This window comes from Rhamphochromis sp. 'chilingali' (assembly GCF_963969265.1).
Source record: "Rhamphochromis sp. 'chilingali' genome assembly, chromosome: 22".
Taxonomy (NCBI): Eukaryota; Metazoa; Chordata; class Actinopteri; order Cichliformes; family Cichlidae; genus Rhamphochromis; species Rhamphochromis sp. 'chilingali'.
The window spans coordinates 11300061-11416456 of NC_137950.1; the positions used below are offsets into that span (position 1 = coordinate 11300061).

The window sequence follows — 116396 nt, forward strand, 5'->3', positions numbered from 1 at the left end:
ACTCTCTGTTTTTCAAATTTAATTACTGTGACAAAAGAATTCCCCAAGTCCGGGAATTATATCTCATCTTCTCTGTCAAATACACTAGTTCAGGAAGCCTTTTACCTATTAATTTAATGCCCTTTAATTGTATAATGTAGTGGCTGGAAATCAAATATGCCATGCCACAGAAATGGTTTTGCCTGCATCCTCATTTCTTGCCTTTTTCTTTCTTTCTTTCTTTCTTTCTTTCTTTCTTTCTTTCTTTCTTTCTTTCTTTCTTTCTTTCTTTCTTTCTTTCTTTTTGTTTTGTTTGCATAGAATTTTCATCTCACAAAACAAATTTTATTATTAGTTAATGATAGCCAGAATGAAAATAAATTGCAGGTTTTAAATGATGATTTCGTTGTTTTGTTTTTTTGCGGTTTCTTTGTTTCTTAAACGTATTTTTCACGTGCATGTTGCTAGTTTTATAAAATGACACTGCTTACCCCAGCCAGTTACATTTAACCAATAAAGACAGCAGGAATGCACACTTGAATATTTACATGAATGTGCTTAACTGTCCCTACAGTTATTTAACAACTCACGTTTCTTCAGATATTAAGAGATAGATTGCACTTATTAACCTCTAACTAGACATTGCCGTTATAAAAAGAATTATTCGGCAATATGAAACATTATTATATAGCTAGATGTTATTCCAAAATATTCCAAGTATTTTAACTTTTTTTGCCTTTTTTCCTTTTTTTTCTCCTTACTTTTTACATGACAGTGCATTGCTGCAAAGAATCATATGTTTATGGAGTTTTTGTTATTTTGTCACTTTTTTGGAGGCTGTCACGTTGTTATTTTAACCAGCAGATGGCACATTTTGACTACCATACGATACCCATCTCATGCCTTGCAGGAATCTCCTAGCCTCTGCTTCCAAGTTGTGGGCGTTTTTTCCTTCTCAGTCTTGACTTTTTTTTTTTTAGGGTGTTGCCTTTACAACTTTGGAGTTTCACCGGAGTGCTACTAACAAGGACAGTCAAGTCGGATACGTCCTGTAGCAACATTTAAAACTTTTCGGACCACCGTCGAGGACCCCCCGCTTTGTTTATTCCACACTTTTTCAGACGGTACGGGACCGCTTTATTATAGCCGCTGTTAGCCAGCTAAGCTAACGGACGCCGAGCTGCTGTAACGTCGGCTGAGTCGCCAGAGAGAGAGTCGTTCGATGCAGGCCATAAAGTGTGTGGTGGTGGGGGACGGGTAAGTTAAAGGGCAATTTTATTATCAATTTGAGCTCTTAAATGTTCACAGTTTGAAGCACAGTACGATGTTTTATGGCTGTTTTAGTTGACCCAGTTACCAACAGTTCGCTAGCGGCTAACATGCCTAAGATAACAGCCAACATGAGCGACAGCTGTTGTTGTGCCTGTTCTCCAGCCCAGCTGGGTCAGACAGATTTATCTGCATGCCCCGGTTCGGTGTGACTGAAAGGCTCCACAGCACGTTATTTAGCAGGCATTTCGTTTTTTATAAAGTGTTATGATTAAGTGCTTACATTTGTCTGTTTAAATTATGGTTTTACAACAGCTGTGAAGCTGCCCAAGGCCTTTGAGAAACTTAATTCACTCGTTGTTTGAGGCTTTAAAACAACAAACCACCATTAAAATTCAGCAGAAGCCATTTAATTTTAAATTAGCTGGGTCATTCCTTCTCAATTCCTCATAATTTTAAACATTTTCTGCTCAAACATCTCCGATTTGCCTACCAGTCAGAGTTTGGACTCCCATAGTGGTTGCTGTGAAAATTTAGCTTTATATCTCAAATATTTTTCTGGATATTTATTAAGTTTTAAATGCCCGTTCATCCACTTTCAGGCCTTTTTTTGCACATTGAAATCTGAGTCAATGTTTGAACATGAATATCTCAAAAACTAGAAAAGAAAGGGCCTGAAATTTCCCTTTCCCTACCATAAAAGTGATTCAGCATCCGTAATATGGGACAGATGCACATAGAAGACTGAATATTGGCAAGTTAAAATATTAATATTTGCGCACACACTAGTTAAATAAATAATTAAAATCTTCACATTGCAAACAAAAAAAGGAAGAAAAAATTGTGATAATTTGTCAATAGTGTATATTTGTATTGTTTTCTCATTTTGTTTTATGCTGGATTGGAAAAAAATTTGAATTTTTTTTTTACACAAAACAAAAATATCACCAATTAGCTTATTTCAAATTGATGAAAATTCTGGAGTATTCAGATGGTACTCTTAATTATTAATACTGATCCAATAATTTGATTAAATATTTGCTAAACCTACAGCCCTGAAGGAATCTTTGAATTCAGGTTAAGTTTACAGTGTTGTTAGAGATATTAAAAGGCGTTTTGAATACCTTCCCCCCCCCCCCCCCCCCCCCCCCCCAATTTTAAATGTAAAACATGCATTATCAGACTCCTCTAGGGCAGTGTGCTTGCTTACAAAGTTGTTATTGGGTTGGGGTTGGATGTAGAGAAAAAAATGTCTAGAATAATAGTTGATATATGAAGCAAACATTTCAATTTACTACCAAATTTATATATTGGAATAAGTTTTATGAAAGTGAAAGTGAAAATGTTAAGTGAAATAGTACTTATGCAAATAAAAACATAATGTCTTTACCTGTGCTCAGCACAAAGTTTTATTTAGTAGTTGAGACCTATCATAGTTCACCGTATGACTGGGTGGCATTTAATGATCTGTGTGTGTGTGTGTGTGTGTGTGTGTGTGTGTGTGTGTGTGTGTGTGTGTGTGTACAAATTCTCACTTTGTTGAAAATCATGGATCAGATATACTTAGGATTATGATGCATTTCTAAGCCTACAGTTCATTTTGTAATGTATTTGTATGTGCTCTTATCCCCTATACTATACTGTGTGTGTTTTAGATCGTATAATATAAAAGCTGTTTCAGGACACTCCTGGGCATAATTAAACTTTTGCGATTAAGACCTGACATCTCTTAGAAAGATCACAACAAAGCCAAAGCAGTAGGTCAGCAGTGGTCATCCAAAGCTAGATCTTTTACATGAAACCTGTAACTCGACATGTTAACCTGTCAAGTAGCACAGTTTCCCCATTCACACATTTCAAGTAAAGTGCTCCACTTCTCATCATTCCCTCCTTCCTCCTCTCAGGGCTGTGGGTAAAACATGTCTGCTAATCAGCTACACTACCAATGCCTTCCCTGGAGAGTACATCCCCACGGTGTAAGTATCACACACACAAAATCCCCCACTGGCCAGCTGAGGTAGGGGTGTCAAATTGACATGTGGCAGTTAATCTTGAACATTAAGTTGCATATTACAGAAGAAAAAAGTTTTGTACGTTTTTGCATAGTTTCAAAAACATTATCCACCTCTCATTCTCTGCAGCTTTGACAATTACTCTGCCAATGTGATGGTTGATGGGAAACCAGTGAACCTGGGACTGTGGGATACAGCAGGACAGGAGGATTATGACAGGCTCAGGCCACTGTCCTACCCGCAGACAGTATGTATACAGGCATATATTACATGTGTTTATCCACTGTCTTGCATAGTTTGGTGTAGCCAGACAATGTTCACTTACCCAGCACCGATTTGGAGTTATTCACTGGCCTCTAATACTCAAGACAGGGTCTGTGCATTCTGCAGAGTAGAGCCTTGTATCCACAGTACCTATACACTGTCTGGAGGACGGCTGGAGGAAGTGAAAAGCAGCTCTTGCTTTTGAAAAGCAGCTCTTGTTTGCCCTCTTTGTCTTCGCAGTCAAGTTGGCCTCTGTGCCAATGACTCGAGTAATGGGAGTCACTTTGTTTACCCAACAGGACCAGCCTGTGTTTGTGTTTATTTGTGAATCCTCACATCTGCATTAGTCAGTCTTATGTTCAAAATGTTCATCCTCAACTGTTATGGTTAATTAGTTCTTACAGTAAGTTTGGGTTATTATTTTCAAAGTTGGAACACAGACGCCTGCACAGCGATAGTGAAGTTCTTAATGTCGTAGTGATTTGTGTCTGTTTTGTCCTCCTCAGGATGTGTTCCTGATTTGCTTTTCACTCGTCAGTCCAGCCTCCTTTGAAAACGTCCGTGCCAAGGTCAGTACAGCATGCTCTTTAATATTAACTTAACTGTTGTCCATGAAATGCCATTCTCAGATCAGCTTGGCTGGGTAATTGTGTTAGTGTGATACATAGCCAGATGATGGTGTGCATTTTTGACACAATTCTAAGTCTAGCTAAAGAAATATGCTTAATTTTAGGATTTTTTTTTTGTCACAATGGTTTCCAAAAAACTATTAAAAAAAATGTTTTAAAAGCAAAATGTAAGTTTTAGTTCAAATGCAGCTCTTTGATGCAATGATCACACTTCTTAAAGGTAACACTGTTTGAAACTGGAAACTGTGAAAGAAATCTGTTGTTTTAAACGATGCACTTGCATTCAGTATCGTCTTTTTATTTAATAATAATGCATGCCAACACTTCTGTCCTCACCCTGCAGTGGTACCCTGAGGTGAGGCACCATTGCCCCAACACACCTATAATCCTGGTGGGAACCAAGCTGGATCTAAGAGACGACAAGGACACCATTGAGAAGCTGAAGGAGAAGAAACTCTCTCCTATTATCTACCCGCAAGGGTTGGCCATGGCTAAAGAAATAAGTCAGTTGTAGCTCCACACTTTGACAAATGCTTCCTTTTTAAAAAAAAAAAAAATAATAATAATAATAATTTATTGACTATTATTTTAGAGGATGAGGATGCTAGAAGGCAAACTCTGCAAGGGACTATTTTAAATTTGGCAGATTCCTGTTAACTTGGCTGCAGACTGACAGCAGCAGCGACTGGCGTCTGTTTGTTGCTCGTTTGTCGATTCATTGTTGGCATTTCAGGAATATTTATTGACATTTTACACTTGTTACAGTATTTAAGTAGTGACTTTTCTCCTATAATTGTTTTTGCTGCTTTAGAAACAGCATTTTGTTTCATTTTCTTTTTGATGATATTTTTCTCATTTTAATAATAATAATAATAATAAGAAAAATAAAAACACTTATTAATTAGCATCTGGACAGGTGTGCCTAATTAAGTGGCTGGCGAGTATATTGTGTCTATTTATAGTCACATAGTAGTTATTTGGAAGAGACCATCTCCTACCTTCCAGATGGAGCCTCAGAAACTAAGCCTTTAGAAATCTGATAAAACTGCGCACAATTTGTTTTAAACTTATAATTCATTATGGCAATTAAAATATTTAACATTTCTATTGCTGAGTTGTTTTTTTCATCATTGATTATTTGTAATTGTGTTTTTATCCATTTCTTTCTTTTCTATTTAGAAACCTCTGCTGCCTTTTGCTGCCTAAAGTGTAGAAGGATCTTAAAATATGTTTTGACTAAAAAAACGAGACTGTTCTTCTTTCCCCTTTTTGTTGACCAGGTGCAGTGAAATACTTGGAGTGCTCAGCTTTGACCCAGCGTGGCCTTAAAACGGTGTTTGATGAAGCCATCAGGGCAGTTCTGTGCCCACCACCTGTCAAGAGAAGGAGGAGGAAGTGCAGCGTGTTGTAACGGGGAGCAGCAAATACAGTCGAAATCAGAACTCGCCTACTTGGAGGGAAGAAGACGGCTGGGTTATTTTCACCCTGTGTCCTTGCTTACATAGAAGCTTTAGTAGATCATCTGAAAGAACTTTACAGATTTAAGGGGTGCAGAAGAGTTTCTGTCAGATCTTTTCTCTGGGTTTGCATCTGTTTAGTCCTTTCAGATGGATGGGAAAGAAGTGATTTTTTGCTAAGGCCTCGGGGAACGGGAGGGCAGGGGATGTAATTGTTGAGCTGGGGAGAGAGGGAGGATTTTACTAAAAGAAAAACAAAAGTCGTCGGTTTTCTCAGACATTGTGAAGAAACACTACCTGAAGGTGAATTTCTCGTGACACTACCGTAGATTTAACACTAAAAGAAGGAAGTTCTGCACGGCACTCTATCCCCTACACACTAAGAGATTCCTGTTGCCTTGATTAAAATTTTAGTTTTAAGAGGTAAAAAGATTTTTTTTTTTTGATTTTTTTTTTTTTGATTTTTTTTTTTTTCCTCCATTGGACCATTTTTGTTTACACGTGTCATCCAACTAGAGGTGCTGCGAAAACTCAGCCATCTCTTGCTAGTCCCTCTGTGAACACTTTAATACTGTTTTTACCTGCACAACGTGTCGTCATGCAGTTGTGAAGAAAACCTTTAAACCCTAAAATGACTGCAATAAATTTTTGAAGCTCCTGCTCAGAATAATTGCAAGAGTGCAGTGATCAAACATTAAAGAGACGGTGTCTGGTTAATATTTTTAACATTTAGTTGTCTTGTTCCTCAATGTTTTTTTTTTCTAAATGTATCCATTGGTCTTGTCTCATCATATGTGAGCACAGTATTTTATGAATGACGGTCAGACATGTGAAGGTGTCTGTGCAGCAGGTCTTGTTTTGCTCTCCTTTATTTTTCCTTTAAAGTTGGGCCCTAGCTTTCACCAAATTTTACCCAGACGATGCTTCTTGCTAGTATGTGATACCCACTGTGTCATAGCCATCATGGAAGTGTGTAACATTTCATTTTGAACCCATCTATTACTGTCTGTTATGAAGCCAGTGAAGTAATTTTTGAAGGTCAGAGCTGATTTGAATGCATTTTGTTTTACAATTAAACTTCAGTAACAGAAAATTTATTATTTTGAAATGATCAAGTTGTGCGATTGCTCCAGGGAACTCAACATTTTATCAGCGTTTCATTGGCACAGAGGAAGTTGGATTTAATTTCTTAATAAATGTGGTTTCATTTTCACATTGTAATTTGCTGTGATTTCTTTTTCTTTTTTTTTCTTCCTTTTTTTTTTTTTTTTAAGCAAATTTGTTAAACTCTGTTTTTACATTTTATATGATGCCACAGACATTCTTTTGTCAAGGTAAAGGTTTAAAAATGTTACTATTTCCAATGAAATGCTTTGATTGGAGTAGTCCAAATTTTAAAAAGGGGGAAAATGCCCCATTAACACTCAGTTTTGCTTCTGTACTCCACCACAATGGAAGCGGTGTACAGAAGCAAAACTACAAAAAGAGTCTGAGCTTCCTGTAAATTAACAGACGACATGGAGCCGCTGGTCTGTCCATCTCTTGTAGCGCAGCAGCAGTTGTCAACTTTTTCTGTCCCCGCTTGGAACCAGAACATGGTTCATACCTCCCGACACTTTAATGATCAACAACATTAAATTAAAAACAAAACAAGGATCCAAATTTATTAGCGTCAGCCAACGTATTTTTTTCATGCATAAATCATTTCCTTTCAACTTGGATTTACTCCAGATTTTTTCTTTCAACCAAGGTGGGAAAGTGTTACAAAAGTTTAAAAAAACAGACATTTGAGTCTGCCTCAATTGTGGTCTATTATTTCCGAATATTAGTGTACCATATTAAACAATGTGGTGAACACTATAACCACAGTAGAGGAACATCAGCATGTTAATCTCACAGCCTCACTTAACTCGTGCAGTTGTAGATTTGTTCAGGTTCCTCGATATTACTTAAGTCAGTTATCTGCTTTCTTCCCTACCCTGACTTTGTGATTCATCGGCTAACAGCTAAACTTAATATTAAAATAAGCTCTGAGGAAAGGCCAGACATATTTCTTTTGCTCCTTGATAATTGTTCTTGTATGGCTTCATTCTTGGTCATTTGTGTGATGTGTAAAGGTTAAAAGTACATGGCCGCTTCACAGTTTGTAGGCTTTGGCTTTCCACTGCTCGTATACCAGGTTAGCAGCCACTGCATCTTCAACTCCCATTCCTGTTATTAAAAAAACAAAAAACAAAGACATTTTCAAAGCATTAAATTTCTTAATGAGATGAAAACATGAAGTAGAGGCCAGATTGTGTGGCTTTAAAGAGTGAGACTTACCAAGGGACTTAAACACGGTGGTCTTCTCTCTGTAAGCAGGTTTGATCCCATTAATAACATCTCCGAGCTCTGCAAACACCTCAACCTGCAAACGGCACAAACGCTGTAATATTCTTCCTCACATAAGATGCCAGTGACACACACACTGACCTGTAAGCATAACAGGAGATGACACACTGACCCCAGAGAGGATGACATCACCGGACTCGGCCATTGCTCCCTCCCTGCTGTCAGCATACACCACAGCCTCCTTCATCAATGAGTCATCCAGTTCCCGCCAATCTGGCCTGCAAGCTCCCACCGCTGGTTAGAGGAAAAGTAGAGAAACTGTTTTTCTTTTTAAAATTATTTTCTGTAGTAACCGGTAAAAAAACGCTCCATCTGTTTCCTCAGTTTTGCATAACCATCAATGTAAAAAAAAATCTCCCCCACTTCCCTTAAAATATTTTGTGGGTGAATTACTTCTCACCTGCCACATGGGCCCCTGGTTTGACCCACCGGCCACACAGCACTGGCTCTATAGACCTGGTTACTGTTACTATTACATCCGCTCCCCTCACTGCTTCCTCCACTGAACCACACACCGTCACGGGACCGCCAACTGAGCGGCGAAACTTCTCCGCTCCCTCCCTTCTGTGGTTCCACACCCGTACCTGAAATGAAGTTTCAGGGGAAGCGAAACAACCAACAAATCTTTGATTAGTTGGTGCAGTTAATGCATTAATATAGCTGTGATCAGTAACTGAGTAAATACTAAATGCAGTTTTTAAGTAATTTAATTTATTAAGGGATAAAAAATATCCAAACCTACCTGGCCCTGTGTGAAAATGTAATTGTCCCCTTGTTTGCAGATTTAAACCATGCTGGAGCATGAATGGCCTGTTTAAGGTCCTGTCAAAACATCTCAATCTGATTTAAGTCTGGTCTTTGACTAGGCCACTCCCAAAGCTTAATTTTCTGTTTATTGAGCCAATCAGAGGTGGACTAGCTGGTGTGTTTCAGATCATTGTCCTGCTGCAGAGCTCAGGGCATGAACTGATAACTGGACATCCTCCTTCAGGATTTTCTGCTAAAGCAGAACATCCTGGAATCATCAAGGAAACCAGGTGCTGATGCAGCAAAGCCTCCTCAGATCATCACATTAACATCACCATGTTTGACTGTTGGTTTGATGTTCTTTTTATGAAATGCTTTGAGTTTTATGGCAAGGTTTGAGTCCCATTACATGTGACTAATGGGAGTTCAGCTTTTCTCTCGTCAGTGCACAGAATATTTTCCCAGGTGTCTTGGGAATCATCAAGATGTTTTTGGCAAATGTGAGACGAGCCTTTCTTTTCTTTTTGGTCAGCAGTGGTTTTCATGTTGGATCTCTCCCATAGATGCTATTTTTGCCCAGTCTCTTTCTTAATGTGGAATCATGAACTCTGACCTTAACTGAGACAAGTGAACCCAGCAGTTCTTTAAATGCTGTTCTGGGCTCTTCTGTGACCTCCTGCATGAGTCTTCAAAGTGCTTTTGAAGTAATTTGGTAGGCCGGCCACTCCAGGAAAGGAAATTTTCTCCATTTCTGCATAATGGCTCTCACTGTGGCTCACTAGAGTCCCAATTTTGGTGCTTCTTAGAAATAGTTTTACAACCCTTTCCAGACTCATAGATGTCACTGATCTTGTTTCTCAGCTGTTGTGTTACTTTTTTAAATCTTTTAAGCCTGCTTCAGTTTGTCACAGAAGTTCTGTGTAAGTGATTTCTTTATTCAGCAGTAGGGATGGGTACCGGTATCCGGTTCTGACATAAACGGTAGTAACCAGACCAAAAAGCAGCGCACATTTCGGTACTCTGAATGGGACATTTTGGACCAACATTTTACACAGCACTCTCTACCACTATAATAGAAAACACCACATAAGGAAATATCTTCTGGAGGAATGGTACTTATCTCTAAAGAACAGCTCCAAATACCTGGAGAATTAATGCTAAAGAGCATTAAGAGTGTTCTGGTGGCACACGTCAAAAGACTATTGGTTTTTCCTTTAACATGAATGTATGGGTCATTCATACAATGTTCAGGTACTGCTGCTACTGTTACTGGTCAGAGATCATTTTAAATACCGACATCTGGCAAAATATAGAACACATTTTTATCACTTTCTCACCGACACTGCTAGCAGGTCGGCAGCAGGGACTGCTCAAAGGAATGCTTTGTGCACATGCTTACTACTGTCCCTCTCTGTCAGCCCCACGAAGCTCAGCAAGCTGTGCTGTCACACATTTTGCACATTTAATAAGAGCCGACATCCTTCAGGTAACTCACAGTATGTTCAGTTTTGTGCAAAAGTCTGGGGTCCCTTATGTTGCACAGATTTCTTTAAATGAAAAAATAAATAAATGAAAACCCCTGCAGCAAACAAGCCTCTTAGTGGGGCAGACGTTGCACTTGCTTCTTATTCTTTAATAAATATGTAATAGTATGCTGTACTTAACGTATCATGTTCTCTAAAATAAATATATTTTTTGGAAGCATACCTCTTTAAATGAAAGCATTTCAGTGAAGGCTTTATAGTGACTCAGGGCTTGTTGGCCGGTCCCCAAGATGGCCAGAACCTCGGCTCCATGGCGCATCAGCAGCTGCATGACACACCAGGGCAGACCCAGAAGTTCAGAGCTACAGCAGGATTTCCAGAATAGAAAAGGCATGCTGTGAATAAATCGAGAGCGGAAGTACCTTAGCCGAGATTGCTGAAGCTCCAGCAGTACGCATGTTAGTGATTGCCTCTCCATCCATGACCTGCGGGTTGGAAGCATGAGACTGCAGCTCATAAAACCAAAGCCATCAGAAAGACAGGTGCATGCGGGGATTGAACTCACAGCTTTCATATGCCCGGACTCGGGATCCAGCAGCAACACTGTGGCTGACACTGATGGCAAAGTGGAGCCAGCCCCCCTGTTGTAGAAGCACACTAACTTTGTGGACAGGACTCCGTCATTCTCCATGTATGTAGGCATCAGCCCCAGAAACCTAGAAACGAGAGCGAGTTTCAACCAGCAGTAGCTGCACCCTGTTAATGGTTGATTTGTGCTGAAGCACTCTTGAAGCAGACGGAGGGCCTTACCCGTTGTGTTTCTGCAGGGGCACCGTGGAGCGCACAGGCTGGATAACCTCCGCGCTGTCCCGGCTGGAGAACTTACCTAAAGCCTCCTCCAGACGGGGGATCAGCTCTTTGTAATGCAACAGGCTCTCAACTTCACGCTCCCATATGATAACAGGAGGAGCCCCAGCCATGGCTGCTGCTTCTGAGACGCTGATGCGGAACTGACTTAACTGGTTTGGTACAAAATTTGAGTCAACATCGAGCGGGATTTGAGCTGCGTTCAAGAGCCGCAGTAAAGCTTTTTTAAACATGTTGCGCGGAGAGAGGCGGGACGCACAGAAGAGGCTGTATAATCCACTGCGCTTTCCAAGCGCCAGGCTCCCGTAGTCTGTGATTTGGCACCAGTTTAAGGGGAGAAAGTATTCAAACAAGCCAATCTCAGGTTGATACCCACTTAATCCGTGTTTAAGTGTTGCAGTTTCTACGCAAACGATTGTGAAACAATGTCCTGTCTTCACATTATAACCAGTAACCGGGCCAGCTAGATGCTGCTTTCACGCCCCCTAGAAGGTTTGTAAGTCCTTTGACTTCCACAGTTGTTAGTATTTGTATGACTGTAGAAATTCGGAATTATGAATTCATTACTTTTAATTGACAATTTACATCCGTGCTTTTGAGAACGTTTCCCGACTGATTATTTATCCTGATGCAAAAAAAGGAAACAAATTGTAATTAACATTTTGATGTAGTGATCAGTGTAAGAACGTGTTTTATACAGTACTGTACAAAGGTTTTGAGCCAGAAAAAATTGGAAAGAGGTGATCGATTTATCAAAACACATGCAAAAACATACGGAATTACAGCATATACAGCAAAAACAGTTTGTTGGGTCAGTGTTTGGTATGACCACATTTATTCTTTCAATTCTCTTAGGATAGTTTGCCTGTCATTTCTTTAAGTAGTCTTTGAGAATAGTTGTCAAGGCTGCTTGACTTCTGCCATGCTGAAGACAGTTTGAACCAAACATTTCAAAGCCATCACTAAATATGACCTGTTTGCCACTGATTTCCATCCCAGTGTTTCTGTAACCTGGTGTACCTCAGCCTTTTCTCCATGTTTCCTTCCACTGAGACCATTTCTGATAAGGCTTCAGTGAAGAATAGATGCATCTCTCAGGTCCTGGGTCAGGTCTCTCAAGGACATGATTTTCAGATAGTCCTCATCTGCTATTTTCTTTGACACACATCAGACCATGCAGAGATACGCCCCGTTTTCTGTTACTAACCATTTGGGAATCACTTTGTTTGAACTCATCTTGAAAAATTTTTTTTTAATGAACACAAGACCAGGTTTTAAAAAATAACAAAAAGAATTATTTTATTAAGTGAGCAGGGCTACTACAAACTCCTGATGAGAAACATCGGTCCCAAAAAGCAAGAAACAAAACAAAAACACAATTAAACATGATTTTCCCCCCTCATGTTTAATCAAACAAAGGACAGCACTATTTAAAATGGGTTTTTTTTTCCCCTCAAGGAGTTTTTGTCAGTGAAAGAAAAATCACACAAGCAGTCTCTCAATGGCCATCTGAACAGACTGGATCTGTGGCTTGAGCTGAGACCCCTCTTTTATAGTGACTGAGGTAGCGATAACGGGGCGCGACACCCCACAGGCCCGGCCCAAGGCCTGCTTGGAGCGGACGAACACGTAGGGGACGTTCTTGTCCTCGCAGAGCAGCGGCAGGTGGAGGATGATCTCCAGTGGTTCCGCATCAGCAGCCATCACGATAAACTCAGCGATGCCTCTGTTCAGGGTTTTAGTGGCTGGGGAAGAAAGAGCAACTTGAATACAGCAAGTTTGTTCTTGGAAACAAAAAAAAACAATGCTCAGCATATTACAGGTTACACAAGAAAAAGTGCCCTTCATTACTGCTGCACCGTTATTCTTTTTGTGGCCCACAACAAAAATACAAGTGTCTGTTTAACACATTTTTCACAAGCACTTAGTAATTCATATAATAAAAGCACTCAACATTGGCTAATCATTAGCCTCCACAGGAAGACACAGCTACGGTGTAATTTAACAATTATCTGTGTAAACAATACTAAAAGTTATTTTTCTTCTCGCAGGCATTCCATTCATGCAGAAATCAGAGGCTTGTGACTAAAGCTTGTTGTTTAAAGTGAAGAGAAACCACGTTTCGAGCATGCTGGTGTCGCCTGTCCACTCAAATGCGTTCATTAACAACTTAAATATTAATTTGCACCGACCGTGTCGCACGGCACGTTGTGTTTACCCACCTTCGTTGGCTCCCTTCCTCAGTTGCTTATAGTTTGAGGCTTGCTGCACCAGATCCAGGATAGTTTTGGTCAGCGTGGCATCGGCCAGCGGGTAGGCCTTTGGGTTGACTTGTGCTTCAGTCTGCTCACCACACAGAAACAAAGTAACTCCATGTTAACCAAGAGAAACCAGTTAACGGGGAAAAAAGTCACCAGCACCGTTTCTGGTCACTTCTACTGAATTCTGCACTTAATTTACTATGCTCGCTGGTAGCTAACTAGCTACTCTGTTAGCTTGTTCGTTCGAGAAGACACTCACCATGGTGTTTTTGTGCTATTCGGGCCCTCTCGGCGAAATGCTTCACGGAGGACTATTTTAATTCGACTGGCTTTTGAAAGATTAACGATACGATGCAAAATGCGATCTCCTGTGATGTATTCTACAGCGGTACCAACTCTCTAAGCTCCGTCGCATGCAACGAGTCCAAACGTTTGCCACACGTGTGGTGTGAGGCGCATGCGCACTGGCAAAGCTGGCGAAATCACAGGAAGTGCTTTGGGAGAAAAAAAAACGTTGTTAATAAATTGAAAAATACAACGAAACAAGTCACTTTCATTTTTTTTTTTACCAAATAATAGACAACCTGGAAAGGGATTACATTTTTTTATTGAACAACAAATACCTTTTAAAATAAATACACGGAATTTTTTTTCTTTTCCCTTCAGCTGCTCCCTTCAGTGCTCAGCACATCTGCCCTGTGCCAAAGTAGTTCAACCTGGCAACATTCTGTTCTTTCACAGCAACCCTCCGCATGTGCTTCTTCACTACATCCATGAACATCCTCTGTGGTTTTCATTTTATCCTCCTGCCTGGCAGCTCCACATTCAACATCCGTTTACATAATTTCTAGTCCAATGAAAAAAAATATTTAACACATAAAATTATTTTATTTTATTTTATTTTATTTTATTTTATTTTATTTTATTTTATTTTATTTTATCTCCAGGGCAGCAGAGGGCGCGCGGTCACTGACTAGGCACCGTTTACAAGCGAAGAAAGCGCTGAGCATTCTGGGTAGGGCACTTTGAAGCCAGCCATATTGCTTCATCGTCCTGACCCAAGGCAAGAGGGGAGATGAAGGGGATTCGGGGAATCAGTCAGTTATCGGTGAGGACTCGGGCAATGTGTCCTACGTGTCTGTGTGTCGGAACATTTGCACACCGAGCTGTGGGCTGTGTTTGTTAGACGGTGTCTAAATTCCGGGTCGTGTCCGGGCAGGCTTTGATGAAGAGCAGACGAGGAAGCAGTCAGCTAAGTCTGGTCATGAATGACTCCGAGCATAACCAGCAATAACCTGCTAGTTACATCACGAACCCTGCGGATTTTAAGTCATTGTACACCCAGCTTAATACTGTCTATTCAGTTAATTCAAGTAAGGCTTAGAGAAATCAAACTAGTTGGCGTCGGAGAGATGAGAGCTAGCTAGGTTCATGTTTATGAAGGACCTAGCCGTCGAGTTGCTTAACTTACATTTCCATTTCACTATCTAATTATATCTTCCTCTTTCTAATCTGCAATATTGTGCAATTATTGCAGTTTGGATTTTGCAGTAAACATCTACACTTATGTGTGTTTACTGAGTGAGAACCTTTGCAGCCTGAAATGGTAGATTGTAGCTAGTTTTAAAAAGATAAGTTCTTACTTTTTCACATTTGTCGTTAAAGGCTTGTAATGTTGTTTGCCATCGTTCTGATGGAACACACCAAGAACCATATAGAGGTTGTTATTACATTTCAGAGTACATTACAATCTTACAAATCCTTGATACCTTCAAAGATAATTTGGAAGAATTAACCTGCAGATTAAAACCAGGTGATATGCTTAAACAAAATGCAGAACAGAGACTTAAGTGGGCCTTGTCATAAGATTATTTTTTCACCTGCATAATTCTAGCTTCATAGTTAGTCACAACATTCAGTTCTTTTAGTACAGACTGCCCTACTAATGCCATTGATCCCATTATTTTAAAGTTTGTGCTCATATCAGCCAAAAGGCCAGCAAAACATTAGTTGTAATGTCCTGCCTTCCTGTATTCTTTGTTTTTTTTTCCCCAGACAAGGTTTTATGCAGCCCAGGCTGCCCGTAAGGTGGAGGTCACTGGTTTTCATCCACAGGATGTTCAGGTCAGTGGTTGTTGACTTCTTTTTCTTCTCTGCAGAAACGCTTCTATGCGGCTGCCAGAAAAGACCAGTCCCTTGCTCAGCCCCTGGCTGGCCTCAGCCTCTCTCCCAGGGTTGGCCATTCCTACCAGGATGTCCACGTATGTCGGGCAGTGATGAAAATTGTAGTATATATTGGTTGTGTTTTAAGCTTTATCTGTTTGTTTCACCTTGCTGAATATAAATGTTAAGTAATCTAACTAAATGCCCGCATTATCTGAGCTGTATAAATGAAAGCCAAGGAAACCAGTTAACTGAATCACTGCCTATAACTCAGGGTACTAAGAATGCTAAAGGACATCTCTATATGTCTCCAGGTGACCAGGCTGCCCAGTGGGCTGGTTATCGCTTCACTGGAGAATTATTCTCCAGCCTCCAAAATTGGAGTCTTCATCAAGGCTGGGTGTCGCTATGAAACCCCTGAAAACCAGGGTGTCACCCACCTCCTCCGGCTGGCGTCCGGTCTGGTATGTAACTTAAAAAAAATCATCACATTTAGCTTGAAGTAACCATTGTCATCATCAACCTTGGTTCTTTGGTGTTGTTGAAAGACAGAAATGAGTAAAGCTGCAGAAGCACCAGAATACAAACCAAATCTTTTTTCAGTTTTAGGTAAAAGTCTTATTTTGAGTAGAAATATAACAGTGTTTACATATTAAAAAGCCTGCACAACTGTTGTTAATAAATGGAGCTTAAGACCACTGCTTTTGTAATCATGTGTAACATTGCTGCATTTCAGTTGACATGTTACTTAACTTTTCTACCTTTTCAGACAACCAAGGGAGCTTCAGCTTTCAAGATATGCCGTGGAATTGAGGCAGTGGGAGGCAGTCTTAGGTTAATAACTAAAAGGTTTATCCTGTAAATAGTCATTTAATGCTGATTTTTTTTAGGTGTCTAATTGTATATCTGTTTATTTCTGTGCAGCGTGACTTCATCCAGAGAGAATATGACCTACACCGTTGACTGCTTAAGAGATGACGTGTGAGTCTCTGCATATCACCTGTGTGTATGATGTGTGTTGACATGATTGAGTAATAGTAATAATAATGTAATGAAAATGTTTGAAGTACTAGGAGATACTTAAAGAACTTTGTCTCTTTCTATTTACACACTTTTCCATATTTTGTTGAAATGACTACATTCACTGGAACATATGAATGCTCTGAGATGTGATGTTGCAGGAGTGATAACTGTCTTTTCCCGCTTGCTCTATTATTGGTCTCTAGTGACACAGTGATGGAGTATTTGATCAATGTGACAACAGCCCCCGAATTCCGTTCGTGGGAGGTGTCAGACCTCACCCCAAAAGTAAAGGTGGACAAGGCACAAGCTGCACAGAGCACCCAGATAGGTGGGTCCTTTGTTTCTCTTACAACACTCAGTTTTTTGAAAGATTTTTAAGGGATCTGTTGTTTTAATATAGAACTACTTAATTTATATTCCCAACTGTGAGCCTGATTAATATTTTAAAAAGCTTCTTGGTTGTTCGATTAATCAATAATTACCCTGTAGAGCCTAGATACCAAACTGTCATATAGGGACAGTAATGTTCTCTCTGTTTTTTCTTCACCATGAGTGCGCTGCAGCTAACAGTCACCCATCCATCTTTTTCAGGTGTGGTTGAAGGTCTGCATGAAGCTGCCTACAAGAACGCCCTGTGTAACTCCTTGTACTGCCCAGACCACATGATCAACGACATCCACTCTGAGCATGTGAGTATATATTTTTATTTGTCTTTTATCAGTACGAAACGTACAAACTAAAACAATTATGAATTATTGCAATGTTTCCATTTTTCCCCAGCTGCACCAGTTTGTCCAGAACAATTTCACCAGTGCAAGAATGGCCCTTGTTGGACTTGGTAAGTGTTAGGATTTAAAGTATTTTCCATATAAAGAAAGAAGTAGCCAGATTTTGGATAAACAATAACAATGCTTACCTTTCTACTAGGTGTTGACCACACTGTGCTGAAGCAAGTGGGAGAGCAGTTCCTCAACATCCGCAGTGGAGCCGGCACCACAGGGGCTAAGGCACAGTATCGTGGAGGTGAGGCGAGCTGGCTGAGAGGGGGAAGGAAAAGGAAAAAATATAGGATTTAAGCAAATTTTGAATGAATGATTCCAACCTGAGAAATTGATAGACCTTGCAGACTTCCCTGTCTCATGACCTCGTGCCCATTTCCAGGTGAGATTCGCCTGCCCAGCACCAGCAGTCTGGTCCATTCAGCCGTGGTGAGCCAGTCAGCAGCAGCAGGCACCAGCGAGGCTCTGGCCTTCAGTGTGCTGCAGCATTTACTGGGAGCTGGGCCGCACCTCAAGAGAGGAGCAGGCGTCGCCAGTAAACTGGTCCAGGGTGTTTCCAAGGCAACAGCAGACCCCTTTGATGTGAGTGCCTTTCACTTTTGTAAGATAAATTGTAAATAAGCCATACGCCTACAGAGCAGTGTGTCTGCACATTAACCACAAAAACACAATCCAGCTTTATTCTAATTCAGTCTTCGTCTCCCACACCAGGTCACTGCTTTCAATACAAGCTACTCTGACTCTGGTCTGTTTGGGGTCTACACCATCTCTCAGGCTGCAGCTGCCGGTGATGTGAGTATGCCCCCGTAGTCTTGAAAATAATTTTTCTTTACTTTTCCCCCAAATGAAACTGCTATTGAGAGCACTGTTTCACTCTTCTCTGCAGGTGATCAAGGCTGCTCTTGCCCAGGTGAAGGCTGTTGCTGACGGTGGAGTCACAGCTGCTGACCTCACTCGAGCAAAGTGAGTCAGACAGACAGAAACAGGATGAGAGAGACCCGACAGAATGTACCTCTGACAGAAAATGTACATTTTCTGCTATTTGGCTATAGAAACGCTGGGGGAAGGAGGGGGGAGGGGCGTGTACTTAGCGTTTATTTTAAAGATTTTTAAATTTTCAGGTTTAGGTTAATGAAAGAAAAATCTAGTGACAAATAATGCTGATAGATTCATCGGTATATAGAGTAATTAAAATTAGCTTCTTTTTTTTGTTTTTCAAGGCAGGAAAAATATGAAAGGGGCCGCTGGCCTGTATAAAAGGAAGATGTTACATGCGCACTGGATTGTGTTATGTAATTTAAAAATCCTTTAAACACGCTGCAGTAGAGAGAAGCATCTCATTTTTACTGGCATTGTATGATTTATCTGCCTTCAGGAAGTGAGTTCAGACTTCTCCCACAGCTTGTAATTTCTGGTTGTTTTTTTTTGTACAGCTGCCACTTGTTGCCTCTTTTGTGGCGTCATTGTTGATATAGAGCTAGCAGATGTTTTGGACATTGATCTCAATTATGAATTTGGCTTCTAAGTGTTCACTACCAAATGCATCCTTTCATTTGCAGTGGTGCATTTTCAACCCTCCCTAAAAGCTCAAACCCACCTGATGTTTAGTCTTTAAGGAACAGTCTGTCTTGGGTCTATTTGATGAGTCTGTGGAACAGTTCTGGTGGCCTGCAATTACTTTTAATTTGATTCGGGGTGTGTCACAGTCTGCTTTTGGTAGCACGTAATAGCTGACTGATGGCTTCACCTCTCTGTCACTGGCCCCACTAAAGAATGCAGGTCCACTGCCACTTGGGCCTTTCTTCACACCTGTCTGCAGCTGCAGTCGACCCCTGGTGGAGGCTGGCCAGCTGGACCCAGCAGCTGCTCTTGCCAGACTGGTTTCATGTTCAAAACACCCCCTAACTAGGACCTGACTCACTACTGGATGAAGCTCTGCCCTCCATCACCTCCATATTTCTTTTTTCTTTTTACTCATTCCTGTATTTTTTTTTTTAATAACATAACCAGAACCTCTGCACACGGCCATTAACAACCAGAAGAGTCTGTTCAGTGACAGGTTGCTTCTCCCAAAGACAAGAACTAACAGACTTAAAAACTCCTTTGTCCCACACGCCATCAGACTGTTTAACTCCTCTCTGGAGGGGAGAGGGAGGGGAAACAGGAGGACAAAGGAGGGAACAACTAAGCTGTAGTGCCTCTTCACCTCACTGTGCAATACCTTTTGTGCAATACTTTTGTAAACAGTCAACGGTGCAATAGACTCAATACTTGAAATGTGCAATTCACTTGTATTTTTATTTTTATTCCTATTTATTCTATTTATCCCCTTCGTATATTTTATTTATATTGTCTCTGTATTTATATATATGTGTGTGTGTATAACTCTGTAACTTCTGTTGGTGCTGTGCTTTTTTGGAAATCGAATTTCCCAGAGGAACCCACCCGAGGGATTAATAAAGTTCTATCTTATCTTATCTTATCTTATCTTATCTTATCTTATCTTATCTTATCTTATCTTATCTTATCTTATCTTATCTTATCTTATCTTATCTTATCTTATCTTATCTTATCTTATCTTATCTTATCTTATCTTATTTGCAGATAAATAAGATTCCTTATTAAAACTTTTAAACAATTTTAAACTATGCTAACTGCATAATGTTTAATACATTCCCCTCCTCGTTTCTTTCTGCAGGGCTCAGCTTAAGTGCCACTACCTGATGTCTCTGGAAACCTCAGAGGGTTTGCTGGAAGCCATGGGCAGTCAGGCTCTGACTGATGCATCCTACCAATCCCCCGAAGAAATCTCCAAAAAAATTGACAACATTTCCTTGACTGATGTTGCTAATGTAAGACTTTGTTTTGTTTTTTGTCTGTGCTTTGTCGTAGTGTAAAAGTGGCGTGTAAACTTAGCTCTTCTTCTTTTTTTCAGGCTGCCAAAACATTCGTATCTGGAAAGAAGACCATGGCATCCAGTGGCAATCTTGTAAAAACACCCTTCGTGGATGAGATCTAAATCCCACCCTCATCACCACACACTCAAGCGTGGTTGACAGCAAAGCAGAATTCGTTTCTTCTACATTTGAACAACAAAAAAAGGATTATTTTACAATGGTGTTCTCCTCAGACATTTGTCGTAACAACACTGGGTATTTATAGGTGTTGAAACAGTATACTTTCAGGTGATGCTGCTCTGGTGCATCACACTCATGTGTCCACGTTAACTGTATAGCTGATGTAAAATAAGGAATAAATTCTATCTACCACACCGAGTTTAAGGTCATTGGTGTCTTGAATAAAAGTTTGAGTTGGTGGAAACTGATCAAATCAGACTTGAGTTTACTTGATCTGATAATAACCACAGTGTGGCTGCATGCTTTCGGGAATGGGGCTTTAGTCCCCACCGTGTGTGTCCAGGAAATTATTACCACCTACATAAATCTGCACGATGGAAAAAAAAAAAAAAAAAGCTGCGAGAGTTTACGGATTTTCTCGCGAGAGTGACGGGCGTGGAGACGGGAGGGTAGAGGTAGGCTGTCTAGATTTGAGTTTGTCTTCCTCTGAGAAAGCAGGGTCATTTTGCGAGGAAAGAAGGCGTTCAGTGAAGAAGTAAGAAAGCTGGATGTGCGAGTGTGGGGGGTGAAGCTCCGGAAAGCCGCTTTAATGTGAGCATGGGCGGCGTTTTCCGCCTGTGGTCTTCCCGAGGTAGGAAACAGCTTCCATATGTGGGGAGAGAGATCGGACTGTTCATGCAAACTCAGGCACCAAGTCCAGTGCATGCATAAAACAGTATTTTGTTCTTTAAATATAATCTCCACTCGTGTTTTCCCCACGAATATCACCGAGATGCGGTGGAGCGACCCGTGACCCCCTGCAGCGATACTCCCCTCCTGGGCCAGCAGGTCGGGTCAGTCAGTCCACTTTCGGAGGAACAACAAAGAGAAATCACCCCATGCATGGACATCAAACCACCGGAAATTAAATACAATGTGAAGAGAGGGCGTGGAAGAGGCACAGGCCAAATTCCACAGTGATGGGACACGACATGCGGGTTTAGGTCACTTCTCGATGCCCTGTCTCCCTCGGTCCCTCCTTTTGTGTTCACCGACATGGATAAACTCACGGTGATATCAGGATGTCTCTTTCTAGCTGCGGACATCTTCGCCATCGCCAGCGTTGCCAACCCGGACTGGATCAACATCGGAGAATCAGGCGGTAGGTTGCGGACACTCCAGCACTGTGTTTTGTTTTTTGTGCTTTGCATGTGGGGAAGTCGGGGTGACACAGGAAAAGGAAATCTACCAACAACCACATGAGATGAAAAAGTTTACCCACTGTAGAAAAATAAGCAGACAGCAGAACAATTGTGGAAGATTGCACTCTTAATTCTGTCTTCTTATTAAAAACAACAACAAAAAAAGCTGCTCAATAACAACCAGCTGCACACACTGTTTCACTATTTAGGTATGCAAGGCTTTCCTGTTTGTTTCAAGGGATAAAAGTCTCTGACAAGCACATGGCCTGATGCCACAGCCACCATGCTTTACTGTAGGAGGGCATCACCTGGTTTAACCTTGCATGATGGGTGCAGTTTTCGTCTCTTACGCTGGAGAATCTTTTTTTCCCTCCAGCTCTCAGAGTCCTTTAAATACCATTTGGCATGCTGTCAGCTGTTTTCACACATGCAGTGCATCCCTGAACTTTGGAAGGTCAGGTTCTGGACTGTTTTCTATTATTAAGATGAAAATAGTCCAATAGGTTCATAGCATGAGATCACCAGACCTGACTTCTTCACCTTCTACCCTGGCAGCACCCTCACCTAAATCAGAATATTTCCAGAACATGCAAAAAGTGGCCTTTCTCCTGCGCTATTCAGCACGTGAGAAAGAACAACAGGGAACTCAAGTGTCTTCCTTTTGCTGCCCCGCCATTAAGACTTGTTTCATGGACTACTGCTGAGATGGCTGTTCTTCCTCCAGGTTCTTCTGGCTCTACCGGGGAACCTAAAGCTCCATTATGGTGACCGCTCTTTGATAAGGACCTACTCACTCTTTTGGTCACTTTGGTCATCTGCTGTTTCACAATTACTGAGGTCATGGTGTTTATGGAAACACAGTTTCTTTGATCTGTGTTTCACCAACGTCACACTGTGGATGTCTACAGAGTTACTTGGACTATGGTGAAGTCCTGATAGATGTGTTTTACAAACTATGTCCAGTCCATTCAGTTTGCTGACAGTAGAGTCCTGCCACGGTTTTGACACATAAGGATAATTTAAAGCAGATAGTGTGTAGTTGGCCTGCGTTTGTGATAGGCTTGCAGCAAAGGCACCAAACCCTTCCAAATGATAGATTAATACTTTTGCAAAAAGTCTATTAAAAAGGCATACACTTGTTGTTACAGGTAACTAAATGTACACTGGAGGACAAACATTTGTATTTTAAATGATTATACAATTTAAGAGTTTGGTTTGCTCAGTTTGGTTTGCTCAGCTGTTTCTTTGTATAAAATTAGATGATTAGTGGTTATTGGTAAGCGTGCGCTACAGCTGAAGATGTAGTTTCAGCCTTCCTGGTTATCTGCTTATTGCAGTAAAGCAATACACAGATGCAGCATCCAAAGCTAAACATTGACTAAAACTGGCACAAACGACTGTGTGCACAGCTGCACGAGGCTCTTGTCACCTCCATCAAAATGCTTCAGAGGAGCAGAGACAAGGATATAACAGCCGTACTGAGTGGTCATTACAGGATTGAATTTGTTCTTTAAAAAATAAATGGTTTCAGCTGCTCGTTAAGGATATAAGAAGCGGTTATTTTTGCACGATTAAATGAGAAACAGGTAAATTTTTCTTTTATAAAATGCCGTAGTTGTAAACGAACTGAAGCTCAGAAAGAGCTCACATTGTGAAGCTCTTATCTCCCGTTCCTCAAAGTAAATAATAGTGTGAAATGACTGCAGTAAAAGCCTTGTGTGCCTGTCTAATTAGCTGGATGGTAATTACCTGAAGGCAGGAAGTGCTGTGTGGGACTGAGGATGTTTGACTTTTAATTGGACCTCTTGGGAAAGTAATTTTTTCCACCCGGACAATTAAGTTCTACATGCTCAGTTCTGACATAATTCATTTTAGCCGTGTGTGCTCAGTGTAGTCACGTCTTCCTCAAACTGATAAATATATATCGTATTGTGTAAAACAAATTCTAATCCTCATTTAGGTGATTCAGTTTGAAGTAATCAGTATTTTCCTTACAGGGACACCGTATATTAAATTACTAGTGCAATCACTCTCAGAGAGATTGTCAAAGGTTTTCAAATATGTCAATGAGTGCAACTCGAGAGGATTCAACTGGTTTCAGCTGGTTGTATTTTGGTTAATTCCAACAGAAAAGGAAGGCTGAGCTCAAATGTAATAGTTACATGTGAATTTCTGTCTATGTAGACAGTAACAGATATGTGATTTTCGATGATTTATTGCAGCTAATTGCTGTATTATCAGAAACAGACTGCATGTAATTGCCAACTTGGCCCCATTTAATTGCAGACTGATGGCAGACTGACTGTTTTATGAGAACATCTGTGGCAGGTTTTAGCGACAGTGTTGATGTGCTTGATAGTCTTATTTTGCAGCAAAAAAGTAACTGTGAGAGTTAGAGAACCTTATCTTATTGGATAAAACTGATATTGACAAAGCATGTCACAGAATGGTAAAAGTCGGAATAATATCGTATCATGGGATGTCTGGTGATTCCCATCTGTAGCCTACATGTATGACTGAACATTTTCGAACACGCCGAACACTTCAAGCACAATTGATGCCAAAACATTCAAAAAGTGCTCGAGACGGAAATCCTCAGCCACCACAGGGTCAAATGGCACATCAGGTGTTAAGTGCCTGAGTTTAGGTGCTTTTTATATGACCTCCACAGTTAGCCATTCGCTTTTTAGGTGTTGATTTTCTTAGTTAGGTTATCGACTGCATACTTGCTGGAAACCTAGCTTCGTTTCCTTTAGGTAATGAAAGATTACTTGTGAAGTTCTTTCTCCAGTTTCCTGTAGACAGCTGATTGCGTTTAGTGACCCAAACAAGCTGTAATCAGAATGTTGCATTTCTGTTCCCGGTCTGTTCCCGGATGAGCAGATGTTTGTCCCTCAGGGCAAAAGCTTTCAGAGTTTGGATGATTGTGTGAATGTGTAGCCACAGCAGACTTGATTTTTGGATCATTAGGGCAGTTTCCAGGGAAATGGATCCACCATTTGCACTTTCCTCCACCCTGTGGTAAGAACAGGATGTCCTGTGGAAATGGGGTCTAGGTCAGCCTGCGGGGGGATCTGACTCAGGCCTGATGTTTCCTTCAGCCGGCCGTTCTATCATCACCCCAACATTAGGATCTTTGTTAACATGCATGGTCTAAAGTATTCGATTCTTTTTATGTGAAGCAGCTTTTTGTGCTGTACTTGTCTCGTGGGTGGAGTGAGGATAAAAACCACATGTGCATTTACAAATACTTAACAGTTAAATCTAAATTGACAGCGGCTTGATTGCTGTGAGTACCAGATGTTTATTCAAATGCGGTTTATTGTATTTAATTCCCTGCCAAATTAAAAGATGTTTCAGTGCTTCATTGTTTTTTCCTTCTCTCTTTTTTTATGCGGTTTGCTTGTAATCACGTTAAGTGTGTTAATACTACACTCATTGGGTCGAAATAACCTTGATTGCATTGCTAAATGCTAAAAATGAATACAGCTTCTCTTCTAAAGATAATTCAGGGAAAGAAAGAAAACAGAGTGAGGCGAGTGAACAAATGATAGTGTGGGAGGATTTTATTTAGCTTTTTTTTTTTCCACTCTCAGTGCGCGCACTGGTTTGCTTGGAGTCTTATCTTGTTGGCGTGGATGCAAAGTTGAGCAGATGCAGTCTCTGTTGGGCTCCAAGTGCAGACAGTAGCCCTCCTACCTGATATCACAGCACCCACCAGGCCTCTGGGAGACAGGAGGCCATCAGAGGACTCGCGCCACTAATCTCTTCATTTCCGTTGCTCTCTCTGTGCATGATGCTTTGCCGTTTTGTGCCAGAACTCCTGACCTGTTTGATATCATACTGCTGCTGGTGTTCTACCGATCAACCAGTTTTTTATAATAGCAGGTTCCTCGGGCCCCTGTGGACTGTGGTGGGGAGGGGAGAAAGACTCCTGCAGGGTCATCATGTCAACACAGTGTCTTTCTACAACATTAAACACTACTCACAGTAGACGTGAAGCTTAAAGGGAAGAGTCTATCAGTCACATACTGACTATTTAGCCACATTAACTACATGCAGATTGTGTGTGTTTGTGGCATAGACTGTAAATAAAAGATGTCTCCTCCATTTCTTCACCCATCTGATCTAAATGAGAAAGTGTGACCACTGCATGCTGCCCGCCGCAAGGTATACTCTGCTTTGTCGTACTTTTTGTCTCTAATGTGGGACAGAATGTAAAAAATGAACATTATGTTGCACTCAGTAAACTGTGAAACTAGTGATAAAAATCATAAACTCCTCAAGACGGTGTTTACTGAGCTCTTAGATCAAGTGAGCATACAGTCTTTGAAAGCTGCCCCCTTCAGGTCATTAGAAATGATGCCGGAATAAGGTCCTTCACCATCGGCTTAACTTTCTCAACCTGAAAGTTCATTGTCTATTAAAGTCTATGGTTTGTGTTACAGAAATAACCCACCCCACAGCTGTGATGTCATTTCTTTCCGGTGTTACTGATTGGTCCATAAAAACAAAGCAATGTTATATTTTTCCAGCTACAAAGGGGAAAGAAACACAAATACATAAATCTGTTAAGTGAAATAACAAAAGCTGCTGTGGGAAAACTGGGCGTGTCTTGCTAGCAGAAACCAGACCTGGAAGTTTCAGAGGATAAGCACAAACAACAGCAGAGAAGTCTTTTTGTGTTTTTGAGGTTTTTAGGGCCAAGTACAATAAAGTAAGTATTGTCTGCATCTAGAAGTATAAAACTGTGGGTCATCCAGGCTTCTAGGTAAAAGTTTTAGTTTCATTTCTTTCATCTTTCATAGATGAATATATCTGCACAATGGAAACATATATAAAGTGATAAGTATTGGGGTCTAAATGACCTTTAATTTCAGTGGGAACCGAGACATAAAACGAGTCATGGTTTATTAAAAAGATGCAGAATTTGCCCCAGCACAAAGTTTTAAATAACTCAGTTTTGGCCCTAGAAGTTGTACTTCTACCACCATCTTTTCTGTGGTAGAAATGGCCCATGTTGCCCTCTGATAATATTTTCGGTAGTGGTCCTAGAACAGATCCCTGTGGAACTCCGTGACTTTTATGTGGATGGATCAGTGTAAATAAGTCTATGACAGCACAACTGTAAATAGTGTCATTAGTAAAATACTGTGATCAGTATGCAGCACTGAAGTCTAATAGCAGTGTAGTGATATACTGACTGAAACTCTCCAACGATCCATTCTCATGCATTTCGTCACATTTCCTTTGCAGCAGGCTTTCTTACCTGTCTCACAACTCCTATTAGTGGAGAAGAGATCTTTTGATTCATACTGTGCCAATGACAAGATTTATCCTGTATTTCAAAAGGGTTTTTTTTTTGGAGTACCTTTACCCGTCATTCTTTGGTGAAAATGTACAGAACCAGCACTGCTTTGATGAAAACCTGAATCGATATTCACCTGAAATAATCAATACCATGTTCTATAGAGACCATTGTGTATGCCACACAATGATGTTTGCTTATTGTGTGTCTCAGCGTGATTTTTCTGCTTTGTTGATGGATGCAACATCACAAACCTCATTTTTCTCATATTTCACCTACCTTCCTTCCTCTCTCCAGGCTCTTTGACTTTGGGTCTCGTCCGGCAGTGCCAGACCATCCATGGCCGAGATCGGACCTGCACCCCCCCACGGCTGCCGGGAGAATGGATCACCGTGCTGCTCTTCATCATCCTGGGCATCATCTCCCTTACAGTCACCTGCGGTCTTGTTGTGATGTCACACTGGCACCGAGAGGCCAGCAGATATGCCCGATGGATCGCCTTCACGGGGAGTACGTATCCACTGCCACAATTTGCACTCAATCAAAAAATGCGCTCAAATAATCTTTTTCAGTTTCACCTGCGAGCGTGGCTCTGGGATGTGTTTACAGGCCTGTGGTTACTCACAGCGGGGATTGTAAAATGACTTTTTCCCTTTCTGCAAATGACTGGCTTATGTGCTCCAGCTAAACTTGAACTTGCTGAGATTTGCAGTGCAGCTGTGTGCTAATGGATGTAGAGTACCAAACCAAAATTATATAATAAATTCAGAAAAAAGCTGTGAAATAAACTTCAGCTACCTCTGCATCAGAATTATTTTCACTGTGGGAAAGCTCAGGTAATCATGAAAACATAAAAATATATATAAGGAGCTCTGTTTAATAGCTGCTAGTTTTTATTTTCGTAGAAAAGAGACATAATTAGTGTGCAGAGAGTGTCATATTACTTTAAATGTTTAAAAGAAAAACATTCAGGTTAATAACAGCTGGTCAGTGTTTTGGTAAGTGGACTGGTGCTTATATAGTCCTTTTCTACTCTATTACAGCACTCAGAGCATTCACACACACGTTCATACAAGTGCATTTTTTACGTCTAATGCTTTTAATCTAACATTCACACACTCACACTCTGATATCAGGGGCAATCTGATCAGCAGTTTGGCCAAGGATGCTTTAAAATGCATTCTGGTGGAGCCAGGAATCGAACCACTGACCTTCTGATTAGTAGGCGATGCACTCTACCTCCTAAGTGACACTTGAGACCCCAAGATTAACTCCATCACTGACTCCACCATCTCAACAGCCAGAACGGCCCACTGTGTAGGCTGCAACTGTCTTCAAAGCGGCTTTGGTGAATCAAAACTGCAGTAAAATGGAGTTTGTATGCTATTAATTTGGGTCAAGTTGGATTTTACATGCAATCAGTTTAATAATCAACTGTGGAAATTGTTGCATACTTATAAATTCACCTTAACTACTTACATTCCAGCCAGCACCCACAGATTTGAAACTCCAGGGTTTTCTCCACAATTAGTGACGTAACTGTTGCACGATGGGGATTTAACCATCCTGCAACACAGGCTTTCAGCAATGTTGCTTTTCGGCAATTTTTTGCAAACATTGGGGTTGTTGGACACTCAAACGTTGTGGAATCAGCGGTCGATGCAACTTGGTCACTTGCAAAAATATTTTCGGGGCTGCTATCCTGTTTTTACTCTGGTATGACTGAGCGATTAGTTCTGCAGCAGAGTCATTGGTGCTGATGCTTCTCTATCCTTGTATTTTCTCATTGCAGTGATCCTGTTCTGTATGGCTGCGTTCATTTTCCCAATTGGATTCTACATCAACGAGGTTGGAGGACAGCCATATAAGCTGCCCAACAACACAGTGGTGGGCTCCTCCTACGTACTCTTCATTCTGTCAATATTCTTCACCATAGTGGGACTGCTGTTTGCCGGGAAGGTGTGCCTGCCCGGCTGACAAACTCACGTTCTCTTTTTAAACGCATAAAAAACCGCTACCACTGGAAGCCAACGTCGTTAGAACGAACTCCCCTGCGGCAGAGCTGGAAGCGTCGCTGAAAGCTGAGAAGTACTTGTCTTTCCCTCGCCGATGAATTGTCGCAACCGGAGCCAAAACCGCTGCAGTCCATCTGTGCATGTGTTTGTTCAGAGGCCGAGCAGGTGCAAGGAGCTCTGAAACGGCCCTCCTTGTTTTCCTTCGTGAACAAGAAGCAGGGAAGTGAACAGAAAACAGATTATAAAATGGCAAAAGTGACATGTGAGCTTTCGAGGAATTTAAGGGGGCATTGTGAACGTCTGAGCTGTCATCCTAAAAATTCACGACAGGCGACGGAGAGCTGTTGTTCTTCTCATCTGAACCATCAGGGACGATTTGCACATGTCAGGCCTGATAGCAGTCTGAGGCCCTGATATTGGCCAGTCAACCTCTGTATAATGTCTGTTCTTCCCCCAAACACTGCTACAAAATAATATAAGCTGCATTACTTTTATTTATATGATAGATTTCGAAGTGTATGTTTTAAAAGGCCAGCTTCTCTGCCAGTGCTATCTATGTCAAGTGGATCATATTGCCTTGAGGATGGTTTACTGCAATGGAATAAATATAAAGTTCATGATACAAGAAGTCATAAAAATGCTATTTCTGAGTGGAATGTAAAATGGGCTATTAGCAACAGCTGCCCAAAGTTCGTAATGCTTGAGTCTGTGAAATGTGTCCGCACTGAAGGAAGAGGAGCTGTTGAAAGATGTCAGAGTTTTAAGCTTTTAACATTGTGAATAATCAGTGAGGAAAAGGTCAAGCCTGTTGTGGTTCTCTGTTAGTTTTACTAATCTTATTGATGTAGTAAACTGATTTTTCACCTTTTTTTTTTTTAAAGAATATTTTATGGATTAAACAGTGCAAAGAATGATAGAATCATCGACTTGTTTTATTCATCTATAATGCTGATGCCTGTGTGTGTGTCTGTGCCTTTTTTTTTTTCAAATCACTGATGTTTGTAATTGTGCATGGAAGGTGTCATCGCATTAAAATTATGACAAGGGAATACCCATTCCTTTTATTTTTCATGCTTTTTCTCAAAATAATGCTGTGTGCATCTATGATGTTTGAACCACACACACAGTGTCTGCAGTAAGAGCAATCAAGGTCACACTTGAAGTTGTAGTGTGTGTTTATTGTCCTCAATGTCAACCATTACCATACTAAATATCTACACTCAACACTTTGTTAGGTACACTCTCATTAAACAGCTGATTAATCTAGCCAATCATGTGGGAGCAATTCTGTGCACATATACACTGAACAAAAATATAAACGCAACACCTTTGTTACTGCTCCCATTCCCCATGGGATGGACGTAGAGACCTAAAATTCATTCCAGATACACAATATAACCATCCCTCCCAAACAGTGGTCACAAATCAGTCCAAATGTGTGGTAGTGGGCACATCTGCCATATTGAGATAATCCATCCCACCTCACAGGTGTGCCACATCAGGATGCTGATCTGACATCATGAGTAGTGCACAGGTGTACCTCAGACTGCCCACAACAAAAGGCCACCCTGGAATGTGCAGTTTTTTGCGCTATTGGGGGTCTGGGGACCCAGAACCGGTCAGTATCTGGTGTGACCACCATTTGCCTCATGCAGTGCAACACATCGTCGCATGGAGTCTATCAGATTGTCAATTGTGGCCTGTGGAATGTTGGTCCACTCCACTTCAATGGCTGTGCGAGGTTGTTGGATATTCGTGGGAACTGGTACACGCTGTCGTATACGCCAGGCCAAGACCCCGATGAGGACGACGGGCATGCAGTTGAGCGTCCCTGAGACGGTTTCTGACAGTTTGTGCATAAATTGTTTGGTTGTGCAAACCAATTGTTCCAGCAGCTGTCTGGGTGGCTGGTCTCAGACGATCTTGGAGGTGAACCTGCTGGATGTGGAGGTCCTGGGCTGGTGTGGTTACACGAGGTCTGTGGTTGTGAGGCCGGTTGGATGTGCTGCCATATTCTCTGAAACGCCTGTGGAGACGGCTTATGGTTGAGAAATGAACATTCAATGCACGGGCGACAGATCTGGTTGACATTCCTGCTGTCAGCATGCCAATTGCACGCTCCCTCGTTGCTTGTGGCATCTGTGGCATTTTGCTGTGAGACAAAACTGCACATTCCAGGGTGGCCTTTTGTTGTGGGCAGTCTGAGGTACACCTGTGCACTACTCATGATGTCAGATCAGCATCCTGATGTGGCACACCTGTGAGGTGGGATGGATTATCGCAATATGGCAGATGTGCCCACTACCACACATTTGGACTGATTTGTGACCACTGTTTGGGAGGGATGGTTATATTGTGTATCTGGAATGAATTTTAGGTCTCTACGTCCATCCCATGGGGAATGGGAGCAAAAACAAAAGTGTTGCGTTTATATTTTTGTTCAGTGTAGGTGTCGTTCAGGCAGACTGCTTCAAGATGGTGAACACTAACTCACAAATAACCAGTCATTACAGTCAAGATATTAAGAACAGCTCAATTCAGTTCTGTTCTATTCATATGCTGCTAATTCACTGTAATAGTCCCCTCAATGTATATTTATTGTAAGATAAAGACCCTAAAATATTAGAGAGAAACCCCAGTTAGCATTTAGCCTGAAGGCAGCACATCACATATGAAGCACAACCAGAGGAGCGTTTATCTTTTTCCTTGGGACTCCCTTTGAGCAACTCAGTGACAGTGGGAAGGTAAAACTCCTTGGCAGGAAGAAACCTCCGGGGGAACCAAGCTCAGGGAGGGGCAGCGATCTGCCGTGACCGGTTGGGGGGGTGACAGAAGACAGCCAGAGTTCAATAATTGCTCATGATTAAATACAAAGTGGTGTAAAAAGACACAAAGTAAAAAGAGGTGAGTGAAGAAATAATGCTAAGTGCATTACGCTGAGCACCCCTCAGCAGCCAAGGCCTATTGCTGCATAACTAACAGAGGATTCAGGTTCACCTGATTTAGGCCTAACGAATCAACATCATCAAAAAAAAAAAGTTTTAGGTCTAATCTTAAAAATAGAAAGTGTTTTTATCCCAAATCCAAACTGGGAGCTGGTTTCATGGAAGAGGGTCCCTTTCTACTTCTAAATATCCTTGGGACTACAACTAAGCCTGCAGTGTGAGAGCAAAGTGCTCTGTTCAGATAATAAGGTACTATGAGGTATTTAACATTTAATCAATAAAGATTTTGTATGTTTGGAGAAAGATTTTTAAAAATCTGAATTTAACAGGGAACCAGAAACAGAGAGGCTTACCATGGTAACGTGGAAACCTTTCGAGTTCCAGTTAGTCTTCTTGCAGGAGTGTTCTGGATGAAATGAAGACTTTTCAGGGAGCTTTTAGAGTAACTAGATAATAATGATTTACAATAGTCAAGCCTTAAAGTAACAAATGCATCATCTAGTTTTTCAGCATCACTTTGAGACAATAACTTTGTCGAACCTCAAAGCAAATGAGCAGAAAATTGAGGCTACATTTCACACAGGCTCACAAAAATTGCACAGTAGAGGACTGGAAAAAGTAACCTGGTCTGTTTAGTCTCAGTTTCTGCTGCGACACTCAGATTGCAAGGTAAGAATTTGGTGTAAACAGCATAAAAAGCATGGATTCATCTCGACCTGAATAGACACTTAAGTCTAGAATCCTTCAGTATACAGAGGAGTTTGTGATTGTGTTGATACTGCGAGGTGTGCAGCTTTTGTGGGTAAAAACAAGCCCAAACGATCACATCTCTAATGCTCACCAGGCTTAATCGTTAGTATGAGGTGTTTGGCTGATATAGTGTGTTTGGTTTCCACCAAACATCTCCATCCTTGTCTTCTTTGTCCAAAGGACATGCTTCCAGAAGTCTTGTAGTTTGTTCACATGCAACTCTACAAACCTAAATTGCGATGCTATGTTCTTCTGCCAATCCTTTAAAAAAAACAAACAAACATCAGTACTTGTTCAGTATTTTTATAATTGTGCTGTTATAAACGTGAACATTTGACATGCTAACCGAGGCCTGTAGAGTCTGAGATATCGCTCAGGGTTTTTTTTTTCTATAAGCATTGAATGGTCTGATGCCCTTTTGCTGGGACGTTCATTCTTGTGAAGATTGTGGAATCGTTTTAACAAATACTCAAATGCTCCAGACCAGCAAACTGCCAAAACATCTGCTTTTATAGAGATGCTGACACTGATGATAAATTAATCAAGTGGATTTGAGCACCAGCGCCTGGCTGCTACCGTATTAATTTGAATTTAAGAGGTAATGTTGTACCTGTTCATTGTCCATATGACTGTTTCTTTCTTTCTGTACTTTCTTTTCCACATGACTGTAGTTTTTGAGCCTCTTTGAACCACTTCACAATTGTTCTATTGGCTGGCAATAAAATTAACAATAAAAGGAAAGAGATTTAATTATTTTTTGCTCATAATTTCATTAATGTGATGTGTTCTAATGACAATGGAAAATTAAAGTACAAAATTATGATAATTAATAGTCCACTGCAGAGTAGTCATTTACACTTATTAGAAGGACTGACATACTTGTGTTACCTTTCTCTGGCCCCTTTTTGATTTTTTGGGTTAAAAACTACTAGAAAATAGTTATTATAACAGCAAAACTTGGTTTAAGTGTATCTATTTATTTTCCATGTAGTTAATTTCATACTGACACGAGATTAATTATGCAATAAACTTTGCATTGGATTTAAAATTTGTTACAGAGATACCAAAAGAACATGAGAAATGGGACAGCAAGTTGGCTCAGTGTTGTAGTCGCACTGAACACTAATACAAAAACGTGTAACTTATGTAGAGCAGTGTTAAACAACACATGAGACTTACTGAAAAAAACGGTTTCACTTTTCATCAAATTAATCTGCATGACAAAAGTCTCTCTCATATATATATATATATATATATATATATATATATTAACATATTAACATATATATTAACAAACAAAGCGACTCATATGAGATAAGTTAAAGAAACATTATATTATAGTGAATTGAAAGCTTGTCAGTTTAGTTTGGCACAACAGTATGATCAACAGATACACTCCGTGTATGAGGTGCAAATTCAACCCCCACCACAAGAGGGCGTCATTGGTCAAATGTAATTGACAGTATAAATCCGCCTCCTTACTTGGACCTCATCGTCAGAAAGTCAGAACTGCCCAAACTGAAGGAAAATAGATCCATAAAATAGTTCGCTCCACATCAATTTTTATGATAGCCTTTGGAGTCTGTGTGAAGGTAGAATCACACCGCATCGTCATCCTTTCCTTTCTCTAGTATTCACACACAGTTCAGTTCTCATCTAGAACACCATAGGCCCACTGCACTGATTATGTTAGGCCATGATGGGACTGGTGTGCTGGAGCTTGGCCATTTGTGCAGCTGTAAGCAACAGTACTCCAGTGAGGAGCTCCAGGCCGTAGGAGAGCCAGGCTAGACCGAAGGACCAGCCGAAAGACGTGTGAATGTAGGCCAGACCCTCCTGACCCACCAGCCTCTCAGTCTCAGCCAGTGCCTGGTTCGAGTAAATGATGTAGAGACTGGCGCCGCACATAGTCAGCAGACCTGGAGATTCACACATATACACACAGGAAGAGGCAAGTAAGTTCAGGGTCTTCAGATTCAAAGCAGTCAAAACTGGTATATTTAAAGTATATAGTTAGAGCTGGATCAGGGAACTCTGAATCCTCCCTTTGTTTTGGCTGCTGGGGGCTTCCCATGCTGCAGTAAGTGTTTCTTCACTCACCTCTTTTCACAATATGTGGCTTTACACCACTCTGCATTTATTCATTATAGTTATTATTAATTTCTGACTCTCTTTCACAGAATGTAGTTTGTCCCATCTTCCTCCCCTCACCCCCAACTGGTCGTGGCAGTTGGCTGCTCCTCCCTGAGCCTGGTTCTGCTGAAAGTTTCTTCCTGTTTAAAGGGAGTTTTTTCTTCGCACTATTGCCATGTGCTTGCTCATAGAGGGTCTGATTGTTGACATTTTCTCTGTATTATTTTAGGGTCTTTACATTACAGTATAAAATACTTTGAGGTAACTGTTGTTGTGATTTGTATATTTATAAATAAAACTGCATTGAATTGAAAATTGAATCAGCTGAAAATAGTTTTTTAGTCCTAACACTACTTCTTTTGTCCCCCACTTAAACTGGAAACACTACACACCGTTCTCAGACATGCTGAATTTTTGGCTAATAGCTCTTTCAGAATCACCTCGTCGGTGCAAAAATACTATTTTATGTCTGTCAGAGAGTGTTATCGTTGGCATTTTTTTGTAGATTGACTAAAGTAATGGGAACAAATTACATTCAACTGGTTTTGAAAAAGATTGCTCAAAACCATTTTTTGCTTCTTAGAAGCAAAAAAATAACTTAGATGAATGAGGGGTGGTTACTTTTTGTCCAGATTTAGTGTCACATTCACTTAACATTTTCTCCAACAAAATGTTTTCATCAGTGTGGCCAATTATGACATGAAAAATGATTGATTATTACTGAGAGGCCTTTTTGTCTAAATCGTCATACTGATTAGTTTTATGAGTTTTATTCTGAGCTGATAATAAATTCCCAATTTCTCTGCCCTTATTATAAAAGTTATGTTAACATCTAACTGACATTTCAGTGCTTGTAAAGAGCTCAGTCTCTGCAAAGCAAATAGGAGCTGTGATATCGACTGTATGAATTAGGAAATGAAACAGAAAGTTCAGACGTAGCAGGAGGAGAGGAGACAGATTAAACCCAGACTTTTAGCTCAATAGATAACCTGGGATTTAAGTTGGCTTCCTTTATGGAACTGAAAGCTTTGCATTTTCCTCGATCTCAAGTTTAACAAACTCAGAGTTTTCACCAAACCTGCATCCTGTATCAGGGTTCTGGGCGAGATAGATAAAGGAAATCCTTATTTGGATCTGCTATTAGTTTGGTTCCAGGTTTAGAGGTGACAATAAATTATATACCCTGTTGAGGAGGATAGCATTTTAGAAGCAAACACCTGCACAAGCTGGCATCGTACTCCAGCAATTCTGAAGCGGAAATGTGTTCTAGTCAGAGCTCTGTGCTGAGAGCTGAGAACGGTAACTCATGAAGCTGCCCAGAATCTCATATTATGAGAGACAGGAACAGCACTGACGCATGGATTGTCTGTTATTCTACTCATCAGAGACTAGACTGAGACACACACACCCACACACACACACACTGTTCCACAGTGTTGCTATTGGAAACCCTTTTAATTCTGACAGCTTGCTACTGGTTTTAAGGGGATGCAAATGAAGCTACCCAGGGCGGGACTAATAAAGATTTTATTACAATTACACCCCAAGGTGCAACAAACTAGGAATATGATGAGGAAACCGCATCTGACGCCTCATTTTTATGCACTTTGCCAAGAAACAAATAGAGAGACAGGAAATGATTGAACTGCAGCGCATATAGGAAAGACAACTTTTACCATAATAGAGATAAGGAAGTCAAGTAATGGAATCATTTTTCATCAGGTGTGTAATCAGTTTTAATGATTGAGCAGACAGCTAAAAGAATAAATAAAAAAATAGAAATAAAGAAATCAAATCAAAGATATATTTTATTCAGTGTAAAAACTATCGCTTTTCATTATATCCTGTAACAGGACGTGAGTGTCACTGAAGTTTAGATTAGATTTAGTTAGAATAGGCATCTTAATGTCAAGTTGGTTCGCTTCTTTTGTTCGATATCTTAAGAGATTAATAGACTGTCTTGAATTTTTTTTTTTTTTTTTACAGACATTAGACCAAATATTCACCAACTGATTGTGCAAAAATGAGAGTGCCTACGTAATAACACTAGTATCTGCTCAAATAACCACTTTTATTTGCCATCTTACAAATCGGGGGATTTATTGAAAAGAAACAGCTACTAAAGTCTTGAGGGACTTTTCATTTCTTTAGAGATTGCTACAAAAATGGTAAAATAGTTGCAGAGATGTATCGAAACATCTGCAAAGACATATAGAAATGCAGTAAATAAAGCAAAAACAGAGTTGGTACAATTCTAATGAGTTGAAATGAAAGTCAATATTTGATACGATCACTTCAACATAACCCTTAAGCAGCTTTTTGCCCCTTGAAAGGCTTCTAGGAGTGATCCTTAAAGCTCTTTCTGAACTAAGAAGTTTCATTAATGTTTCAGGCCTACTGATTGAATGAACACATGGAAACTATTGACATTTGCTGGGGTGTTTGGGATTATTGTCATGCTGAAAAATGAACCCATTTCTAATTAAGATGTTTTCCAGATGGTGGATCAAAAGCTGATGATACATTTTTGCATTTAGAATTCCATCAGTTTTAAAAAGATCCTGAACACGACTAGCTGAAATGCAGCTCCAAACCATCATGTTTTACAGATCGCTATGGACACTCACTGTTGTACCTCTATCCTGACCTCCACCAAACAGATTGATGATTTTAACCAATGGCTGAAATTCATCCCAACCGTTTTTCTTGTTTTTCTAACTTAAGAATGATTTCTTGACAGCCACCCTTACATTGAGCTCATTTCTGATGAGGCTTCATCAAGGGTCAGATACAAACCTCCACTTGTCCAGTTTTTGAATTTTTTAAGGACACACTGCAAACCACGCTGAGATAGGCCAAGTTTTTAGCTAATAGCTCTCTGTGAATCACAAAAATACCACAAACTGCATTTCCTTCTCCATTTTTCATTGGTTCAGCTAGATTTAACAGAAACTGGAACAAAAGTTTCTTGTTAAATTGTTGTTTATTTGTAGCCACAACACTGTCTCAGTTAAGTATGTTTTTATGCTTGAATGATTCATAGATCAGTGTTATGTGGCTTAACAGATAAAAAACATTCCCCTGAAATTTTGAAGTTACGAGGATCGGACTGAAAATGAGTGAAAAAGCTGTCAATGTCCAAAGAAAAACTTTGAAAGGCCTTCAGAAAGCCTCAAGAACTGTTGCTCACGACCACTTTTTAAAAAAATGACAAGAAAGTGTGAATGCTTGGATGCAAAATATTAAGAGTGGGTCAAGACTTACTACAGAAATGTTTCTGTTTTTAACCCCTCTTCTGCTGCTGAAGCATTTGTTTTAATGTCACATTCAGGCACTGCAAATCAGACAGAAACAGAATGCCATTCATAGTTATTTACTCATAAACACGGTTTGTATCCAGCACTGAAGCGCCGTTGCCATGGGGGTGTGTGTGCTCAGTCTGGAACAATGTTAAAGTGGGCGGTTAATGTAAACATCTGCACGAATGCCAAGGCCCGAGGCTTCTCAGGAGAACGCTGCACTGAGATAACCAATATTAGCCGTTGGTAATTTTAATTTTGGTTGTGTTGTGCAAATGAACAATTAAAGACTTCATCCTGTAATATAGCAAAACTCTTGTTGTCTTCCTCATCACACTACGTTACAATCGTGTTCATAAATGCACTGCACGCTTACTAATGGGCTAACTCTAAAAATACTCCGACATTAAAAGTTAATTAAATGCTTACAACTAAGAGCAGCAGAGCGCCCAACGACAGAGCAGAGTGGCAAAATCGAGAGAGATTAAGAAATGCCCGGCTCGGAGGCTGAGGTCTTTTAAAAAGTCCAACAGTCAACAAGTTCACAAGATGACTCCAATCTAATTCAAGACTTTATTTTATTCCACACTTAACCATGTGCTGCTTGTTAAAGTGAGACTATGAAGAGTCTGTTTAAGTATGTGTTTGTCTATCACAAGGTCCCATTTATGGAGGTCATAAGGCGTTGGCAGAAGAGCGCCCAGGAGATCCAGAAGCTCAGGCGCTAGATTTATGCAGACAAGAATAACTTAATTACTGGAAATAGCTAGATTAAGAGAATGGCATTAACAGTAATCTAACTATTTCACATTTACAGCTTTTTGAGCTACTAAACTAATAATCACTGTAGGTGCATGATACATGACATCTTAACACTTTCTGTCTTAGTTGTGACCTGAATGCCACTTTTATTACAGTTTCCTGTTTTTTAGTTTTTCAGGTTTTTCTGTTATCGCCCGGCACAGATTCAATACACACCAAAAAGAAACAGCTCTGTGGTCTGTAACTGTTTAATTCAAAAGTCAAATGAGTAATTCAGCTCTAACTAAGCTATTCTTACTCAGATCATGTTCTGAATTTGGATCAGATAACCAGGTTCAACATTTTACATGGCGGCTGAAACATTTGGAATATTATCTTCGTCTTGTTTGTCTCTTTCACAACTGGGGTGTCTTAACACATGCCAGTTTGCTCCGGCCATCTTTTTGAGGCAAACGGTCCTCACTGATTAATGATGCGATGAGAACATATCAATTTCAGCAAACCCACTGAAGTTGAATTATAAAGCTTTAAAATTTAAGATGTGCTGAATTTGAAGCAGGAACAGTAGTTTAGGGGAGCAAAATCGAAAGATGTGTGCTAAAAGAGGCAGCCTGACCTTTAATCTGTGTAATTCATACAGTCATTGGCCATTTTGTTAGGTAAGCCTCTTCAAATGCTTGTTAGCGGAGGAGTCGGTTGATTGAGGGGCTGATGAAGAGGATGCAAAAGACCCACAGTAAGTAGAGAAGACCTAATTATCTGGTCATGTAACAGCAACCTGATGCACACTGCATGGAGACATGGTCAAGACGACCTGCTGAAGTTCAAGCTGAGCATCAGAAAGGTGATTTAAGTCACTTTGAATGTGGCATAGTTGTTGTTGCCAGAGCAGCTGGTTCAGAAAACTGCTGATCTGCTGGGATTTTCATTCACAACCATCTCCAAGGTTTACAGAGATTGTATCAGTGGTTCAGGCTGCTGCTGTTGGTGTAATGTTGTCTGGATCATTTTTTGTTTTTGGCATGATCACAGTGTACCCATCTTCTATTGGCTGCTTCCAGCAGGATAACGCATCATGTCACAAAGCTCAAATTATCTCAAACTGTTTTCTCAAACATGACAGTGACTTCACTGTACTCAAATGGCCTCCACACTCAGCAGATCTCAATCCAATAGAGCACCTTTGGGATGTGGTGGAACAGGAGAGTCTCATCATGGAAGTGCAGCCAACAAATCTGCAGCAACTTTGTGATGCTGTCATGTTAACATGGACCAAAAATCTCAGAGAAATGTTTCCAGCACGTTGTTGAATCTGTGCTCTGAAGGCATAATGAGGTGCAACGCAGTACTAGCAATTTGTGCCTAATGAAATGGCCATGGTTGTATACAGATACACAGACATGCTGTTACAAAACCACTGCGATTCCTTAATAACAGCACACTAATTCATATTTTCCCCTCCTGTCAGAAGTTAATTATTAATAAATGTTGCAGAGTTAATAATCACAAGTCAATCAAAACGATTCCCTAAGTAATGCTGTGTCGTTATTAAGACAGCTTACATTTCTGGAGTGAAGTTTTGCTTAAAGATAATTTTTTGGGGAGAGCAGTATCATCGTCAACATATGGTTACATGTAGTTTTTACTTAATTCCAAATGCGATGCATTTCATGTATGAATGAAAGAATTTCTATAGTCCGAATTTACTGCATAATACAGTGTTTATGAAAATAATGACAACTGCAATATAAAATTCTCATTGAAAGTAGATTTCTTAAAACCCATATCTGCTTGTAGTCCATTTACGTGTGCCACATATGAGTCATGACCTATATTTGTAATACTTCTGTGGTCTAACTGACTCATGTGCAGGTCTCATGATGCCCAATAAACACGATGTGAAATTACAGACTATATAAAAAGTACAAAGTGTTAGACGGACACGTTTGGGTGATTGATTGCGCAGTCTCTTTCGGATAGAGCTCTCTGGCCACACTGGCCTGTGGCAATTGTGTTTTAATGGATCAGAATTGAATGGAGGGTAAATGGATGCACTAAAGCCCTTAGCAACTAAGTGTTTTCCGTTTTCACACACCGCAGTGCCCTCACAAAGCGGCTGACCTCACGCGTATTCAATACTCAGAGCTGGACATCCGGACCGATCTTCGTGGGTCTAAGGTTAAACAGATCAGAGTAAATAAAGTGAACCCGAACTTACTGCAGATGAAGAAGTACGACGCCGTGCCGGTGAGGAGGATCGGGCTACGAGCCAGGGAGCTGACCAATCCACAGATGCCTCCAAAGAGCAACAGAACCAGGCTGAGGGGAAGCATCACCACAATTGCACTGTGCATGTCTGGGTAGAAACAGATGGATTATGGAGCATCAGCGGAGTTATAGCTGCCTTGACAGTGAGAGTTCATTAGCAGAAAAGCTGGTGGTGTTTCTGGACTCACTCAGCATGCGCAGCTCGGTATCGGAGACCCCGGAGTAGTCAACTGTGAACGAGTCGATAGAGCCCGTGTGCATCTTCCCACCTGAATATCACATTTAACAACACGGTGATGTTGGTTGAGGGTTTAGATCTCAGCATTTAGAGGCAAAAGTTAAGAAAAGTGGCAGCCTACCTTCGTTGATGCTCCACAGTCCCGAGTGGGAACTCATGTTCTCAAAGTCGCTGACATTCATGGGATTCATTTCTATAATGTACCAATAATCGGTGCCGAGGGAAGTGGCCAAAAAGGCAAAGCTTAGCATCCCGCAGATGCCAGCTGCGATAACGAAAGCGCCAAAAGATACCTTCATCTTGGACAGGTTAAGGTTTGAGACACGCGTGAAACTCGGTGGCTTCAGCTCATGCGTAACGGAGGTCTTCTGCTGTCGAGTGTGCTTTGGAGTGCTTTTACGCACTCATCACCGCCGGCTAAGTAATCAGGAAAAAATATCCCTCCCCAAAATCTTTCCAATTGACTAATCGATATTCATTTCCGTTCTCAATTAATGAATGATCACACAGTAACAAAGAGATAAGAACCTGCCTGAGCAGCAGCAGCTCCTGTCTGGGAGGGACTCGGATTCACACTGAAACGCACACGTTTACGCAAAACACGGAGGGAGCAAATAGCGGAGAGTTAAGAGGCTGCACTCATTTGTGTTTGAGTAAAATACTTTAACCTCAATTTCAAGCTGTGGTATGGAGAAAGCTAGAGATGCAAAGGCTTATATAAATATAATCAAATCTAAATACATTATAAATACAGCCAGACCTTTTGAGTGGAGGATTCATGTTGCTCTAACAGACTACATCTATATTAAAGACACCATAAATAATTATGTTACAGAATCCAATATTTATTAGATATCAGATTACATAAAAACAGAAAGTGTTAAAAGATAAAAACACATACGTGAAAAAAGATGACATGAAGGCACACAAAGGAAACATAAAAATGAGTTTGGTGAGGAACAAGTCAATAATTCTGACAGCTACAATTATTCTCTCCATCTTTCTCAGATACACAAACGAGCTCATGTCATTCATCTGAATCTGTCGCTGTGTCACTCTTCTCCCATGGCCGTCTTGATGATGTCTGCTCGCCTCAGTTTGGCTGCCTCTTCAAACTTGGTGACGGCCTCATTACAAGATTTGTTCTGTGAGCAAAGCAGATCAGTAATTAAGGCCTTGTTGTCATGGAAATAATTAGCAGACATTATTCTAGTCGGCAAAGTGTTCGCTCGTCAGACATATCCCAAAAAACTATTTAATAAATTGTTATTATACAAGACAACAGATTCGTGACTTCCTATAAAGAACGTACATTGATGAACTTGTGCCTCTCTTTCTGCAATCTGTAGAATTCCTCCACAGTCAGGTCTTCCACTTTTTTCTTCAGGGCAATGAAGTGGCAGGATGGCGAATGAGACTTGTGCTCCTTTCTGGCAAAAACAAGAGATAGATGGGAAAGTAAAGAGCTGTGGGCATGTAGTCACAAAGACTCCTAAATAATGCCACTGAAACACAAGTCTTGTTAATTATGACAATAAGAGTCAAAATGGGGGACCGGGGGTCACAGGCAAACTCTCGCACATTAAAGGAAAGGCTTATAGGAGTCAACAGCTGTTACTGGAGGAGAAAAACAAACAAAAAAATAATAAACCACCAAGCCTCACCAAACACTCGTGTCACCGGATCGCTCACATGTTTTTATTACGAGTGAGCCAAAAAGGGGGAAATAACCCAGGGTGAGCACAGATGGTTCTGAGCTGTCATAAAATGTTAGCAAAAATCACTTGGCAATAACTTTGACACCAATTTGGCAACATGTTTGAAGTTTGCTTAATAATACTGAAGACATGCTGGAGACATTATTAACGACTTGTAAAAACAAGAACGGCTTAAATTTATGGAAGAAATTAACAACTATTGGGCAGTTTATTTTTTATTTCTGAGCCCAGTAATGTGATGTGTGCTCTTACTCTGGGTCATCCTCTGGCTCCCAGCCCTCCAGCTCTTTCAGGCAAAAGAAACACATGGCGATGTCTGGGCTGTTCTCTGAAGGTGTGTGAATGAAGCCGGCTTTAGCCATCTGCAGGAATAAATGAAGATGTCATGTTGCACGAAAAAACCCCCCAAAAAAAACAAAACTTCATATAGAGCTTTTCACACGTACCACTCGGGTTTATTTAATTAAAATGAGTCATTTAATATATTTATTACTCACTTTATTTTTTCTTTATTGTATGTCATCTAGACTTTAAGTTATTGAGCTCCATACTCCATTATATTAATCTTTTGAGACTGTACTGTATAAGCTATTTGTTTTGTCATAACACTACTACTACAAATAATAATGACAACAACAACTACTGACAGCAGCATTAACTCAAATAACCAGTCGTTACAAATGTAGTATGCAGAGGCGCATCTCCGAACACACAACACATTGAACCTTGAAGCAGATGGGCTCCAGCAGCAGAAGACCACACTGGGTGCCTCTCCTGTCAGCTAAGAACATGAAACTGAGTTGCAGTTCGCAGAGGCTCATTAAAATCTCTGCTATAAAGTCTCAGTATCTGTTGTGGCATTCAGATCTCAGTGTCAGAATTTGGCATAAACAACATAGAAGCCTTCTGCCTCCTGTCAACAGTTCAGGTATGTGGGATATCTTCTTGGCTGACTTCGGGCCCTTTACTACCAACTGAGTGTCATTTAGGCAACACCACGGGCAACTGATTATTGTTCCTGTCAATGTCCAGCGCTTTAGAACTACTGATGGCTACATCCAAAAGGCTAACCCACCATGTCACAAGGCTTGAATTGCGTAAAGCTGTTTTTTTGAGCTTGACAGCGAGTTCACTGTACTCAAATGGCCTCCACAGTCACCAGATCTCAATCCAGTGGAGAGATTTTGGGATGTGGTGGATGCATCATGGATGTGAAGTCTACAAATATGCTATCATGTCAATAGGAACCAAAATCTCTGAATGTTTCCCCCACTTGGTTGAATCTGTACCACGAAGAGTTAAAACAGCTTTGAAGGCAAAAGGGGGCCCAACGCGATAGTAGCAACTTGTACCTAATAAATTGACAGTACATGTCCATAGTGATGTGACGTTCTGTATCGAGGCTTCAAAGCTTGTGTCGAGTAATTTAGGGGGCGTTTCCGCGATGCGCGTATCGAGGCTTGCCTCATTTATGGGAGGAGCTGAAAATGATGACGTCCGAAGCCTCGCTGCCCGGCTGTACCAGGTGACTGGTTCGTGAAGTGGTTCGAACTTTGCCGCGAGCTATGACAGCGATATAAACCCCTCAGACTTCATTCAAAATGTGGGTGTTTGATGGAGAGTTGCGGTTAGTGAGAGTTTGGAGACAGTTTGGAGGTTTATGAGAGTGAGGAGAGAAAGTCAGGAGAGAATGGAGCCAGCTAAGAAGAGGAGGATGTCCTCACCTGTGTGGGAACATTTTGATTTTATTCCTCCCAACAAGGTATGTAAATTTCTACAGAAGATGTATTTTCATAATACTGATGGTGCAATACAATTTATGTTAAGCTGTCTGTACTTTTGTACAAGGTGAAGTGTTTGCTATGTGCCAGGGAGCTGGGATATAACAACAACACCTCATCCATGCTTAGGCACTACAGAGCTTTGCATGAGAATAAGGGGAACAGCGATTGAGGAGCAAGACCAGGTGAGCCATCAAATGTCATGATAATATTACTAATATTAGTAACATTACTAAATGATATAACAATATTCTACAACTGTAATAAGTTACGTGTGTGATTTTATATTTGTGCTTTGTCTTTATTGTCTTTCCTCAGGAGAACAATCTCAAATAGATGAAGACCTGGTTAGCATGGTGATTGAGGACTCCCAGCCATTTAGCATTGTGGATGACAAAGGATTTAAAAGATTTGTTAAATCATTAAATCCTAGCTATGTTCTCCCCACTAAAAAGGTCATAAAAGCAGTGAAAATGTAGTTTTTATAGAATAAAATGTGAACGGGCAGGACTGAGGCTCAAAGCCTCAGTGTGTAGCTGTCCATACCTCAACATTACAAAAGCACAACCACTGTCCACACCTCACCTCACAGTAAATGATCATTTCCATTTTAAGCATTTCCAAATAATCATTTTCCATACTGCCAGTATAAATATACACAGTATACTTCCATCACTACAATATACATGTTTTACACACTCCTTTTGTTGTTGACATTTACAGGCTGTGTGCAAAAGGCCACACTCTTCAAATTCATGCCAACTAATATTTTTACGTCCAGTAGGTGTCCTACTAGAGCAAATGAAGCTTCAAGAAGCTTTGCACTGGGGTGAACCAATTGGACGAAGAGCTTCAGTGCTTCGTGAAGCTTCATCTGCCCATCACTACATGTCCATTACTATTTAAATTTAAGCAGTTTTAATTGGAAAAAAAATAACTCGGATGAATCAACAAGGAAAACAATAGATCCTTGCAGTTAATGTGTCGGTTTCAGCGCGTTAAATGTGAGAATTTGTCGTAAATTGAGTACATTTAGGTTTAGGGACTAGGAGCCAAAACAAGTGTGTATTTAGGCATACAGATGGGGAGTCAGAAGATTTGTATTTCATTTAAATCTACAGCTAAACCAGAGTTTAGCTAGATTGTATTTCATCTGAGCCGCTTTTCTTTTTGCTTTCACGCCAGTTGCTGTTGTACTGTTAGCATGTCAACAGTAAGGCGTCGCTCACCGTTTCCAACCTCAGTTTAAACGTTAACTCACGTTTTCCGGCGTGCACTTGCAGTCTTCGTCGAATGGCCACCCCCCATAAGTTTTTAACCTATTCTCAAAAAAATACATTTTGATGTTTTCCTCGTTGTATGGATCCATTGTATTCACTGTCGCACGAACCCGTGAGCTAAACTACAGAGCCTTTTCAAATTTCGACGACACTTCAATTCGGCTGTTTTGATTGGTTGCCCACCTTCTTCGTGTGTATATTAGTTAATCGTATGAGCACAAGAGCGCCATCATGTGTTCTTGACCGAGAGAAAAAATAAGGAAATTTATTAGACAAATGCGCTCAAACTACGTTTAAAATTTGACTCGACTTTATTTAAAAAACAAAACAAAACTTGCTCTCATTCATTACTCTCTACCTTCTACGTGAGCACGAGTCAACCTTAAGTTCAAGCATACGTTATACTTGCGTCCCACTTCCGCTTTGTGGTCATGGGCAATGTAGTTCATTACGTTTATTGGTCGAAAGCACAACGCGCGGAACTTTGTGAGACAGTGTCACATCCTCTGTCAACAACCGGTTCACATAACCTCACATTAGCATCCCTCACTGAGCTGATAGTACCATTAAAGTGAGCTTAACGTGACATATGCTCATTCAGCGGCTTCTTCTTCTTCTCCCCCCGGGTCCAGGTTATGGAGGGACGGTGTGCTGTCGAGACTTGGGCACAGTTTGGGTTTTCGGGAAGATCTTATAAAGTGAAGATCCTCTGTGGTTTCGGAACAGATGTTTTAATCTGCACTGGCACTGAAGAGATCTACGTGTTCAGTAAACGTGAGAGGAAAATCACGGCAAGTATCCGATTTACATGTATCAGACACAGATAAATAGATATAGATCTATGTACTTTATTTATCCCACACTGGGGAAAGTCACTTGTTACAACACCACAAGGGTCAGAAAGCAAAAAAGTTAACTAGAGATATATTAGGGGAAAAAAGATACTAATAAATCTAGATATCAATCAAATATTAAGCTATACTAAGACATAAGCTACACTGCAGGGCATATCTCTGGATTAACCATACTGTGTGTTGCTTCGTATTGTGCTGTTGCAGACTGTCCTCCTGTTACCTGCTGCTGTTAATGACCTGGTTGGAAACCAGGACAAGCAGCTAATCTATGTTGCATGCAGGAGTGGAGTTTACCGTGTAAACTTACAGTTTCTGCTACACAGGTATGAACCCTCATAGTTAGATTTCAGTAAACCTTTTTTAATTAATGCTGTTATTTCAACTCTGCTAAATTGCTCTTATGTAATATGACATTTCTCCTCTGCAGGGATCAAAGCTCTCAAGCTGATGCATCCTCCAGTCCAGCTGAACTGAAAATCTCCCAAGAGTGTCTCGTTGTTGGAGCAGATGAAGTGTCATCTCTGCTCCTCGTTGGCTCTGTGCTCCTGACCCTTTGCCAGAGAGATGCCTCCTGGCTGCTGACTTTGTACAAAACGCCAAAGCAAACGGCGTCTACTAGCCACAAGGAGTTTGGCTCGTTCCATCTGCCGGTGGCCTCAGCTGTGGACTGTGGCGCTGCTGAGTCAAATAGAGGACCAAGAAAGGGCTCTGTGCTAATTTGCATCCATTCGGGTGATGTAGAGGCATCGTCTTCCTCCAATGCTTCTGCAGAGTCAACTGTAGCTCAAGACCACTTCCATCTGGAGCCTCTCCTCTTCAAACTGTTATTTGGAGTTGAAGCCGCCCTTGCCAAATCTCCAGTCATCCTTTGCGGCCTGCCAGATGGGCGCCTGTGTTTCCTTCCTCTGCGTCTCCCGGGATCGCGCCTTCGAGTCCTGCACAGCCTGGAGCAGCCGGTCTGTTTTGTCGGTGCATCTGTTGTCACGGAAACGGGTCACGCACAGTGCTTGGTGGCGGCGGGCGAACAAGGCAGAGTGGCACTGATCAAGACTGACAAGGCAGGCTCAGAGGGGGGAAGCGCTGTGGCTGCTTTTACTGAGGGGTGTGTACCAGGGCCTGTATGGTGCGGCTGCATGGATAAAAGCTGTTTTTACTACAGCACTGGTGCAGATCTGCTCCGACTGGATCTGTCGGAGGGATCGTTTGCGAGAGAAAGCAAAGAAAGAGGGGAAGAGACATCTGGGACGACAGCGGCCGCCCTCCAGAGCCCCAGCAGTTTAAATGTGTGCAGAGTCATCGCCCTGGCTGAGCCTGCATGCAGCACTGCGGGTGAGCAGAATAGACGTGCTGACTTTGAATGGATTTATTATAAGTTCAGCTTCAATGTGCTCTTCAAGTTAGGAAACAGGAAAATGCACAGGTTCTACATGTTGTGCACTCATGTAATTCTGTCTTGTATTCTAATTTAAACTCTCAAACTATTTTTCCTAACTCTAAAAATGCTTCATGCACAGCAGGTGATGTACAGCTGCTTGGAGTGTCTGCCAGAGGGCAGCTCCAGAGGATCTGCTTACCTGCGGGTGTAGCTGAGATATAATGTACGAATTGTGAACATTCTCAAAACTGTATTGTACATAGGTTATACTTTTTTATTGTGTGAACTTTATTTTTGTGGAACTAAGGTTCCGTGTGTTATTGTTGAAGTGGGACATTAATCAGTGTAACGCCACCTGCGGCCACATTGCGGGTGTGGGGTTTCCTAGCCAGAGCTGTACGGACTCCACACTGGTGAGGCACGCTTTCTGTAGCTCTTCTCCCTGTACTAAATTATCCATATAAATTCGGTGTATTTGTCTTTGTTAAGTATTGGCTCCTAGGGTTAAAAGCTCTCAAAGTGTTTTCAATCGCTTTGAGTGAGAAAAATGATATTTGGAACTGCGCTTTATCTGTTGTATCATCCGTTTGTGTGGAACTGACTTGTGTTAAACAGGGTGAGGAGAAGCCTGCTGCCGCTGTGTGACACTGATTTTGCTGCTGCACTCTGTTTTATAGGTATGTGTAAATGTGTAGTTTTTGTTTTATGTGTATAATGAGCTCATGTCCCGAGGCTGTGCTCTGAGCAGTATCTTCAGCCATGTTGGGAAGAGTTAAAAAGTTGTTTGAATATGTATTATGCAATTGACCTATTTTAATGGGAATTTGAATGTTATACGTTATTGTTAGTGATTCCATAATTGTCTCTGTTTTACCCCACTGTAATATTTGATTTTGAAGTGGCGGTTGTGAAAATTATTATTTTGATAAGTTGTATTTTCTTTTATATGATGCAAGCAGAGCTGTACGGACTCCACACTGGGTGAGGAGAAGCCTGCTGCCGCTGTGTGACACTGATTTTGCTGCTGCACTCTGTTTTATAGGAATAAACCCTGTTTCCAGCCAGTCCGTGTCTGTTGTCACAACGCAGTCGTCCATTTCACATCTGCTACATAAAAGTGGTGCCGTGACCCGGATGCATCTGATCAGCCGCTGCCGATCGCTGAGGTTGAGCTGAACACTTCCGACACCTGTAATATAAGTAAAATTATTCTGTGGGTCAGCAAAAAATTTCCAGTGTTCTGTTAGTAGGCATTTCTCCCAGTTACACCTGTTAGAGTCTAACTGAGCCGTGTTTACTTGTGTTGTATTTTTCTGAGTGATAGGTATTTTTGTATTCCTTTTGTTTCTGATCCCCTTTGTAGTTATTGCTAACCTCCTGTAAGCAACATGGCTGGTAGGGGCCAAGACTCCTTTAACCTTTTCACGCCAGTTGCTGGGAGAGGTTGGAGACTGTCTGGGGCAGATGAAGTGAGAGACAGGTCTATAATGTCGCGTGATGAGCCAGCAGAGTCAGATGACATTATTCGAAATAAAGCTCATGAGCGCCAGTCCTCAACCCCTGCTTTGAGCGACGACAGCACACACAAAGAGCTACGTGAGCTCATTGGTGAATTGGGAACCCAGATAGGTGAATCAATCGCTAGCCGGCTACTATCCAGTCAAGTCCCACTTGGTCCAAACCAGACAGCTCCAGCCGAGTCCCCCAAAGTTAAGAGCCCTGACACCACTCTCGACCTCTCCAAAGTGAACTTAGTGGTCCGACAAGATATCAAAGACCCACCTATGTACAGAGGTGATGATGCGGATAAGTACTCTGTTCATGAGTGGATAGACATGATGGAAGTGTACTTAGAGAAGAGAGGGTTGTCTAGAGCCGTGCAGGTGGATGAAGTCTTAAACCACCTCCTCGGCAGAGCTAAAAACATTGTTAAGGTGGGTTTGAAAAGTAACTCATGTTCTGGTGTAGTGACCAACCCTGAGACCATCTATGCCATACTCAGGCGTTATTTTAGTGATAGTCCTGGCTCCTGTCAACCACTGGCTGACTTCTATGCCACCCAAGCAGTTGCAAAAGAGACCCCAGTAGACTATTGGGTGAGGCTTAATATCGCTGCTGAGGCAGCTGACAAGCATTTACAGCGTCAGGGAGGCAAAATGGAGAACATGGAGGCAGAGATAGCCATGATGTTTATCAGAAATTGTCCTGATCCCAGCCTCGCCTGTGTTTTCAAATGTAAGCCCTTCAGTAAATGGACAGTAATGGAGGTTCAGGAAGCCATTGATGAACACCAAAGAGAGTGTCATGCAAAAAAGAAGAGCCTGGGCTCTGCCAGACCCCATCCCCTCCTCGTGGCCACTGCGACAACCACAAGCGAGTCGCCTGAGTTTGAACTGAACCATGCCCAAGTAGGTACAGTAAAATGTTCCCAGGACAGCCCGGGTAAGGCTGCTGGAGCTGCCGCTTCAGACCCAAGTGCTCTAGACCGCGTGCTCAGTATGCTGGAGAGGGTGTTAGAGCGCTCCAACCAGCCTGTCCACCCCGTAATTAGACCACAGCCTCTAGCCTCAGCCAGGTTCCCTTCCTGCCAGGTTTGTGGCAATAGCTCACATTCCACGCGCACTCACTGCATGAGAGAGAGGAGATGTCTAGGTTGCCTGGAGGTTGGGCATCAGAGGAAAGACTGCCCCAGAGCAGCTGAGCCCATTACCCAGCAAAATAATCCCCAGGGAAACTAGGGTGCTTGCACTTGAGAGGGGACAGTGTGAGCGAAGAGTGTGAAACCCTCAATCCCAGTGATGACATACAGACTGTATACAAAGAAAGCCTGAAGTGTGCCCCACCTGGTACTGTTGTACTTTCCCAGAATATAGTAAGACTTGATGAGGCAGACAGCCTATTTTACACGAATGCATTGGTGAATGACAAAGTCTCTTTGCAGGCCCTTCTTGATACAGGTTCCATGGCGTGTACCTTGAGCGAAGAGGCGGAGCGAGAGTTAAAGAGCGCTGGGGTCGCATTGGAATTAAGCGACACTCATACCGACATTGTGCTAGTGGGCTGTGGTGGAGTTCAGGTTAAACCCAAGAGTATATGCGAGTTGAAAATGGAAGTGTATGATTGTACGTTCAGAGTGCCTGCCCTAGTGGTCCCCGGTCAGAAAGATCAGTTGATTTTAGGGACAAATGTTATCAAACACCTCCTCAGACACTTCAGGCTGTCCCCCCATTTCTGGCAAGTCCTGAGCAAACCCGAATCAGCAGAAGCGCCTGAAATAGTGCAGTTTCTGAATATGCTGTCTGGCATTAACCGGTGGAGGGGTGACAAAATGCCAGATGTCATTGGCACTGTCAAACTAGCTCAGGCAGTGACTCTACTCCCCATGCAAGAGCACCTTGTATGGGGCAGACTGCCAGCGTCATCACCCCTTTCCGAGGGCAGCGCCATTCTGGTTGAACCACCAAAATCGCAAACTCATAAAAAAGGTGTCATTGTCTGTAGAACTGTGGTTTCTATGAGTGGCGATAGGTGGGTCCCTGTTCGAATCCTGAACACATGTGATAAGCCTATCACATTGAGACGAAACGCTAAGGTAGCAGATGCTTCCGCTTGTGTAGCTGTTGAAGATCTCGAAGTGGCTTCTGACCAAAACCCAAGTGAGACCCTTAGGGTCCAGAGCCAGACAGTGTGTAGCGACGCACAGAGTAGCCCTCCCTCCTGCCCTAGCCTGCGTGACAGCTTGCAGAAGATGGGGTTGGAGGACCTAGACCTCGACTCTTGTGAAGTCTCAGACCACTGGAAGGCTCAGGTACTGCAACTGATCCACAGGTATGAGGATGTCTTTTCCAAGGGTAAGCTGGACTGTGGACTGGCAAAGGATTTTGTCCATCGCATCCATCTGTCTGACGACAGGCCGTTCAGACTTCCCTATCGGCGCGTCCCTCCAGGGCAGTACCACAAGTTGCGACAGGTGCTCACAGAGATGGAGGAGCGAGAGCTGATCCGCAAATCCAACAGTGAGTGGGCGTCCCCACTGGTACTGGTGTGGAAGAAGAATGGAGATCTCAGAATATGCGTGGACTACCGCTGGTTGAACGCACGCACAGTCAAGGATGCCCATCCCTTGCCCCACCAGTCAGACTGTCTGGCAGCCCTGGGAGGTAACGCAATTTTCAGTGCCATGGATCTCACCTCTGGCTTCTACAATATTGAGATGGCAGAGGAGGACAAAAAGCTAACGGCCTTCACAACACCAATGGGGCTCTACGAGTTTAACAGACTCCCCCAAGGCCTGTGCAACAGCCCGGCGAGCTTCATGCGTCTCATGATGGGCATATTTGGCGACCAGAATTTCCTAACCCTGCTGTGCTACCTGGACGACCTGCTTGTTTATGCACCCAATGAAGCAGAGGCTCTCAGGAGGTTGGAGATTGTGTTTAGCAGACTACGTGCCCATGGACTGAAGCTGGCCCCCAAAAAATGTCATCTGCTCCGAAGGAGTGTGAGATTTCTGGGCCATGTTGTGACTGAAGGCGGGGTTTTGACCGATCCTGACAAGGTTAAGGCGATCACCGCTATCTCAGAGGCTGATCTCATGATGGAGGACGGGGTTACGCCATCCCAGAAGAAGATAAAGTCGTTTCTGGGTATGGTAATGTATTACCAACACTTCATACAGGACTGTTCTAAGATTGCCAGACCCCTTTTTACCCTGACTGCCGCTCCTAAAGGAAAGAAAGTAAATGCCCGAGGTGCTGCTTCTTTCCGGAGGCTCAGCCCAAGTGATTGGAAGAAGGAGCATGTTGACTCGTTTGAACGCTTGAAGGCTGCACTCCTTGACTCCGTTGTGCTTGCTCACCCTGATTTCAACAAACCATTTATCTTGTCGACAGACGCTTCACAGGACGGCTTGGGTGCTGTGCTGTCACAAGTCCAAGAGGGCGAGAGTAAAGCACGTCCCGTTGCATTTGCCAGCAAGGCCCTCGCCCGTGCACAGAGAAACTATCCCGCCCATCGCCTTGAGTTTCTGGCGCTAAAGTGGTCTGTCTGTGACAAATTCAGCCACTGGTTGAAGGGGCATAGCTTTACCGTCTGGACAGACAATAACCCCCTAACATATATTCTCACGAAGCCCAAGCTTGATGCATGTGAACAGAGGTGGGTGTCAAAGCTGTCCCCCTACGACTTCAGCATCAAGTACATTCCTGGCAGTAAAAATGTCGTTGCAGATGCACTGAGCAGGCAGCCATTCGTTCACAACCGTGTTAGTCAGAGACTCATGACTGAACCCTATGCAACCCTGTTAGAGGAGTCGCAACAGGTCAAAGAAATCTCGGTTCAGGATGCATTCAGGCTCAGTGCCAACCACCAAAGTGTTGAGTGTTTGGCCCCTGCAGAGAGCCTAGGGTGTTGTTCCCTGACTAATGATGAAGTTTCCGCAGTCTTCGCAGGCCATGCTGAGTGGGACCAAGGCTCAAAACAGAGAGCAATCTCCTGGTTGACTCAAGAGCTAGATCGGTTTCCCTCACTAGGCCAGAACACCTTGTCTGCCTTCTCGCTCCAGGAGCTACAGGAGGAGCAGAGAGCAGATGTGACACTGTCTCAAGTCATTCCGTTCGTCGTACGTGGTCGGCGTCCATCACGTAGAGAAAGAGCTCACCTGTCGCACAGAGCGCAAAAGACGATGAAACAGTGGGAAAAGTTGAAAGTGTTGGATGGTATCCTGTACAGAGTGAGCAAAGACCTGCTCACTGGCAAAAAGCGCCATCAGTACGTGACCCCATCCACATTAATCAGTCAAGTCCTGTCAGGTGTCCATGATGATGCTGGCCATCAGGGCCAAAGCAGAACTCTGTACCTAGCCAGGCAGAGATTTTTCTGGATCAACATGGAGCATGACATTCGCGAGCATGTCAAGTGCTGTAAACGTTGTGTTGTCAGCAAAACACTCGAGCCTGAGGGGAGGGCTCCTCTTGAAAGCATTAAAACTACCGGTCCTCTTGAGCTCGTCTGCATAGACTTCTGGTCCGCAGAGGATCACAGGGGCAAGAGTGTGGATGTTCTAGTAGTGACTGACCATTTCACCAAGATGGCCCATGCTTTCCAGTGCTCAGATCAGACGGCAAAACAAGTTGCGCGCCAGTTGTGGGACAGATATTTCTGTGTCTATGGCTTCCCTCAAAGGATCCATTCAGACCAGGGCGCCAATTTTGAGAGTGAGTTGATCCAAGAGCTGCTGCAAGTGGCCGGGGTGCAGAAGTCAAGAACGACACCTTACCACCCTATGGGTAACGGTCACACCGAAAGGTTTAACAGGACCTTGGGAAATATGATCAGAGCCCTACCTCCGAGGGAGAAGCACAAGTGGCCTCAGATGTTGCAGACATTGACCTTTGTCTACAACTGCACCGCTCATGAGTCCACTGGTTACGCACCGTTCTTCCTAATGTACGGGCGTATCCCCAGGTTACCAGTGGATGTCACGTTTCACAATGTTGCAAGGGACAATGATGTAACAGACTATGACAGTTATGTAAAAAGGATGAGAGATGACCTCAGAGAAGCACTCGCATTGGCCCAGACTAACACCGGAGCTAGTCAGCAGCGTCAAGCAGACCTGTACAACAAAAAGCAGAAAGGTGTTGACATTGAGGAAGGAGATCGTGTCCTTTTGGCAAACAAGGGCGAACGGGGTCGTAGGAAATTAGCTGATAGGTGGGAGTCGACCATCTACACTGTGATCTCCAAGAACCCCACATGCCACACGTATCGCATCAGGAACGTCAAGAGTGGACAGGAGAAAGTTGTCCATAGGAACTTGCTTTTGCAGGCTAATTTCCTGCCCATAGAGTCCGAGGGCGAACCAGAGATGTCTTTTGCCAGTGAATCAGAACTCGGCCAGGAGCAGAGTCAATCTGATGGAGAATCCCCTGTCGCTGATCCTGAGGACGATTGTACTGAACGCACAGCCCGTTGGGTGGCTCAGATGACGGATGACTGTGTCCCGGCTCCTAGAGGACCCCAAGAGTGTGACAGTATTGGAGACAGTGTCTGTGCGCAGTTGGATGATGAGGAGCATCAGGACAGTGACAGTGCCAGTAGTGAAGTAGCTGCTTACCCTGAAGTAGATGATGACAACAACAGCAGGGCTTGCACTACCCCAGTTGAGGAGGGAACACTACCAAGTATCAGTTACTCTGAAAGTCAGCCAGTCAGCGAGGTTGGGAGCCTCGTGAAACATGGTGGTGTACCCCCAAGTAATGCAGCAGGCCAGATCAGGACGAGAGTGGGTCGAATAGTGAAGCCTGTGAATAGGTTAATCCAGACTATGAAGCAAAGAAACCTACAAACAGGCAATGTAGTGAGCAGCTTTGCCAAGAACTTGTTTCTGTGAGGGCTACTTGTTTTATATGTTGGGTGATTTTCATGTCAGATGTTAACACCTATTTTGAGATTGTCTTCAGCTCAGAGTACTATTCATCATATAGTAGCTGTTACCGTGTTGTTTGTTCAGGATAGTGTATAAGGCACTTTCTCTTGCGAGTAAACATTAGGGGGTCTGGCCAACTTTCTTCTGTTTACTTTCCCCATGAGTTGGGAAACATATTTGTTGCACGTATCACCGGGTAGTGAATTTCCAGATCACTGACAGTTACGAATTGTTATATGTGACGCTCAGTTGCTCACCCTTACCTAACGGGTTTTGAGAAGTTCAGGGGGGAGTATGTAGCTGAGATATAATGTACGAATTGTGAACATTCTCAAAACTGTATTGTACATAGGTTATACTTTTTTATTGTGTGAACTTTATTTTTGTGGAACTAAGGTTCCGTGTGTTATTGTTGAAGTGGGACATTAATCAGTGTAACGCCACCTGCGGCCACATTGCGGGTGTGGGGTTTCCTAGCCAGAGCTGTACGGACTCCACACTGGTGAGGCACGCTTTCTGTAGCTCTTCTCCCTGTACTAAATTATCCATATAAATTCGGTGTATTTGTCTTTGTTAAGTATTGGCTCCTAGGGTTAAAAGCTCTCAAAGTGTTTTCAATCGCTTTGAGTGAGAAAAATGATATTTGGAACTGCGCTTTATCTGTTGTATCATCCGTTTGTGTGGAACTGACTTGTGTTAAACAGGGTGAGGAGAAGCCTGCTGCCGCTGTGTGACACTGATTTTGCTGCTGCACTCTGTTTTATAGGTATGTGTAAATGTGTAGTTTTTGTTTTATGTGTATAATGAGCTCATGTCCCGAGGCTGTGCTCTGAGCAGTATCTTCAGCCATGTTGGGAAGAGTTAAAAAGTTGTTTGAATATGTATTATGCAATTGACCTATTTTAATGGGAATTTGAATGTTATACGTTATTGTTAGTGATTCCATAATTGTCTCTGTTTTACCCCACTGTAATATTTGATTTTGAAGTGGCGGTTGTGAAAATTATTATTTTGATAAGTTGTATTTTCTTTTATATGATGCAAGCAGAGCTGTACGGACTCCACACTGGGTGAGGAGAAGCCTGCTGCCGCTGTGTGACACTGATTTTGCTGCTGCACTCTGTTTTATAGGAATAAACCCTGTTTCCAGCCAGTCCGTGTCTGTTGTCACAACGCAGTCGTCCATTTCACATCTGCTACACGGGGAGGGTGGATGAAGGATCGTCTAAGCTTCCTTCCACACAGGTGTCCCGCAGTGTCAGGGACCTCCTGTCTGCCATCGGGGATGTTTGTGAGAGGTATGCCCGTCAAGTATTTGATCGGGTGTGAAAGACGACATTTAAATAAAACACAGCAAAGATCTGTAAATATATATGTGATTTTTTTTTTTTTTTTTTGCTTTCTTCATATAGAGCATCAGTGCTGAAAACAGTCATCAAATCCAAAAACCAGTTTCTGAGGCTTCTGAATCACGCCGTCAGCGTCAGTTTCCTGCTGATGGCAGACACAACTACTGATCTTCCAATTAAGGAGAAACCAATCAGATGTCATTTCGAGACTAGCTGGAGCAGACTGCTTCAGAAAGACTCCTTGAGCCTTGTGTGTTTCCTGCATAATTCAAGTCCATTTGTCCTGGAACGAGGCTGGACGCTGAGCATTACGGTGTCCCCTCTGTCTTATTCTTCCTCCCCAGCAGGAGAAAGCTCCTCCACTAATTTTTCATTCCCGTTTCACGACCTCCGTCCGGGGCAAACATTCGAAGCGTCTCTGCCTATCGCAGCTGCAGGTGATGCATCTTTCCCCATGACTGTGAGCTGCTCGCTCATCTTCTCGCTCTCGAGTCTTCTGGGAGAGGAGGAGGTGGCGGCGAGCTTTGCAGGCTTGCAGAGCAGCTGTATCAGTTTGCCCCTGTCCACACTGACAGTGGACTGGCTGCATGCTCTGCAGCTAAACAGTCCCACAGCTACTCATAAGATGGCCACAGTTCAGCCCAGCAGCGCCGCAGCAGATAGCATCCAGACCTTTTTAAGCTCGCGCCAGCTCAGGTGCAGCGGTAGAACGAACAGAGGAGGAGAAAGTGCTGCAAAGCCTGAGCCTGAGAAGTATTCAGCAAGCGTATGGGTGTCATCAGAGATAGTGAGGGATACGCTGAAGCCAAAAAAGAGTTCAAATTTGGATGCCAAAGAGTCGATACGAGACCCCGAAGATCTCTGCCTGTCTTTGCTTGAGCGACTGTTGTCTGAAGATACTGAAGGAGTGAAGATGGGTTGCCAAGGAGACAAGATTGCTTTGAGCACCTCAGTGGCCCACGCTCGTGGTCCAAACGGAGCGGCAATGAAACTGACAGTGAAAGAGGTCAATCGTTATCTAATATGATATAATCATATATTGGTATGTTTTATATCCTCATCGTCAATGCTCCTTTATTCTCCAGATAAACGTGGGGGAGGAGGAGAGCACAGACAAGGAGGCTACAATCGAGGTTCAGATCGAGAGCTCATCTTTAGCAGCGGTGTGTGGCCTGCACCATGCTGTGCTGCGCCGGATCCAGGTCCAGAACACACTTATATAACATAAGCTAATTTCTGGCTAAACTTAGGTAGTTGCAGATTTTGAATATTTTGCATTCTTCTTTTTTAATGTAAAACTGTACAGATGTATAACAGGGATGTCAAACTCACTTCACATCAAGGGCCACACTATTTGATCTTAAGTGGGCCAGCCCAATCAAACTCCCATTTCTGTCATTGTAAAGTAGTTTAACTGCACATTTAATCCCAGAGATATGCTAATATAAGAAAAAGAAGTACAACTTCAATATTATCCCAGTTTTTCTGCATGATAGGGAAACGCTGCTGTAGCAAAGGAAAGAAATCTTTCAGTGTGACTATAAGGGGATAAAATGTAAGACATTAACAGAAAAGCTTCTGGTTGCTGATTGGCCCAACTGTTCTCCAATTATAAAGCAGATAGTTTTTGTTAATTCACAGAAAATGTCCTATTTTATTTTATTTCTTTTACCATGGACACAAGAATTCAATATTTATCTCCTCTTTCAGCTTTGCCAAACATGTCTAGATGGGCCGGATTGGAGTCTTATGTTTGACACCACTGATGCAGAACATACTGCTAGACTTTTGTGATACGTGCAAATTTGCCATTCCACCTTCCAGCCACTTGAATTGGCATAAATAGAAGGAGCGTAAAAATAGCGGCTCCCTAGTGCAGTGGTTCACATGTTAGCCTAACAAGCGAAAGATCCCCCGCTTCGATTCCAGGAGGAGACACAAATCCTTTGGGAAGGGGAGGGGAGGGCTGCATCAGGGAGGACGTCCAGCCTCACAAACACACTAAGCTACTCGCAGGAGAGCTGCGAGTCAGTGCTATGACATGGAAACTGGGACGATTCTTTTAACGTGTGCTGCAAACAGTGTGGTCGGTTTAAAAGGAAGCGTTATCGTGTCTTTGGGCTTGAGAACAACGCTTCATGTCCCTGTTTTACTTGAAATTCTTTAGGTTTGAATTTTTCCTCTGCTCCTCGACACAGACTCTGCTGCAGAGCGCCACAGAGAAAACCGCCTCTACAAAGAATGTCCAGATTTTAGGATTAAGACGGGCGCTGCAGCGGGCCGAGGTAAGTGGGCCCGCGCTTGACGATTAATCCCATTAATGTCAAAGCCCTCCGTATCATTAAATACACGTAATTATCCAGCTATTTTCTCTTAGTTCAATTAATTGATTAGCAAGACTTTAGAGCTTTTGAGGGCTTGGGATGTCTGTAAGTGTGTTAAGATTAAAGCTCGTCTGTGTTTTTTGTTTCATGTGTCCTCTGTGCGTTAACAGATCCAGCAAAGTCAGATCTCAGGAGCCTTTGGTGAGGTCGTGTCCACAGTGCAGAGAGATCGGCTGCTTCTCAGTGTTTACCAAGAACTCAGACGAAATCCTCTGCTCATAGTGTAACACCTACACAGCTGCCCTCGCTTGTTTGGTGTTGTTGCGTAATCTGACTTTGCTGCCAGCCCTTTCACAGTGCAAAGCACATGTAATACTTTAGACTGTAAGATGGTTTCTATATGACATTTTACAGTATATTTTGATTTTGAAGAGGTTATAATTTGGTGATGTCTAATAATAAAGTTTCTCTTGTTTTTTCACATGACAATAAATTCAGTGAAGTATTTCTGTAACTTTGCTCCTGTTTGTGTTTATACTCATGTAACTGTTTTAGTTTCCAAGTATTAATATTTTACTACACAACCTCCAAACAGGACTCGGTGCAAAATGTACATTTAAAACAACACAATACTGTGCATGTTACTTTAACCCTAAGTATAGTTTCCCAGATGGCTGCTCCTCCCTGAGCCTGGCTGTGTCAGAGATTTCTTCCTGTTAAAAGGGAGTTTTTGCTTCCCACTGTTGCCAAGCGCTTGCTCATAATGGGTTTAAAATTGTATAAAGACCACATAATTTGACAAGCTCCAGAACTGTCTTACAGGTGCATTTTTACAGTCTCCTGATATTTCAGGTGTGTGTGTGACACAGTCACTACATTGGACACTTTATTAGGCACACCTTGCTAGTTGATTGGGTTAATTAACCCCTCTTTTAACTTCCATGCTTTCATGTTGCTTAAGCCAAACTCTGACTCTACCAGATGTCACAGCAGAAATTCACATTCATCAGACCAGGTAACATCTTTCCAGCCTGATATTGCCCTATTTTGTTGAGTCCATGTGATTTGCAGCATCAGTTTCCTGTAACTAGCTGACAGGAGTGGCACCGGTGCCGTCTTCTGCTGTTCGTCTTCTTCAAGGTCTGCCGTGCATTCAGAGATGCTCTTCTGCGTAGCTTGGTTGTAACGAGTGGTTATTTGAGTTAATTTTGTTGTTGGTAAAGCAGTTTGGTCTGACATCAAGAAGGCATTTTCACCTAGAGAACTGCCGCACACTGGATATTTTCTATTTTTCAGACCTTTCCCTGTAAACACTAATGATGGTTGTGCACCAGTAGATCAACAATTTTTAAGATAGTCAGAGGAGTCTGTCTGACACCAACAACCACGGCACATTCAAAGTCACTTAAATCACCTTTCCTCCCCATTCTGATACTCTGTTTGAACTTTGTCAGGTCATCTTGACCATGTCTACATACCTAAATTCACTGGGTTTCTGTCATGTGATTGGCTGTTAGATATTCTGTTTAGTGTAGGATCTGATGCGTTGTGCTTGAACATGGAATAAACATGGAACAGACAACTGATAGATTTCAGTATCGTTATGTTTTCAGCCAATCATTTAATCCACTGCAGAAAAAACACATTCCTGATATGTTTATGTGTGGAAAGTTGTCTGAGGAAAAAGTTGCCTATGCCTTTCTCAGCATTTTGCGATGGATTGTACATTTTGGACATAAAATGGGTAATCACAGCCATATTAACTGACACTATAATAATTGCAGGGACTGAATGTTCTTGTGATGGATAAGCTTCCTAAACCTGGTCAGGGAGATGCAAGTCATTGAATGTTATTAGCGATCTACATTAACTGTCCCTTTAATTGCCCGAGACATGGAGCAATTTCTGTTTTAAAGCTCCGATGAGTTTTTAATATACAGACTCACACAGTCAGTACAGTGATTACAAACAGTTTACATCACTGCAATAAAACAGACTTCTAATGGATACAAACCGCAGAATAGTAATTGAGTTTAAATGCAATTATTTTTAATAACTTCATAGTTACTCATTTGTAGACCTTGCTGTGAGCGCTATGATATGAAGAACTCAGTCTAAGAAGTGAATCTTAGTGGTTAATTTTTCTTAATGTAGACCAGACAGAGAGAAAATTAAAAGGTCTGCACAGGATTGCATTTTTTTATTATGTTGAAAACTTGTTTTGTTTATTTTTTCTTAGTCTGTATCATTTCTGATCTGTCCAGGGTGTACCCACACTTCAGGCTTCAGCCTCCTGTGGCTCTGAACTGGATGAGTGGAAGAGAATGGATGGATCAGTCATTTCTATATTTTACTTTTCTCTAGGACTAGCACAAGAAAAAGGCACACAAATGTACATTTGGAAACTAAAATACTTAGCACTTAGCAGATATTTAAATTACAGAGGTTTTTCTGTGTGAGTGGATCAGGCACCATGTCCTGCTGTTTTCCCCTCACCTGCTGCAGGTAAGGTAACACAGTACTTCTACAGGTGAAGCCTTAGTGTCACTGGCTTCTTTTTTAGGTTCAATCATAATGAAAAGGTGACTCCTAACCAGACTAGTCCTAATCATTATTAGTATAATGATTATTCTGTTACAGTTTGAAGTCTTGAAACTAACATGCAGAAATAGCTTCTGCATGAAGTTGAATAAATGCCTCCAGATTGTTTGAAGTATAAAGTAGATTACAGGATTGTATTTGTCATGTTGTTGCATCGCATTCTAAACATATGTAACTCACTGAATCCTTTTTACTTAACAGCCATTGTCCCTTAAAGGTCTGGCTCAGACTCACAACTTAAGCAACACTCTGCGGGTTATTGTCTCATAAGTACAGCAAGCCGATTGATTAAAGTGTGAGCCTGCTGAGGTTCTAGGTTCAGAACTGGATTAGTGACTTAAATATCCTGGAAATAATGGGCTTGATCACTTAGAGTCATGATAGAAAGAAAATCTACCCTATTTCAATTACAACATTTCATGTATGAGGATATAATACAAATAATTTAGTCGTAAGGAGGTCTCACAATTAGATAAATACAAACATAAATGATCAACAACACATGACATATTACTCTGCGTCCATATTTATTCAACAAAAACTCAAAAGCCAAAAAGAACCACCGTAACTGATAATTAGCAAATGTGAGCAGCTCTATAAAAGCAGATATTTTGGTGATTTGCAGGTCTGTGTTAACACAATGCCAATAATTAAAGACATCAGCAGTGATCTTACAGAAGCAGTAGTTGCTGCCCATCAATCTGGGAAGGATTACAAGATTGAAGTTCATCATCCTAAAGTGAGGAAGATTATTCAATATCATTCAGGACAATCTTCCAAGGGGAGGATGTCCCAGCAAATTCACCCCAAGGTCAGACCATTCAGTGTTCAGAGAAATGGAAGAAACCAAGACCAAGTTGCATTTGAACAAACCACAAGACAATAGAAACAATATCCTTTGGGCAGATAAAACCAAACTAAAGATGTTTGGCCACAATGCATGATACCACGTGGAGAATACCAAACACAGCATAGCAGCACAAACACCTCTTAACAACTGTTAAGCACGGCGGTGGAGGGGTAATGATTTGGGCTTGTTTTGCAGCCACAGTAGCTGCGCACCCTGCAGTCACTGAGTCAACCATGAACTCCTCTGAATGCCAAAATATTCTAGAGTCAAATGTGAGGTCCTGTCTGACAGCTAAAGCTTGGCTGCTCATGCAACAGGACACTCATCCCAAGCATGGCAGCAAATCTACAAGAGAAAGGCTGAAAGAAAACAAGGTGTTACAGTGGCCCAGTTAAAAGTCCAGACCTGAACCTGAGCAAAGTGCTGAGGGCCATAACAGAGCTGTGCATGAATAAATATCTGCAAACCTTAATCAATGAAGCAATGCTGTAAAGAAGAGAGAACAAAAATTCCTTCTTAACAGTGTGAGAGAGTGATAAAGTCACACAGAAAACGATGCATTCAAGTTATTGCTGTTAAAGGAAATTCTACGTGGGCTGCTCTTTCACACTCTGCATCCGCATGTTGGCTCAGTTCTGTTAAATAAATAATGACACAGTTAAATATGTCATGTGTTGTTGTTCAGCTCAGGTTTAAGCCCTGGCATGGACTGGATATTTTCTCATTATGGCCACATATAAACCTAGGAATTGAAACAGCCTTTGCTTTCTTTTCACCATGACTTTAGATCTAATATACCAAGATTTTAAAAACAGATTTTACTACAGGGTTCAGTCTCAACATCGGATTCCAGTGCTAGTTTGGGTCCACTCTCTTTTATGAATGAGCACACTGACACATAAACAGAACATGAGAATTTATTTGCTTAATTTAGAGCAGAACATAGAAACAGTGACAGCGGTCAGTAGCTTGGGCAGTCTTGCCAGGACATTTTCATTCTTGTCAAAATAACAATCACTGTTATTAAGAAGGGACTGAAAAAGAGCGAGAAGGACATTTAGGAGGAGAAAGCCAGTAAGCACCTGACAAATGTGCCATAATTTCAGCAACCATTGCTGCTGCTGAAACTGATGGTATTTTCTGCTGCCATCATGGTGTGATGTGCGAAAGCTGATAGCGTCAACACGCCTAAAGCAGCAGCAGGTGAGTTCTGTTCCTTGCTGCTAAACTCTTTCACTATGACAGCCAAGGTGCATCCAAAAACAGCACCGGCTTTGAGAATAGCAGGTGATGATGAAGAACAAAATTGCTAAATTTGATCCAACAAAATGTAAATGATTTTAACAGCAAACGCAAGAGCTGATTATAAGACATTCAACAGTTTAACCCCTTGAAATCTTGAAATCGCCAAAAGATGAATCTCTCAAGAAAACATTGCAGTTTTTCAGCTTAATAAAGAAAAACAAAAGTCGACTTTCTGACTTTTATACATTCTGTCTCTCAGGCCACAATATCAAACGTCAGTGGTAAACTTGATTATAGACTGACCAGCCACTTTATTAGGTATACCTTGCTAGTACTGGGTTATGGTACCCTTGGATTGTTTTTATAGCTTTGTAGCAAAGATTCAGCAAGGTGCTGGTCCATAGTTACATGATAGCATCACACACTTGCTGCAGATATGCAGGTTGCACATCCATGATGTGAATCTGCCATTCCACCACATCCTAAAGGTGTTATATTGAATTGAGATCTGGGGACCATACAGTGAAGTCATTCAATATTCAAGAAACTAGTGACGTGGTGCAGAGGCAGCCACCACCACCAGCAGTCTGAACCACTGATACAGGAGAATTCAAGACTCATCAAACCAGGCCACATTTTTCAGGTCTTCAGTTGTTCAATTTTGGTGAGCCCTTCTGCGTTATAGCTTCCGTTTCTGGTTTGTAGGTGACAGGAGTGGCACCCAGTGTGGTCTTCTGCTGCTGTAGTACATCTGCTTCACCATGTGAGGTGTTCAGAGATGCCCTTCTGCATACCTTGTTTGTAAAGAGTTGGTTATTTCTGTTTCCTATGAGTTTCTCCTCTGATCTATGACATCAATGAGGCATTTTCATCCAGAGAACTGGTGCACACTGGATATTTTCTGGATAGTAGTGTCAAAATATCCCAGCATATCAGCAGCTTCTGAAGTACCACCTTGTCTGGCACTGACAACCATATAACGTTCAAAGTAGCTTCAATTACCTTTCTTTATTATTCTGATACTGAGTTTGAACTTTAGCAGGTTGTCTAGTGTGCCCAAAAGCACTGAGTTTCTGCCATGTGATTGGCTGATTAGGTCATTTTCTGCCAACTGTTGGTCTTTCACCTCATCAGGCCCCAATCAACCGACTTCTTCAAAACACACACATGCTAAGTGCAGTTTTTGACTTCTTGATTTCAGCTATTTAGCACTTGATCAGATGTACCTAATGATGTGGCTGGCAAGTGTATATTGAGTGAGTTCATAATTCCCTGCTAACACAGAAGAAGTTGCATGTAGATAATAAGCTTCCAGCTGCATTGTTTCCATGTAGTCAGAACGAAATAATGTCCATCATAAATCCACAAGGAACACTTTGAAATTGGTCATAGTGTTATTAACTCCTATGGCACGCTCACATGATGTAGTACTGCTAATTTTGTGACATTAATGGGAAGGAAGCATATTTTCAGCTTTTTATGATATCCCTGGTTCCTTTATTTTCATAAAACAATCTTTACCTAAACAAAATAATGCAAGATATGCATTTTTAAAAATCTCTGTGTTCACAAAAGAAAAAGAAAACACACTCCAAGTACGAGTCTCGGGTACAGTCTTTCTCTGTTTCTACAGGCAGCTATTTGAAACCTTGTCACTCTCGTCTCCTAATAACCTCAGTCAGTAGTACCATGCATGACTTCACCCACCTAGAGGGTGACATCACTTCTAATGGTGACTGCGTCTGCCTCAAATGGCACCCTGTGTCACTTGACCTAATGAGTGAACGGTACCATTACATGCCCACACTACAACTTTACTGGCTTGCTCATGTAATACTTGTTTTTAGTGGTTAAAAGGCAAAAAAGATATAGATGGAATGATGAATATACATAAAAGGATGTCATGTCATGTTACGTTATGTCATACTAATAACTAAATCTGTGAAAACATGAAGTGTTCATTAACACTAATTGTTAAAATCCTCACTCAAAACACTGTTCACTTCATTGAGATTCTCTTGGCCTAATATATACATATGCAGTCCTCTCTTTGTTCACCTAGCTATGTGAGCCTCTCTCAATAATGCTCTTTGCAAAAGGAAAAAGAATAACAGTGATTTAGATTCACATTAAGCACTCAATGCCAACAATGAGATGAGCTAGGACTCAGGTTTGGACTAATATTGGTTTGTATTAATACTCCCAGAGGGCTGAGCTGCTCAGGCAGAGTCCATCTCCCTTAAGAGTGCCTCCCTGGTCTCCACGCAGGTATTTGCCATTCTTGCCACGGATGGCGAGACGGCCGTGCTCAAGGAGCTCCAGAGTGAAATCCTCAGGGGCCTCGCCATCTGAACACACCAGCCCGGCACTGTTAACGTACCAGAACCGGCCATCAGCACCTGCAGGGGTTTAAAGTAAATACACCAAAGTCAGACAGAGTAGACAAATTGCAGTAAACAAGCAAATTAGAGGAAAACTAAGCAACCTGGCTTTTTCCAGAAGTATGTTTGATGTATGTGCTGACCTTTAATATGGTAGGCTCCATTGCTGAATTGCACAGTGAAAATGTCATAGACAGATCTGCTGGCATCCAGTGTGTTCGAGTTTCTGTGGTGGCAGATGAATCCATTCTCTCCTCTAAGGATAAGCATGGGTCGGTTGATGAGTTTCAGAGTGAACTGTTCATCATCCCCTGGCAAAAGTCAACATAGTAATGATCAGAAAAAAGAGAGGTAAGAGCCACCTCTTAATTACCAAAGAAAGGGGCTATAATATAAAGGACTGTCCTCCTACCGATGGAGTCACTGACAGCGACTAACTGGCCGTTTTTCTTGGTACAGATGTATTTGCCATTGCTGGCTTTTAGTGCCACCTTGTGGCCAAGCCACTCCACTGAGAACATGGTGTTTGCTGACCTGTGGTGGAAAAGATTTCACACTTTTTTGAAGTTCGGTGTTTTGGATAATGTGTAAAATAAAACGAAAATTGCCTAAATTTGCTGGGATCATTCCTTCATAACAGTTATTTATCATTCTATGTGATTCACCTGTTTGCTATCTCATGCACTCATTTGACCATCCCTCTTATGTTAACCCTTGCATCTTAATTATCAGTTGCAATGAGTCAAATTTATGTAATGTAAAATGTCCAACTGACTCATTTTCAATGATAAATTCATTAATTTTTCTCTATACAACATATAAAAGTCTTCTCTTACAATTCAGTTGCAGTACACTGGACGCCTCCATGAGCCACCAGAGCCCAGCAGTTCCCTTGGCTGGTGCGGAACGTACACTTCTTGGTTTCCTTGTCAATCTCCATCTGAAACGTCTCCATGTCTGTCTCATCTTCCTGATTGGCTGCAAGGCTCACTCCTGGGAGAGACGAAATAAACACATGCTGTCACTGTTACTTTGCTTTAAGCTGGAAAATGTGAGGTGTTTTTAGTGTTATAGAAACACTGTGATTAAAAATGAAGTCGCACTGATTTGTTTAGCTTGGTCTACAAAAGATCTTGTAATTATATCTGATCCTGTTATTTTTAAAAAATCTTTTAAACTGCACTCTTTATCCCACGTGTCGTCCTCGAATATCTTCCTGAGGGTAAATACATTTTCAGTGATTGCAGCTCTGGATGCAGTTATGAAAAGAGCATACAGGAAATGGAGAAACAAAATAATTATGCCAAGGCAGGAAGATGCTTCTTAAAGTGAAAGTGTTATCAGCTGTTTTAGAGACACAACACTCTCACTGTGAGGCTTTGTGTTGATTACACCAAGACCACTTAACACCTGAACAAAAATCTCACTTGTGACTGAAAAACACTTTATTAAAATCTCTATTATTATTTTAGTATTTCTATTATTTACACGTGAAACAGAAACAGCTGTGACAAACTCTTACTTGGGTACTTTGTCTTCTAGGTTCAAAGGCAAACAGGCTTTACAATTAATCCTCTGTTATTTACTGAATGTAACCCATTAGTTTTAAGTAGATAATTTGCTTCTTGTCTATACATATTTTAGTTATTTTGTTGATTGCCACATTTTAAGACTGTCCTGAACGCAGAGAGGAAGACAATAGTTTGCCACAAACTGCAAGACAGCTTGCAGAGGGCTAAGCCTAAATTAGATGCATTCCCGAGTATTCTCAATACATTTTCCTAATCCTTTAACAACACTAATCTGCATGCCTCTTATCTCTTCCTGTTCTATTCCCTGGTCATCATTCTCCACCTTCATCCCTTCCCCGATCTTTTCCTGCGTACCCCCTGACCCCCCTCAAGCCCCACCTCCCACCCTCACCCCACCTTTGGCCCTGTCAGTCTGCCCTCCTCACAGCAGGGCTCTGATATAATCAGCTTTCGAGTGCTACCCGTCCAATCCCTCAATCCCCTCAATAAAAGAATAAAGGAAAAACAGGAAGAGACCAGAGGATTTTATGGTCCACACTTAGCAGGATGTGCAGATAATTACCAAAACCTCTCAAAACTCAAACTGAAGGAAGCACGGATGATAAAGCAGAGGGATAACATGGTAAAAATGCAAAAGAACCAATGGCACCGTTTAGTTATAAATAAACTACACTAGTGGGTTACAATAACTTGCTAGGGTCCATAATGAGTATCTATGCTTAGACCTCTGAGGGTATAAGGTCCAGCTTTTTTAACTGTTCCCAGAATTTGATCTAATGTGTGCTTTCAGTTCCTGTGGTCCTTTTCTTTGGAACAAGCTTCCCCCTGACCTGAGGTCAAATAGAACTGTATCTACATGCAAAAGAGGAAAACAAGAGGAAATAAGTCAGACTACACTAGAAGTGTCTTTGATACTAACCACTGTGGGTTAGTATGTAACATGCATGCACAAATTAATGTTTGACACTGAATTTTCCACCTAGGACCATGTTGTACATTGTCACTGAATGAGTTACTAATTTGCTGAGCTGTTAACCTTGTGAAGCAATGGCTTGAATCTGAGACAAGGAGCATAGCAATGACTGATTCTCTTCCAACTCTTAAGAAGACACATAAGATAGTACAAGAGTTCTACTTTACCCCGTTAACTCATTTCGTGGTAGTATCAGCCACCTCAAAAATGATCCCTTTAACTGCTAGCTGCCTGCTCAACTAATTTGAGTCACAGAACTGTAACTCTGTTTATTGTATTGGTGTTTTTGGGGCCTGCTCTAAGATTACTTGTACAAATAGGCTGTGCAATTTTTTTTGCCCCATTAGGTGAACAAAATTCAATTATTTTATTTGTATGTAAGCACCAACTAGCAGCTGGCCGTGTTTGCACATTCAAACTGTGCTCTTTACTTATGTAGCTAGCTAACCAAGCTAGCTAGCATTAGCTGATAACTTGGTGCTTCACCCTCTCCTCAAATAAGCTAATAAGCTAACAAGCGTCTGTGTCCAAAAAAATAAAAGGGCAGTGACCAAAATCTTAGGGCTGAGGTTTCAGCTGAGACTCCAGCCGTGGGTGAGGTCAGTAAGTTATAAAAAGAAAAATGTAGCAGTAGCAGTAAGTAGTTTGTAAGTGTTTGCTGCCAAGATGCTGTGGGTGACTGTGGTAAACTGCTAGCAACCAAAGCAATAACAAGGAGGTTTTTGTGCAGCAATGAATACGTCTTTGTGACCTTGTAACTGCTCATTATGATCAAGACATCAAGTGGTTAAAGGTTAATAATGGATGCATGTAAATAACTTTGGCATACTCCAAGACAGATAAACATTCAGCATGTGTGAGAGGCCCGATGACAAATTTTTTGTTGCTTCACTCTACAGCTAATTTCAAATCTCACTGTTGGAAGGAGAAAAGGGGGCTGACACGTGACAAAGATGTCATGGTTACTGAGCCACTGGGATGCTTTAATCACATCTTATTCACACCCGATAAACGTGGCATCATGAAGTCTTACAACTGGTGAAATTATCATTGATCTTAAGTGCATTTGAAGCATAATTTTTAGCCCTTCCACTCTTCAGCTATGCCTGGGGGCCTATCACTCCCATTCTCTCTCATCCCAACTCAATGTCATGCTTTGTCTACCTATTCCATGTGCCCATTTCACACTAATTCAACCCAGAAATGATCTTCACACAGGGCTCAGCTGGGACCTCACAGCTGCTATTTGATAGATGAGAGAAAGGGAGGCAGAGGAAGGAGAGAAGGATGAAGGAAGAGAAAGAAAAGAAGAACAGATAGGGAGGGAGATTAGATATACTGAAATCCAAGCCAGCAATCTGAGGATAAGAAGTGAGATGTTGTCATCAAACAATAAGCACAGCACACACATATCAGTACACTCTCAGGTGTATCTGGAGGACAAACAGGTAGATTCAGTAGTGCATTATTTTGGATCAGACCCCAGAACCAGCTCCACTTCCTGATGTTGTCTTACAGAGCCTGCAAGTGGAGCAGGCCTAACTAATCCATCAACGATAGATGGCTCTGGCGTCAATTATTAATGGTAAGCTGATGCTACTATCCCCATGTCCCTTATTTCTCTCTCTCTCTAAATTCTTCATCCTTTACAACTGCATTTCACTCCAATTATTTTTTCGGCTTATCTGTTACTGAGCTCTGCACGCCTGATCATGTATACGGTATGTGTGCTTTTATGTGTCTGTGGACCTGAAAAGTTTGTGAAAATTTGGACTGTCATCTCCTTTTCACATTCAGGGCAGAGCGGGCCCCTTGTGCCCGAGGAAACGTGATGAGAGGTTTGATAACAGATCTGTATGACACATTAAAACATGCACACTTGTAAACTATATACAAGGAAAAGCACAAACACACACTTGCTTCAGTGTTTGATGCTGGTTAAGAATTTATCTGATTCACTCACCTTCCACTGAAACCCTACAAAAAAAGCAATATGACCTGTCACAATGGCATAGCTTGCTAAATAGAGCATATTTACTCTGTCTTTGATTTTTCTTTCCAGTAGCATATAGAGGTTGACTCAGGCTGAGGTTAACAGGTTAGATTAACTGGTTAGAGCGGGATTCGGTGGGGGACAAGTTTTGGCCGCAGGTATGAGGAAACTTGGGTTTCTGAAAGCAGACTCCCCTCCCACCCTTGCCTTCCAGGAACAGGGGCCAACTTCATCAATAATTCAACACACCTCATCTCACCACTCGCCGCAGTAGGATGGTATGGTAGTGAGTGGGCGAGTGTCTCAAAGAAAGATAAAGCTTTTGTTTGTGCGGGACAAGCGTAGGAAGGGGAAGGAGAGAACAGATACAAAGTATGCTGCAAAAAGTATCCTTGCATGCATGCATGTGATGTGCTACATATATGTGTTTAGGGTTTAACCATTTTCTTCCTTTCCCTTTAACCAATCAGTTTTCAATGCTTTGGTTCCTGCTTGCAGCCCCCACTGCTAACCAGGAACAATGAGTGGTGGGGAGATTCAATTACAGCACCCAGGCCTGAAGTAACTCAACCCTGCAGACAAGAATCTGCAGCCTGTGGATGGCTGTCATGACCAAGTATGCTGACAAGGACTGGGGGGTGTATGCTAATCTGCCCCAAATCCAGTTTCAAATCAGACCAGCAAGCCCTTTGGACCATCAGCAATTGAAACTCTGTGCAAGTCCCTCCTAATGCAAGTGCATTTGTAGTCACATGTAATGTAACCCTCACAATTATAGTTTTTGTAGTTTTTCTGCTGCGCTAAACAAAGCCTAATGTCGACGTCAATGAGGAGCAGGTGTAATCCATCAGTACAGTAGTGTGGTGTCGTGCCTGCGCGCTGATCAAATAACTCCCCTCCAACAGCCCGATCACAAGACTGAAGAGTAAATACATAATACAGTATCAACAGAGCATTACTCTGCAGTATATTGGTTACAGGCAGCTGTTTCAGTAAGCTCAAGGGGTAAAAGCGTGTTAACAACATTGCCCAACAAAGCCAGAAGGTACATTTGAGAAGGATTGAGAAGGGATTTTCGAAAAGAGCTCTATTTGTAATAGATTATTTAGTGAAAGAAAATGAAAACAAAGGGCCCTTTTTCTGAACATTTCACAATGAGGTATCTGATATTTTAGGAGTATGGAACCATCTTTTTTATTCTTAATACATAAAAAGTGATTGCAAGTTGTTCTTGAGAAGTCTGCTTCTGTTATTCTCCTTGAAATGTATGCACATTAAGTCTGTTATTTAAATAAAATAACTTATTAGTTTAGGCTCGATACTGATGTAGGCCAGCGGCCATGAACACAAATGACGTGCTTGTCTCAGGTCTCAACGATGGGGCTGATAGTCTCCCATATCAGCCCCAGCAATCTTGTTTTCTTTGAGACATGCAGCTACGTACTGTGTTGTTGATGCAACTTGATGTGCAGACTACATTACCCATAATTACCATGCATCCCTTATCGGCTGTCAATTTCTCCTTCATTATGTATGCACATAGGTCTGTGTCTGTCAGCAAAAGCTTGTGTGACCACTCTCGATGGCACCTAAGGTCAGCCTTTGTCCATTTAATCAGACATGTGGGATTCTTTAGGGTACTAGCAAGCTGCCAGGGGAGCAATTTGTGTGTGTGTGTATTGCAAGGATTTAGGATAAAATCTAATTCGCTAGAATATCCTGTCCCTCTGATATTTCTGTGTTTTCCTACCTTGTCTTATGGAGACATATCGCCCATTGGCTGCTGTCAGAACTACTTGAGGGTGACTCTCCTCCAGGTCAAATAGTTCATCTTTGCCTGGTTTCGAACATCGTCCGGACCTCAGGGTCCCTGTAGGACCCATGGGAGACAAATACTTCCCCTCACAGTCTTTGAAGGCCAGCTTCCCACACTTCAGCTCCAACGTGTACGCTGTGGCCCTCCCGCTCTCCATTAGGAGCTTTCCATCATTGCCGAGGAACCGGCTGTCACAGGTCTTTAGGCAATACTTTCCTTCCTGGTAGACAAGGGTCAGGAGCGCTGCCACACCCCAGGGAATGTTCAGATGCACAGCAATTTCCCCATCCTCCATAGAGAGGTGGGCATAACGCTTACGGGCCACAGACAGCAGGTTAGCCTGGGGATGCAGAGCCAGGTGCACTGCCCACAGCTCTGCATCTGTGATCACCTGGGCAAAGCAGGACAGGTAGTCCCGAGAGCCGCCAAAGAAGCGGAGGTACTGCTCAGACTGCAGCGCCCAGCGGCCATCTGACTGAGCCACGATGAGGAAGCGACAGTCTGAATTGTGGCCATCTGCCTCACAGGTGACTTTGCCGTCCTTGTTGGAGGCCAGGTAGCGTCCCAGGTGACTGCGTAAATAGACCACCTGGCTGTCCTGGGAGTCCTGCTCTAAAGTCCATATCTGCTTTTTCTTCAGACTGGGAGCTGACGCATTCACCTAAGAAGCACGAAAAGGTATCACTTGAAAATCTTGCATATACTGATCCAACAGCAAAGCATCACCAGCAGAAATGCAAATCGACACCTTATAGTTTGTCACTCTTATTGTATTTTTATACCTTAAAGCCAAAGGACTCAGCAGTAAGGTAGCGACCCTCGTGATTGATCAGACCAAACTGCAGCTTCAAAGGACGGTTCCCATTTGTGGGCATTTTCACCTGTGGAATTGGAAGAGCAAGAAGAGAGAAGAGTGGAAAGGGAGAAACAAGTTAGCGATGAAGGGGGAAGAAACTTAATTTGAGGTAAAACTGAACACAGAAATAATGGAGGACTAGTGGGTTTTAAAAGTGGAATGGTAGGTGGTGATGTCACGAGGATGATGAAATATAAAAGTTGCAAAGGCAGGAAATCAATTCATTAAGGTACAGTATATAAAGCACTTCCAAGACCACAAATTCCTTCCCCCGCCCATGGCGTCATTACACATTTTTCCAGCCACAGCCTCCTAATTTACTTACTGTGGTTTTGTGGCTTTCCCTCTGCAGTTCCTACGGCTCTAATTCCAGCTCCCAGATTTAAGAGGCTTCTTTCACCGAGCGTCCTCTTGTAATTCTTTTTCTTTTTGCTCTTGCCGGCTCTCACATTCGGTTGATCGGGTCTCCCGGCTCGCCTCCACTGCCGCTACTATTCTCCCTAATCAGGTTAGAGGCAGCAAAGACTTGAGTCAACCTTGATCTCTCTTCAGTCCGGTGTCAACCCCTCTTTCTCTGTAGACTAATTTTGCTGTGGACTGCTTATCTCTGCTTCTACAGCCTACCCTCGCCCTCTCTCTCTTGTGCTGAACAGTGCTCTCTTGTCCGGCTTAACTCTTGTTCTTGCATGACTTGTTATTCACCCTGAAGGCTCAATCACTTGTTCCCCCCTCTTACTAAACTTCTCTGGGGTTTTGCATTTGCTCCTCCTTTGGCTGCTTTGCCAACTATCTTTAGATCAGTCACATCAAGTACTCTGACCTTCTTCTTCTTCACCTTCCTCGAAGTCTGGGGTTCCTTTTCTTTCTTTTCGTCAAAAAAAAATCAGGCACAGGTTTGATCAGCGAAGGATAACATCCTCCACAGTCATACTAATTTTATGGTAGAGGATTGAAGAAGTCCTTCACTCTTTCCCTAAACTTAAGCGGTCCATCGCAACTGAACTCAGCAACAAAAGGTGCTCGACTCTGTAATCTTAAGCCTCTCTCTGTCGCTTTTTCCTCCCATCCTCTCCTTCTCTCTCACCGCCTTTCTCTAACCTGCCATGTGTGTAATCCTGCCTTTCTCTGCCTCTGCACCTTATTCCGAGCTCAGCACTTCACCTTTTTCTGTGACGCATAAAGAGGAGCAAGTAGAAACAATGCAAACAAAATATACACACACACAGCCCCGTGTAACCAGAGCACTCCCTGTGCCTTTGGAGTAGTTGCCTGAGTGCAGCTCTCCTTACCTGGCCGTGCTCGGCTTTAGTTACACTCCTTCTCTGATTGCAAGCTCTCTGGGTCAGTCCTTGTGGGAACTATGTCTGAGAGGCAGGGGGAGTCGGACTTTACAACTGAATTTAGGAAAGGAGATGGCGGGCATTAGAAAGGCAACAATAACAAGCTAATCAACATATGGGGTTTTGAATGAATGTGTTTGTGTGTGTGTGGCATAAGCACCTGCAATTGTGTGTGTGTGTGCAATCAAGCTTGCCAATCAGCCTATTGTAAGTCTTCTTTGCGGAGTAAACAGACGTGTCTGTTCCCGAATCCATCTAATCCTCAACCCAATCATCCCAACCTGGCTAATCTACTGACACAACCCCTCCCCAGTCCCTTAACCCCCCCTCCACACACACACACACACACGCACGCACACTGCCCATTCTGCTTGTCAGTGCCTTTAAACGCACACATAGGTGCAATGACCCACAGCAACATACATGTCATCACTGCACACACAAACACATACACACAAAGGTCAGAGGAGGGTCTCAGGGTTCATAGTAAACACCACCCACCTAAAGATTTACTCTTCCTGACCCAGACTTGAACTACACTAAATGTAATGAACAATGCGCACTGCACACAAAATCACACGCTTGCAAACACACATGCTCTGAAGGACGCGGGTGGTGCAATTTTTCCCTTAAGCCTTTCTGGTGGTGACACAATGCAAAGCAGAAGCAAACATCTTAGAAAGAAATTAAAATAAGACTAATTTTTAGAATAATAAACAACTAAGCAAAAAACGAATTTACTATTTACTTTCACATCCACATTATACCACACACAGAGCTCTGTTGCTTAACCTATGGAGGACATCCCTTTTTTTGCACACAGTCCGATATAAACCCGCCAAAATCATTTTCAGTATTTGAGAGTTTTTTTGATTCAACAACTGAGACATTAAGGTGAAAAGCAATAGCAGAGAAAATAAGTTTGCAGTTCATTCTACAAATTCTATCTGGGCGCAAGCAATTGAAAATTTGATGGCGTCTTCTTAAACACACTCAATGATGTGGATAAAAATCACTTCTTAGAAATGTTCACCCTGCTCTTCATTGGATCTCTTGCTGCTAAAAAGCCTGCTGCAGCGTGCATGCACGTGCGTACATGTAATATTTTAATAAGAACAGAAAAATAACAGATATAACACACTTCCATCGTTAAAAATCATCATCAGTCGACCTTTTGCCCTTCTTCATTTGTCTTCAGTTCTGCCTAAAACGGGCAAACTGTACAAACACAGAGGCTGAGGGGGGAAGCGATGGGAGGGGGAGACAGACGTGCTGCTCACCAATCAAAAAAGCCATAAACTGTTATTGTTATCAGTGCTATTATTTTCATTACTATCACTATTATCACTAGTACTGTACTTCCTCCTCAGATGTATCCTATCCCACGCATCATTAGCTCACTCTCTGTGGCCCCTGGGGGCTGCGTCATCGTCTGCTGATGTGCCGCCGCTCCTGCTGCTGCTGTCGGCACGGTGATGCCTGTCCATAGCCCAACCAGATGTTTTTTTTTTCACCTCTTACTCTGGGACAGCGGCTGTGCCAGGTTCACCGTGGCAACCGTGGGATGGTGCTTTAGAAGCCATTACAGCGATCCTCTGATGACACTCAAATAGCTATCATTACACCTCCTCCAAGGAAACACAGTAAGGGAGGGAGGGCGGGAAAAGAGAGAGATGAAGCAGGGAAGGATGGAGGAGAGGAGCAAGGAGGGGAGGGAGTGGGAGAATCAGATGAAGAATAGGGGGGAGGAAGGGAGGAAACGAAAGGAAAGGAAAGGAAAGGAAGGAAGGCAGCGGGAGGTGGGTTAAGGATATCGGGAAATTACACAGGCAGGCATGGATGGGAAGAGTTAAAGACATACAAGGTGAATGGAAAAGTGGAGGAGCAGGAAAGAAGTGCTGGAGAGAGAGAATGGGGAATTCAAAATGACCGTTTCTGAGTTAACAGCCTCCAGCCTTTTTCTACCCTATTAAGTTCTATTCTGCCATTACTTGGGACTGCAGGGTGCTGCTGCATACCCCACAGTGTCCCCCCTGCTCTTACCCCATCCTAACAGGCACACAGCCACAAATACACAGTCACCCTTTGGTCGGTTTCCTCCTGCAGTCATCTCCACTTTTTAAAAAAATATCTATTTATCTGTTTATTTTTGTTTATCTCCAAGTCTTCCCCATTCTCCCCACTCTCGTGCTCAGTTCATTTCCAGAGGTTGTGAAGTGAATGAAAGAGAGATCAACTGGATCAGTCTTTAAGTCCACTGGTTGTCCTTGTTGTTTGTGCAAAGGCACACCAAAACAAGCTGTAAAGCTGCTGTTGCTGCTGTGCAACAACAGCATCAGCGACAACATACAGTTCTTTACTACTGTAAATCACCTGGCAGGAGGACCCAGTTTTCTATCAAATATTGGTGGGGTAGGGGGGTCTTTTACAGAGTTACCCACTTAAGAATAACTAAACGTACCTGCATTGCTTAGATTTAGATTTAACTCCTCCTCTGAAAAAAATGAACTATTAAATCAGAATCTGTTTTTTGCAGCTGCCTGTTTTTCATGACAGGAACGCGGGAACAATAGGTGTAAATAACTCTTGAGAGTTCACTTCAACTTCAGAGACTGTAAAGGGAAAAAGGGCAGTTCTTTCAGTGCAAATGAACCAAATGTGCTCATTGTAGTTAATATGAAAGCTCAAGCGTCTTTATAGTAAAAATTTGCGCTCTCCATCCCATCTTGCGTCGTATCAGACTACCTGTGTCCACCTTTTTCTTCCCTGCTTCGCTTTTCTTTACACGCACTTCTGGGATGAGCAGTTCAGAAGGTCACGCAGTGGCTGAGTAGAAAGGTGGAAACCTTTGAAAACAATGTCAATATATGTCACATGTTGCAAATGAGTTTGCAATTTTTGTTACTTTTCCCTCATGTTAAAAATAAATGAATGATCATCCAATAATTCATTCAATAATTCATTCAATTAGCAGCTGTGATAAGGCCTTTTTGATGGCTTGCATAATTAGACAGTTGTATCATCATGCACACACACTGACTCTTGACACACACTGCATGCTCGAAATTTTAATTCCTAAAGCCACCGCGGAGGGGCGGTGTCAGCCTTCTACTTCGGCTCCTCCACAGGATCCTTGCCTATGTATTTTTTGGAGGCTACGAAGACAAAAAAAACCGAAAGAGAAGATTGATGCTTGGTTTGTCAGTGTTGGTGCCTGTATGACTGCATGGGGTAGGAGGCAATGAAGTTCTTTAAAAAATGCTTTTAATGTGTCTTGCTTTATGGGGGGCGGTGGTAGTGGTCGGACGAGACTTTATAGAAACTGAAAGGCGTCAACACGTCAAACCTTATCAACTGCAAAACACCAGCGCAATTAAAATGAAAGGGGGCGGGGAGTTGGGGGGTATTTCCCCAGTTTCGGTGATTTCGAGTCGTCACCGTACCTGAGCCCCCTTGCTGCGCCCGTATAACCACGCTTGTACGTGGCATTATAAGTGCAGGTTTGACCCTCGGTTTTAGTGCCTGGATGTGTGAATGTGGGTTATACCTCACTGCTAAGCATGCACTTCTCATGTGCTTTTAATCTCATTGGTTTTCTTGCATGCTGATTTGATTATGATCAGGCCAACACACGCTTGAAAGGGTTCAGCGCTGCTCCGGGCAGCCCCATGTGCTCTACTGTAGTATAGTATATTACCCTCGCTTTTCTTTTAAATGTGTCTGAAACGAGGCTTTGAAACAGTCCGGATTAACTGATGTATTGCGTTTCTAAAAAGAAACCGCCTCTGAATCATTCATTAATTCACATTTGGCTATTACAGTGCGGGTTTGTGTTTTATGGGCAGAGTAGCTCCTTCCTGTGTGGTAGGAAAGAGTTAATAACGATGGGCTAAACGTGATGAGTGAGGGGACTCTGTGAAAAGCAGCGGGCCAATCCGCGTCAAGATTAACACCTTGTGGCGCCGTGATTGGACTAAAGCTCGCTCGTTGTCGTATGGAACTCAACACCCACGTGGGGGCACGGACCCTCAGTCGAGCTTTCACTGGCTGAGACCCCGCATTTAAGACCCGCCTATCAACGATCTCTCCGTGTTATTGGCCAATCTTCAGCATTCAACCACTCCCCCTTCCTCCCCTCCCCCTCTCTGTCTTGTTTTTCTATCCGAGAGGAAAGGAAATATCCCTCTCGCGAGCTCCGTGGGCTCGCGCGGGCAACCGCGCGGCCGCTTGCGCCATCGCTTCACATCTATCAGGAGGCGCGCGAACTCAGAACAGACATTTCGCTCCGGTCCTCTTCTTTCTTAACGGCTCGAAATTGCGACATAAACCATGGTTCTCTGATATGTTATTTAACTGTATGTCGACATGTGGGTGAAGAGTCAGTCCGCGTTACAGTCAGTTTCCACGAGACGTTGTCTGTTGCGATGTTTCCTTATCTTCAAAGCAGCCAGCCGACTCGCTCTCCCACGAAACTGAACATCCACCGCAACACACACATATCCGCGCGCGCCTTTGCCCGTGTTTATATGTGCAGTGACACGACCGTTAACCTTTAATAAATTAATTATATTACAAAAGATTAACAGGCAAGGAGATTCAAATAGAATTGTTGCGTGAGTATCTTTCTATCTATCTGGGAAGGCTATTGGAAGCTAACTGAGAACATTTTAATATTTTATCTATTTACAGTGAATGACAATTTTAAATGTCACTTATGGGACATCCAGTGTCTCCAAAGAGACCAGACCACTGCATCTGACTATACAAACTGTTCAAACCAACAAAATCTGCGGACTTGGGAAAGCGTTTTATTCTCAGAGATTGTTCACCTTGTTCGCAGCACAGAGTGTGCAAGCATAGATTGCAGCCCCTTTGTGAAAGCTGATTAGCTTTTTAAACCAGATGTCACAAGTGCAGAGGCGGATATGACTGTGAAACCAAGTTATACTACACATTCATTGGCTTGCAACTTGTCAATCACTCAGTGAAGAATAAACTGATTTACCAGCCTGCTGTACAGTTTTTGTATAAACTAATAACGTCCAAAGTGCTGTATTAAATAAGACGTTTACAGAGGCTTCCTAGGTGTCTTTTTTTTTGCAGCCCCAGTAAGTTGCCATGTGCTAAGCTTTGGACACAGTAGAAATTTACGGCACATTTGCTTCACTTTTCAGAACTGGAAGCTACATCCATGTATAATAAATACAGTCTGCATTTGCAAGCTCAGCACTTGCTACCTTCTCACTTTTTAATAAGGACAAACTGTAACAATAATTCAGGAATCTGACCCCATCCAAGGCCATCCTGATCACACAACCACCAAACTGTTAATCTTCTAGGTGAACCTTATTTTTCAATTAAACCTCTATTACAGCATACACTGTTTTTGCACTGAACGTCGATGATGATGGCAGCGTATTCCTGTTATTATGTATTGCACCAGCCATGCAGGTGAGCCTTGACTGCATTCTGTTGTGAACACAGATAGCTGTTCCTGTTATATTTCTTTGAAGTCCACTGCCTGGACCACATGCGCAGATGGTGCATTGCTGTATTAAGTCTTCGCAGGAATAGTCCTCATGGTCACAAAAAATTGGCAGGCATACAGATGATAGCATGGACCCTCGTGCATCACTTGGGTCCTAGTGGACTTGTGTAAAGTATAATCAAAGCTTAACTACTAACGCCAGGATTGCTGGAAAAGAAGGCTAGCCCTTACTTGGACAAATTAACCTGTCTGGGCCTAAAAAAAGACAGAATTAAAACTTGGATTATACTTTCCATGTCCGCAACTCAGCATCTCATCTACTAATCACGAGGTTGGTTGTTTGATCCCTGGTTCTTCCAGTATGCCAAACTATTCCTGGGCAAGATACTGAACCCCAAGTGCGCACTGATGCATTCAGTGGTGCATGAATGCTTGCAAATGCTATCTAGAAAGTATTTTCACATATTATAAAAAAGTGCTTGCATGAATGAGTGAATGAAACAAGTTGTATAAATTGCTTTGAGTGCTCAAGAAGAGTAGCAACGCTCTGTATAAGAAACGGTCCACTTACCATTTACAAGCCAGTGCACTCCTAGTTTTGATCCCAAGGGGATGGTTGCCTCAGGAAGGGCATCTTCACCAAATCAAACATGTGGACCATCAAGACTTCCATACCGGGTCGGCGACCGCCTCCGTGCATCGGGAAGCAAAAGGTTTTTATTAATTGTCAATGGCAAAGTATATATTTTAGTTAAATGGAGTAACACTAGCTTCTGTCTGAAGCTAGCATTCAATACTATTTAAGGTCGGATAGCAAAGGAAGAAAAAAACTAAACATCCATTTCATTTGGAACATAAGCAACTTAGGACATCTATTAGTAAAATCGCCAAACATTTCTAGTGCTAGTTTAGTACTATTAAAGTTGACTATGTTCAATTAGCTTAAATCAAAGCACATTTCAGTTTAAAAAAAACCTACGTGAAGCAGTGTATAAAAAGTGAAGCACTCAGGGCCCACAAGAAGCTCACAGAACACTTTAAACTCAAATCGAATTACAAAATGGTAATTCTCCATGCCCCCCCCCACCCCCCAAAAAAGTGCAGTGCATAAGCTCCTAAGAGTTTAAAAGCTCTGACATTGGCATGATGTCAAAATCTCATAGGAGCTGCACTGGGAATTGTTGAATGCTAACAAAATAATTGTTCTTTCAGTTTGATTGAAATGATGACGGATTCAGATTTTACCAGGAAGTTGATTTAATTTTTTTTTTTTTTTAAGAAAAAGACCACAGTAGTCTTAGTATTTCATGTTTCAGAAAAATCTGTGACAACCTCCACTGTAAAGTCAATCAAAGGCTATTGAAATGAAGCGAGCCGCAGCCTGTTTGAGACTCATTCATCTTTAGACAGTATCAAATGGCAAAACTGGGTAACTTTTTTTTTAACCTCGAGGTAGCTGAAATAACGAAGCAAACTGACAGGACTGCATGTGTTTGTTTGTTTTCACATTTGAGTCATGTTTCTGGCATAGCTGGTGAATGTGGCTTTGAGATTACACAGATTTCAGTACCATTACAGGTCCAGTTATTGATCATTCATCCCCAAAACAGGTGCTTTGTTATCTGTGTCAAAAGAAGTAAGTGTTGTGCACATAGCTCCTCTGCCATGAGTTTGACACAACTGTTTTTGAAATAAACAACTTTCAGCGAATCATGCCAGCACTGGTAAAAGGGGCTGATAAGCTTTGAAGACATATTGTTCCGATACATTGGACATATCAGTGTTTGATTCCCGTCCCCACTCTTTGCCATGGTCTTAACTGACTCCTGAACTCGTCTGGTGCCAGGAAAGTTGCATGCTGTAGGCTTATCAGAGTTATTTTTTGCATGAAAGCTGCCTGAGCTATGTAAGCGGCTGTTAGTGAAATGTGGTCAGCAAAACCAAAATAAGATAAGGCTAAAAACCAGAGGTGGAAATCTCCACCCTTCCTTGATTTTTTTCATTCATATATGTTGATTTCATACTGTGGTAATGGTTTATGATACAGACAGATAAATCACCAGTATGCTATGTAATCTTATTTTTCATCTAAAGCTTTTACTGTTTGGACGAGAGCAGTTATTTCGGGCTTGTGTCTCCCTCGGAGGCAGCACTGCTCAGTGGGCCTCACAGACCCAGCCGCAGTGACTCCTTTTGGGATTTTTTCCTCTGGAGCATCCCTTACCCTTTGTCCTCCTCTTGAAATGTTGAATAATGCCGCTAACCTCAGCTCAGATTGAGTCTCCTGTCAATATTCAGTTCAACCTCGGAATCGAGATCAGTCAGCTTTTTCTCTCCTCATCCCATGCTGGAGTCATGCTGTGGATTTAGCTTTCTTCTGATCCAGCAGCAGCGGGCACAGCGGCCCTCGCTGTGTGACGCCTGCAGGAGGTGAGCTGGGCCAGCAGGGGCGGGAGGGGGTGGGGGTAGGGATACCCGCTACCCCCTTGTTGTCGTGGCGATGGTGGCCATAGTGGTGGTTGCCAGGGAGATGGCAGTTGCTTGTCTGACCCGTCCCCCTCGTGCTGTCACTGGCGTTATTGATGCACGCCGCTGCTCGGCATTGTGGGAGTGCGGGAGGGAGGGCGGAGAGGACAACGGTTAATGAGTTCAGGAGGAACAGGGACTCTCCATGCTTGCTCTCTCTCTCCTTTCTCTGTTATCCTCTTTCTCTCTCTAACTGTGTTCCCCCATCGTCTCTCTCTCCTTCCCCCCTCTCTCTCTCCCTCTCTCTCCCCTTCATTTCTCATGGGTGTCTGTCTTGTGCGAATGTGCATTAAGAATGTGGGTCTCTCATGATCCATCATGGCAAAATACACTTTCCCTCTCCTTCACGCACATGCTCCATGCAACACACATGAAGCCGCATAGACATTGCACTCACAAAAACATGTTCTCCCACACCTTTACTCACACACTGTAACCGACTCATTCGCTACCACTCCTTTCTCTCTCACTTACACACACATGCACACACAGAAATGTGGCCCTGCTGTTATGCCTGAAGGTAGGAGAGCTAGCAAGATTAATAATGACCCCTGACTCCCCATAGACAGACCCAAATATACACAGTTTGGAGAGGGAGAGCGAAAGAGCGATGGTGAAGGGAATAAAGAGGAGAACAAGGTGAGGCCAAATGCTGACTAAAAATATACAGTTTGGAAACAAAGAGAGGGGGAAAATGTATACAGTTTAGAAAGCGGTACAGATGAGAGAAGCAAGGGCGGGGGGAAAAAATGGGAGGCCAGACGCCAAAGCGCAGTGGCAAGGGACGCGGGAGCTCATGTCGGCTCTAAGCGGGTTGAATTTAAGAACTCGTTTTTCTTTATGCTTTTCAAAAATGGTCACTAGAGGGGATAAATCTGAAAAACTGGGCTCACATTCATGTGTGGACAAGGACAAATTATCTTTTGAAAAACAATGATCCAAAACAGGTTAGGGTGTGTGCAGTTAAGCTGAAGTGAAAGTGTACTCCAATGATTTAACGCCACGCACGCGCAAAAATATTAACCTCCTAAAAATAGAACCAGATGAAAATTCTAGACTTTTAGACACTACTTGACACCAAGTTCCAAAAATGTCCAAAACTCTTACAATTCCTATAATGACCAATGGTGTTTTTCATTAGACTTTCACTCGTTTACTGTGCAAGCTGAAGCCTACATTTCCCCTCAAGAAATTTCTCCAGGAATAAAGAAGATATCATACGTAGTTGGAACCTAGACAGTTATTTATTCATGTTTTCAGATACTGTTGACAAACAGGACAAAATCAGTAATCTAAACCACAAAAACACAAAACAAATAGTCAAAAGTGAAGGCAGCAAAGAACCTGATTTGCATTGACCAACCAAAGTCAGCCACATTCAATGATTAACCCTTTAAGACCTACCATAGAACCAAGTCCGCCAGAGTTATCTTTATATTTTTACATGCTGTAGTGCCATTTTTGGGAGCATTTCAAGTTGCTATACATCAATATAACCGTCATAGCCCAAATTATGATAATATGTATGCATAAAGTCTACAGTAACAATATAAATAGCAAAAAAGTGCAATAAACTACAAAAAAAAATTAAAATAGTTTTTGTTTTTTTGTTTTTTACATATCTTTCTAGTTAGAGAAATTTAAGCGGTTTGTCCCTCAAAACTGTAAATACAAAAAAGTTGCACAAAATAGTTTCTAACAACAGGAAATTTATTTTAAATGTCTTCATAGTTTTATTTTTGAGATACACCAATTTTTATATACAGCTGGAAAAACGAAAATAAATATTATAATGCAAATTTGCAAAAAAAAAACCCCAGCATGTGCATCAAAATAAACTATTTTCAGCAGTGCAATTTGAGTTCTATACAAAAAATATGAAGTCAAACATGACTTTTAAAAACAAAGGTAAAGGTAAAAATCTACATTTACCGCGAAAATGACGTCACTTCCGGTTTCGGCCAGGTAATGGTGGACACGCGATAGTTCGCGCTGACTTCTACTCCAACATAGGAAATGTTATGGACAGCTGATCGGATTGTGTTTCTGTAATATTGTGTTTTTGTTGCTTCAAGTGCTTTTTATGCTGTTTTTGCAAAGCTATATGTGGAAGGAAACCGTGACTTAGGACAAGCTGATGGCATAAGATGTAAGTACAACTCCTCCGGTTTCATGTGCAGAAAAAATTATTGTGTTAGCTTAAGTGGTTCCGGTTCTACAGGGATTTAAAAATAGTTACGCAAAACAGAGCGTGCCCGCTCTGACTGGTTTTAAAGGGTTAAGTAACTGTGGAGGAAAAAACAATTGCGACAGAAAATAGGCCGGTCCTGAGCTAAACTTTTCTCAATTATAGTGACTCCCAATGAGAGTGTATATTATCAGTGACTGACATATGACAGGGTTACCCAGGCAACCAGAGCCTTGACCATCTGCTAGTGACCAAATGTCAGTTTCAAAGTGATGTGCAACAAACAACTTGCTGTCTGTGTGGATGCAGCTTTAAACCTGCATTTTTTGATGGCCATCAAGGGGTAATACCTGTGATTGCAAAAAGAATTCCAGATGTATGGGAAAACAACTCTCTGACTTGAGCTGTGTAAACACTTTCCTGATGACTTTATGGACCAATTTTAGGTCATATCGGAAAAAAACATACAAAGTACCAAACTAACAAAAAAAATATTAAGCTCAGTTTGTTATTTTAGCAACACTATGTTTCATTGGCTCAACAACTTGTGATTGACGAGTTGTCAGGCAAAGAGTGTACAGACTTGAAGTGAGGTCTGCCCTTCTCTCATCACATCCAGTTAAAAAAACACCAAGATGGCGACTGAGAAAACTAATCAAATAGCACCAGCAGACTTGTTCGCAAGCCTCTGCTGCTTGCGAAACCCGAGAGAGTAACAATCATGATGTTGAGATCAGCAAATTCCTGGAGGAAGATTGTTGAAACTGTTGAAATGGACATGAGGGAAGTTGCAAAGAAGTGGAAAAACGTATAAATATGTTTGCTTTTGTTACAACATCAACAACAACAACAACAAAAAGGACCACAACGAAGAGCAGAGACCCAGAAGTGAGAAAAGTCCCACAAGGTAACTCAAACAACACCAGGCCAGCTATTAAGCTCTATGAGTAATAAATAATTACAAAATGATAATCCCACATACTTAAACATATACTCCTCTATTTAAAAAGTCATTTTAAATTACAAGGAGGTGGCAGATCATTTATTTTAAACGTTAACATCATATTTTGTTGATGGGACAGGCTGAAAGGTCAGGATAGTTGTTGAGTAGCCTACTAATGTTACTGGTATGAGGTTAGTGACACTGCATTAACGTAAAAGTTTTGATCATGTTAGCCACATGTGCGAGTATTTTTGCCTATGAAGCACAGCTAATTTCACACAGCATTCCTAACATAGAGTAGCTCCATGCTCGATTCTTACTGCCTTTGTTATCAGTGAGTATTGGTGGTGCTTTACAACTGGCTCCTATGTACATTTTTCTTTTGTAGGTGTCCGCTGCCACTGTCGACCCATCAATAATTGCAACCTCAAAATTTCAGATGGAGCCTACGGTACAAACAAGTATCACTGCATTTTTAATGTTTTGACATTAAAATATATTATAAGTATTAGCTCTGGTGACATAGTGCACGATCTTGATACTTGCACTCTTTAATCTGACTATATGTAGAGGAGTTTATTTAAACTAGCCAAGCCTGCAGCACATTTTCATCACAGACGTGTGGTTAATTTATCTTGTCATTCTGAATATTTTCATTACACAACTTCATAACAGAAACTTGGTTGTTAATAAACAGTTATCAACAAAATGACACCGTGGGTGTGATGTTTATGTGAAATTACCGTAATGCTGGTATGACCGGTGATAATCGCTAAAAAAATCTGAAACCTGAAATTTTAAACAAGATATGTAAGAAACCTGGTACGTGTACTGATTTCTTTGATTCAGTAATTTAAGATCCCAATTGTAATACATGTTGTACCTTATTGGATTCACATCTTAGCTGTCGATCCAAATTTAACGTTAAACATTTGCCTTCATAATCGTTCATTTATATTTTAAATAAATGTCTGTCTCTCTGTGTATATAATCTTCTGTATATAATACAGGTTAACAACATGCACACAAAAAAATTATAATTAAAAAAAAATTTGCTGTAGGGCTCCTGATGATCGTTAAAAGCTTCTTCAGCATTACAAGAATGAATTATCATCTGAAAAGCAAAAGAACTGGCCTTTGTAATAGATCTTTAAAGAAACATATAAGTGTTAATAATTACTGAATGTGTGAAGATGTTCAGGCAAAGCTTCATTTACATTGGAGGATGGGACACATACTGATCTAAGTCAGATTTTAAAACTTAAAGTGTGTGATAGCTGAAATTGTGGTTTAACACGAACTGTTTTTTTTTTTTTTAAATCTCTAAAAAGATCTTTCCACAGAGTGTAAGCGAGTCTATTTACACTCTCACCTCTCAGTGTCTCAAACTACAGTCTCAAATTTTTCAGCTGCCTCCCTCCTCCTTCTCACTCACACACGGGCTTGTGAGCAGGAGTGTGTTGACGCACACAAACACTCAGCGATACCAGTACCAATATGCAAACAAAAACACAAACAGGGATGCATACACACACACACACACACACACACACACACACACACACACACACACACACACACACACACTGGCATGGATTAATGTGTTTGGCTCAACCATTTCATTTATTACTGTCGGAGGCCTTTTGTGATGAGGGCATTTTTCAGGTTGCTAACCATTATTCCCTCTAGGCCCGGGGCTCCTCAAAGGACTTGCTTGTGTGTGTGCGAGTGTGTATTTGTGTGTGCGCTCATCAATGTGAGCCTTACCCAGCCTCGTGGTTATGGTCCAAACAAGTAGTCAGATATTTTCTCTCTATTCTTCAGGGGATTCACATTGCCATTTTCTGACTGTACTTAATGCTCCCTCCTCATTTGTCAACACATGCCTAAGCAGCTCGAAGCCTGTTTGTTTTGCCATGAAAGGTTTTTTTTTTGTACCTCTATCATACCATGAAATATTGCTGAGTGTGCGCTATCCATCAACATACCAAAAGTATCAGAGAGAGGAGTGAGGGAGAGAGAGGGAAAACACACACACACACACACACACACACACACACACACACACACACACACACACACACACACACACACACACACACACACACACACTGAAACAAGTGGAGGATACCATGTCACTCGTCTCTGTCCTGATCTCCTTCTCTCTCCTTCCCCCTGTGTTTACGCAGTATTTGGATCAGCTGCGGCCCAAATTACATGCAGATAGAGATATAAACTCAAACCACATGGGTCTGCTTCTGCTCTGAATCATGGTTGGCGTTTGGTTGTGTTTTCTTGGGCTTCCGTTGCCTCGAGAATAAATTAATTCATTGGTTTACTTTTGGTTTTGTTTGTTTGCTGAGGAACATTTGCTTTTTTGGACAGTTAGCTAACGCGGGACACTGACGCAATAGTTAATCAAAACCTGTCGGGAAGTCAAAGACAGGAAGCAGCGAGAGCATCATAAGCAGTCCGCTCTCCTGCTCCTCAGCAATCCGATGCACTTTAACCGTGCAACCGCGAATGAACCATAAGTACATTGACAACTATTCAAAACAAATTCAGAGGAAGAGGTCAAGGACAGATGTTTCCACATCCTTAAGGTGAAAGAAGAAGAAAACCTTTAACTGCAAACCTTCAAACTGAATCAGCTACAGGGAATGGTAGCTGATAAATGAAAAAGCTTGTTACTGGCTCTAGTTCAGAACTTATTAAAAGAAAGCCACTAAAGCTTAGTCTAATAGTCTGTCATAAATAATTGGCAGCTGAGGTCCATGGATGGGGTTACAGGATTGGGAAGGACTGAGCTTTTTGGATTCAGTTTGCACTGAACCTGATGTAATGGCTGGAATTCGCAAAAGGTTGAATCTACTACCGAACCAAGAGAGTTAGAATAATAGCTGAACAAAAACCTCGCTAGTGCTGGGTTTGATCCCTTTTGCCTTTTAGAACTGCCTTAATCCTTCATGTTACAAATTCAACAACGTGCTGGAAACATTCCTCAGAGATTTTAGCCCTTATTGATATGATGGCATCACACTGTTGCTGTAGATTTATTGGCTGCACATCCATGACGGGAGTCTCTCATTCCACCACATCTCAAGGGTTGCTTTATTGAACTGAGATCTGGTGATGGCGAAGGCCATTTGAGAACAGTGAACTCATTGCCATGTTCAGGAAACAGTTTGATATCTTTTGAGCTTTGTGACATGCTGTGTTATTCTGGTGGAAGCAAAAGATAGGTACACTGTGGTCATAAAGGGATGGGCATAGTCAGCAACCATACACAGGTAGGTTGGTGTTTAAGCAACGCTCAGTTGATACAATTCAAGTTCAATTTTATTTAATCACAATAACAGTTGCCTCAAGGTGCCTTATATTGCAAGGTAAAGACCCTACAATAATACAGAGCAAACAGCGAAAACCACAACAATCATATGACCCCTATGAGCAAGCGCTTTGGACACAGTGGGAAAGAAAAACTCCCTTTTAACAGGAAGAAACCTCAGTAGGCTCAGGGAGGGGCGGACATCGGCAGTGACTGGGAGTGAGCGGATGAAGGCAGCATGCAGCCATGCTGTGACATTGTTTAAACCAAATTTTGACCCTACCATCTAAATGTTGCAACAGAAATAGAGTTTTCCAGTCTTTTGCTGTACAATTTTGGTAAGCGCATGTGAATCTTAGTCTCAGTTGTATGTTTTGTTTTGTTTTTTTGTTTTTCTTGGTGTCCCGTTTGGATCTTTAGCCATCAGAATTGTTGTCTTAAGGCCAAGAAAGATGCCAAGCGGATTTATTTTACCAAGTGGATCATCATGGCCTTGCCATATTGGTCCATTTGATTGACATTTATTATAATTATGAATTAATTTTATTTTCAGTTGCTACAAAATCGGGACAGACATGACTGGGGGATAGGACAGGGAGAAAGAATGAAAGAAAGAGAGGGAGAGAAAGAAAACCAGAGGGGAGAAGAGACGGTGAGAAGGGGGGGGGAAGAAAGAAAAACAAAAACAAACAAAACACCTGGATCACCTCTATGGAGAAAAAAAACAGAAGAGAAAGCAAACAACAAAGAGCAACATAATAATTACAGCACCATCACAATAAACTAGCTAGCAGTAGATAACAGTAGATACTAAATAATAAACGATATTGTGCAGCACGCAAGATAGACAGCGCACAATGTGCTTTGAGGCAGCAGCCAAGAAAGGTGTAGTCCGCGTCTGTGAACACCTGTGTGTACACCTGTGTGCATACCTGTGTGGATCAGCATGCTTGTATTCCAAAGGTTTCTCCATGTAACGATCTGCTAGGAAGTGTGGGGAGCCATAGCCCCGTCCACCAGGGTATGAAGCAGGTATGGAGGAGATCCAGGCCCCAGATATCCAGAGGCCCCAGAGTACAAGGACCTGAGGAGGACCACCAAAGGGGGGGAAACCGTGCCACCCTCCTGGGAAGAGCTGAGTAGAGCCCCAAAGGAGAGGTCACCCCGCAGCTACAGAGCAGAGGCCAGAGGGGGTTGCAGTGGCGTGCCCGCGGGCTCTGCCGGCAGCCAGCTTTGCCAGAGAGGACCGAGCTTCAGGCCCTGAGGCATCCCACCCCCCGGAAGGAGCCCAGCCAGGCCACAGGCGCCCGGCCCCGCCAATCGGCCACCAGGAGTCAGCCGGTACATACATGAGCGCCCAGCCCCAGACGACAAGCACCACCAACACACCAACGTCTGAGGGCATCAGCCACCGGCAGGGAGTGTGGTGAGGGGAGATAGGCCTCCGTACTTTAGAGGGCCTGAGATGTTCCCAGAGAGGCTGAGTCTAAGACCCAACCTGACATATAGACACAGACGAACAGGCACATGCAGACACAAACGTGCATTCCCACCCCATATGCACAACCAAATACTCGGCACTCACCCAACGTGTAGACAGACACAAATAGACACTGCACAGACAGTCGCACTCCCCAAACATATACTCTATATCCCAGGTCCAGGTACCCCCGCCCTCAGAGGGGCAAGCCGCACCTAGACCCAGGAGATGTAACCCTTCTCTCTGGGGTGGAGGCAAGCGGACCACCTCCTTATCTGCAGTAGCAGGGAGGCCCGCATCCCAGACCCCAGTCTGACGGCCAGCACCTCCACCCAGCCCCCCAGCCCTGACGGCTAACAGAACCGGGATGAGTGAAGACCTCAAACCTCCCTACGCCCACTCATATGTAGTGTTGCTGTGTGCTGTTCTAAAGTGCATTTAAAACTCAGGAGAGCATGGTACTAGCTTCCTCTCAGAGAGCAGCACGGCTCTTCCCGAAAACCCTTAGTGTCTAAATGCATTTAAAATTGAGGGTAGTGCACCAGCGCCAGAGGTGGGTTGGAGTACACCGACCATCCTCTGGATGCTGTAAAACGTGCCCACCCCCAAGGCCCTATGTGTATGTGTTATGTGAGAGTGTGAGTAATGTGGATGTCTAGGTTGCAGAATAAAATTGAGGCACAGGCGGCCAGAAGGGGACAGAGGGGGAGTGCCTCCCCTGCACCCTGGTGACATACCTGCACCCCAAGCCCTGCGTGTGTGGGTGGGTGTGGTAGAGCGGGAATAGGGAGGCAGCTGACGATGGGGAGGGAAGAAAGGGAGGGGCAAGCGGCCCCTCCCTGGGGCCAGCTCCCCCGCTGACCCCAGTAGGCACCCCCACACTCTGGAACCCACCAGGGAAAGGGGGCCCAGGCCCATCTGGACCGGGGACCGCAGCACCGCCCAGCCCCACAGAGTCCGGAGCAGCCCACCCGACTCCACCCCAGAGAAAACTGCACCCACCCCATCATCCAATTATCTCCCAAACTACACAAGACAATAGACACCCAGGTTGAGTTCATTCTCCACCTCTCCTATAACTCTCCCCCCACCTGCAGAGTGAGCTCCTGTAGAGAGGGGACCACCTGCAAAGATATAACAACCTCCCCATCAGTTAGAGAGCCCTCTAGTTGGGCCGATGCACCAGAGGTCCCCTGCACTGGGGCTGAGCCCCCCTGCACCCACCCGCCCACTGCTCCGGCGACACAACAGCCAGGACCCAAGCCCCCAAGGCCCGGCCAGCACCCCAGACTGGGGGGCGGAGCACCCCCAGACCCCTAAGCCTCCACGCCCGTCCCGGACCCTCCCAGGGGCAGCCAGGCTACCAGGCCAGTAACCAACGTCCGCCAGCACAGACCCTCCCCCATCTCCGCTGTACGCAGTTGTATGTTTTTAGTCGACAGGAGTGGCACTCAGTCTGGTCTTCCACTGCTATACCCCATCTGCTTCAATGTTCAGAGATGCTCTTCTGCATATCATGGTTCTAAAGAGTAGTTATTTGAGTTACTGTTGACTGTCTGTCTTCTTGAACCAGTCTGAGCATTATCTCTGACTTCTTACTTCAACATTTTCTCCCAGAGATCTGTTGTTCACTGGATATTTTCTCCTTTTCAGGCTATTATTTGTAAACCCAAGAGATTGTTGTGCAGAAAAATCACAGTACAACCATGCTACATTCAAAGCCATGCACTTTTTCATCCCTATTCTGATGCTAAGTTATAACTTCAGCAGGTCATCTTGACCATGGCTAAATGAAATCAGTTGATTAGCTGATCGGAGATTTGTGTTCACAAGGTGACACAGTGATGGTGAGGATTAGCTCAGCAAGCACTGCCAGATATATGATCAGCTGTCAGTGGCAAGGCAGTGGGCGAATCTTTTTCTTAATCAAAGGTCTAAAAATTTTGCATAAAAGCATTATAATTATTTACAAAAGATGTTTACTTTTTTGATCAGAGATTTTCTAAAATGTTGACATTTTAATGATAGGGTGCTTATCAGTGTGAGTCTAAACTACACACAACAAAACCAACTAAATTCTTTCATGCAATAATTTAAGAGATGATAGAGCAAAGAGATAAAGTGGTTTAAAGTCAAAGCTCAGCCTCAGAGATAGACAAATATTTACTGTAACCTGAAAGCTGCTGAATATTGTGGAGATACAAAGCCCAAATTCATTGCAGATTTTAATCAACCTCTCAACCCCCGGTGTTACAGTGTCAACCAACACTGTGCAATGACAGAGTTTCACAAAGCTTGTATTCAGGGCTGCCATTCACAAATAGTCTTTTACCAAGGCCGAAGCACAAAGATGCAGTTGGTGCAAAAACCACAAAAACCCAGACCCCCGAGCAATGGCCAGGTGCAATGTGATCTAATGGCTGTCTTCATATTTCTCTTATAAGTGTCATCAGAGTCCACTGGGACCAATGAGTTCCTTTATGTAGCTTTATATCAGCTAAATTGTGTTTTTGGGCATGATTTCCCCCGCACTGAAAGATGATGATGTCTGGACACTATAAAGGAATTGAAGAGCGGTGTCACGAGATTCAGAATAAGTTCTTCAGTTGCAAACAACACTGACCCTATACACAGGAATCTGTGTAAAAATAGCTTTTGTTTGTATGGGCTTTTACCCAAAAGTCAAAACTGTACACAAATTGTGGAAAAGGGATAATGCGATAGAACGAAAATTATACAAAAACCCCAACATTTTAACCTCAATTGTCTTTTAAAGTTAAAAATAACATTTTCAACTCTCTGATAACACCTCTCAATCAAATGCACGTAACTCTACTTAAGTATTAAAAGTGTAATTAGTATATATATTTTTTATTTTATTTTATTATCTATCTAAATTGAGTTCCAGGTCCTTCCCCCTGTTTACCAGACGTTAAAGTTTTATTTTTACCTTTAAAATTTCCAGATAACATCTTACAAATGAAATCCAAACAGTGTTAGTTTATTTCGATGAACAGTATATTCTCAGAGTGAAACACACTACACTTTTACTAAAAGGTATTAAGATTGATGAGATTTTTGTTCCAGCACATTTGTTCTATTTAATTTCTCACACTTATTTGTATTATTAAAAAAAAAGAGTGACACATCGGTTGCAGTGATATACTACAATGACAGTCCTCACAGCTATTTCACCTCTTACTCACACGCCCCTGGTCTGGCAAGGGCTAAGATATTCCCTGGCTCATGAGAGACCTTTGCCCAAGCATGCAGGCATATTAGCACCATGAGTTTAACTAATGAAATAATTTTCACAGCTAAGTGAACAGCTGCTTTGTGTGTTGAAAAGATAATTACAAAAATGATTATACACAACAATGTAATGTTTTTAAAAGCCCACATTTTCAGTTTGGGGCATTTACTCATAAAATTACATCCATATAAACAGTTTTCTAATGCATTTCTAATATAGTGAAATGACTTGTGTCTTGAGCTATATTGATATTTGCAGCTGGTTAACTCGAAAAATATATAGGAAGATGATGTTCTTTTTCTCTGTGTGAGCTGGCTGCCATGGGATCATCTTCAAATGCACTCGAATTGAACAGATCAGAGATGTAGGCAAGATCTGGAGGTCTGGGAAGCTGGGTCACCTTTATGAAAATTTGCCAATGCACCGAAGGAATACTAAACAAAACCAAAAGCTACCAATAAGAGACTGGTACAGTCTATGTCATGGTTGGAATTGGTACATTATCTGTTTGTATGATGGTCTCTCAGCAAGATCATGCAAAACTACCAAACTTAGTGTGGAGTGAAGTATGGAAAACTGAAGGTGGACTGGGTCTGTCTCATCTGTCTTACTAGCTCATTTTACAAAGTTACAAAAGCCAACAGATTTTAAATAATAGCGAAAAACAATAAAAAGCAAATGAATACAGTGTAATAACATAGTATAATAATGTGTAATCTGAAATGTTACAGTTACTTTAAATGAATGAAATTTGTGTGACAGTTTTCATATCTTTTTCTTTCGGTATGGCAAGTATGTGCACTTTCAACAAGTTGGTGGAAACAGAGATTTTGGTCCACAATACTAAGATTGCATCACATACTTGATGCACATTTAGAAGCTGCACACGATGCAAATCTTCTGCTTCACCACTTCCCACATGTACTCCACTGGAGCATGGCGATTGGTTAACTGTGAAAATCAGGATGGATCCATGTGTACATCAAATTCTGACCCGACCGTCCAAACGGCACAGCAGAAATAGAGACTCATCAGACCTTCCTTTTTACCTTCCTTTCCTGTTGCCATTTTCATTCTTTTTAAATTCTACAAAGCGTTCTGAAATATTCAAACCAGCTCACCTGGTACCAACATCTGGTACCACATTCAGAGCCATATAAACCACCTTTGTTCCCCATTCTGATGATCGGTTTGAAATTTGGTTGGCTGCTGCCATGTGATTGGCTGATTTGATATTTGCATTACCAAGCAGCTGAAGGTGTCTAATGAAGTGTCCCATGAATGTTTGTATATATATTTTACAAATGTCTGTAATAAAAAAACTTCTTTATTAAATTTAAGTGACTCCCACGACACTAGTGGCATTTACTCCCCCCACCCCATTCTCCAGAGTTTAGCCCACATTTGCTTCAGATGGGCTCTAGGAGGTTTAAGACAATTTATTTTCTGGTCAGTGTTCTCGTATGCACCTTCGTCATATGCTATCTAGAACAACTGAGGCCTGCAGTGTACACGGGAGCACAGCTTTATACTGTGTTTGGCTGCTGACCAGAACAGCCTGAGAAGAGAGTGAGATGAGAGCCACGTTTAAAACAATCTACCACGAATTTGTGCTTTTTACTGAGCGTGCAGCCATGTTCAGCAGTTAATCACACACACACTCACACACACATACACTCATTCATCATTAAACAGCATTAAGTTTTCAAAATATGAATAGGGTTACTCAACTGCTAAAACCCGTACTTTTGTACTGTCATCATATCATCAATCATTCTGTTTCCCTGTGCCTCCGTCTTCATACCTGCATCTCTTATTGTGCGTGTGTGTCTGTGCGCACTCTGTAGCTCCAGCTAATGACATAAGTAAGCAGACATGTTCAGCAACATATTGGCGCATGTAAACACTGTACACTGTAGCAGCCACCCCCCGCTTCCTCCTCTTTCCTCCATGCTTTTATCTCTCTTATCTCCTGCCCTCTAAATCTGCTCATCCATTTCTCTCTGTCTCTACTCATCTCTATCTGTTTATCTGTCTCCCTTCCTTGGGCACTCCAAGCCCTTTCTTCCCTGTTCCCCCTCTTTATTATAATATGCCCTCTTTTTCTCTTCTCGCACCCCGAAACACCTTCGCTGACATTATTTATTTCTCCCCGCAACTCCATCTGTCTGACGATCTGCCTTCCTTTCCAGCCGTTCATCCACCATCATTCTGCTGCTGATGTGCTGTGATGGAGGAAGTAAATAAATAGAACCAAAGCCAGGAATCCTAAAAGATCTGGTCTTTGCATAAAGGACAGTAATTCATCAAGCAGGATCTGCGTCCGGTTCTTCTTCATCGTAGAGAAGAAGATTTATCTTTAATAGTAATAGTCAGGTGATCTAGGAGGGCGGGAGGGAAGGTTTAGCGGGAGAAAAGAAATTATTAAATGTCACCAGTTGATTGATGCCACCTGGGGCTAAGATGCCATCTTTGTTTTGGGCTTAGTGTTCACTGCATTGGCAAAAAGGGAAAAAGTACGAAAGGGAAAGACGGGCAGGAAGGAAGGGATGTTATATCTCGCACTCTTTAAAATAAATAAATAAATAAAATAAAGACCTTGTCCTGTTTGTAGGTGTAAAGTGAGAGATCAGTGTGTTGAATAATTGCAAACAATAGGTGGTGAAAAATGCAGGAAACGTTCTCCGAAGGCACCACCTCATTGTAGAAATCCCCGCACCAAATCCAGGCTTCCTTTAACCAGCCTCCTCCTGGGTAAGTGAGCTCTTTTCTCTCGCCTACCCACCACACCCTCCCCCTACATAACCAATTAGCTCTGAGGCCATAATGGATGTTGTTTGCCGTGTTTCCCTGTCAGCGGATTGAATTAGCGCCTCTGTGTGTGCGAGTGTGTGTGCGTGCGTGAGTGATCATCTTATCGGCTCTTAGTACAGTAATGAAACACAGTTATAAATGGCTGCAATCCTGTTAACAAAACAGCACCTGAGTGCAGCCCGCTAGATAAATCAGAACTGGGCCGCCGCCATGCCGGCCCCGGTGGCTGTTGCTAAGGCGTGGAATCACCAGGAGACAATTGAATCATTTGCTCATTGTCTGATAAAGCGTCTGTCTTTAACAACCGGATCACTGCTATAAAAAAGAGGAGAAAAAATAAGACTGTTTGTTATCTCTGTGCTTCTCCTTTCACAGGATTTAGGAGAGGCCGCGCTGGAGTTCTGTTTTTGTCATCAAACCGATAATACAATAAAACAACAGCATATTTATTTGATTTCCAACATTAAAAAAACAGCCCGCTGCTCTGGTTCTGGTTTTTCTTCACTGCACCACGGTGATATGGATTGTCATGCATACACTCTCTCTCTCTGTCACACACACACACACATGCACAGATTCCCCCGTCTTTGTGCTGGGGGACTATTAAAGACAGTGTCTAATGCTGCGACATACTCCAGTGCTCACACACTTAATTGTGTTAATGTTTGAGTTCACATAATCTTTCAGGGCTGTCATTCTCCCCGATTATTCAGCCCTGTTTTCAATTACCGAACGCCTCGGCACTGTAGGCCCAGAATGCATGATATACCTATCCGCGCGCGCGTTGTCTCTGTGTGTTTTCCCGCCGCTGTTTGGGCACGTGAGCAAAATGACTTCAGCTAAACAAAGATTGAGGATGAGGTATAGCGTGAATTATCTCCATGCTGAGTTTTTTTTGTGGTTTTGTTTTTTGTTTATCAGTTAACTCATTTGGCTCCGAAGCTGCGCACATGCGAATGTTTGCGCGCGCATGCACACGCAAGCGTGGTTTCAGCACAGCCGTGTGTTTACACAAGCATGCTCGGGCTGTCAACGGCCAGTCAGATGAAAAATTGAACAGCTCCTCCTTAAACTCATTTTGAAATGTGTCTGCAGCAGTTTTGGCTCCAGTCACCGATCACACCACATCATCAGCTATTGTGAATATGAGAAGAGTGAACTGTGTTAGCGTTTCGACACACACGCTAGGAAGCGGAGCGTGAGTCAACTTTACGGGAGTAAGAAAAATAAAAAGCACATAGCACAGTCATTACGTTGTGAGCAGGGCCCACTCAACCAGATCAGTGTGTGTGTGTGAAAACGATAGAAACTGTGTACGTGTGTTTGTGTTTTCTTATGTCAATCATTCATCAGTACCAGTGCTGGCGGTCTATTGAAAGAATGTTCCTAGCATGGTTTACTTACTGTCACACAAAGTCAAATGTGTTACTGTGTACAGCGAGGATTATGGCTGGAAATTCAAGGTTAATCACTGTTGTCCTGTGAAGTTAAAAGCCTTGTATGCCAACTCCCATACAGCCTGAATGTTCCCCAAATATATCTTTCCTGTGTCATCCTGTTCTGTAGTTGGTTAATGATGTGTTGCAGGAGTGCGTTTAAAAAATAATAATAGTAGTAAGATAGTAAGCCAGTGATAAACTGGGGAATTTCCACTTCTAGCAGATGGTGTCATTTCAGTGCATGATGCAAAAAACCAGCAGGCTAATAATACTGGCTTATGGGTAAATATATCTATTTAGCTTTTATTTCTCTGTCATTATTAGAACAGCTCCAGACAAAGGATTTTCCTAGCTGAGTAGCACATTTATGAAATTGATTTGATCATTAAATATAGAGTTTGCTGGGACATTAGAAGGTGTTTTAGGTTCCAGTTTTTAGGTTCAAGTTAAAAACACCTGAAAAAAATCTATGCACTTGGAAAATGAACTAAAATAAGCAAAACATTTAGAGGCTTTAGACATCTCTTATAACCTGCCTGATGTGGCTTTGATGGACATGTTTACTGAGATTTAGTTTTTTCAAAGAGTGTTGGGTTTTGATTGTGATAACTATGTAATTTGTTTAAATCCTGCATTGCTATTCTTGCAATATTAGTCAAAAGACTAAAAACAACACTGAAACTAATAAAAACAAAAAACTTTAAAACAATAAAAAGTTAAAGTGGAATGAATACACCTTCTCTGGAAGCTGACTGAAATTAAACTTAACTGAAAAAAGTAAAAAAAAAAGAAGACGATAAAAATGAAAGCTAATTAGAAAATACAAAACTTCAATAACTGAGCTGCAGAGTGCTCTTCTTTAGACCTTCTTCCTTTTGCTCTTGGCTCTATATGAGACAGGGAGAGGTGTTATCTTTAATATGCCCTGCCCACATACTGTTTAAACCTTCTGTTTGTGAGCAGCAGCCAATCAAAACAAAAGTTAACATAAAAAGGGGGAGCGGGGGCCAAAACACCTGTTTCAGCGTGTGGATGAACTGAAGGACTGGACCAGGGTCAAGTATAACATAATTGCTACAGTATTTTGAATTGGCGATTATTCAAAGTCCAAGAATAAAAATTTGAAGCTGGAAATTAGCATATAGTTCTAGTTTCATGCTGTGCTACATTACAGAGAAATACGAAACCAGAACAGCAATGCACAAACCGAACTAGTTTTTAACAACACTGACAAAAGTGGTACTGATTCAAAAAGTGTTGCAACCAGGAAGAAAACACCCTACCCACGGTGTGTGATCAAACTATCAAAGCTATTGGGGAGTTGCCCAACTATTATGTCTGTAACTGAAGGCATCATGCTGTAATGATGCTAAAAACATCTACCTGGACTGCATTTCATTATAAATGTCCTTTGACAAATAAACAAAAAACCCCCAGAAAGAACGAAAAAACGAATTAGACACTGGATGTGTCCTGTCCCATTTAGAAGCTCCTTTGGAACAGCCCAGCTGCTTTCAAAGCTGTTTGCAGAAATTTGAATGAGTCAGCTAGCGGGTTAGAGTTATTTGGCTAACACATACTTGTGTTGAGTAATGTCAGCCACCATGACTAGACAGACACAAACAGGAATGACTCAGGATCTTGGACTTTGTTAACAGAAAACTGTAGACAAGGATGCATGCAGTGGAGCGTTGACAGCTGAACCTCAACAAAACAGCACTGACTGACGTTGTTCAAGGATGCCACAAAGGTATCGCTACACTCAAAAAAATGAAACGTTGACTTTAATTAAAATTATTTTGTCAACAGGTTCCACGAAATTGAATTATGTTAGTTTAAAGCAAAAATCTTTAGTTCATCTAATTTAAAAAAACTACTTAAGATTAACAAGACATATTTAAGACTAACTAAATCAAGTCATGTTGTATGAACATAGATGATATATTTTCAGGTTAGATAGTTTAGATTAGTTACTTCAACACATTTCTTATTTGTGGCAGTAAAATGTTAAATTTAAGTTAGATTAATTCAAATATTATATTTTCAGCCACCTTGTGCTTTATTAATTAGTTTTACATAAATCTATTTTGTCAACAGGTTCCACACAAATGAATTAAGTACATCCAACTTATTTTTTAAAATTTATTTTATTGCCAACACATTCAGTGAGCATTTGTGTAAACCCAGTCCAAAATAAAACACAACAGCTCATTAGGGTTAGTAATTAACAGTATGTAGACAGATGCAACATCAAGACTTTAAATTAAATGTCTGTATCTACCAGAAATAGAAGAAAAAAAAAAAAAAAAAAAAAACGCATTGAAGATCACATAACACATTGATAAGATGACACTTGAGTTATGCACATGTGATGCTAGTAAGGTCTGTGAGTGTTTTTTTCTTTTAGTGTCTAAAATGGATAGCAAAGTTGCTATTTGCAATGATTGCTTAGGGTCAGTCCAGTAACACAATGCCAATGAAGTGCTTTCCTTTAACAATGCAAAGTGAAGTGTCCACCTCAACAGCCACAATTTAAAAAAAAAATTATGTAACAACAACAACAACAACAACAACAATAATAATAATAATAAATAGTCCACTGATATTAGCAATCAAAGAAAATTACATCACCATCCCAAATAAAACTTTAACAAAACATGCCAACATTATGGTCTAACAATAAAACAGCTTGTCAGCGTTCAGTTTTTTTGCAACAGCACAGCAGTAACCATTTAACACTCGCCACTGTCAACATTTATTTTACCAGTGTTTGGGCAAAAAACTTCAGATGGAAACATTTTAACATGGAAACAATTGTTCGTCTTTAAAAGTCCACAAAATATACATTCATCCTGCATTCCCAACTTGGATGATCTGATATCCTCGTGTTGGTGTTGTTCCCAGACCATCATGAAAATGTTGTTCCAGGTTCAACATTGCAAGTGACCAATCACATTGTTGTGACGTTATTCTATTCCAAGCCATTCGTGCATTTATGAAATTCCAATGTTGCAAGGACAATATCAATTCTGCTTACTGTTTATTAAAGGGTTACGGTTAGGGTTAGGGTCAGTTGATCGGCGGACAGAGGCGGTTTCACGCAGCTTAAGTACAGTTTTTTGTTTTACGCCGGTTTTTCCCGAAGTCGCAAAAGTATGACGTCACAACATTCTGATTGGTCACTTGCAATGTTGATCCTGGAACAACATTTAGTATGATGATCTGGGAACAACACCAACACGAGGATATCAGATCAACCTCCTAACTTACCCTTAATTTTAGTATGTATTGCAATTACCTTTACAATGCACACAATGTAACACAAACTGAATATGAACATATTTCCACCTCATAACAATATGCCTTGAACGCTAATATACACACCACCCTTCAACATTTCTGGTGCAGTATCATCTCTCAATTAAATCCTTTAAATCTCAATACTTTTGATTGTCTCTTAGCTTTCAGTCTTGAGGTTAACTGAGATTCAGTGCATATATCCCACCCATTAAGAGTGCACATGCAGAGGCCAGGTCTTCCAGGTCATGCAGGACACACTAGATGGTTATACCCACTGTAGGGTAATTTCCAATAAACCAAGTTCAAAAAAGAAGAGTCTATGGCTGACGCATGTTCCTGGTTTCCAAAAGAAATGCTTCCAGTTGCATTATGATTTGAAGACTGTTTATTTATTACAAACGGAAGATGTAACAATGAACTCCTTCCTAAAAAGCATGAAAGTTCCAAAAAATAGCAGTTATCCAGAACTAGCTGTGCACACGGTCAGAAAACCGTGAGACTCCTAACCTCTCTGTCCATGCTCCTCCCCTTCCCTCTCACACAGGGTTTCATGCTACTATTGCACTTACATAATTAAAGTGAGAGGTACCCCCTTTTAGGTTCCAATCCCAAAACAGTGACTTAAAATTACTTTATGTAAACACATATATTTTCACATTTATTAATCCTGAAAAGATGACTTATGTAATGAATCTATGAATTATAAAACAAACATGAACTCAATCGTAAATAAAAATATAAAGCAGACGTCTGGCGCTTACACCCACATCGGCTGGAGGAGTGCTGGCATCAGCTCTTTCGATGGTAAAGATAGCAAGGGTAATTTGTTCCAGCTCCCTCTGAACAGCTGTAGCTTAGACACAAAAACATAGAAAAATGGCATCCAGTTTTAAAAAAAGAAAGAAAAAGGGCCAAAGCTACCCTTTAATGACGTAAACACAATATTAGGAACATGCACCCCAGTGCGCCACTATTTTAGACTACAGATTCAACGATAAATATAAATAGTTTGGGTATACAAGAAGATTTCCCAAAACATTTAAACAGGTTCCATGCAAATTACAACAACAACAACATTACAACATGCAACAACATTAGTTATTCAAAATTTGGTTTAATACAGATAAAAAACTAAACTAAAATTACCAACCAATTATTCTTTGAAGAGGATGCTTGGGTCTTCATTCAGGTAAAAAGGTAGTGCCCTGAGGACACACTCCCTCCCCTTTTCAATGGTTTCCTTCTGTAGAGAGTGGCAGAGATACAGGAAGAGAAAACAGATATACTTTAGGATGACAGAAACTCACATTATACGCAAAATGAATGACATATCCACTGCACAGATAGACATGTACACAAGACCAACTAATCATCACATGGACATGAATAGTTAACCTGTTGGGCAGGGTTTCCACCACATTATATATGTCCATAATGGAGGTAAAGACAAACTAATACATCATCTTTTTTGCATTCAAAACATAACATAAAAACATTCACTTCTGGTTTAACCTAAATCAAGGGATCAGATTTTACATATGTTTAGGTAATTTAAATTTTCCAACGTTTTGAGTACCAAACTTTGTCTTGCTTAATATAAATGTAAGTGCACTGTGCAGCTACCATACACCAGCTGTTTAAATTTGAAAATGATCTTATTAGCCATAATATTTTGCTACCAACAGAATAACGCACCTGTGTGGCTGGGGCCAAAGTTTGTCTAATTTTCTTCCCTGCAACGCCTCCTTTTTTCTTGAAGACTTTTATGAGCTGGTCAGTGTATTGGTCAAGTTGTGTAAAAAGCCTTGGAACATGTGCAGCAGTAGTAATCCTCACATATTCTGCTTCCACCTGAAAATATGTCAACAAACACAACATACTGTACTGTAAATATACATACTATATGTACACATATACAAACTAAAACTAATGTAGTAAGACCTCATTAAAGCTATAATTTTAACACAAACATTTACACAAAATGCTAATGGAGCCATTACAGCTTTTATTGTTATTTATCAAGTTCCAAAAAATATTGATCACAGCTGATCTGAAAAGAATTTCATGCCTCAGGCCCTTGAACTGCAACCTTTACCATGGTTCAGATGTGGAGAAGAAATAACAGGGGCATGGGATGGGTCACAAAAGAAAACTTAACTTATAAAACAGTTTTGTTTTTAAAAGTATAACAGTTCACATACCACATACAAGCTCAGCAATACCACATACACCACATCAGTATAGGAGGGAGCAGGTAAAGGCAGGATCTGAGATTTATAAAGAAAAAAAATAATTCATTACTTAATTTCAAGAAGCAAATTATTGTTTGAATTACAACTAAATAAAATACTACTCAGAAGAAAAGCAAGAGATTGACACTGCCATGTGCTAACTTTCTATAGAAGCAATTATCACCAGGTCTGTCGACCTCCATTGTCTGTCCACTCATATGTCTTGAATAATTTTATTAAAAAAAATTAAGTGTGTACTTTCACAAACTGTAATTTATAACTACATTGATATGTATAACTCCGCTAGGAAACATGCTGTATTTACAGACCATTTTTACATAATACAGATTACTGATAGAGCAGAACAATGGTGTCACAGTGGCTTTCGCCCTTGACTTTTTGGATTTTAAATGTCACTTTATGCTATCCTTGCTATCCTATTCGATATTTCCGACTCTCGGATTACAGAAAAGGAATCCCAAGAAAGCAAATGGAAAAATAACCCCTTGAAAGAATAACCCCATGAACCCCTGTAGCTAATCCCTTAATAAAACAAAAAACAATAAAAATGTTTCTTACACAGTCCACAAAATAAGCATGTCCAGGACCCAGTAAAACTAATGTAAAACAAGCACACGCAAACGATATAACATGTCTTGTAAGACAAACGCAAAATATAACCATGCTAGACATATAGATACTACACAACATAGTCAAAGAAAAAAGTGGTCTTACCTCTCAAAGAAACAGCAGCTTGGCGCCAAAACAGCCTTTTTCAGTTAAATTTGAAGTCTTGCGCATGAGCAGGCACAAGCCGTGAAACCTTCTTGTTCTGCGCGGTTTCATTACAACTGTTTTTGCATTACTGCCACCTTGTGGATATACAAGGTATATCGATCCTAATTGACTTAACTTAAATGTTATGCGATCAAGTAACACATTAGTATTATGTACGTTGAATAATAGACACAATTACGTAGACTTGATTAGAAAAACATATGTTAACTTAACAAAAACATATATTTTAAGTAAAATGAAAATAAATAATTAATATACACTGAACAATCCACCTCATTCATTTTTTTGAGTGTAGATAAATAAATAAATTCACTGTAATCATAATAACGAAATTCCCAAAAACCTATTTTTAGCAACGAGGTCCAATGTAAACTAAGTTTAAACACACCAACATAAATTTGTTGCATACATGCAGAAGTTTATTTAAACTGTAAATTGCATAATATATATAATATATTACTTACACAGGTCATGGATAACATTGTAACCACCTGCTTAACATTATGTTGATCCCCCTTTTGCTGCCAAAACAGGACTGACTCATCAAAACACGGACACCGTCAGAACTCCTGAAGATGCCCTCTGGTATCTGGCACCAAGATGTTAGCAACAGATTGTTTAAGTCCTGCTTTTTGCGAGATGGGGCCTTCATGTTTTTCCCGTATCCCATTGATGCTCGGCTGGGTTGAGATCTGGGGAATTTGGAAGCCAAGTCAACACCTCTAACTTGTTGTTGTGCACCAAACCATTCCTAAAGCATTTTTGACACAGCCATCAGGGAATACCGTTTCCATGAAAGGGTGTACATGGTCTACAACAATGCTTAGGTAGGTGGCACGTGTCAAAATAATATCCACATGGACTCAAGGTTGCCGTACAGAACGTCAATCAAAGCCGATGCTTACCAGGTGTTCCCCAATTAAGCATCGCAAGTGCACCTGTCCATCCGTGTGATGTAAAAGAAAATGTGATTGATCACACTAGGCCACTTCCCTCCATAACTCTGTGGTCCGGTTCTGATTGTCACGTGTCCATTGTTGGTGCTTTTGAAGGCAGACAAGGGTTAGCATAGCACCCCGACTGGTCTGTGGCTATGCAGCCCCAAATGCAACAAACTGGTATGCACTGTGTATTCTGACACTTTTCTATCAGAACCAGCATTTACTTTTTCAGCAATCTGAACAAGACTCACTTTGTCTGTTCCCACTGTCTGTGGGAGCTGACCTTCGCTCCCCACACGAATCAGTGAGCCTTGACTGCCCATGACCTGTCGGTGGTTCACCACTGTTCCTTCCTTTGACCACTTTTGATAGATACTGACCACTACAGATGGTTAGATTATGATGATTAATTAAATTATCTTCAAAACCTCAGTCTGGTATGGCAACCTAACTGAGACAGGAACAAACTGGACAGGATCATCAAAATGCTGGAAAAATCACTGGTCTTCATCTGATTTGTTCCAGCTGAAGTACTAATTATTATTAATACTTTTATTATGAATTGATTTGTGACTTGCTCAACCAATGACAATTTTCTACTAATGTTAACAGTGTAATTACTCTAATCCTAACTTGTGTTTAACTTGTAAAAATGCCTGTGTGTGATCATTTCTCTAAGGTTGGTGCTTATTTTTGTTCCCTAAATCTGACCACACTGCTTTAACCAAACAGCATCAGAAAAGACAAAGTCAAAATGAAAGTCAGGAAAAAGTTTATCTCTGGTTTTAGGCCATGTGATTGACGCTAAATGATCATCCAGGTGCTGACGGGCTACCTGTTACATTAAAATACACCAGAAATGGGTTACTGACTGTGACTAGTTAAGTTGAAAGCGAGAGGTGTATGAGAGGCAAAGTGTATGACTCTGATACCAGAGGATGACTATTTGGCAAGTCTTAGTTTCCAATGAGTGATTATTTCATTTAAAAATGAGGTGCAACAAGAGTTGACACACATCAGTCATGCAGAGACTTCTCCATGTCTCCCTCCATCATCATGTTATCTGAAACACACCTTAGTTGTCCAATGAACGTGTTTTCTGTGTTTTGCATAGCGTGTAGATGAGTTGATTTATAACTCGGTTTACTATCTGTGTAACAGACAAGGAACTCCTCTTCTAGTTTCTGAGGGCGTTTATCTCTCTAAGGCTGTAATGGATGTATTCACACTGTGAACACACAATTTCTATTGTTGTTTTTGATAAGTCAAAGGGGTGTAAAGCAGTTGTAGTGATAGGGAAAGAAAAGAAATCATTGCATAGCTGTGACAGTTTAAAGATTCTCTATACTTCGGTGTTGGTTTTGGGGGTGGGACAACTTACCAGATAGCCTTTGCAGATATTTATATGGTGGCCATGCAGTAAAACTAACTGCTTGGTAGCCTATAAAGAGACATTTCATATAAAACAAATCTTTTCTTTTGCAGTCCTTTGCACAAACAAGTTAACTGATTACACAATCATGGAACATGTATGAGTTGAATCTCTTTTCTCAACAAACCCAAAAAATTAACAACTGACATCTTTGATGGGTATATCCCCCCCCCCCCCCAGAAACCAAACTATTGCAAAGAGTGTTGGGTGCAAACACAGTTTCATTTTAACAAAATGTAAATTCAATTCCTCAGTTTCTGAGGAATCCAATTTTCCAGAGCAGGATTTTGCAAGTGTAAACCTCAAACCTTTGCATTTACCTTTCTGTCTGTTCCTTTTTGACAAACTGGGCTAAATAGGTGTTGGGGACAACCCTTTGTAAAACAGGCTGTGGGTCCGGTCAAGGCTGCAGAAGCCTGTTAGAAGAAGGACAGGCTGGGGAGACAACTGAGGTTGTTTGCCATCAGGTGTGTGTGAAGATATCTCCAAACATTTGGACCCTGGAGATAACAACATGCCAGAGAGGGGGAGGCAGAGAGACAGAGATGAGTGTATTTCCCTGGGACCACCTAAGCTGCCTAATCAAGATATGACTCCACTGTGCATGAGTGTGTGCGTGTGTTTGTGTGTGAAAGACAGCGGGAGAGACAGAGTGTGTGTGTGCGTGTGCACGTTTCTGCGCCTGAGATAAAAGGCGGCAAATCAAAGGTTTCCCTCATCCTGATCCCTTATAGCAGACTATGTGCCTGTGAGCGTGTGCACGAATGTGTGTGTGCATGTCTGTGGGTATAGGTATGTGTGTGTGTGTCAGACAACTGGGTAGCTGCTCCCAGAGCCCCCATCACATCACCTAGACCATGGAGGCCAGACCTGCACAGGAGTAATGAGCAGTGCGTTGTTGTGTCTATGTCACTCACAATGTGTGTGTGTGTGTGTGTGTGTGTATTTCTGTGGGGGCGAGTGATAAGCGTTAGCACTGTGATGTTGCATTAATTGCGTGCAGAGTCTTTGGTTCCCTCTCGCACAGTTAATGAAGACACGACACGTCGCTCATCCCTCTCCGACGCTGCGCTTTGAGTGCCACTGTGGCCTCCGCTGCATTTGAGCACTGTAATTTGGCTTTTAAATGAAATAAATTAGTTATCTGGGAGATCCTAAGGATTACAATTATCATTATTTTTCCCTTAGTGACAAATGCCACGCTGTGATTGGTTAATGGCTTTCTTCTGAGTGGCAGCCATCCTATGGGGTCGTCCAAACTGAGGAAAATGGAAGGGGAGTGAAAGGCGCCAATCTGTACGACTAATGAGGTGCAATTATATCGCTGACTGTCTGTTGACGTGACCCCACCAAAAACCTTTGCATATACGCACACACACACACACACACGCACAAACGCACATGCTTAAAACAACCCTTGAAAAACACAAATTTAGTTTGTAACTTACTGGATGGCCATGGGACGAAAAAGAATATCTGTGAGTTACTCATTACATTCATCTTTTTACAGGATTAGGATGTATCGTTGTCCATGTTGACCTGGTTAAAGGTCACCATTTGTTACATTATGTTAGTCACTAGTAGCTTAGCAAACACTGAGTGTCTGACCAAACCGTTGGTGGTTGATTTGTGGGAAATGAATGCAGAAGGTTTTACTAACAAAAAAGATATAAGAATAAAAAAAAATTAAAGACTAAGAAGAACAAGATCTTTACTTCTGCTGGATCAGCATCAGTCCTTTTAAGTTGTTCATCCTTTGAGAATTTGCAACTGTGTAATAGAAAAGCAAAGCAGGTTATGTTAAGCTTCAGAGACTGTCTCTCTATATCACAGTGCTGTTAGAGAAAGTTTATAGGTTTGTTTCCTTCTGTTTGGGTAATTTTAATGTAAATCTGTTCAGCACGGTGGACAAATCAGCTGATTTAATGTATATAGCCGTGCAGGTCCTTAAGTTTATTTCTGTGTAATCACCTTTTTATATTTATGTGACCTCAGGCAAACAGAAACTTTTTTTAACAGATTTTAACTGACCTAAAAGACATAAGACAGACTGGTAGCTCATATGGTTTAGACACATTATCACGTTTATTTTAAGGGTATAGTGGGATGTAATAACTAGACATGAAGACGGAATACGGTACATACTTTTAGACCAGAAACTTGATATGTGTTTAGATATTTGATGTGTTTAAAAATTCTATCTGGAGTGTGATTAGTTTGCTTCAGACAGTCGATGTAGAACTAACCAACATATATGCTCAAGAGCTGTTTTTGTTTTAGATAATAGGTTCGTTTGAATATTATGTTGTTCTTATGGTCAACAAATCTAACAAAAAGACCATAAACAAACAAACATTTGACACTAACAGCTGCTGTTTGGTCTGACATATTCTTGCTATAGTTTACTTTGTGCAAACATGCAAAAAGCTAAATTTGTGGTCAAAAACTAGAAAAAGCATAAAGGCAGGGAAGAGAAAATGCTGAAAGATGGACTCACAAATTGGCAGTTTGTTGCTAATGACATAATACCAAATAAATAAGTCTTATCTTGTGAGATTTTTTATATGAACTGTTTTGTTTATGCTTTTGCACATTAGCAGAGTTCCAGGGATATGTGGGGGTTTTTTTCTTTGTTTTTTTTGTTTTTTTCTTGCCACAAGTCTGTTTCATTGTGCGGTCTTTCATCCTATCGCCGTGGCTACTTCATGCACGTATGCAGGTAAGATGTCAATTACTGTTTGCACATTAATGGAGACTAGAAGTCTTTATGTCTGTGCTAAAAGCAAAGCTGAAGATCGGCTTGAGCAGAATGCACTTCATGGACAAGGCTTGATTTTTCCTGCAGCTCAATTCATAGAAAGCCTTCCACTCTTCCCTTTGTCTATTTCTCTGAATGCTTCTCTCATTGTCTTCGACTTCTTTCAGATAATCTCATTTAGACTTCCTCTCTTGATTTTCAAGCCTCCTTCTCTCTCTCAGCGGAGCTCCCTGCCTCTCTCCCATGGCTCTGTCTTTCTTGCTCTTTCTCACTCACTTCCTCTAAATGCACACGGTATTGATGTTTTTCCCTCCATCATGGCCCCTGTGATGCTTTCTCTCCTTTTAGCTTTCCCCTTTGTCTCCCACCTTTTATTTGTCAAAGGTTCTCTGCAGTGTTTTCTCCCCAGGTACAGGCTCTCTCATGCACACAGATGTATAGATAAACCAGGGGTTTAACTGAGTTTTTGAAGGGTAAGGCCAATACTGATTTTTTGAAAGTGCTGATGGCCAGTGAACTGCATATATCAACATAGAATATCTATAAAACAAACATTTTCTTGCTGAACTCATATGAAGAATATCATTATAGCCTAAGAGGAAAGCATGACATGTTTCTTTGATTGAAACAAACACAAATATAGCATTTTTAAAATGCCTGAACTGTGTAGTGTTTCTCTTTATTAAAATTCCAACTACTGCTCTGAGAAGAGAAACTATTAAATATAGTTAGGTTCATAATTTGTTGGATAGAGATGCGATTTTTGTAGTTTTGCCTCTGTACACCACCACAGTGGAGTTTCAATCAACAATCAGCACATGATTGAAGTGTAGACTTTATTTCGAGGGGTTTAACCGAAATTGTGGATTAATGTTTAGAAATTAGACATTTGTATACAATGTACCTCAATTTCAGAGCCTCAAAATTAATTGGATAAACTAATAAAGGGTTAAATATAAAGATTGTCTTGAATGCTGTCTCCTTTGCCTGAAGTCTTGGAGCCATGTGCATCGCTAAATGCTTTTTCTCCTCCCTCAGATTCTCCACCAGGCCTTTACTGCGGCCGCTTTCAGGTTTTGCTTGTGGGTCTCTTTGCTCACATTTTTGTTTTCAGTAACTGAAAGTGACTAACTTGGTCATTGAGGAATATCTAATTTCTTTGCTGTGAGAAACTTGATTTTTTTTTTTTGCAGCAGTATGCTTTAGGTCATTATCCATTTGCACTTTGAAGCCATTCAATCAGTTTTGCAGAGTACTTTCGAGAGCATAGCACTGTACACTTCACAATTCATCCTGCTACTTCCATCAGCAGTCACATCATCCATAAACACTGGTGACCCAGTTCCACTGGCAGCCATACGTCCCCATGCTGTAACATTACCTCCACCATGTTTGACAGATGATGTGGTATGCTTCAGATGAACTGTTTCTCTCTTTCTCCTTATTTTTCTCTTCATATCATTCTGGCTCACGTTAATTTTGGTTTCATCTGTTTGTCAGAACTGTGCAGGTTCCTTTAGATGTTTTCTGGCAAAGTCTAATCTGGGCTTCTTGTTCTGGAGTGTAACTAGTGTTTTAAATCTTCTTTATTTCCATTTATGAATGTGTATCTTGATTATAGACAGTGATACACCTGTGATGTTTTTCTTAACCATGGAAATAATTCTGCTATCCTCCACTTTAAGTATCTTTCGTGGTCATTCAGGATACTTGGTGTTGCTAAGCTGGTCACAGCAAAATCTACCAGAGAGTTGATTTAAATGCCCCTAAAACTTTTGCTATAACTCTTCTTTTTTTTTGCACTGGCATCTTTTTATGACTTAAAATTACATTTAACAGCTAAAAAAAATACAATTTCAACATTTATTTCTGCTTTATTTGTCATGAAATAACAAAGAAAGCTGGTCATAAAACTGCTTGACAGTCAATTGTCCAATTCAATTTGAATCTCTGAAAATGTGGACTGTGTGAATGTCTGTAATTCCTTAATAATAATTCCTTAAAACCCTCTAAAAACCATTGAATTAAACTTGAATGACTGCACTTCAGTCTGGTGTTGAGAATTTTTAATCCAATGTGGTGGTAAATAGAAACAAAACTACAAAAACTGTCTGTTTGTGCAGCTGATCTGTGATGATTTGTTGGAAGTTATAACTCACAGAAGGCAGGGCAGACCATTTTGTGAAAGTCAAATACAAAATGAAACCAAATATGGAAATCTTAATCTAAATGTGGAAGAAATCTGGATTCCTGGATAGGGATGTTAAAATGCAGCTGCCTTTCAGGAAATTCAGGTCATCAAAAGAAATGCCATAGGCATGGAGTTTAGGATTAAGTTCATATTAAATGGATTTGTTTGAATGAATTTGAATAAATATCATGGTTAAAAAGGTCTTACACTATTGGAACGTTATACATATTGTTCAGTAAGTAAAGCAGGAAGTACAGGGTGGGCCATTTATATGGATACACCGTAATAAAATGGGAATGGTTGGTGATATTAAAGTCCTGTTTGTGGCACATTAGTATATGTGAGGGGCAAACTCCTCAAGATGGGTGGTGACCATGGTGGCCATTTAGAAGTCGGCCATCTTGGATACAACTTTTGTTTTTTCAATAGGAAGAGGGCCATGTGACACATCAAACTTATGGCTAATGTCACAAGAAAAACAATGGTGTGCTTGGTTTCAACGTAACTTTATTCTTTCATGAGTTATTTACAAGTTTTCTTTGTTCACAGCCATTGACATGTCAAAGAGGTTAACACGTGAGGAGCGGATCGAAATTGTGTTGATATCTGGTAAATGCAATAACTGGGTCATTGCAGCAGATTTCAATGCAAGACCACCCATCTCCCATGCTACAGTCAGCAAACTGCTTGCTAATTTTTGTGAAACTGGTTCAGTGTTAGATTTGCCAAAATGTGGACGCAAGAAAACTGTCACTAATGAAGAAACATCAGTGGCTGTCCTAGCTTCATTCAGCAAGAGCCCACAGCGTAGCACTCGCCGCATGTCACTGGAGAGTGGCATTAGTCGAACATCCCTTCGGCGGATATTAGCTACTCACAAATGGCACCCTTACAAACTCCAGCTACTGCAGCATCTCAACGAGGATGACCCAGATTGGTGCACAGAATTTGCAGAATGGGCAAAACAAAAATTGGAACAGGACCCTCAGTTCACACAGAAGTTTTTGTTCAGTGATGAGGCAAACTTTTATGTGAATGGAGAAGTCCAAGATGGCCGACTTCTAAATGGCCACCATGGTCACCACTCATCTTGAGGAGTTTGCCCCCTCACATATACTAATGTGCCACAAACAGGACTTTGATATCACCAACCATTCCCATTTTATTACGGTGTATCCATATAAATGGCCCACCCTGTAGAGATAAGTAACTTAATACCAGAACAGGGCAGTAACATCTGCCACATTTTTCATTTTGGTAAACAGTTCAGGCCATTAGGCTTCTTGCTCCAGCTTCCTGGCTCTTCTTTTTCCTGTTTAAAATATGTTGTGTTAAGTAACCAGTGGGTGATGTCACCATGGCTACGTCCTTCCTTTAAATACAGGCTATGCTATCTACATATTTCTGTTACACAAGGCCAGTGTCCACATTTCTACAGAAGAAACTGCACATTCCTGCATGCTCCATGCTAAAAGCTTAAAGTGGCACAAGACAAGGGCTCTTTGTTGCATGTATCGCAACATTTCCTGTCTTCCTCTTGGCTAACTACATTATCAATTAAAGGCAAAATGGACTATCCTGTGGACAATCTGAAACAGCTAAAACCTCTGACGTATTACTTACTGTAGATCCTAATAGTACACAGACACTATTGCTTATTTACAACAGCATGACCAAAATGGATTTGTAGTAGTTAATCGAGGACACAATATAACCCTCATGCGAGGGTAAATTTACAGCGACACAGATATTTTGTGGCTGTGATTCAGGTGTAACCTTCATGCTTAATTTCATCATGATATATTGGCCTACCTGTAATAAAGCAGAAACACAGACACACTGAAATGCTCACGCAGCCTTTGCACCCTTTCTTTTGACTGTAAAAAAAGCAGCTGTAATAGAGAGCCGTGCGCCATGTCAAGCTATATTTTACATTTACAAGCGTATCTCACAACAAGCCAATCTAAGGTGGTAAGGCCAGATGAGGCTGGCTGTATCACAGCCCATCTAGTCAGCAGTTGCTTGCTTTATAACGCGGCCTGTATCCAAGCAGAAAGGATATTTAGGGAGCGATATAAAGAGAGATAAATGATGGGTGGCAGGGAGGATGGATGAGCGAGGGAGAGATGTAAGGAGAGAAGGCTCATGTATAAAAGAGGCTGTAAAGAGTGGAGAGGTTGGTTTCAGTGTGTTTAAGAGCTTGGCAGAGGAGCAGCTACCACTACTGCGACTGTGGTTTCTGGGGAATCAATGTCTGTGTGCGCATTTGTGTATGTGTGTGTGTGTGTAATAGGGGGGAAAGGATCCAGGGTATTTTCCTGGCATTTGATGGACAGCTTAACGCGCAGCTTGTAAAAACAGCAGTGCAAAATGTTCCACGTGCCAAGGGACAGGGTAGGTCACACACACACATCAGATACACACACACGCGCACAATAAAAGTGAAGTGCACAGTTGTAGTCTTATTTATTAGGGATCCTGTGGTGTGGGTGAACAGTCACTGGGTAGTAGATCAGCCCAGGGTAAAACCAGATGATGTTTTCTTAACATTTCCCCTGATAATTTCCAACATCTCCCTCGCGTAATCACATTTTCAACATTTCCCCATAGGGGAGGGCGAGCCTGTTAAAACCTTCACACTCGTGACCACATAGTCTCAATTAGCCCTCGCTGATATTTTGTGTGCAGCTAATGAGCTCAAGTAGTTTGTGCAACAACTAATGACAGCGAAACTGAGTCACAGAGAAATGGCAGATAGCACTTGGACTTCTCAGACAAGATCACTTTAAAGCCATCGCCTCCCTCACCGTTCACCTCTGCTCCCCTTGCCCTTTATTGTCCATGTCCCATTGGTATCATATCCCCAAACCTTTCATTTTGCTGCGTTACAACCAATGTTGCACAAGTTGTCCATCTCTCTGAACCCCAACTCCTCATTTCTCATTCCTATTTCAGTCTCAACACGAGAATTTTGAACCAGTGTTACAACATTCGGTGTTGTTGCATTTTGTCGGGGGATTGTGTGGTCGAGCAACGATTACAGAAGCTCCTTTGGCAGAGGTATTGCTCTTTTGCATTCCAAAATGAGCAGAAAAAGTAACTTTCTATGTAACATACCGTAAAGGATGAACTTACAAATGTTGTCAGGAAGTGATCTAAAAGCAGAAATGTTAAATGAATAATTTGTCTGTTTTATTTCAGATATCGGAGCTGACATCTTTGTGGATTTGGTTGTGGTCCCCACATGGTTGGATAAAATTGAATAACTCATGACATTTTCAAAGGAGATATTGAATGAACACTGCTGACCTTCAATAAATCCATTCTTAACTCATATGCTATTAAGATAAAAGATGGAGAACATACACAGTTGTGGGGAAGCAGTACCATGTGATTCAGATCATGGGGTTTTGGGGAGAAGCATTTTTAAATCGAGCTGCATGGCCCGGTTAGTCACTTACTTGATCAAGACTGTGATTTCGACAGCAACAGCTGGATAGTTTCCAATATATTTAGCTAAACCCATGTGTTGTGATGTTTGCAATGTAGGCTTTAGGTGAAACTTTTCATCAAAAATTTAAGAGATGGATATTCCAATTTGTACACATATTCATGCTGCACTTAGAATAAACTGTGTCATGTTTGATCATCATCTTTTTATTTGATTCAGTCTTTTATCTGCCCAATATAAAAAAAAAAGTATGATGTAAATGTATGATATATTTAACTGTAAATATCCTTTTGTTGGAGTGAATAAAAGTGAATAGAAGTAAATAAAATATTAAATAGATAGTAAATAAAATAATAATAAAAGACTAGACCCAGTTTTTGTCCTGTCTCCCTCCCCTCCCTCCCAGAGGGCTGCTTCTCCCCGAGTCTGGTTCTGCTGCAGGTTACTTCCTGTTAAAAGGGAGTTTATTTCTTCCCACTGTTGCCATGTGCTTGCTTTTATTATAGAGAAAACTGCTGTGATTTGGCACTATATATACAGTATCTCACAAAAGTGAGTATACCCCTCACATTTTTGTAAATATTTTATTATATCTTTTCATGGGACAACATTGAAGATATGAAAACTTTGATACGAAACTTTGATACAATGTAAAGTAGTCGATGAACACTTTTGTAAAATACATTTCTTCTTTTCTCTATTTACTTACTTTTCAGTCATTGCTTTGTTAAACCCACAATCATACAGCCCTAGATCATCATCTATCATAACGATCATCTAGCAACCATTGATCATGAGTAAAAAATGTGTCTGACCAGCTGGTTGAATGGTCGCTGG

At 41.6% G+C, this 116396-nt stretch overlaps 9 protein-coding genes and 1 long non-coding RNA gene across 13 annotated transcripts; 4 read left to right on the top strand and 6 right to left on the bottom strand.

Annotated features, from left to right (window-relative positions):
• Positions 1 to 934: 934 nt before the first annotated feature.
• On the top strand, positions 935 to 6831 carry LOC308390631 (ras-related C3 botulinum toxin substrate 1). The gene is made up of 6 exons (XM_080872830.1): positions 935 to 1236; positions 3153 to 3224; positions 3390 to 3507; positions 4031 to 4093; positions 4497 to 4656; positions 5434 to 6831. Exons 1-6 carry the CDS (start codon positions 1202 to 1204, stop codon positions 5562 to 5564), a joined length of 579 nt encoding a protein of 192 aa, XP_080728956.1. The 5' UTR covers positions 935 to 1201; the 3' UTR covers positions 5565 to 6831.
• A 417-nt stretch (positions 6832 to 7248) lies between these two features.
• crym (crystallin, mu) lies at positions 7249 to 11385 on the bottom strand. The gene is made up of 8 exons (XM_080872829.1): positions 11043 to 11385; positions 10798 to 10948; positions 10655 to 10717; positions 10456 to 10557; positions 8402 to 8585; positions 8114 to 8235; positions 7933 to 8017; positions 7249 to 7821 (listed from the first exon to the last, which is right to left on the bottom strand). The coding sequence occupies exons 1-8, from the start codon at positions 11330 to 11332 to the stop codon at positions 7748 to 7750; spliced, it is 1071 nt and encodes a 356-aa protein (XP_080728955.1). The 5' UTR covers positions 11333 to 11385; the 3' UTR covers positions 7249 to 7747.
• Positions 11386 to 12371: 986 nt separating this feature from the next.
• Positions 12372 to 13818, bottom strand: snu13b (SNU13 homolog, small nuclear ribonucleoprotein b (U4/U6.U5)). The gene is made up of 3 exons (XM_080873129.1): positions 13620 to 13818; positions 13322 to 13442; positions 12372 to 12844 (listed from the first exon to the last, which is right to left on the bottom strand). Exons 1-3 carry the CDS (start codon positions 13620 to 13622, stop codon positions 12582 to 12584), a joined length of 387 nt encoding a protein of 128 aa, XP_080729255.1. The 5' UTR covers positions 13623 to 13818; the 3' UTR covers positions 12372 to 12581.
• Positions 13819 to 14379: 561 nt separating this feature from the next.
• Positions 14380 to 20600, top strand: uqcrc2b (ubiquinol-cytochrome c reductase core protein 2b). Of its 2 annotated transcripts, none has more exons than XM_080872496.1 (14): positions 14380 to 14468; positions 15416 to 15484; positions 15838 to 15987; positions 16293 to 16357; positions 16448 to 16504; positions 16750 to 16874; positions 17138 to 17235; positions 17327 to 17384; positions 17474 to 17569; positions 17708 to 17907; positions 18037 to 18117; positions 18212 to 18288; positions 20024 to 20177; positions 20261 to 20600. In XM_080872496.1, the coding sequence occupies exons 1-14, from the start codon at positions 14436 to 14438 to the stop codon at positions 20342 to 20344; spliced, it is 1347 nt and encodes a 448-aa protein (XP_080728622.1). In that variant the 5' UTR covers positions 14380 to 14435; the 3' UTR covers positions 20345 to 20600. The 2 variants fall into 2 exon arrangements, with proteins under 2 accessions (XP_080728622.1, XP_080728621.1); XM_080872495.1 differs by lacking the exon at positions 15416 to 15484 and adding an exon at positions 15520 to 15621 and having other exon boundaries at positions 14394 to 14468.
• Positions 20601 to 20806: 206 nt separating this feature from the next.
• LOC308390464 (modulator of smoothened protein-like) lies at positions 20807 to 30065 on the top strand. Its single transcript, XM_080872500.1, has 3 exons — positions 20807 to 21543; positions 27189 to 27401; positions 28684 to 30065. The coding sequence occupies exons 1-3, from the start codon at positions 21438 to 21440 to the stop codon at positions 28866 to 28868; spliced, it is 504 nt and encodes a 167-aa protein (XP_080728626.1). The 5' UTR covers positions 20807 to 21437; the 3' UTR covers positions 28869 to 30065.
• A 3849-nt stretch (positions 30066 to 33914) lies between these two features.
• On the bottom strand, positions 33915 to 41976 carry tmem235b (transmembrane protein 235b). The gene is made up of 4 exons (XM_080873294.1): positions 41423 to 41976; positions 41252 to 41332; positions 41014 to 41151; positions 33915 to 34520 (listed from the first exon to the last, which is right to left on the bottom strand). Exons 1-4 carry the CDS (start codon positions 41598 to 41600, stop codon positions 34291 to 34293), a joined length of 627 nt encoding a protein of 208 aa, XP_080729420.1. The 5' UTR covers positions 41601 to 41976; the 3' UTR covers positions 33915 to 34290.
• A 149-nt stretch (positions 41977 to 42125) lies between these two features.
• Positions 42126 to 46232, bottom strand: birc5a (baculoviral IAP repeat containing 5a). Its single transcript, XM_080873295.1, has 4 exons — positions 46062 to 46232; positions 43272 to 43381; positions 42614 to 42731; positions 42126 to 42446 (listed from the first exon to the last, which is right to left on the bottom strand). The coding sequence occupies exons 1-4, from the start codon at positions 46167 to 46169 to the stop codon at positions 42354 to 42356; spliced, it is 429 nt and encodes a 142-aa protein (XP_080729421.1). The 5' UTR covers positions 46170 to 46232; the 3' UTR covers positions 42126 to 42353.
• A 143-nt stretch (positions 46233 to 46375) lies between these two features.
• Positions 46376 to 60959, top strand: faap100 (FA core complex associated protein 100). Of its 2 annotated transcripts, none has more exons than XM_080873293.1 (9): positions 46376 to 46871; positions 47139 to 47257; positions 47362 to 48263; positions 48452 to 48511; positions 56940 to 57036; positions 57151 to 58093; positions 58173 to 58289; positions 59286 to 59372; positions 59582 to 60959. In XM_080873293.1, the coding sequence occupies exons 1-9, from the start codon at positions 46716 to 46718 to the stop codon at positions 59696 to 59698; spliced, it is 2598 nt and encodes an 865-aa protein (XP_080729419.1). In that variant the 5' UTR covers positions 46376 to 46715; the 3' UTR covers positions 59699 to 60959. The 2 variants fall into 2 exon arrangements, with proteins under 2 accessions (XP_080729419.1, XP_080729418.1); XM_080873292.1 differs by having other exon boundaries at positions 48449 to 48511; positions 59582 to 60958.
• Positions 60960 to 62913: 1954 nt separating this feature from the next.
• Positions 62914 to 74911, bottom strand: fscn2b (fascin actin-bundling protein 2b, retinal). The gene is made up of 7 exons (XM_080873913.1): positions 73984 to 74911; positions 73585 to 73683; positions 72737 to 73463; positions 67325 to 67481; positions 66901 to 67022; positions 66632 to 66799; positions 62914 to 66506 (listed from the first exon to the last, which is right to left on the bottom strand). The coding sequence occupies exons 2-7, from the start codon at positions 73675 to 73677 to the stop codon at positions 66301 to 66303; spliced, it is 1473 nt and encodes a 490-aa protein (XP_080730039.1). The 5' UTR covers positions 73678 to 73683; positions 73984 to 74911; the 3' UTR covers positions 62914 to 66300.
• Positions 74912 to 100585: 25674 nt separating this feature from the next.
• Positions 100586 to 105062, bottom strand: LOC308390284. Of its 2 annotated transcripts, none has more exons than XR_013970422.1 (5): positions 104724 to 105062; positions 103959 to 104024; positions 103453 to 103608; positions 102908 to 103000; positions 100586 to 102610 (listed from the first exon to the last, which is right to left on the bottom strand). It is a non-coding gene; the product is annotated as an uncharacterized lncRNA (long non-coding RNA). The 2 variants fall into 2 exon arrangements; XR_013970423.1 differs by lacking the exon at positions 104724 to 105062 and adding an exon at positions 104568 to 104652.
• Positions 105063 to 116396: the final 11334 nt, after the last annotated feature.

Excerpts from the sequence above, each read along its gene's own strand:
- LOC308390631 (XM_080872830.1), top strand. The coding sequence starts at position 1,202 with ATGCAGGCCATAAAGTGTGTGGTGGTGGGGGACGG. Across the intron at positions 1,237-3,152 it reads TGTGTGGTGGTGGGGGACGG|GGCTGTGGGTAAAACATGTC; the intron begins GTAAGTTAAAGG and ends TCCTCCTCTCAG. Across the intron at positions 3,508-4,030 it reads CACTGTCCTACCCGCAGACA|GATGTGTTCCTGATTTGCTT; the intron begins GTATGTATACAG and ends TGTCCTCCTCAG.
- crym (XM_080872829.1), bottom strand. The coding sequence starts at position 11,332 with ATGTTTAAAAAAGCTTTACTGCGGCTCTTGAACGCAGCTCAAATCCCG. Across the intron at positions 8,586-10,455 it reads AAATGCTTTCATTTAAAGAG|GTACGGGTGTGGAACCACAG; the intron begins GTATGCTTCCAA and ends ACTTCATTTCAG. Across the intron at positions 8,236-8,401 it reads ACCAGGGGCCCATGTGGCAG|CGGTGGGAGCTTGCAGGCCA; the intron begins GTGAGAAGTAAT and ends TCCTCTAACCAG.
- snu13b (XM_080873129.1), bottom strand. Across the intron at positions 12,845-13,321 it reads GAGGAAGGGAGCCAACGAAG|CCACTAAAACCCTGAACAGA; the intron begins GTGGGTAAACAC and ends TTTCTTCCCCAG.
- uqcrc2b (XM_080872495.1), top strand. The coding sequence starts at position 14,436 with ATGAAGGGGATTCGGGGAATCAGTCAGTTATCG. Across the intron at positions 17,236-17,326 it reads ACGACATCCACTCTGAGCAT|CTGCACCAGTTTGTCCAGAA; the intron begins GTGAGTATATAT and ends ATTTTTCCCCAG. Across the intron at positions 18,289-20,023 it reads GCTGACCTCACTCGAGCAAA|GGCTCAGCTTAAGTGCCACT; the intron begins GTGAGTCAGACA and ends TTCTTTCTGCAG.
- LOC308390464 (XM_080872500.1), top strand. The coding sequence starts at position 21,438 with ATGGATAAACTCACGGTGATATCAGGATGTCTCTTTCTAGCTGCGGAC. Across the intron at positions 21,544-27,188 it reads CAACATCGGAGAATCAGGCG|GCTCTTTGACTTTGGGTCTC; the intron begins GTAGGTTGCGGA and ends TCCTCTCTCCAG. Across the intron at positions 27,402-28,683 it reads ATGGATCGCCTTCACGGGGA|TGATCCTGTTCTGTATGGCT; the intron begins GTACGTATCCAC and ends TTCTCATTGCAG.
- tmem235b (XM_080873294.1), bottom strand. The coding sequence starts at position 41,600 with ATGAAGGTATCTTTTGGCGCTTTCGTTATCGCAGCTGGCATCTGCGGG. Across the intron at positions 41,333-41,422 it reads ACTGTGGAGCATCAACGAAG|GTGGGAAGATGCACACGGGC; the intron begins GTAGGCTGCCAC and ends TGTGATATTCAG. Across the intron at positions 41,152-41,251 it reads TACCGAGCTGCGCATGCTGA|ACATGCACAGTGCAATTGTG; the intron begins GTGAGTCCAGAA and ends GTTTCTACCCAG.
- birc5a (XM_080873295.1), bottom strand. The coding sequence starts at position 46,169 with ATGGATCCATACAACGAGGAAAACATCAAAATGTATTTTTTTGAGAAT. Across the intron at positions 43,382-46,061 it reads GCAAGTGCACGCCGGAAAAC|ATGGCTAAAGCCGGCTTCAT; the intron begins GTGAGTTAACGT and ends TTATTCCTGCAG. Across the intron at positions 42,732-43,271 it reads GAGCCAGAGGATGACCCAGA|AAAGGAGCACAAGTCTCATT; the intron begins GTAAGAGCACAC and ends TGTTTTTGCCAG.
- faap100 (XM_080873292.1), top strand. The coding sequence starts at position 46,716 with ATGGAGGGACGGTGTGCTGTCGAGACTTGGGCACAGTTTGGGTTTTCG. Across the intron at positions 48,264-48,448 it reads GCCTGCATGCAGCACTGCGG|CAGGTGATGTACAGCTGCTT; the intron begins GTGAGCAGAATA and ends CTTCATGCACAG. Across the intron at positions 48,512-56,939 it reads CCAGAGGATCTGCTTACCTG|CGGGGAGGGTGGATGAAGGA; the intron begins CGGGTGTAGCTG and ends ACATCTGCTACA.
- fscn2b (XM_080873913.1), bottom strand. The coding sequence starts at position 73,677 with ATGCCCACAAATGGGAACCGTCCTTTGAAGCTGCAGTTTGGTCTGATC. Across the intron at positions 73,464-73,584 it reads CTGAGTCCTTTGGCTTTAAG|GTGAATGCGTCAGCTCCCAG; the intron begins GTATAAAAATAC and ends CGTGCTTCTTAG. Across the intron at positions 66,800-66,900 it reads CGCTGTCAGTGACTCCATCG|GGGATGATGAACAGTTCACT; the intron begins GTAGGAGGACAG and ends GACTTTTGCCAG.